The sequence below is a fragment of the Pinus tabuliformis genome, chromosome 6 (genome assembly GCF_031772625.1).
Source record: "Pinus tabuliformis cultivar Carrire ecotype Pingquan chromosome 6, CPIR1, whole genome shotgun sequence".
NCBI lineage: Eukaryota > Viridiplantae > Streptophyta > Pinopsida > Pinales > Pinaceae > Pinus > Pinus tabuliformis.
In genome coordinates this window covers 1,481,831,793-1,481,975,971 of record NC_142292.1, presented here as the reverse complement: position 1 = coordinate 1,481,975,971, position 144,179 = coordinate 1,481,831,793, and the positions used below count along the sequence as shown (strand labels likewise).

The window sequence follows — 144,179 nt, the reverse complement described above, 5'->3', positions numbered from 1 at the left end:
TTGTAAACATACCATTTTATATAATTCAACTAGAATACATACTCAGACACTCAAACACCAAATAGGCGACATAATCAAACAATCAAGCACCAAGTATACGACATAAGAAAACTCATACCTTGAGGTATCTCAGGGGAGGCTATCTTGTCTACACAATAAATCTAGATTAGCATGATATAACTTCACAACATATCAACTCAAACATAAATAAGGTCATGATGTCCATAACATTACTAGCTAACATGTTCACATCAAAACTCATAAATAATTTTCATTCATACATAATAATCACATCTGCACAGTCAGTATAGATTAGTGTGACATAATATCACATCATTTTGGCTCATACCTGAATGTCATAACCCTAACCATTTGCATAAACCAATCCAACTTAGTATGATACATATAACATCAAGATATTAATGCTATAGCTCTAATCATCAAGTTAACTAACATATAACAACAACAAGTTAACATATAACATGCTCATCAACAACATATAACATAATCATCAAGTTAACTAACATAAAACAAGAAGTTAACCTATAACATACTCATCAACAATATATAACATAATCATCAAGTTATCTAATTTAAAACAACAATAACAATGCATACCACCACAGGTTACTATCATTCATGACTATCCGACACATGTGCATATGACTACACTAATAAACTAGCATCTATCATGTATGTAACCATAACATCAATAGAATGAAAGGCATATACATAACCATAATGCATATAACAATCCTTAACCTACATACCTGCATGCCCAACATACAAACCTGTATGATGACATGCTCTTGCCTCGAGGTCCAATGTTGCAACTTCACTTTAATGATATGCATCTCCTACTCTATCTCAGCGAACACATTAGTGTCATAACATACAATATCATCATGATGACCTAATTACATACAATGACCTTATGCACTACAAACTTCACCATGAAAATGCATGCATAACAACATTTATACATTGATACATATAACAAATGCATATACAACCATACACATGATGACACATCCCACAACAACACCATGAATCTTCACATGGTGACATCACTACAACCATGATCAACACCATGCAAATGCAACAAGCATACATACTACAAGCATAAGGAACACATATGCAACTGACATGAATGCATGACAAACACACTACCCATCCAATCCAAGGGGTGAACCATGCTTTGATACCACCCTGTGGTATTAAATATGACCCAAAGATAGCACAATCCACTCTTATACCACTCTGTAACACTCTCCTCCTGCATCTACCCAAGTAACTGGTCAACCGGGGTAAACATGCGATGAGAGGCTACTATGATGGGATTTAACGTCCTATGTGACCTTAAGGAAGTGGAATCGATGGAAACACAACATAAAAACCTTCCACAACAACAACAACAAGACTCTTAGGAACCAGCCCCACCTCTCAGGTAACCAGCCTTTGAGTTCCACTGAGTTTTTTGACCCATTAACCCCCGAACTCTCCAGTGTTATGGGCATCACAGCGTCCAGAGGGCTCTGGAAACTCCCACAACATGGCATGCCAGCTTCTAGGGACTATTTTTCTCAGTGATGTGCCAACATCCTTGGAATTTGAGCCACTTTTTCGGGCCCATAGCCCAGGTCATTGCCCAGAATGAAATGACACCTTCAAAATAGAAATATAACAAGATAATGATGATGCAAATGAAATTACTTGAACAAGCCCTTGACTAGACCCCTACTAGCCATGACATGAATTTCGTCAAATGTATCACAAATATGTAATATACAAGTGTAAACAACTGACTTAAGCATAGGGGTCTCATACTTATCTGAGAATTTCTAAGAAGCATTGCTCCCTTATATCATTAGTCGTAATTTCATGTATTAGGCCATAGATACATTGTTCATTCATTTACAAATCAAAACATGAGGAAATAAATACATCATCACTGTCATAATAGATGCTTATAAAAAAACATAATAACAATAGAAATATCAAGGATACATCATCCATAAAATCCACATATAAACCAATACATTTATACATAAGATATCAAGGAGAGAACCTCTTATTAATGAATGAATAATCCAACCCGGGATGGGACTACCACGTTCCACCTGACCATAGAATGGCTGAGCCAATTTTCTCTTCATCCATTCACCCTAGTACCATATTCCAAGCATGAATTTGAGACTCAAACCAAAAGAACCAACCAGGGCATCCCAAGGCTAAACCACCTCACCCTAATCAATAAAAACAAAGCTTTACCGTAATCCACATCGGATCACTAGGCCAACACAATAAACATGTAATAACAGGCTTTACCATGATCTCCACCATATCACTAGGCAAAAACAAGCATGGATTCCACTAGATTTATCCACCTACACCATGAGTAATTTTCTTGTCTCCTAGTCTCTCAAGCCTTACTGCAATCCATAGTCCGATCTGGGGATCACTAGGCCCTAAATCGAGACACCGCCCTCTAGGATTTACCATATATCTTGCCATTCACAAAAAAGGATTCATAGGCCTAATCAAGGGCAACCACTGATTTACTGTATATCTCACCAGTAACCGGTCAAGGATTCCTAGGCCCACCAAGGAAAACAATACCTGGCTTTACCGCAACCCACAGTTTGGTTCAAGGTCACTAGGCCAGTGGCTTTACCACAATCCATAGTTTGATCTAGGGATCACTAGGCCATGTGTTCTTTCTTTCAGAGATCCACCTCACTCAGCTTCGAATCCATCGGCAATCCATCTTAACCAAAACATGATAACCCCATCACACCATGGTTATCTGGAAATGGCAATGCTAGGCTAAAAACACTGTCACACCTGGAAAAACTCATGCCATAACAACAAAAAACTGCATGCAATACCATGCATTCCAAATATAGCATGGAAAACACACATAATTGGTGCCTGCAAAGAATCATGTTGTAGCTACTTGATCCTACTCTTGCTTTCTTGCTCCTTCCTTCATCTTGTCTTCTTTGCCTTTCTTGACCCAATGAAAAACCCGAGCAAAACTTGCCAACTGATCCTCATAAGTCTTTTTATCAATGAGGCCTCTATTTCTACATTTTCCATTATTTTACTTCATTTTACTCCTCACATGAAACTTGTGACCTTTCACCTTCCTTTTCTCCTAATTTCTAGTATTTTCATAAATAAATGTGCCAAAATGTCATTTTGCCTTTCCAAAGCCTTTACCACTACCTTTGCCAATTTCCTTAGCCATAATAAACCAAATGAACACCCACTAGGATGCTTTTCCCACCATTCAGCTTGGAATACGTGTCCCATGACCATGGTCTTATATATTTTTACATGGAATTTTAACGAGGGTTGTTACACTGCCTCGTTGACTTTTTGAGTTCGGGGGGTAACGACCACATTATTGTCACACAAGTTACCCCCCGAAGTGTCTCTAGGGGTCGGTCAGGCGGAGATGAATGATGATCCACCCCAGGACCTGCTAGAACTTTAATCAAAGTGTATTCCTTCTGTGTTTTCTCTTTTTCCACCCTTGCACTTTCCCTTGGTTCTTTTGAATGCTTGCAACCAAGTGCATTTCCTCGTCAGAGCTTCTTTCATCGGAAGTTCTTCAATTTGGAACTAAAAACAGAGTTTGGATGCCTCCTCTCTCCAATATTATTTGTAGCATATTCTTTGTAGCACTTAGGAGCTTGACCCTCTCTATGCCCTTGGTTATTTTGGGTCTCCATGACAAAATTATACTCCACATTGAATCCCCCTTCATCGGATCGAAACTTTCATCAAACAAATTTGACAAGAGTTACGAAAACTCCATCCTCCGAAATACCAACCTCTAAAATGATGTCATACTAACATCATCACTGCCACGCCTTCTCCAAAGTCTTCTCCTTCCGATATCAAGTTCCAAAATGTTGAGGATCTAATATGCAATTTTGGGTCCACATTTTTAAATAGAACATCGAGGTCTCTTATGTTCTGACCTCCGAAATCCCAAAGTCCTGATATGCCTTTCTGTTAGTCCTTTCATTGCCTCTCAATTTTCATCTCTTCCTTTATATTTTTTATTTTGGTCGTCCTTTTTTGGCTTTTCCTTTGGATTTCGGATTTTGGCTCTTCCTTTGGCTATCCAAGATTGTGCCCATCCTTTTTTGTACTAGGAATGGGAAATAGGACCATTTGTCATAACCAGTAAGAGTGTATGACATGTAACAACATCAGCTCCAATTGGGGACAGTGCCTTGCTAGCAAGGTGCCGAGAACATGCATATTAGTTCCTTCTATCCATTGAGCATGGAGTCATTTTATTCAAATACATGAAAAAAAAATAGAACCAGTAAGAACTTAAAGCATTACTGGTATGTACAATGGGCGAAAATGGACCTCCTTAATGCTGAAAATAGAGTTTGAGAAACTACCCATTCATAGGAAGTTCAAGCACCTCACCATCCAAATTTTCCAGTAAGAAGGTGTTTTTTCCATTTACCTCAGATCTCTTGAAAGGCCCAAACCACAAAGGATCAAACTTCCCATGCTTTCCCTTATCTTCTCTCCTAACATCCCATCTGAGTACAAAATCTCCTAGCTATAAGGATTTTTCCCTTTCATTTATATCAAAAATGGATTTCATCTTTTCTTGATATTTGATCAAATTCTGAGTAACCTTCTCTCTATTTTCTTGTAGTTCAACAAACTCATTTATTCTTTTGGTTAGAGAATTGAGCTCCTCCTCAACATCTTGTAGAATTTTAGCCATTGGCATGGCTAGTTGAAAAAGGAAAATGGAAGCTTTTCCATACACCAAGTCAAAAGGATACTTCCTTGTTGACCTCTTTGTGGTAACTCTGTTGGCCCATAAAGCAAACTTCAATTGTGAGTCCCAGTTTTTCTGATGGTCTTCTTGAGAATCCTCACTAGATTTTTTTTTTAGGATTCATCCAATCCATTTCCATGTGGATAGTAGGTGGTGGAGCGGCCTATTATGATGTTAAATTAATAAAATTGAATGACTTATGTACCTGAGTATTATCATTCATAATCTTCCTTAGATAGCCGAATATAGCAAGGATATTCTTCTCTATAAACTTTATGACCACTACATCAGTTGCATTCCTAGTTGGGATGGCTTCCACCCATTTTTTGAAATAATATGTGGATGCGAGTATCCATTTGTTCTTACCACTGGATGGTAGATTTATTTATCCAATGAAGTTTAGCCCCCATTGTCTGAAAGGATCTTCTACAAAGATTGAGATCAAGGGGAAGGGTTCCAACCTCTGTTTTTATGCAAAGATATGACATTTCCCATAGGCCCTAACATAAGTATGAAATTCACTGAATAATTTTAGCCAATAGAAACCAACTTTGAGAATCTTATGTGTTGTGCCTCTCCATCGGTAATGTCCCCCACAAACACAGTTGTGGAATTCATCAATCACCTTGGGAATCTCCTCTTCCACCAAACATAACAATAAAATACCTACAGGGTCCCTCCAATACAGCTGGATATTTGAGATAACATTTTTTTTAGATTGCTACCTAAAGGCCCTGTATTTGATTTTGTCAAAATTCAATGGGAAACTCAGAAAAAGTAAATAATGAATAATATGTTTATACCAATGTGAAACAAGGTACTTCATTTAATTTTGTGTGTGTTGAAGTTGTAGTGTTTCCCTACTCCTCTTCTCCTTTACTTCCTTCTTCCATGTTTACCAATAGATTTATTCCCAAGGCTTGGCAGTTAGCCTCAGACAATATTTTAGCTAATCCCTTCCCCTTGATCAACTTGGTGGGTATGATGTCCATATCATATTCCTGTATCTTGGAAATCCACTTACCTCTCTTGCATTTACTATCACCCTGCACAAGGATATCCTTCACATCAGTTGTAGGAACATAAGTTGTTATATTCAACTTCGAGACATAAATTCAAAAGGAATTTAGTGATTTGACCAAGGAATAAGCCTATTTTTCTAAAATATTGTATTTTAACTCAACATCTCGTAACACCTAACTGAAAAATGAAATTAGTTTCTCTTGTCCTTCATTATTTTGTGCAATAAAATAATTGCCACCGTGTTAGGAGAAACAAAAGAGAAAATGAGGAATCGATTATGATAATCTAGTCTAGCTAAGACTAAGGCTTTTACAAAATATTTTTTAATTCTAGAGAATGTTTCCGTGGCTTCTATAGTCCACTTTACTTCCCTTTCCTTCTTCAACATCTATGTGATCTCTTTGACAATTCTAACATAATTTGGTATAAAGCTTCTTAAAAGTTGATTCTGCCCTAGAAAACCTAGATTTCTTTCCTATTCCTTGGTAATGGAATATTGTTAATAGCTTCCACCCTTTTGGGATCAATCTTCCCTCCTTCCTTCGCCATAATGTGGCCCAATAGTTTTCCTTCACTGAAAGCAAACTGTGATTTCTTGGGGTTTAAAGATAGGCCATGCCTTCTGCATTTTTCAAAGGTGAGCTGCAATTGTTTAATGTGTTCCTCATATGTTTTGGAAAAAATAGTGATGTCATCTAGGTAAATCACTACAAATTTATCCCTTTCTCCAATGAATCTATATCCATTGTTCTTTGGAAAGTAGCTCCAGCATTAATGAGGCCAAAATGCATTCAGAAATACATAAATGTTCCCCATGGCATTGTAAAAGTTGTCTTCTTCTAATCCCCAGGGTATACAGTGACCTGATTGTATCCAGAGAAACCATCCAGGGAAAATTTTAAGAACCCCCCCTAAATTTATAAATATAATAAATGGGCGAATCTCCATGGTATATAGGAAAAGTGGAAGGCGATTCTATCAATAATATAATATGTATATATAATTTTTTGGCGAATCTCTCACCAGGCATGGCGAATATTTTCCTCAATTATAAAATTTTGTAAGATCTTGGCGAGTCTTTCACTAAATAATAAAACTTTGTAAAGTCCTAGTGAATCTTAGCATAGGCTACATGCTGGTTTAATTCCCCCATTTAAATAGGCTACATTCCAGGTGAATACCATGGGTCAATACCATGTGCCATTTTGGTGAATACCATGGGTCAATACCATGTGCCATTTTTATTTTTATTAATTCTAATATTAGGGTTAATAATGGTTTTTTGCATGGTATTAATAACAATCTAGTCCATGGTATTTGTCCCATAGTATTTTGGCCATAGGTTTCACCTAAATATAACCCATTTTTTGAGTGTTCGTAAATATAAGGTGACTTATGGAGTAAATATAAAAAAATGTTTTATTTGTTTACCATACCTTTCATTTATTTATATTTTTATTAATTTACCATACCTCTTTTACAAATATGGTATTTGGCCCATAGGATTCACTTAAATAAAACCTCTTTCTTGAGCCTTCATAAATAGAACGAGGGTTATGGACTAAATATAAAAAGAGGTTTTATTTATTTACGATACGTCTAGTTTATTTATATTTTTATTTATTTACCATACCTTTTGAGTAAGTATAAAAAGACGTTTTATTTATTTACCATACCTCTACTTTACTTATATTTTTATTTGTTTACACCCTTACATGTATATAAGGTGAATTATGGAGTAAATATAAAAAATGTTTTATTTATTTACCATACCTCTCATTTATTTATATTTTTATTAATTTACCATACCTCTTTTATAAATATGGTATTTGGCCCATAGGATTCACTTAAATAAAACCTATTCTTGAAAATGGGCGAATGGATTCACTTAAATAAAACCTATTCTTGAAAATGGGCGAAAGGAAGGTTGTAAGTCCTAATTTCAAGGGCTAAATTTACCTTTTTTACCCTCTCCCTTAAAATAAGGTGGGCTATTTGAGGTGATTTGTAAAAATGTACTATGATACAAAATATTCGCCCACTAAAAATTTAAAACCCCTTAATTTTGCCAAAGGGCGAACATTCGCCCCTAAAATTATCCTTGAAACCATCCATCATGGACATTTGGGCGGACCCTACTACTTTTTGTAGAAAGTAGTCCATTTTGGGCAAAGGGTAGTTATCTTTTAGTGAGGCCTTATTCATATTTCTAACATCAATACATAGCCATATTTCTACATTTTTCTTTCTAACTGGAACTAAATTTACTACCCAATTCAAATACCTCAAAGGCATAATGATCTTAGCCGATAATGGTTTCTTCACCTCCCTTTCAATTGATGGCAGTAACATAGGATTTATCTACTTGAGCTTCTACTTATATGGATTTACTCCATTTTTAAGGGAATTTTGTGTTGTATGACACTATTGTCAAAAGTTTTTAGGTCATCATATGACCGAGAAAACACATCCATATATTCCTTAAAAAGGTTCAGATATCTTTGTTTTATTCTCCAAGAACTCCTTTAGCTAGCATGATTACTCTAGGGTCATATTTTGTGCCAGTGTTATAATCTTCCACATCTTCCTTAGGTTGTTGTTCAGTTTGCCTAGCAGCCACATCATTTAAGTTGAATAACTTTTCCAATGGAACCTACCATCTGGGGATAGTATTTCCCTTTAGTTGCAAGATTTTATGATATGAAATAGAATCCTCCATAAAATTAACCTGTTATTCATTTGTTATCTCCCTGTTCTCCTAATCAATCACTGAGTTTGAGAACTCCCCAATAACCTCCATAAAGTGTTTGATATACTCCTCATCTTCAAACACCTGCCAATGCTTTACATTATCTGGTACTGAAGGCATGTACCTGACCTCAACATTGTATCTAAGCAATGGGTTTTGAGGGGGTTTGAAATTACTAGCAGCAATTGCCAAAGAGTCAACCATCCTATTTCATTCTCTGGGAAAGAACTGAATGTTGAAGGCTAAGAAAAAAAATTCAACCAAATCCCATACTTCATTCTTGTAAGACTTCAATCTTGGGTGTTTTGTTTGACATTAGTTCTTTACTTGCTTCACCACCAATTATGAGTCCCCAAACATAGTCAAGCAACCAATGTTAAGGTTTTTGGCAGCTTGTAGCCCCAACAACAAAGCTTCATATTCAACTACATTATTCGTGGCCTCAAACTCTAGTTTGAAAGAGAGAGGGATCAAGATACCTCCTGGAGATACCAATAACACACCTGCCCCATTTCCTTCCCTAGAATAAGCACCATCAAAATACAATTTCCATACCTTATCATGTTCTGGTAATTTTTTACCTAGCTAAGTATAAAATTCCACCTAGGTATCTCCCAAGATTTGATCATCTTCTTTTAAAAACATACAAGAAAAATCATTTTCTTTACCATACGCAGGGGCGTTGTTGGAACAATTTTCCTTTGTAACTGTCTTCACGAATTTACATTCATTGTATAATCGAAGCTCTTCTCCACCAAACATAGGAATGGTAGCATAGGATAAATATAGTTTAATGGAACCCCCAAGTTTCATTCCCCACAACCTAGAGAAAAGCATACCAAATCTTACATGGATATCAACCACTACAATATCCATTACCATACCTTTTGTTGGGATTTGATCCAAATTGACCACCATATCCTTGATCATACCTAGGCACTTTATTTTTACAGCACCATTTACCACTCTTGGTAGATCTGATGCTCTTATTATGGCCTAGGGAAACCCTTCCTTCCAGACTTGGTCCAAAATCTAAAAAAAGTGTTTTATTCCCTATACACTACTTTTCCATATGATAAAAGCGTGTACACATGGGTCAGAAAATACCTAACCCATGTACATATGTTAAAACACTTAAAAAAATTAAATTTCCTTAATTTCGGGCGGAGTTCATGGGTTTTACTTGTTAGTCACCTCCTATTGCTCATGGCCCAACTTTTTCCCAACTAAAAAAACTAATTTGGAGAAGTATAAATAAACCTCCATTGGAAGGCCTTAAGGGAGAAGATATGAGATATTGATACTATAGTGAGATTATCCCTGATTGAGTCTGATGAATCCATGTGCCTCCTGCACTCCCCAAAGCTTCAGGAAACCCTTGTTTCCTTGTTATAGATATCCTTCATCTTGCTTGAGATATCCTTGTATTGGTGATGGAGGAAGATTGCTGAAGGCTGGGAAAGGACGGATCTGGAGGACGGTTCCGCTTGGAGCCAGAGAAGGACTCGGGTTATATTTCTCCACTTTACTTGTAGCTAACTTCAATAAAAGGAATGTTGTTCTGTTTCTGATATTAAATGTGTTTATGCATCAAGTTATGTTGTAATTCATTTATGAATCTTATATTGATGTATAATTGGTCATTCATTTATATGATTTAAGGTTAATATCATGAACATGATTTATGTTTCTACTGTTGTATATGTTCCATTTGAATAATTTTTAGGTTTCAAGAACATCAGGAGAAGTTGAGGGTTTTCACCCTGCGAGATCTACCCAAACGTAGGACATTCGGGTAAGGACACTCCTGCACAGTTCAGTAGAATAAGCATTTAGGTTGATTTCCTGAGCATTTCTTGTTGTGGTTTGCCCTCTGCTATGTTGGGGTTCTCAACCCAAAGCCCTAGGGTGGTCTCACCCACAACAGAATTGGCGACTCCATTGGGGATAACAATCTTGTTATTCCTGGTTTGGGTTGTTTGTTCTCAATCAGGGTTCAGTTTCTTGATTTCTTGCTTTTGCAATATTGTTTGGTCCATTAGTGTCCCAGGCATCAAGTCTGATCTTCTTGATCAGACCTTGATTTTTGTTTTTCCCTAATTAAGCTTTGTATACGTTGTTTCCTTTGATTACAGTAGCATATACACACAGGTTTCTTTAAAGCAGACTCACGTATACGCGAGTTTCCTGTATTAGAAACGTGTGTGCACGCTTCTGTGTCTTTACACAGTCGCGTATGCAATTTTTTGAATTGTTTTTTCAAATATTTTTACCCAGTTAGGTCTACTGCCTGGTGATTTATGTTATTGTATGGTCATCTGTTGTCTAGAGAACTCAATTTTCCTGCAAGCTTTCTTTTTCAAAATCTTCTTCTCACTGAAAATATTTGGCCTAAGATTGCTTCTTAAGCAAGTTTGTAGTTTATATCTTGGGTTCAAGGCTTCGTTTTGAAGTTCTTGGTTATTCTAGTCTTCCATAATAGGAAATTGTTTTCAATTTCGTTTTCAGCTCGGATTTCAAGTTCCCTTGCTTTGCTTTCCTTTGTTTGGTGGCCTAGTTGCTTTTCTTGCTTTTTTGAGAGTCTTTTTGACAAGTTTGAAAGTATGTCTTTCTCGGAATTTTTGTCAGTTTGTCGAAATATTTCTCTGCTATTTGGATTAGTTTGTTCAATTTTGTAGTCCTTCTTGTTCAAGTTTCATTCATTTTCGAATTTATAACTTGCAAGATTAAAAGACTCCTTGTGCTTATTTATTGATCTTTCGAGTTTTAGTAGTACTTTTGTGACCTCAAAAAGTTGCTTTTGTTTACTTAAAAGAAAATCACAAAAATGTGGATTTTTTTTTCTTTTTCCTAAGCTTTTGGTTTACGGTTTCTTTTGTTTTATCGTTGAAAAGAAAATTGTGATCTTTTGCAATTTTTTATGCTTGCTTTGAAGAAAGATTTGTGTTCAAATTTTTGTCCTCTTCATTTTTAAGTTAGATTATTGTCTCTATAAAGAATTTCATTTGCTTATGAGGGTTGTTTAGGATCTTGCATCATCATTTTGACTTGCATTAGGTTAGTTTTCATTTTAAAGCATTCTTAGTCCCTTTTAGTTTTTGGGTATGTGTGGATTGTTTCAGAGAATAAAAGAAAAATATTTTGCTTATATATAGGTTTTCGTAGAACCCAAGTAGAAATCACTCTTCATCGAAGAAAATGATTGCATTCATATAGTTAGTTTTCTATTGGTTTCTTTTGCGTCATAAAAACATCATCAATTTGACTTTCGTAATTCCCCTTGACTTAAAGAACAACTATATAGAACCAAGCAATTAATAAAATGAACTAGAAATTTTATTATTGTCATTAGCAAACACCAACAAGTTTAGGTTCATTAGGGCCTTGGATTAGGTGAGTGGAGAGTTAACTCTCCAAGTCCGCACAAATTACAAAACTTAGAAGTTGAACAAAGAGTGAAACCCAATATCATTAGAAAGACCGGGAAAGCTCTGTGACTGGGAGTTAACCACGATGTAGAGTGAAGATAAGGAGGAGAGGTATCCCCTATCCTACTTGTTGGATCCCACCTCACGACTGTTCCTCCTGGATTTTGATACGATTTGGTATCCATAGTTTCCTTTCCTAGGGATCGCATAGGTGTCTGTGGAGGGGAATCCCGTGGCATCTAAGGCTGGCATTGCATCACGTTCAACAGTACTTCTGGAGGGTACCCTTGTGAAGCTTGGGTGCTTGTACTGACAAAGGTTGTTGTCTGGAGGTCAACATAACTATTTATGGTACCTTCACTAGTAGGCCTAGGGCATAATTGCCCCAATCTATTTTCGGAGGTCCCTTGATTTTGGCTTTCTTGTATTTTGGTGTCTGGTCCTAATCACTCAGAGTGGAAATACTTGAAAGTTGTTTTATTTCTTGTATCTTTAGGGACTTTTAGAGAGTGATCTCTGCTCCTAGTTGGCCTAGCTTTAAACTTTTTTGAGTCTTTAAGTAGATTTCTTAAAAATAATTCAAAGTGGCTAATTGACCAACTCGTCGATCTAGGAGACTTCGTGGGCTATCACCTACGTGCCCTGATCCGTCTCCTTGAAGGTGTAGGAGCAATACTGCCAGTGGTTTTCAACCAGTAGCAGTAGGCACATCGAAGATTGATCCTCCGGTTGGAGTCATTGATTCACAAGATAGACCCGGTACAAGTAGAGAGTTAGAGAGGAACACTCTAGTTCTTTCTTGAGTCCTCTTCCAGTCAGAAGATAACATTGAGGTTGAAGAGCTTTCAGAGTCTATTGTGGCTCCTAATTCTCCTCTTCCTCCTGATCATCCAAACATTTTATTATACGTCGGAACTCTGACCAACAGGCCTTTGAGCCCAGGTTTACAATGATCTTTTCCTTCGATGACCACTGCTAGAAGCATGGCATCCATGACAAGTGCCACGAGTATGCAGACTCCTGTATCTGTACAAGGAGGAGGAACAATGTCTATACCTTCTGTTACTCCTAGTACTACTACTATATTTGGTTCTACTTCCATTCCATCTTCGAGTGGAAGTTCTCAAGCCATTACCTTTGGCATTGGTTTTTTCCCTTTTGGAATGTCGATTAGCGCGATTCCTTCAGTTCCATTAAGTATTCCATTAGCTTCCTCCACATCCATGGCGAGTGGATCAACTTCTTTTCAGGGTTTCCCATTTAAGGGTGGTCATATACCACATTCAAACCCAACTATGGGATCAATGCATTTTTCCTTTACAGGTCAAAGTTATAATCCATTTCAAAGTTGGACAAACCCTGTGGTTAGTGGGTTAGGAGCTGGAAATTAATCTTATTTCGGATAACAAGGGAATATGTTGTATTCCTATGTCAATTATTTCCAAAATTTTTCTCCATATGCTAATGCATGGAATCCTTATCAGGGGCTCTCTGCTCCTTTTAACACTTCTTTAGGGAGAAAATTTACTAGTTACAGGGGCTTTTCAACAGGAGTTAGTCAAACTCCAATTTTTTCTAGACCATAAGGGGCCGCTTATGGTTCAGTTGGGTCTACGAGTTACTTCTTGCAACCTGGTGCCTTTACAAATCCAGGCCATTCTTTTTAGAACGTTGGGGGTTTCGCACACACCAGGTGGAATCCTCAGGGTCTGCCATGACTCCCTTTTTTGGCAACGTTAAACTTGCCAAATCTCTTTAAGTTGACTAATGATCTAATTAGGTATAACCTGGTTTGGCCTCCGGTCCCAACCAAACTACCCTTAGATATACCAAAATTCGAGGGGAAGACTGGTGAGGATCCGGGAGACCACATAATCACTTTCCACTTATGGTGTTCATCCAACTCCCTGATAGACTATTCAATCAGGTTGATATTATTTCAATTTACCCCAACTGGAAATGCAGCTAAGTGGTACATAGAATTTCCAGGGGACACCTTCACTTCTTTTGGCAATTTGGCTACTGTATTTTTAAACCATTTCCAGTTGCCTATCCGTTATGATGCTAGAATTGAGCTTTTGGCTAATTTTGAATAGGATCAGGCAACCCACATTTCAGATCATATCTAGGAATGGAGGATACGGAAGAGGCTCATGAAAGCTGAAATTCCACAAGAATTCCTTCTTGAATGGTTTCTTAAATCATTATAGCCTGAGATCTCTAAGGACATGTCCCTCTCCGGTGTTTTCATTGAAGAGCAGGCTATTTTCAAGGCCCAGCAGTTAGAACTAATCTATTCTCAGTCTGTGGTTCTTCAAAAAATTCTAACTAATGCTCATAGATCTAAGGTGGATATAGCCAAACCGAAACCAGTTCCCCATGCCGACAGGTTAATCGGATCAATTGATGTTAACACGGTTAACCTGTTCAATCAATTGCAGCAATTGTCTTTACAAACTGCTTCCTCTATGCAGGCATCACCGTCTGTATCTACACCCTCTCAATCTATGTCTATGAACATCGTCCAAACTTCTAACCCCAAAGGAAACCAACAATCTGGTGGAAAGTAGAAAGGATGAGGTAGGAAGAAGAACTAGGATGGGAAGGGAATGCAAACAAACCCGACAATGATGCCAGAGGGGGTAAGAAAGAGTCCAGGAAAAAGGTGAAATTTCCCTGCAAGTTATGCAGTGGAGATCATTTGACTCATCTCTGGCCTAATATCCAAGATGCTCAGTGCTTATTAGTGCAACAAGGGTCTTCTAGCTCCTAGGTTCTTCTCACTAACCCCTTTCCCCAAGTGCAACAATTACTTTCTGGTGCGAATTCAAATGCTGGTACCCCCACAGGGGGCAACCAGGAAGGGGATAATTCATCAAATGTCTTCCTAATGAGCTCGCATATCGACGTCGCTACATGATTGCATGATTATGGTGAATTAGAATTATCTAAGGCTAAGTCTACTTTTGATACCTCAGAGTCACTCCATATTGAAAGGCCCTTTGTTGAGTCTATACCTCGGATGCCGAAAGGCTCCGCAAAGCACTTGACCATCAACCCTAATTCTAGGGCAGCCCAAAACTACTCGATTATAGAAGATCTGGCTCAGAGTCCTTATGCTATGTCAATGCTAGAGGTACTCCTGTCGTACCCTGCTCAGAGGAGTGTTTTTCTCTTGACAATCAGAGCAGTAATTCCAAAAAATTCTCTTGTGCTCTCTTTTGATATGTCAAATGTCAAAAAGAGACTTCCCCATCATATGACTTTCTAGATAAAGTCTACATATTGAAATACTAACATCTTTTGAACCATTATAGATGAGGGAGGTTCCACATGTGTGATGTCCATGTCATGTTGGAAGGCTATTAGATTGCCTCAAGTTGTTCCTTCACCGACTCTATTGATGACATTTGATGGACATTCTCATAGGCCACACGGATTATTCCAACCTTTCCCATATGTGTTAGGGGAAAGGTAGTAAATATTGAGGTAGAAATAGTCGATGCCAACCTGGATTACAACCTCCTCTTAGGCAGGAATTGGATATATGAGATGGATGCCATAGTTTCATCATTATTTCACATCCTTTGTTTTCCTCATGAGGGAAGGATTGTAAAAGTGGATCAGATGGATTATTCTCCGGGTGACTCCCATGCATCTTTTGACTCTACTGTTCCATTAGTGGACAATCCTAGACAACCTATTGAGAATTTAGGAGTTGGAATGTACTCTTCTTTAATGGGTATTTTTTATCTTCCTGCTCCTTCAGCTAGAATCAATGCCATTTCATCCTCCAAGGGACCTTCTTGAAGAGAGTTCTTTCGAACTCATTATTTTTCAGACCCTTGGCCTTTACCCTCATCTACCACCACATTAGATGGAGGATAGGTAGGTGGAATGGCATGTCCTATGTCTGCAGTGGAAATTTCTTATCAGTCTATTGTTAACTCTACAGACTCCCATCCTACTCCTTTCTCACTTGAGGAGTTAGATGGAGATGTGGCTCTAGCCTGGACCCTCGATTCAACTTCGGCTCAAGATTGCTTAGATACAGTTTTACCATCTAAGGAAGAAATTATTGAAGCAATGATGGGTGTTGATAGACCATGGGATGATTTACATCATCGTTCATATTTCCTCCCTCATTTGTGAGAAATTGAGTCAAGTTTGTCCAGTCCTTCTACTAGTGATGTTCATATAGTTTTAAACCCTTTGGCCCCAACATAGTTTTCTGCTGAAGGTAACATGTCTATCATCTCACGAACTGTACCAGTGAACATCTCTAGGAATCCTAACATAATTGAAAATGTCTTCATCGAGCTGAATGTTCCCCAAAAGAAATTCAAATTTATACCGATTTCTTCAAAGAGTTTTGTGATGTTTTCGCTTGGTCTTATGAGGAAATGCCTGGAATTGATCCATCTATAGTCCAACATGAGATCAAGACATACAAAAATGCTAAACCTATTCGGCAAAAACTTCGACTAGTCAATCCTAGAAAAGTAGCAGTCATTAAAGTTGAAGTTGAAAAGCTACTAAAGGTGGGATTTATATACCCTGTTCCTATAACAGAGTGGGTCTCTAATCTAGTCCTCGTAGACAAAAATCAAGGAACGATCCGAGTATGTATTGAATTTAGGGACCTAAATAAGGCTTGTCTGAAAGACAATTACCCCACACCCTTTATTGATCAAATTATTGATGAATGTGCAGGTAATGAAATTTTTTCGTTCATGGATGGATTCTTTGGTTACAATCAAATTACTATCCATCCAGAAGATCAGCACAAGACAACCTTTATTTGTCCTTGGGGTACATTTGCATACAAAAATATGCCTTTTGGCCTAAAAAATGCTAGATCCACTTTTCAACGGGCCATGTCTTACGCTTTTCACGACATCACACACGTTATCGAAGCATATCTGGATGATTTAGCTGCTCGTTCTCGAAAGAGAACTGATTATCCTAAGAATCTTCAGTTGGTTTTTTAGCGATGTCATTTTTATAAAATCTGGTTAAATCCGAATAAGTGCATTTTCACAGTCACATCAGGTCAGCTGGATTCATCGTATCAATGGAGGGGATTCGTGTTGATCCTTTCAAGGTTGAGGCAATACTTCAGTTGCCTCCCCTGTCTTCCATACATCAACTTCAAAGTCTCCAATGAAAGGAAAATTTCTTGAGGAGATTCATAGCCAATTATGCCGAGATCACAAAAGGATTTATGTGTTTGCTTAAGAAAGGAGTCCCATTTTTATGGGATGATTTCACACAACAATCTTTTGATGCTTTAAAAAAAGAATTAACCTGTGCTCCATTATTAAATCCACTTGATTATAGCAGAGATTTCCTCTTGTATCTCGTTTTAGCATAATCAACCATCGATATGGTTTTGGTTCAGGAAGATGATGCCTTATCTGAGCATGTAGTCTACTATCTAAGTCAAGGCTTGGTAGGCCTTGAACTACGCTATTCTCCCATTGAGAAATTGGCTTTGGTAGCTATCCATGTTGTCTAGAGGCTTTGGCATTACATTCTGCTTTGAAAAATATTTGTCTTAGTATCCGTCAATCCATTTCAGTTTGTTCTCAGTAGGTGAGTGATTGGGGGAAGATATAATAGATGGATTGTCATTTTGCAAGAATTTGATATCGAATTCATGTCGGCTAAATCTAAGAAATATTTAGTATTTGCAAAGTTGATATCAGAGCTGCCTTGTGAGGAAGAAATTATTCACGAGGAAAATTTTCTTGATGAACATTTATTTCTTATTTCTTCATAAGATCCTTGGTATGGGGATATCATATATATCTCTAGATTTTGAAGTTTTCACCCACTTTTTCCAAAGATCAACGTAGAAAGTTGTGTCACCTATCTAAGAATTATTTTATTATAGGTGACACATTATATCATCGCGGGATTGATTCAATCCTTAGGCATTGTTTAACTTTGGAAGAAGCTGAGTTTGTTCTTAATGATTCCCACAGTGGAGCTTGTGGTGGTCATCTATCTAGGCTTGCAACATCCCAAAAAATTTTGCAAGTAGGATACTTTTGGCCTTCGATTTTCAAAGATTGTATTGAAGTGGTCAAAAGATGCCATCCTTGTCAAATCTATACTCGAAAAATGTGCGCACATCCAGCTCCACTTTTCCCTTTTATCATCGTCAGTCCTTTCATGAAGTGGGGCATTGATTTTACTACTTGTAATTCGCCTTCAATATTAAATCACAAGTACATCATTGTGGCCGTAGAATACTTTACAAAGTGGGTTGAGGCCCTGCCTACTTTTAAAAATGACAGTGAAACAACGGCCTTGTTTCTCTTCAATCAAGTTCTTTCACGATTTGGTATCCCTAAAGAGATTGTTGCTGATCATGGTAGTCATTTCTAAAATCAACTGATGTCTGAATTGGCTCTCAAGTTGGGTTTCCAGCAGGAGCATTCATCTCCATATTATCCACAGGCCAATGGGTAGGTTGAAGCCATGAACAAATCCCTTAAAATAATCCTTAAACGATGATTAACAAAGCTCGTTCCAATTGGCACATCATCTTGTATTCGACACTATGGGCATATCGAATGTTAGTTAAGACTAACACTAGCTTTACTCCTTTCCAACTGGTTTACGGGTTGGAATCTATATTTCCTATTTAATGTGAAATTCATTCCCTTAAACTAGTTGTTGAACTTCTTCTAGAGACTTCTAGTCTCGAGGAGCGCCTCGTTCATTTGGAGCATCTTTATGAGTAGCGTCGAGATGCTGCCACAATAAATGAAGCCCATAAAAAGAGGGTAAAAACTCAATATGATAAAGTCATCCATCCTAGAAATTTTTTTGAAGGTGACCTTGTCCTGGTCTACAATCAAGGAAAAGACACCTTGGGGGCAGGCAAGTTTAGGTCTATGAGGTACGATCCCTTTATAATCAAGTGAGTTTTGAAAAAGGGAGCTTCTGAATTATTTGACTTTGAAGGAAACAAGTTGGCAGAGCCCAGAAATGGGCTCTACCTTAAGAAGTACTTTGCTTAGGCTTTGGCCGAGCACTTACTTGTTTGTATAAATTGTATGTTTGTACATATCTATCTATCAGTTTTAGTGATGTCGATATTGATGGACGATTCAGTATATCTAGGATTCACCGATGGTGCGAGTAGGCACACCCAGAACCTTGCTTCCATGGCTTGGGTGATTTATTATCCATCTAGCCAGTTGATGGTTTCAAGAGGAGTATGTATTAGTCCTGCTTCGAATAAAATTTTTGAATATACTGCTGTTATTAATTTTCTATCTGAAGCAATATCTCTTGATATTGATTCGTTAGTGGTTTATTTAGACTCACAACTGTGGTATCTCAGCTGAATAACATTTATCGGGTACGAGATCCCTATTTGTATCACCAATTTATGAGAGTACGATTGTTGCAACGAGAATTTGTTTATATCACATATGTTCACATTCGACGATCAGAAAATTCCTTAACTGATTCTATTGCTAATCAAGAATTGGACTGGCATATAAATCATTCATCAAAATAAAAAACATAAAAAATAATTGAAGTATCATCTGTATATATGATCATCATAAAATCACATGTACATAGATAGAATGCTTGTGTCCGAAATAATATACAAAATTGGGACAAAATTCCCTACAAAATTTGGGCTTATGCCCATCATCATGTCTTATCATAAAACATATCTAATCATCTATCTAGCCAGCTCGGGATGAGCAGCTAGAAAATAAAAAATGGCATTGGACACATGCCGAAAGAGCCGTACCCAATCCCATGGTACTCCTACCATGTAACGTTGCATCTCCTCGGGTAGGTCCTCTATGGCTATCATGGGTACTTGGTGAGTCAGTCTCACCAAGTTCCTTTGAACTGCATGGAGAACTCTCTCTATCTCAGTTGTAGCCCCTTCGACATCTCATCCACGACGCCTATGTTGGGGAAATCCGTCAGTTCTCACTGGCCCCACATCTGAAACATGATCAATATATTTTGTAATTGTCTTGTCCCATCAAAAATATTTTCAACTTCATTTATATTAAAAATCCAAAAAATCTTAAGAAATTTAAAAATTGTTACCTATGGTGCCCCATGCTGCATTTGGTGGTAATACTAAATTTGGATCTCCTCGGAAATCCATCCCAGCATAGGGGTAGTCATCGACTGCGATGACCTATTGATCCCACCATGTGAAAAACTCATCATCGAAAGTCATCCTGGGGACATCACCACCCCCTAGGCATTTCATCAGGTCAACCCATCTGCCCATCCGTGGATCCCTTGGGCTGCTGATAATTGATAATACCTTGGGTCGAAGCTCACGTACTTTCTCAAAGAAGAATGAGCATAAGATTGTGCCATACCCAAAATTATTTGTGTGACCCTTCTAAATGGAGGTAAGTTGATTCTTCATATTGGTTAGTAGAGGTGTGCACCAATCAAACACAGTAGTGATACATTCCACTGCTAGGCTCATAGATACTCGTGAGGCCTGATGTAAAGCAGCAAAACCATTTACCTTGGCAATGGTAAATAGTAGAATTTTCAAGGACAAGCTCTCTACGTTCTTGATTGGAATATGACTTCCAATCTTTTCAAGATGACCGAGACAATATATGTGGACGTAGTCTTCTACACTAAGACTACCCCTCATCCTGTCAGTAGAATGCACTACCTATCCCCTTTGAGAAAGCCCGATAATGAATGAAATATCTTTGATCTCGATCCTTAGGGGCATCTGATCGATCATGAATGCATCATCCTCTACACTCCAGTAATGTATCAGCAACTCAAGAAATCATGTGTTTTCTTTCATATTTGGCATTTTAAATAATTTTAGCAAGCCACAGCCTCTTAAAGCATCCAAGGCATTTTCTTCCTCTAGTACTTGGTTATCAATAGCACTATGCTCCCTTTCTCTCCAGGTGATGGTCATCTTGCCCAAAAAATATGTTTCAAACCATTAGATTTATGTTTTAATTTTTTACTCGCGCACACATGGGTTGCCTTTTTACACGGTCACGTGTAGGGCTCTCGTATACGCAGGTTACCTGTATTCAACACGCGTGTATGCAGAGTTGAAATTTTTGACATATTTTCCTACAGTCAAAACTTGGAAAAAAACATGTAAAACGTATCACAAATAATTAAAGGCATGATATAAGGGTTACCTAGAAGTTTTGGAACAATTTGAATGGTTGAACTGGTCAGAGGAAGCTTGTTTGAGTTTGTCTCCACAGCTCCTTGCTCAAAACAAAAATGACAAAACTGTGAGTCCAAAAGTCTTTATATAAGTTGAAAAATAAAAATTATTTTTTCAAAAGTTGATTTTTATCTTATGGACTTTTTGACCTTTTGGCTTGGAGTGTCAAGAATGGGTTGTCTTTACAGGAAATTTTGGAGACTTCTTCGAGAAACCATTTTGGTCCCATGACCGCAGACCCGTCATGGCAGGTATCGTTTTCTTACTGGAATATAGGTTAGGGAATACCACTTTTCACTGCATTTTTCATACTAGCCTCCATACTACGATATGATAGCCATAGGGTTGACCCCATAATGTCTTGGTTCACAAACCATTTTCACTCGCTGACTTTAAAAATCATGATGCGATGGTAGATTCAACCTTTACATGGGCATGCTAGTTATATCCTCGCTAACATCGGTTGCCCATGCTGCTATATTGGGTAGGCTCGGGAGTCCTCTTTAGTCCCACCATGACTTGTGCGTTGAAGACTCCTCATTCTTCTGCACTATTTTCTGGCCTTATACCCTAGAGGCTCCTTTGTGTTGAGTTGTACCACTGCATTGCATATTGACAATTTGCACCTTTTAGCCTTGATCCGACTTCACTTGGACTTGTGTTTAAGCCACTTTTCGACCATGTCCTCTATAAAATCAACCTTGCAATCACTTAGCCTCTACATCTTGACATACCCTTTTACTCGTGGAAATAACGTTCCTTTGAGTGTCCTTGAACAGTTTCGTCTCCTTGCATTGAGCATAAGAATGTTTCCCTCCTAGGAACTAGAACGTCTGCTTTTTCGACACTCGTTCTTTCCACTGTACTATAGCAGTATTTTATTCTTTTTCAAGCTTCATATAAAAGAAAAGGACAAAAAATTATATCTTCCAAAAAGAGTAGGAACGGGACATTATTTCCATATTTGATGGCAGCTAGAGTCAGTTGTGTCGCCCTTGAACAAAGCAGTCAAAGAGGAGTCATTCCTCCATTGGAATGGGCTTAAGTTTGACTTAGGAGAGCTTTAACCTTGTTATTGAGTTAGTACTCCTCCGATTGGTTACCTCTTCCAATCATATGGAGAGTTTGCTTATGCCTCCTACATGACAAACTTATACAAGGTTATCATATGTTGCCATATAGTCACAATTGAGTCGTGATTTTGTTCAAGGGAAGTAAACCTGAGTTGGCCTCTCTGTGGTGTCCCTTGACCTATTTTTCAGTCGGCCATCCTAGTTATCAGCATCATGTTCGTTATCACATCGGTTTTATTGGTTCTTTGCTCATGCCAGTTTGAGAAGGTCTCCATTTACTTCTTGCTGCTGGGTCTTTCTCTTATCGACTACGACAAATTGCTCTGAGGGCAGATCTAGAGCCGCACCCTGGCCCTATTTTCATTATTGATAGGTCATCTTGTGCTTAACATCGATTAGTATCATGGGTCTTTGATTGAGTGGTTTCCCTTGTGTTCGAAATCAGCTTTCATTATCACACATTGGGATTCATGAAGTGCCTTGGTTTCCATTTGACCCTATTGGTGGATTCCTCGCCTCTGTGTCAGCTTTCATTATTGGTTGGTTGAGAGGGTTTCTATCGTGCGCCAGCCACATCTTGTGTACGCTAGAAACCTGATTCGGTTGGGTTACTACATCTTTGTTAATTTGATTCATTTCACATTATTGGCCTACAGGTTACACTCGCACTAGATTGATGAAGGATGCCTCAATACCTTCCTTCTAGTGGATCTTTTCCCATTGACTTCAGCTCATTGCTCTGGGAAAGAGATCTAGAGTACATATGGTAGTGCCTTAGGGTTTGCAGTCATTGGTGGCAGATTCCTTCACTATCGACAGTGGGAAAACATCATTGTCTCCTAATTTATAGATTCTTTCAAGTGTTTGACTACAACTCATTTATTCACACTTGTCAGATTGTACTGGGTACCTTGACTCTCATCATCTTTATCGGTGAGTAGCCTTACGTTTGTTAACGGTATACATCAATGACTGGTAATCAAATGATTTATCACATGGTCAACTTCAGATCATTCATTGCCATTATGTAGAAATGTACCACGACGGTTGGTGAAGACCTAGGGTTTGCATCAGCTTGTCTTGGTTCACTTGTTAGTTGCCCCAGTTTCTGCTAGTTGACACCATCCACCTTATATGTTGCAGTTCCTTACAGTGACATCTTATATGTTGGCACCCAAGTTGTGGTGTAATACCATTTATTCCATCATGTTCACTTGGTACTATTTGGATCAGTTTCTTGACTTTAGTGATCAGCTTCATACTTCAGCATCATTGATCAAATATTTATATGTGATATTGAGACATGTACTTTCTTGATTATGATCAGATGATCCATTATGTTTTTTAGTTCCTTTATACTTGTATGCATATTGGATCCACTTTTGTACGTGACATGCGGACATGCTTTACTATTTCTGAGCATGGATATGCCCGCCTCAGACAACATTTTCTTTCTGATCTCTTTCGATGGCTCTGAAGGCTGAATTCTGGTGAAATCCTCCTCTGTCTCGGCATGATTCCTTCTATACACTTAATACATTTTGGCCATCATGTACCCCTTCTGACCTCATATATTAGTGGGCATCTGTTATAGCACAATTTACCACTCTTGGTAGATTTGATGCCCTGATTATGGCCTAGGGAAACCCTTCCTTCCTGACTTGGTCCAAAATCTACCAAACATTGTTTTATTCCCTATACGCTACTTTTCCCTATGATAAAAGCATGTACACGTGGGTCAGAAGATACCCAACCCGCGTACATATGTTAAAACACTTAAAAAAATTAAATTTCCTTAATTTCGGGTGGAGTTCACAGGTTTTACCTATTACTCATCTCCTATCTCCCGTGGCCAAAATGTTTCCCAACTGAAAAAACTAATTTGGAGAAGTATAAATAAACCTCCATGGGAAGGCCTTAAGGGAGAAGATATGAGATATTGATACTATAGTGAGATTATCCTTGATCGAGTTTGACGAATCCCTGTGCCTCCTACACTCCCCAAAGCTTCAGGAAACCCTTGTTTCCTTGTTATAGATATCCTTCATCTTGCTTGAGATATCCTTGTATTGGTGATGGAGGAAGATTGCTGAAGGTTGGGAAAGGACGGATCCGGAGGACAGTTCCACTTGGAGCCGGAGAAGGACTCAAGTCGTATTTCTCCACTTTACTTGTAGCTAACTTCAATAAAAGAAATGTTGTTCTGTTTCCGATATTAAATGTGTTTATGCATCAAGTTATGTTGTAATTCATTTATGAATCTTATATTGATGTATAATTGGTCATTCATTTATATGATTTAAGGTTAATATCATGAACATGCTTTATGTTTCTACTGTTGTATATGTTCCATTTGAATAATTTTCAGGTTTCAAGAACATTGGGAGAAGTTGAGGGTTTTCACCCTGCAGGATCTACCTAAACGTAGGACATTCAGGTAAGGAAACTCCTACACAGTTCAGTAGAAAAAGCATTTAAGTTGATTGCCTAAGCATTTCTTGTTGTGGTTTTCCCTCTGCTCTGTTGGAGTTCTCAACCCAAAGCCTAAGGTGGTCTCACCCATAGCATTTACTCTTTTGGAATCAAAGGAGTATAGGTCTTTATATGGTTTCATTATCTATAGTCCCAACCATTCCATCAAAGATAGTGACATTAATTTAAGAGATGCTCCTGAGTCAAGCATACAATTATGTAGTCGCAGGTCATGAATTACCAAGGTGGCATAGAATGGAGGAGTGGAAGAGTCATTCTCCTCCACATGGGGTCCAAACATAACCATGTTACTCTCTTATTGAACGTTAAGGATATCTTGCCAAAGAGTAGTAGTGGGAAAACTTATAAACTGAGACACTTGAGCTTTATAACTGGGTTGTTTCAATAATTTAGTTAAAAGGACAATTACCTTGACTTTTTCCAACTCATTTTGAAGGCTGAAGGTAGAGGGATACCTATCAATTTTAATAGTCTCAATAGGTTCTTTGTTCTCATTGTAGATTGGATTTATCTATGGGGGAAATTACTCCATTTTGGAGGCTCCAAAATCATTTCGAATGGGATGGGAGGCTTATTTTTTGGTAGGTGAGATAGGGTTGAGTGGTTTCTTCCCTTTATCTACTGGCTTAGGGAGACTTGGGTGAAAAGTTTCTTCACTCTGATCTTGCCCCCTGAACCTTTTTCTAGATGAACTGAGATCATATTTCCTATGTAGTTGGGGTTGCAGGAAGTCATTAAAAGGTTTTCAATAGCCATCTGTCTCATAATCATCTAGTGGGGCATCCAAATCATCCCCTTCTCCTTCGGTTGCTTCTATTTCATTTCCCCCTTCAAAGAGAGAAGAGAATTGGTTTTCTTGAACTTCTATAGTTTCTTCAATAGTATCCTCAAGATCATCTTCTAAATACAAAGGAGGTTGAATATGATCTTGTTGATCCTTTTTCTCCCTTTGTAAAACTTGCAAGGGCAACCTCCTATACTGGGGATTTAAATTTCTATTGGGAAATCGTTGGTTCTTTCGAGGAGCGTTTTTGTTCTCTAACTCTAGTTTTACGAGTTTGTTGGACAAACTCCTTATTAACTTGCTCATCTCATCTAGCTTATATTCTTGAGTTTCCTTTACATGGCCTGAAGAACTGGCTTCCTCCTTTCCCCTCCTCCTGTCACCATATTCAAACTTCCCTTTCCACTTTCCAGTAGAGGTTAAATTTTCTTCGACCTCCAACGAATCAGTTTGAATTTGGTCCAGAGTACGAGACTTTATTTCTCTAGGGGTAAATCCAAACTCTGGTTCAAAAGCTTTAGAAAAAAACACTTTAGTAACAGCCTGTGGGGGTTTAATTTCAGCAGGAAGGCTATTATACAATTTATTGAATCTCCTTATAATTTTTGAGACATATTCATTATGTTTTTTTCTTCATTCCATTAAACTCTGTTAGGATGTACCCATGGTCCCTTTTCTCCCCCCATTTTTTCATAAAAGCATTCTCCATCTCCTCCCAAGTATTAATAGAAGCAGTAGGTAGGGTATTCAACCATTTCCTAGCCTCTCCATCTAAAGACTGAACAAAGAGCTTTAGGACAACATCCAGATGTTTTTGGGCTGAAATATCATCTTCCCTAGTGATCCTTGGCAGGAGTTTAAGGTAATCTTGTGGCATCCCATTCAGAGGTTGTGTCAAGTTGAGTGGAGCATATCTATTGAGTAGAAAACCTAGGAAAACCATATTTTGCAATGGAGGTGGTAGATGATTTACTACATGACCTTGTTGAGGAGCTATATGAATTGTAGTTAACTGGAGCTGAGAAGGGAAGTTAGTGATGATCTGATTTGGACTATTTATGGGGATATATTTGAATTCTTCCAGTTTTGTGTTGACATGAAATATAAAAGGAGGTGAACTGACAGAAGCCTCTTCAATTTTGACTCTTGAGGAAAAAGAGCTAAATAGTGGGAAATGTTCTTCAGAATATTCTAATACTTTTGAAGAGGAATCAAAGTAGTTTATCACAACCTTCTGAGAGATGGAAGTGGACACTTCAAGGAATGAGACCATGATATTTGGAGTTATGGGAGTTATTTCTTTCCAAACCCTCTAGGATATGAGTTTTCAAGGGTGAAAACATGAGGATTCTTCAGTTGAGAACTATCAGAGCGAGTATGCAACCTTTTGATAGCCAGGGTGATAAACAAAGTCTTAAACAATAAAGTGACCAAGATGAGAGATCTTCAAACAACACCCCCTCTTACTCACCTAACTAAGGGGTGTACAATTGTTTTACCTGGGGACAATGTTATGATTTGTCCACAACAACGACACCAAAATATGTTGTAGATCATAGATATAGCCTCTGGGATGAGGAGAGGCTAATGTCTAGGACATCTGAATGAGTGTTTGTAATATTTGCTGAATTTTTTCACTTACACTCAACATAACACATTTTTAAAACATAATTGGTTCAGAACCTCTTCCAAGAGGACCATTAAAATTGATATTAAAGTAGACCCATATAAGAATTAATATACAGCTTCGGTGGATAAATATACAGAAGCACACAGTTCATTTTCCATTATAGTAAGTGAGTTAGAAGACTATGAAGAAATGAAATTGAATACACGAGGCTATAGGTAGAATCTAGTGCACCCAACTTAAGTAAGAAATGAATGAGTGAAACAACGAATAACATATGAGATTACATGGAGTGCATATTAAGGATGTTAAATCTTGCTAGCCAAATGTATCTTAAATCAAAATTTAGACTTAGATGAACCCATGAACACATATAGATACATCATGTAGCTAAAATTACATGTCATATGAGAAGAAAACAAGATAGATGGTGATGAGCCTCATCATTGGGTAATTATATGGGCCTTAATTCACCTCCTAGCTTAGTCAAACCAACTATTATCACAACTTATTGCATACTTTTGATTATATTTTGTTTATGAGATGAGTTAGAATTGGATATTTTTCTTTGTGGTCTAATGTGCATTTAATGCAGGATTAAAGGATAAAAGCAAGGAATTTTGGAAAATGCCTTGGTCAAAACTCGAATGGGACAAGGGAGAGGAATTATAGGAGGTAAATCCTCCTCATTTACTACCCCTCCATTTGAATATTCCTCCATCAGCTTGGAGTGCAATAGCCAAATCATGAGGACTAGAAGGCAGTCGAGCAAGTGAAAGACAAAGCACCAATTTATCTTGGTTTGGGAGCTGAGCCTCCCTAATTTTAAGGAAGTCGTTGGAGACTTCAGATGTATAAGTAGAGAGGCCTAGGACCTCAGTAGGATTCATATTTTTGTTTGTAAAACTCTACTCTATTTTCGAGTTGCAAGATTTGTGGCAGTTTTTGATGTAATCCATTGTTTTGATAATAAGAATGAGTTTTTTTTTGAGCCAGCACTGAGTTAGATCAGAGGGTTGAAGCTCTTGGCTTAGGTCCCAACCCTAGCAACCAAGGCTCTTCTTTATTGTACATGTATGTTAGCATAGATTCATAGTTTTATTGTTCATTTGCTTAAGTAGCTGCATTTTCATTACAACAATGTAGATTAGATTGGTTGTATGTTAGTTTGCTTCCATTTGTGCCTTCTTTTAGTTAGCAGGTTAGCAAGGAGAAAAAGGATCACCACAAGGTTTTCAACAGGTGCCTCGGCCTCACTTCCTCCCTTTGGGACCATGACTTGAGGAAGAGACCCTTCAGCAGCCCCAAAAACACAGATTTCTAGTTCTTGCATGAGCTTTGGAGTTTGTTGTCTTGATTCAGCATTTGGTTCATTTCATTGTCATATTTTTCCATTACTCTATTTTTGCAATAAGATCTCACTCATGTTCTCATTTCCTTCAACACTTTCTTCATGCATAATATGGGCAATTGATTCATGCTTTTCTAGTTTATGAAGATGTATCTTGTTGCCTAGTTCTTGAAAGACACACATGTTTTAAGCACTGTAGGTACTTCAGGAGGAGGTCTAGACTTCATCACCAGCATCCTTATTCCACCTCATCAACCTTAACCATCTCTTGTTCCACCATCACCATCACTAGTTTTTTTTGTCCTTTTTCATTGAAATTCCCCTAGACACATTGAGTGAATCTAGCCATCTCTTCTCTTGGATATTGACTCCTGAGTGTTCCTAGACCTTATAACACCCTATCCCACTCATCACACCTCTTTTCCTAGCTTCCCAACACCTCCAACACCTCAAAATTAGCTCTCGGTTGTATCCTGTAGGTTTCCTATAATTCCTACAAGATCATCCTGTAGGTTTCTAGTACATCCTGTAGGTTTTCCTGAAACGACCTGTTTTGAGGTCAAATTGATGGGGAACCTCTAGGAAGTCACAAAAAGCATCCTAGGACCCTTCCACCTCATCCAATCACTCCATAAGCCTTTTAGCCATCCTCAACCACCTTCCATCAACTTGTCACATCCACAAGAAAAATTAAATTGCATGCTTGATTTTACTAAAAAAACCAAAAAAATGAAAACAGATTTAGTTTAGTTTTCTTGCTCACACATTAGTATGGTTTGACGCTCTTTACTTCTATAACTTAGATAGCAGCATTAGGTTAGTGTTGATTTAGAAATTCTGCTTAGCATAGTTGTTTAAATGGTTAATTAGGATAGGGTGTGATTTATCATTACATGTTGCTTTCCTCATTACTGTAGTAGAGTTGCTCTCTTAGAATATATTTACTCTTCTTCCATCAAAGAATCAAGATTCTTCTGACTCTATAGAAGTTTGGCTTGGAACCCCTCGGGTCTCTCGCCAGATGAACAGTGAAAACAGGGAGGGCCTTCACTTTTACTTGTGCATATAGCACTATCACCTCCAAGTTTGTACTAACCCCAGGTTGATAAGTAAAGATGGTAGCCTAGGAGTTGCAACATCCTTGCTACAACACTGGTGCTCATCAGATAGAGTAAACACAAAAGAAAAATACATACTACAACTTCACATGAGCCAAGATCACCAAAAAGTTTATTAATCTTTGGACAGAGCATACATTTACCATTCTCTTCATTCATAGTGCTAGAGCCCATTTGAAAATAAAAATTCGGAACCCTTGATAATGTATCATAAACTATTATTATAGGGCATCAAGACAATAACCCCTTACAAAATATCCTTTCTTGATCTTCCAGTGATTCATCATAAAAAAAAAGATGTGAGCGTGCTAGTAGCACAATTATACTAGATAAACCCTAGCTAACTAGATTTCATTTATTGAAATAGAATATTTACAAAAAACATAAAACAATGAAGTGTCATGATTGACACGATTAGAAAATTTCTCATTTTTGGTAGACCGATTTAGGAGGGAGAGTTGTTGGATCAATGATTTGGAGTAGTGGAGGGTTGATGAACTAGTCACATCGTTTCCACAGTAATGGATTCAGTTGAGGAGAGTGAAAGAAAACCTTATAATAAATCTTAAGATCTATGAGCCTTGCATAGTTTGGCCTTGAGAAAAATAAGGTCTTTACCAGCCCTGGCAGTTGGAAATCTCTTCTTAAATAGTTCACCATTGTTATTCCCTTCAAGGTGGAGCTATTCTCGTGGGATGACTAAACTGTACTCTTAGCCTCTACCAGCATTTGATTGCATTTTTCCCATGGGATTAGTACTCCTACGAGGTACCAACAACTGGGCATTCCTTCTTAAACGCTCTGCTCAAACTCTGAATCAAAAGCAACTACATCCTTCAATACTATCTCCAGGCATTCTTCAGCTTTAGCTCTGGCCTCTTCTTTCTAAACTACTTTAGATATATCCATGATTGCAGACACCTGATCCACCACATCTATAGCCCTCAATTCACTGAGTGGATTTTCATTGACATATTGGATGAATATCTTAGCAGTCTGAGAATTATTTTCACCCTACTCGTTGGTAGCTAAGATGAAGAAATCATAACCTTTTATTACAATTTTTTTCTCTACCATTCGAGTTATGTACTCCTAGTTGTTCTTCATCTATTTTATCACTTCATTCCACATCAATTGTTTAGCTTGGAGGAGCGACATGTTTCCTTTTCGTCTGCCTTTTAGCTTAGTGATTTCTTGATTAGTTTCCTGTAAATTCTTGTTGATCAATTCTACATTCGTCTTTCTCATTTTGTGTAAGGGCTCATTGGGCATTGTATAAATCTATGTGTACCTTCTTGAGTTCCCCTTTTGAGAGTTGTAGCTTAATGAGGGTATTAGTAAGTTGTTCTACAGGGTTCTGAGGATTCTTTGGCACAGGCATTGAATGAATGTGGGAGTCTATTTTCTGTTGGATTTCTGCTACCTACTACTTGAGGGCCACCACTTCATTATTTCTATCTATTAGCTCCTTGGCTAGGATCTCCTTTTCTTCTTCCACCTATGCTAGTTCTTTAGACTCCACATGTTCATTAGCAAGCATCTTTAGCTTATGCCTCAATTCTTGTATCTCAGATTTGTGAACTCTAGAGAAGGGTCTCAAAAGCAACTTTGTCTTCTGGATTCACTCCCAATTTCATAATCAGTTCCTTGAAATTATTGTTATGCATATGTATAGCTCTAGAATTAGTTCTCTCTTGCTTCATATTTGTTGCAACCTTCTTTAACAGTTTTTTTGGCTTTGCTTATGGTCATGGAATTCCTGCTTAGCTCACTGTATAGCATTTCTCCCACCTGCCTATGGAAGTTGATCTTGTCAGGTATAGGGATACTTGTCAAATCCAAAGACACCTCCAAATCCCTGAACTATGAGCCTAATAGTAGTGACAGTGCCAAGGGGTTGTGCAATGAGAATTTCATTTGCTTCCTCTCCAGGTCCATGGCAACCAGGAGTCTGGTTTGATAAGGGATTGAATGTGATGCAAATTGTTCCTGTATCTCTTCCCTGATTTTCTTATTACTTTCTCCAATCGCTTTCTATGCATGCCAACTGGGTTCTCTCATTATTGAACTCGCTGCAAAACTCATTAGGGCTACCTATGTAGATGAGGAAGCAAATGCTTGTTTTGAGTCTTCTAGGGTCACTTGGAAGCCTGGTTGGCATGGATTTGTCTCCATTAACCTGGTTTCAATATCCTCTTCCTATGTTTGTTAGGTGCTAACCCTTTTTCTGGTGTCAACTTCCTCCATCTCCATCTCTCTGGCCTCACCCACACTCATTTTTTGTGTCTTGTCCTTTGTTGTTAGAGTCTCAATCTCCATTTCTGTGTTAATAGGCCATGAATCAAGGTTAGATTTCCACTCAATATATGGCATGTATTCATAATCATAAGTTAAAGTGTTAATTCCTTTTCTTTTCTTTATAATGACACCATGGGGGTCAAATTTCCGAATATCCCCCATTTTAAAATTCATCTCTTTCTGTAGATTCTTAGTTGGTTGTAAGGCATACCTGGTGTTAACAATGAAAGGGCCTATAGGCTTACCCAACTTGAACATATAACCCTTTTTAGTAGGGACAAAATGGATTTGGTCCACATGTAGGCTCTGTTTGATAAATTCCAAGGAAAATATTCTCATTGGCATGAACACAGGTAGACAATAAGGGGGAAGCTCAAACACATAAACCCTAATCTCGATATATTCCTCAAACAAATACCAATCACCCACCTTAGTGTCCTTACTGAGCTAGAGGATCTCTTTTGTTGAGGCATGATTCTTGGGCGGGAGACATTATGAATGATTTTGTAAGAAATGGACATGTAAGAGGATATAAATTGGGAGTAGCCCTCATTTTTTGGTTTCCTCCTAACAACAACATCCTAATCAAAGACAAATTTCCTCTTCTTGTTTGAATCCATCAAATTGAGACCTAGGCATTCAAATTCATCAACATGAGTGTATAGGAACAAATAAAACATTAGGTAATAGTATCTGAAGAACAAGGTGGTAGAAAAGTGGTGTAGCTGGAATTTGATGGACTCAGCGAGGAAAGAAGGTATATCAAATAGATGGCCTAGTTGCATCATCTCTCTCAGAAACCCTATAGTGGATTTAATAGCAATATTGGCATCATATTCCCCAAACATAAGGGAAACTACAGTGAGGATGGGTTGCACTACCTCTGTAAATGTAGATATTTGGAAGGTATCAGTAACAGGCAAGGATTGGTAGCTAGGGGTCAGAATCATTTGCAAGAAGGCTTGTTGTTCCCCAACTAAGAGGGTAGTGCAACTGTAAAATAAGGTGGTTTTAGTGAATTTCTGAGACTCGGGAGAAGCTGGGTGTACTAGAGCTTTCTGAATCAGCTCTAGGGTCACCTCCAAGCTTTTGGCTCCAATAAAAGATATGAAACAATTTTCCTTCTCAACATATGACATAACCAACCAAGAAATAAACTCAGGAGAATGATAAACAAAAGATGCAATTTTATAGTAGAACCTTGAAAGGGTCCTCTCGCTTGACATGGTGGCCATACATGTCGAACTAGAGGTCTAACAGGTGGTAAGGACAGGGTGGGTTGAAAATTTATGCCTTCGTGTCCATAAGTGGCTCAACATTGGAGGAGGGTTTGACTTCCCGAGCTTTTGGGGTCTTTGGGGTCGATTTCTTCATTTTTAGCATAGAAACAAACAATTTGTAGGTGGGAAACTGGAAGGTTACCTGGTTGACCGAGTGAAATATGGAGAACAACATTGGTGGGAGCCCTGGATCTATTCGGTGGATGAACGAAGAAGCAAAAAAATCGAACGTCAGGAGATATTTGCAACAAAAAGAGTAGATTTTAATTCAAATGGTTGAACCAAGAAAGAATCTTAGAGGTAGAGGGGAAATGGTCGCATGACATCAAATGAGGTCACAGGGGGGAACACATCACGGGAGATGATTGGATGGATGACATGTGGATGAAAGTGGGGGGGGTGGGGGGGCTATTTTACCATTACCTTTGGCACTTTATTTCTATCGATGGGTCCATGCTTGGTGGGTGTTACCCACCTATATCTGATGTGTGAATGAACGGGGGGGTGTGCAGGATCAAGCCGAGATCCCCCATAATCAATTTGGGATGTTGATCGGCTGATCCCACCTCGCTAAATTTTCTACTCTGGGGGTAGCGCCCATGTGATTGTCATGAAAGTTACCCACAAAAGTGTCTCCAAGGGTCAGTCAGGTCAAGATGAACGGTGATCCACCTCAGGACCTTCCCAAACTTTAATCAAAGTGCATTCCTTTTGCGTTTACTCTTTTTCCACCCTTGCTCCTACGCTTGATTCGTTTGAATTCTTGCGACCAAGTGCCTCTCCCCGTCAAAGCTCCTTTCATCAGAATTTCTTCAATTTGGAATTAAAAACAAAGTTCTGATGCCTCCTCCCTCTAATATTCTCTGTAGCACTTAGGTGCTCAGCTGACTCTGCACCCTTGGTCCTTTTGGGTCCCCATGACCAAATAATACTCAACATTGGATCCCCCTTCATCGAATAAGAAATTTTCATGAAATAAATTTGACAAGAGTTACAAAGACTCCATCCTATGAAATATTGACCTCCGAAATGATGTCATACTAACATCATCACTGTCACGTCTGCTTTAAGGTCTTCTCCTTCTGATATCTGGTTCCAAAATGATGAGGCTCTAATATGCAATTTTTGGTCCGCCTTTTAAATTGATCGTTGATGTCTGTTATATTCCAACCTCTGAAAGCCAGAAGTCTCGATATTCCTTTCTATCAGTCCTTCCAATATCAGCTCCCAATTTTCATCTCTTCCTTTAGATTTTAGATTTCTTCCCTCCCCTTTTTGGCTTTTCCTTTGGCTATCCAGGATTGCGCCCATCCTTTTTTGTACTAGGAATGGAAAATAGGACCATTTTTTATAATCAGTAAGAGGGTATGATAGGTGACAACACCGCCTATTGAACCTATTATAAACCAAAATTTAAGGAAGGTTTTAGTTTCTACTCCATTTCCAGAGAGATTAACTTTAATAAAACAACTAGTATACCCTGAATTTGACCTAGTCATGGAGTTATGAAATATGTGTGTTAAAATTCCTCTCTTGTAGGCTATTAAGGGCGTACACATTTATGCAAATACCATTAAATAACTGTGTATTATGAAGCGCAGAAGGAAACCTAACGACCCTCCCACTATCCATGTAATTGGGAAACTGTTTGATTTAATCTTAGGGAAACAAATTCCTATGAAGTATGAAGACCCTGAGAACCTTGTAGTCATTGTACAAGTGCATGCTATAAGTTTTCTTAATACCTTGGTATATTTAGGAGATGTTATTAATATCGTGAAATTGAAGGCTTGTGCTTTTCTTGTATTACATGAATTAAGACCAACCCCCACCATGTTGGAATTACATGACAAATATGTAATTAAACCATAAGGATTTCTTGAAGATGTAATTATTTCGGTGGAATCATGGGAGTACACTGTCGAATTCCTAGTTATTAACCTTAAGGTTAAGATGGAAGGACATCCCATCATACTGGGAAGACCTTGGCTTAATACTTCTAATCCCTATATTGGATATCAAACTGGGAACGTGACGATTCTAGGGGAACAACCATCAAAAGTCCTACTATTTACCCACCCGCTAAACCTAGGATAGATTTTGACAGTATAATAGGGATATTTCCTAAACATGAAGAAGAAAATTTGCGTCCAATTCTCACTATTGAGAAAACTCCTACCTTCAAACAAGAAACTGAGGATGACACGATTAGCAGCCTCACTAGTCAACCTTCTTCAGTAGAACGTTAGACTTACCAGTTGCTTGAAGTTGTAATGGACAATGAAGATCAAGGTAATCCTATAAAAGAGTCCACTAATGATCATATCCCTATGACAGTCATCCATAATAGTATTATAGTTGAAATTGAACCTATGAAAATGTTAAATATTAATTCCAAACTTTTTATTTCTCAGCAGGAACGATTGATACAAATCCTTCAAAAACATAAACAATCCTTTGCTTGGGACTACACTGATATGAAAGGCATTGATCCAGAATTATGTACACATCACATTTATATAGATAAATATGCTTTTCCTATTCTCTAACCTAAAGGAATATTTAATCCTCATCTTAAAGATATAGTTAAAAAACAACTCCAAAACTACTTGCTGTCAATTTTATATACCCTATATCGGATAGCCAATGGGTTTCACTGCTTGTTTTCATCCCTAAGAAGAGCAGGAAGTAGTTAATTTGTGTAGACTATAGAGAGTTAAATAAAGATACTCAAAAATACCACTTCCCCATTCCATTTATTGACTAAGTCCTTGATACTTTGTTTGGAAAGAAATATTTCTCTTTTTTGGATAGATTCCGTGGGTATAACCAGATCCAAATTGCTCTTGAATACCAAGATAAGACTACATTTACTTGTCCATGGGGGATTTTTACATATCGATTTCTCCCATTTGGTCTTTGTAATGCATCTGCAACTTTTTAGGGAGTAGTCTTAGGTATATTCCCTGATTTAGTGAAGATGATATTGAAATGTATATGGATGATTACACACCTTATGGAAATGACTTTGAAGAAGCCTTGAAAAACTTGGAGAAGGTCCTTATCAGATGTATATTGAATAAGTTATGTATCAACAATGAAAAGTGCCACATTTTAATGTCAAAGGGCATAGTTTTGGGACATTTCATCTTCACTACTAGTATTCAAGTGGACCTAGCGAAAAACAAGGTAATTCTCAGAATCCCTACACTACAAAAACCAAAAGTGGTACGTAGTTTCCTTGGCTATGATGGTTATTCTTAGAGGTTTATAGATTTTTTTTCAAAAATTTAATCACCACTCTTTGTGTTAACAAGAAATATGGGGTTTACATGGATTGATCAATGTGATTATGATTTTGCAGAATTAAAGAAAATACTTTCAAAAATACTAGTATGAAGAGGTCCCAACTGGAAACCTCCATTTCACATATCCTCTGATGCATCAGACACAACCATAGGAATAATACTTGGGCAGGAAGAAGACAAGAAACCCTATGTTATTTTCTAGATTGGCAAAAATATGACACCAAAAAAATTAAATTATACAGTGACAAAAAAGGAGTTTTTGGTTATCGTTTATGCTATTAACAAATCTTGCCATTATATCACTAAATATACTATTTTTTATATACATATCATTCTACTATCAAGTATTTGGCAAACAAACATATTTCTAACAATAGAGTGACCCGATGGCTACTTTTGTCGTGGGAGTTTGACATCATCATCAAGATAAACCGGGGAAGGAAAACCTCGTCACAAACATTCTATCTAGAATTTCACCTATGAATGACTCATCCCCTATAGTGGATAAATTCCTAGATGATCATTTATTTGTGGTATCTTCTAGAAAACCATGGCATGCAAATGTCGCCAATTATCTTGCAGTAGGGAAATTACCATCACATTTATCTCCTCAAGAGAAAAGAAAATTCATTCAGTGTAGTTCTTAGTTTTCCTGGATAGATGGATATCTTTTTTATACTGATCAGATATTCAAATCCATAGATGCATAAGGGAGGATGAAATCTACAACATCCTTGAGGCCTGTCACGATGAACCTTGTGGAGGCCATTTTTCTTATAGAAGAACATGACACGAAATTTTGCAGATGAGTTACTTCTGGCCAATAATATTCAAAGACGCCAAGAAATATGTTTAAGGATGTGATAACTACCAAAGAATGGGGCATCCTATTCAATTTGATGAAATGCCTCTTCAAATGCAATTGGTACTGGAACCATTCGAAAATGGGATATTTATTTTGTGGGTCCCATTAATTCTCCATCAAATTAGAAATCTTATATTTGGGTTAGTACCAACTATAATATATAAAAGTAGGTGGAGGAAAAATCTCTTTCAAGAGCCACATAGGAGGCAACTTCAGATTTCTTGTATGAACTCTTTGTTTGATATGACTCAGAAAATTTACTGCTCATAAAATTTTAGCAACACTACAGATACATGGCATCAAGCAAAGAATTACTTCACTATACTGCTACAAGCAAACAACCATGTTGAAAGTACAAACAAAGTGCTAGAAAAAATTCTAACAAAAAAGATAGCTACTAATCGTTGAGATTGGACTTACAAGCTTCTTGATGCTCTATGGGCTTACCATACTAATTGGCGTACTACCACAAGTTTCTCACCCTTCTAGCTTATGTGTGGTTAAAATCATATTTTTCCAATTGAGTTTGAAATTAAGAATCTTAGGACTGCCCTAGAAGTCAGACTAGATCTTTCAGAGGCACAGAAATAACGCTAGGAGAAATTACATGAATTAGATGAAATGTGCCTAACTTCCCTTCAAAAGGCATCAATGATTCAACGACAGAGGGCCAAATGGCATGATCGCTTCATCAAAATGAAAACATTCCAAAAGGTGACTGGGCATTACTGTATGATTCCATATTCCTTGACTTCCCAGGTAAACTTCAAACTAGATGGTTAGGTGCTTACAATGTCCATGAATTATATGATAATGGAACAATGCACCTTACCACTATAAATGAGTCTGGTGTTTCTTTCATTGCAAATGGCCATTGATTTCACTTATACCATTATTCAATCACAAAAGAATCTTTTCTTAACACGAACATAGATGACACATATTTGGAAATCGTAGGTGGTCAGTGGGATGCCCCACACCTACAGCTGGGTAAAATTTTATTTTTATATTAATTAATTAATTAGAAAAAGGTATTGTCTACTTTTGTTTTGCTTGTTTTAATATGTATATATTTCCTCTTATATAATTTATCATATTTCGATTCACAGTTGTTGCAACCTCAAGTCACAACTACTGCAACCTCCAGTCACAGTTGCTGCAACCTCATGTCACAACTCCCGCAACCTTAAATTATAGTTTTTATTCCTTCATTGAAATAAGAAAATGCTCATTGCCTTCATATATTCATTAATAAGGACTTGTCAAGTATAATGGTTTCTTAATTCCCCATTATTTTCAAAGTGATTATGACTATTTGAAAATCTTACCTTTTTTTCCTCTCACCATATATTTCACCATCTTCAAAAACAATTGGGGGGAGAGAATTTAGTAATCCTTGAACTTCCACCTTTTATGGGGTAAACTTTCTGAGTAAGAATTATCCCTTTCTACTACCTTTTTCAAGTAATTTGTGTAAATACTTCTAAAAATAGCATTACTGGTAATATTTTTGTGGAGGACCATTCCTATAAGTATTTCCATAAACTTTAACAATAGTATTGGCATTTATGACTATATAGGACCCTTTTGTTATTCTATGAAATGCTCCATTCCACGACACATTAAAGCAACTATGATAAGAGGACCATGGTGAAATATGTGCTTAGTAACCCAACTTAAGAATTGAGGAAATGTGCTTAACAAATAAACTCTCATACCACCCATCTTCAACAAATTTACAATACAAATAGAATAAAAAAATATTTAAAAGGAAGTTGGAAATATAAACAAACCTGTTGTGGTACTGAACAGGCTTGCTGACAGTGAGTCCATGCTTGTATGGTACTAAGGAAAACTCGGCTGGGTATTGAACATGCATGCTAGCAAGGATGCTATGTCGAGTAAAAGGGAGATATAAAATATATAACACAATATTACTCACCTTGGGAAGGGCCCTGCTCACATTCAACCACTATGGCCCTACAATCAAAGCTAAGGAAAATAAACTTCATACTTTGGCTTTTGGAGAATGGCTCAAAGTTTCTTATAAACATTATGCTTTAATGTTTCCTTTTATTTCAAATATGTGAATATTATGGGAAGTGGGACCCTTAGAAGTTATTTCCACTTGTATATATAATGAAGGTTTATCATAATCTAGCTATGACAAAGGGAAAAATATTTTATTAAACTAGTAATTATTTCTTAACCTCGATCATATTACTGACCTTTTTTTTCCATTCGCCCCCATATCCCTTGGATTTTTTTTGTTCATCATAATGTCACTATAATTATAAGTGGGTTATTAACCTGATCAATTATTAATTCAAGTCCTAAATATTCAAAAAGGAAATGTGTCACTATCACCCTGATCCTATCAATGTATCAATGATTAGTTTTTGACAATGCTCACATCAATGTTCAATGTGGTAAGTCCTTAAGTAGGTACGACGCTTATTTCTTAATTATTATTTAGAATGAATGGTTTGAGTGGACCCCTTTTTTAAGCCACATTTGGTCTAATCCTTAGTCAAGGATGACCATTAAATCAATTGGGGGGTGGTGTGATATCATAGTCCATTTTGTTACGTTCTTTTACTGATTTGTATGTTCTGCCATCATTCTAGTGTTTTTACCAGAGCCTTGCTATGAAAACTAAGAAAATGGCCATATAAATCTTGGTAGTTTACAAATTTTTTTCAATCACCTTCGAGTAAAATAGTTAGATATAGTCATAAAATGGGGGGGTCAAACAGTCCGACATGAGCTAAACCAACTGCAAGCCACATGAGAGGCACGATGAATTTTGAAATGGGCATGATGGTTGTGCTATTTTGAAAGGTTACAAGGATTTGATAGGGGAATTTCTCTGGAATTTATGCAAAATTGAAATGATGGGATGACAGTCATAAAAGACTTACAGGTGCAATTAATTGAGGAAGTTGCGGCCGAAGTTACAGTTTTGATAGCACATGGAGAAAAATGGTATTAACCCCATACTCCCTTACAATATTTAGTTAAGTTGTTTTTGGAGGAAGGTGAGGAACTGGTGAAGAAAGGGAAAGGTTATAACCTAGACTCACTATTGAACTTGTGGAAAGAAGTGGATGGAATAATTCAGAGATATATAACATGTGATGGAAGGTTCGATGTGGTCCGGGCTCAACACTTAAAGCTAATGGCACACCTAAAGGAAAATATACATATTAACATTCCTTTCTTTTTGAATTATATCTTTCATGAGATGACACAGAGGGTTAAATGAGCCAAAGATCCACCTATGGTAGTAACTCATCATGGTTTGATTAAACTCCTAGTCGTGATGATTTTACATCAAAACCAACGGGCTAGGAAATATTTTATTGGGGTAAATGAAGAGTTAGGAAATGAGAAAAAATGTAATGAATGAATTTTGGTGGTAAATACTTTATAAAACCCTAAGACCATAGTTAAAAGGGAAAATATTGACACTATTATTGAAGGGGGTGGTAGAGAGAATTCAGTTTATCTGTTTTCGCCTAAGTGACTGAATTCTCCTCCAAACAAGGATAGAATTTTTTATCTCAAAATCAATCTCTGAAAGGCTGCTGATCAGGTAGACCTTGAGTAAATGTTTCAAACCTACTTTTGGCTGAGGCTTAGCCTCCTCAACCTGGGAGGGCTCTCTCAAAGGATTAATGATATTGATAATGGATTAGATGGCTAACTCTATTAAATAAATGAAGAAGTGTAAGTGGTTGAAACACAATCAATAAACATCCATTGGGCTTATGGAGTTAGATATGCTTCAGTATTGATAGTAAGGTTAGCTTTACATAGAAGTCAGGGCATTTAGAATTCAATGCATGTAGAATACACCAGAAACACATAGGACCAACACAGTTTACAAATGCATGAAGGAAATTAGAGCATTGTTAGTGATTTCTAGGTAATCACACATTCATACCATTGTAGATAATAGGAAGAGAACAATACAAGAAATTCAGAACATGGAATTCCTTCTGATTCCTAAGAAGCAAAGCCAAAGTACTGTATTACTAAAAACAGAGTCTTTACACAAAGCACAATATGAGAGCTTTTCTGAATAATTTTCCAACCCCTAATACATTAGTTCTTCTCCCATATATAGAGTTCATGTAGATTCCTTCCTCCAGCATGAGGGTAATTTGAATTCCTCCTAATTTGACACCTATTGACACTTAAAACCAACTATTTAATACAAATGACAACTAACTAGCAGTCATAGAGACCTAATACAACTAGGAGTGTAACTCCTTATTATGATTACAACAACCTTATCTAAACATTTAAATCATTCTTTGACACCTATAACTCCATGAATTTGAATTTGATGATGCTCATAACCCTCCAGCTGGCCCTTGATGACTCATCCTTTTACTGTTCCTAGAAACTAGGAGACTGTTCCTTGCTCTGTTCTGGCTAAACAATAGGTGTTGGGACATAGCTCATATCTTCTCATAAAAAGTGTATTTGGAAAAACTTAAGGAGGTTTTTGTAGAAAAATCCGTTCTAAACAAAAACCTCTCCTGGTTTTTTAAAGTACATTTCCTACTGCCCAGAATATGTCTTTGAAAAACAGGTGTAAAACAGAAGAAATATTCTTGTGAAATATTGCAGCTACAGCAGTTTCGTAGCGCAAGTTTGGTCATTCATTTCTCCCAGCTCATACTAGATTTGAAGAAATTGGAAGAGGTTTTTGTATTTCAATATCTTAGTAATGAAAACCACTTTCACTTTTTAGAGATGACTTTTCAACTGCTCAGAAACTCTTCTAGAAGTTGACTAGTAAAAACAAGGAGACAAAGTTCCTCCTTTTTAGAGTTTCATTCTTATGCTTGTCTTCAAATCCTTCTACTGACCATGTTGTCTCTTTAATCACATGAAATGCATTAAATAAACCATAGACCCTGCTTAAATACTTGTGCTAAAACAAAACTTCTTTAATGGTGCCCGGAGCATTATGAATCAATACTAGCTACGAAATAATGACCATTTTCATAACATAGAGTTTAGAGTTCATGGATGTCCTTCCTATCCTTGTTTTTCCCTTGATTGATGTTTATACCTTGTAAGTAATCCCTTTTGGCTGCCCATCCTCAAAAAGATATCCTTTTTCTTCTCAATATTGGCCCACAAAGTCATAATATGCAGCTACAGTAGTTGCGTAGCGCGCTACGAAACTGTTGTGTATTAGGCATCACCTACAGTAGTTTTGTAGACTGCTCTGTAATTCCAAAAACACAGTTTCATGCCAAAATTTAGCTTTCTTGAGCTTTCTTTTCCTTGAAATGACTCTTCCATATGACATGAGGTTGTTCATAACTAAATAACTTAACACCATTCTTCAAGGAAAACTTCAAAGGTAGTCTATATCAAATTTAGGATTTAGCCTTACTTGCTATGTAGTTTTTCTTGGTTGAGGATGGCCTTCAGGCTGATTTAGCTGTATCTTCGGATCTTCAATTTGCCTCTTCATAATTTTGATCCCAACTCTCAATTTTGCATTGACCTTTCTGATGTATCTTGCTTCTTTTATTGCAGGTGAAGTATTGAGCATGACAACTGATCACAGAGCCTCCATTTTATTGAAATGAGCTTCTTTGATTGCATGTTTCCTTGAGGTTTTTCTTAGTTTGGAAATTTCAATATTTGCTAACTTCAATTTCTTTTTTTTTTTTTAACTCTTCCAAAACTGCATTCCTCTTATTGAAATGGAGAACTACCTCGCTTGAGCCTTCAAATAACTCTGATGTATGCTAACCTTGAGTTTGCCAAGTGCTTCTTATGCATGAAAGGAGCACGAGAATGACCAAGACCAATTCTTCCTTACCGTACCCTTTTTCTTTGAAATGTTTTCAGTGATAACAGTGGCTCCACTTGGGATAGTGTGCTCCTATAGTACACTAAGAACTCGCAGGTCCATTGCTTTATCCTTTTATGATAAACGGAAATTTATTTGACAAGAATCCCCTTTAAGCTTCTTGGGCCTTCTCCTCGGGCTTAAACTTGATTATTACTGTAGGAGAAAGAAAACTACATCTACTAAAAAATGCTCAGTCAACCTTGAGCTTATTTTCATTTTCCTACCCACCTACCTTATCAATTTCAAACTTCTTTCAGCTCAATCAATGTGAAATTTCCAATGTAGCCAATCATTTGTTTTATCTGATATTTTAGTTTTGTGACTGCATCGGAGTTCAGAGAAACTATGATATTGTGATGACCACTGCCATTGGAATTTCCTCTGATCTTCATAGAAAAACTAAAACACTGGAGAGTAAAACTCTTCCATGTATCTAGCTATAGGATCCCAGAATACATGATCAGCCTGATGATTCTCATAACTTTCTGGTTGTGCAAACTGATCTTCAATAACAGTGTATTCTTCCTTAATCACGAAAGAGAAAGGAAGCAACACCCTCTCCTTGTGTTCTGCCACATAAAGCTTCTGAAAAGTATGATCATGATCATGAAGACTATGTGATTGAATTTGACCTTGTAAACCTTCAATGTCTTTCTCAATGTCCTTAGCAACTTCATCCAAAAATTTCATCTTATCTTCTATCTTGCACTCAAATCATTTTAGATAAGAAGACAAGGACAAAGATAAATTTTCATCTATTTCTTCATTAATATGACCATCATTCCATTGTTTGAAACCTTGAATTGAAGGAGAGTTTGCTACCAAATCTGATCTATCCATCCATTCCTCCAAAAACATAAAACAAAAGTCTTCAAATGACTTAATAGATTTGGCAGGAAAGCTTTCAATCCACTGTTTACATTTTCCTTGAAATGAACCATAAAACAACATAATGCAAACATCCTCATGTTTGACTCTAAGAAGCTCGGTAAAATCACAGAAATCTGATATATGCTTCAAAGTTAAACTCAAATCTTCTCCATTGAATTTTGGACCATTCCTTAGAAAATATGTATCCTTGAGAAAATGATTTGGGAAACCATGAATTCCTGAAAAATTTATGCATGCATACCTTGAAATAAGAATGGTAGCATCTGAGTTCTTCATAACTCCAGTGGAATCACCATGAATCTATGAATTTCGAATTCTTCAACAATGGAGTTGCCAAGGTAGTTTTGCAACCTCAAAAGATTTCTAAGCTCTTGCTACCTTCAGAAGTTCATCTTCTTGATTTCGGGAATGATTAATCTTCATACTCCCGACAGACGCACTAAAATGTTATCTCAAAATAAATCTCTGAAAGGTTGCTGATCCGGTAGACCTTGAGTAACTGTTTCAAACCTACTTTTGGCTGAGGCTTAGCCTCCTCAACCTGAGAGGGCTCTCTCAAAGGATTAATGATATTGATAATGGATTAGATGGCTAACTCTATTAAACAAATGAAGAAGTGTAAGTGTTTGAAACACAATCAATAAACATCCATTGGGATTATGGAGTCAGATATGCTTCAGTATTGACAGTAAGGTTAGCTTTACATAGAAGTCAGGGCATTTAGAACTCAATGCATGTAGAATACACCAGAAACACACAGGACCAACACAGTTTACAAATGCATGAAGGAAATTAGAGCACTGTTAGTGATTTATATGTAATCACACATTCATACCACTCTAGATAATAGGAAGAGAACAATACAAGACATTCAGAACATCGAATTCCTTCTGATTCCTGAGAAGCAAAGCCAAAGCACTATATTACTAAAAACATAGTCTTTACACAAAGCACAATATGAGAGATTTTCTGAATAATTTTCCAACCCCTGATACATTATTTCTTATCCCATATATAGATTTCATGTAGATTCCTTCCTCTAGCATGAGGGTAATTCGAATTCCTCCTAATTTGACACCTATTGACACTTAAAACCAACTATTTAATACAAATGACAGCTAACTAGCAGTCCTAGAGACCTAATACAACTAGGAGTGTAACTCCTTATTATGATTACAACAACCTTATCTAAACATTTAAAGCATTCTTTGACACCTATAAAACCATGAATTCGAATTTGATGATGCTCATAACCCTCCAGTTGGCCCTTGATGACTCATCCTTTTACTGTTCCTAGAAACTAGGAGACTGTTCCTTGCTCTGTTCTAGCTAAAAAATAGGTGTTGGGACAGAGCTCATATCTTCTCATAAAAAGTGTATTTGGAAAAAATGAATGAGGTTTTTGTAGAACAATCCGCGCTAAAAAAAAACCTCTCCTTTTTTTTTAAATACCTTTCCTACTACCCAGAATATGTCTTTGAAAAATAGGTGTAAAACATGAGAAATATTCTTGTGAAAAACTGCACCTACAGCAGTTTCATAGCGCAAGTTTGGTCATTCATTTCTCCCAGCTCATAATGGATTTGAAGAAAGTGGAAGAGGTTTTTATATTTTAGTATCTTAGGAATGAAAACCTCTTTCAATTTTCAGAGATGAGTTTTTAACAGCTCAAAAACTCGTCTAGAAGTTGACTAGTAAAAACAAGGAGACAAAGTTCCTCCTTTTTAGAGTTTCATTCTTATGCTTGTCTTCGAATCCTTCTGCTGACCATGTTGTCTCATTAATCACATGAAATGCATTAAATCAACCATATACCATACTAGAATACTTGTGCTAAGACAAAACTTCTTTAATGGTGCCCAGAGCATTATGAATCAATACTAGCTATAAAATAATGACCATTTTCATAACATAGAGTTTATAGTTCATGGATGTCCTTCCTATCCTTGGTTTTCCCTTGATTGATGTTTATACCTTGAAAGTAATCCCTTTCAGCTTCCCATCCTAAAAAATATATCCTTTTTCTTCTCAATATTGGCACACAAAGTCATAATATGCAGCTACAGTAGTTTCGTAGCACACTACGAAACTACTGTGTATTAGGCATCACCTACAACAGTTTTGTAGTGCGCTATGAAACTGTTGTGTAATTCAAAAAACATAGTTTAATGCCAAAATTTGGCTTTCTTGAACTTTCTTTTCCTTGAAATGACTCTTCCATATGACATGAGGCTGTTCAAAACTAAATAACTTGACACCATTCTTCAAGGAAAACTTCAAAGGTAGTCTATATCAAATTTAGGATTAAGCCTTACTTGCTATGTAGTTTTTCTTGGTTGAGGATGGCCTTCAGGCTGATTTAGCTGTATCTTCAGATCTTTGATTTGCCTCTTCATAATTTTGATCCCAGCTCTCAATTTTGCATTAACCTTTCTGATGTATCTTGCTTCTTTTATTGCAGGTGAAGTATTGAGCATGACAACTGACCACAGAGCCTCCATTTTATTGAAATGAGCTTCTTTGATTGCATGTTTCCTTGAGGTTTTTCTTAGTTTGGCAATTTCAAGGTTTTCTAACTTCAATTTCTTTCTTTTTTTAATTCTTCCAAAACTGCATTCCTCTTGTTGAAATGGAGAACTGCCTCGCTTGAGCCTTCAAAGAACTCTAATGTATGTTGACCCTGAGTTTCCCAAGTGCTTCTTATGCATGAAAGGAGCACGAGAATGACCAAGACCAATTCTTCCTTACCTTACCCTTTTTCTTTGAAATCTTTTCAGTGATAACAGAATTAAGGAAGAGAACCCTATGGAAGGAGAAGATTTTGTGAGGAAATATGAGGAAGTTGTTTGTGCTCCAGAAACCCTCCAACCGGAAATATTACCTCCCAAAATTCTCCAGCTAGAAACCTTAGATCCTGAAATTCTCCAACCAAAAACCTTATCTACTGAATTTCTTCAATTAGAAACCCTTTTTGTAAGAAAACTTAGTAGAATAGAAAGGTAGATAGTGTCTTTTTAACTTGTTTTCCCAAGGGTAGGAGAAGGTCTACCCAGTTATCTAAACATATGTCACTTTATATTTCATCTCCAAGGAGACCAACTACCTCTACAAATGAGATAGATATGAGAAAAGAAGCTTTCGAGGAATTTATTTTAGACTAGGATGAGCAAATTGATACAACATTTCCTATGGGTGATTTATGGAAGGAAGGGATAGTGAAAAAACTAAAATCTATGGGACAAGAAATTTACTTGGACGTAGAGGCACCATACATTAAAGGTGTTCAGAAATGATAGGAAATGGACTTAAAGGCACCAAAACTTGAAGGTGCTTAGAAATTACAAGAAATGACTTGGACTTAAAGGAACCAAACTATACAGATGTTTAGAAACTATAAGAAATGGAAGATTGAAAGAAGACTCTGGGTGTCAACAAGGAAATAGTAGTTGCAACCCAAGTTTCTCCTATTGTCCCTTTGGCAACATCTCCTGGGGATTTTAAATATGAAAATTTTGTATATACAAAGTTTGGAAAGATAAATAAAGTTATGTTTAAGAGAATTGTAAACTTGAAGAAAGAAAATGTCATTTTGAAGAAAAATATCCACGAATAAAAAATTAATTGGCAACAAGAAAAAAAACAAAAAATTAGCAAAAATAGGAAGATCGTTGAGTTTCAAATCTTAGAGGCTTAGGCTGAGGAAATTGTTTTGACAAAGAGTGGGGTTCAAAAAGAAGATACACCCCGATATGCACCATTAATTTTGGAATTTAAAGGACAAAAGCTAAGGAGGATTGTGGTTGAATACCAGAAGTAGATGGTACCTTAAAATCAACATCAACAATTGATCATAAATATCATGAATTAATAAATATAGAGATACAAATAACTTAGGAATTAGAAGCTACCCGAACAAAATTTGGAAATTTGCAAAGGCGATTTCGAGAGTTGATTCAAGAGAAGAATGGAAATTTCTCTATGATTCAAGACATTATGGCTTGTAGGGCCTCAACTTGTAACTTTATTCCTAGTAGAACAATATTTGATGCTTAAAATCGAAGTTGTTCAATAGGGTCTTCCTTACAAATTCTCAAATGTATTAGAATTCATATCAATTTTTCATAAACAAAATGAATCTACACAATATATTTTGTGTGAATTATACATGCATAATTTCTTATTGATAGAGTAGAGGGATGAGAATATTGTTCCTTTGTTGGAGATGTTAAACTCCAAGCCCTTATCTCCTTTGTGCATAATCAGGTCAAATGGTAGAAGGCTTATAATAATTTTGAGTGAAATGTTAGGAACTGTGAATTATGGATCAAGGTTGAACCTAAAAATGCATTTCGCACAGTCCTCAAGCATAGCAGGTTCCCTAGGCAACCGAATGTTCATTCCATAGTCAAGGTTATTCATGAGAGAGTATTGGTTGCAAGGATTGAATACTTGAACGATATCTTATATGATGCCATTAGAGGATCCAAACTAATATGGATGAATTCTTTACAAAAAATTAAGAATAAGGAACCTTTTAGTCTTTACAATTTCCAGCAATCCCTCTCAAGGATTAACTCTTATACTGTCATTGTAACAGAAATAGGTGTTAACTGGATGGGTTGCAAATATCATTGTCCTATGATATGGTTTCACTTATCATATTATCAATCTGACTATGAGCTCACTACACAAAGTGAGTGGTTGGATTTTGAAGGGCTAAAATTCAAGGTTGGATTCAAACTTTGGGGATAAGCTACCTACGAAGCCTATTCATTGACCACTATGCATATCAATTACCTTTTTTCCCAATCAAAAATATTATCCCGAGGACATAAAACCAAGTTAGTTGGGGGTGATTTTTGGCTATATAATTATCTCATTTTTCCACTTAATTCCTTAATTCTTATATCGTGTTTCTATCCTTTTGATTTACACTCATGTCTTTTTGTTCCCTATAATACAAACCTTGGTGAAATTTATTTATTCACAAAACCATGTTATTTTATTGAATCATTTAGATAATGAAAGTGTTTTATTTGTTAAGCTAATGGTTTTTGGATACATATTTTGTGATAAATAGGAATCATGAATTCTGAAGTAAAACGATTTCACCCTAGACATTTTTTTCTAAAGAAGAAATACCAAAATGAAGTTGTTCCTACATTATAGTGTTGGTTGCAAAAACAACTCTCAAACTTTTCATCGAGATAGAAGACCTTCCCTTGAATCAGAAAGAACATCCCGAGAATCCTTGATTCTCAGGATGTTCCTTATTTTGTAATATTAATTTGTAACTTATTTGTAATATAAAAAGGTGCGAGCTACCTATGACTTGGATGATGGATATTGAATTTAAGGCAGAACTAAAAATTGTGTTTTGATTGTAATTTTTTCTCTAGTATATTTTAATAAAAGAAACCATTTGATCTGATAATGAGATCTAAGACAATAATAAGGTATTACAGACTTATGTGCATGGATGTGCCTATGTTATTTTGTGCAATGGATCGATCAGATTGCGAAATACATAGACTTTGAAGCAGTGAAAGACTATAATAGGCAAACACATAAAAACACAACAGATTTAATAAGGAGTTCACCCAATACTCTTGGGCTACATCTCCTGGTCCAGCCTTCAGTGGTGGCCTCTCTATTAAGTCTTCAAACAGAGTTTTTACAATAGTGAGCTCAGTTTGAGTCTCACACACAACAGATGCAATTACAAGATCTTCACTTGAATCCCTCAAGCTTCCTCTGAGTACACAGACTCCCTCACAGCTCTCAATCTTTGTCCTCACTCTGTCTCGCACTTGCTTGCAACACTGCCTGCTTGTTTGCTCTCTGTCTATGACTTTTAGAGCCATTCTGGGCTACCTGTTCATTTCCTCTCCTCGTCCTTCAGTCTCTCGGGCCTCTATCTGCTCGAATCCCTCTTACAATGTTTCCCAATTATGGCATAACACCTGAAGGGGAGGTGGCCACCGATTCTGCAACATAAGAGTGCTTGGGTCCTTTGAAATCTATCGGATTCCCAAACACGACCGTTTTTTATCAACACAAAGAAATATACATAAAACAGGGAAATTCCGCCAAAAACATGATATGTCGGACTTCAAAAGTCCTCTAATACACTTCATTCCCCTATCGGATCCACCCCTAGGTCGCTATTGCATATCGGGAGGGCCCATTCCTTTTTATTTTGGAAAATATGTCAAACTACGAAAATGCACTAAAACACTGTAAAATCCCACATTCTGGACCTGAAATATTATTCAATATTGTTAATAAACCCTTTCAGGTTCGTGACATCGCATCAACACTTTTTCCTTAGTTTTTTGTTTATTCAACGAAAATGCAATTTACAAAGGAAAACTCAGTTTTCCGGACTTCAAAATATATGCAATGCCACCTATTTTATTATCGGGTCTGTAATATCGCTGCCATCATTGTCATCGGCCCCACTCCATGTTCTGACGCGATATCACATATCGCACATGACCCCCGCCGATTGTAATCGCTCCTCTGCATTTTCCAATTGCGATAGCGTGCGTTACCATGGGCCATCGATCTACGTGCTTGATCGATGGTCCTCGTTGATCCGCGTTGATCACAATCGCAGCCGTCATGTGGATTCCGCCGATAAGCACCGATAGCCCTCGCCGATCGGATTTGGACCATTGATCAGCCAGATTTAACGGCTCTGGTTCAACGTTGCCTTAAAGCCGCCAATACTTTGTTTTCTCTGTTTTCATGGGTTTTGGGCCTCTCGATAGTGTTTCTCCGCCCTGCTAAGGGTTTCCCTATTGTGATAATTGTAATATTTCAAAGGATTTTTGGCATTGGGCATGATTTTTAAAGGGTTTATGAAGACTTAGAGAGTTCTCTCAGATCCATTTGGATCACCATTAATCAATTTTAGCATTTGTTTATTTGAAATCTGATTTGAGTTTTCCTTAGATAGACTAACTCTTGGGTATTTGGGCATGCCCCCCTGGACGAGGCATTGTCTCGTATATGTAAAATAGATTAGCTTTATTATCGACGAAGTGTGTTATTCTTCCATAAGACCGTGTGTTGTTACTTTCTAATTAGTGTTGTTCCTTGGCTTGAATGGTTGGTTGTTACTTTGAATTTTGATTATATATGATATTTTTTATAACAATATAGTTTGTTGTGTTTTTTATTCGATTATTGTTTCCTTATCTATGTACATGTTGTGTCTTTTAATTCTAATTATTGTTCCTTAAAGTAGTGCTTGGTGTTTCTCAGTTGTAGTCTCGTTGGTTTATGAATGAACTATGGATGTATGAGTGATAGGATATTAGGATTTCCTTTGTTGTTTCTTAATTAAATTCGCTAGTTGGAATTCTATTTTAGAGGAACATTTTTTATTAGCATTAACTTTAATTGACTCTCAGTTGGATTTATGTTTTGCAAGGATGAGCCGATTAAATTAGAGACAGAGTATACTTTTTTTATAGTAATTTTCTTTTAGAGTTTTGTAACACTCTTCCTATTCACTAGGATTTACTAGATCTAATAAATTATATTGCTTTAGGAGAGTGCATAGATTAGATCTACCTTCAATAAGTAGGAGTACTTATTAATATATCATAGGAAATCTCATACAAAACCAATATTAACCTAGGGTAGTTGTCTGCATAGATTTTTACAATTGTCTTTAAATAACAAGACACTTCCTAGGTTGATAAATTGATGTCTAGGTAATTAGTTGTTTATTATGAAAAAATAATATCCCTAACAGTAACATGTTTACAAATCCTGGTCTAGTTAAACATTTAAAGCTGATTTTGTGTGAAGTATTTATGTGCCCTAAACATTAGATATGGTTCACTATGATTCTTTAATGGTTTCATGCCCCTAATTAACTTGATATCTCATGATATTGAGAGATTTTTCTTAAGTGGTTTCACATTGCAAGATATATCCCTTGAGGGATAGCTTGACTCTTCTTCAACACTTTCTAGGGGGTTTTCCCCATTTCGAGAGAATTACTAACCTTGTGGCCCAAATGTTTCCCCTATATAGATGAACATAGGGCCTTAAGAAAATTCCACAGGATGTTACACGTCTTGATGAGCCTCCAAACGTTGAAATGATGAGCTTGAAAGCTTGGGTGTTTGATTATGTGATGATGTTCCCAGAAGGACCCAGGACACCCCCACGATGACCTTCATCTTATTTGATGGATGATACCTTTTTCTAGAGCCCAAAAGATGATGATTATCACTAAGATGACTTGGGAAGGCTAGCACATTCCTCTTTGATGCCAACATTTTCCCTTAGATGTGCCATGTCACTCCCACATGATTGAAAAGGGTGATGTGGGGTCTCTCTTAGATGATGTCATGGTGGAGGATGCACCATTTGGAGATGTACACATGCACTTTGGGACTTTCATGGAGTGACGAGCACGCTTAGACCCTTGTTTCGGTTAAATAATGCCTTATTTCCTACTTTGGAGGATGACATCTTGGTGGGGATCATTTTTTCCCAAATGTGTGGGTTATATTTGGCATTTTATTATGTTTTAAAGTTACGTCAAGGTTGGCTTGAGACCTTTGAAATAGTTGAATGTTCAAGTAAACTTCTTTATTTTTCTTGTAAATAGCGAAATAGGGCTTGATTACCCTTATATAAATAGAGTGTAGCTTTATTCACTTATTCATCATCAATCATCATCACACTTCTCTCCTTTTGTAAGTGTGCATTAGCTCTTTGTCTCTTTTCTACTTGGCCAAAATGTGATTTTATGGTGCAAGTTGCTCTTAGAGAAGGATTTTTATTGAAGTTGGTTTCTTGGGATTGATTGAAGAGATTCTTATGGAAATTTTGTAAATTTATTGCATATCTTCTATATTTATCATGATATTGTGTAAATTATGGTTTCTAAATGTGTCATGATTAAAATATCTATGTTTATCTAGAAATATTGATTTTTTATCAATGTGAAATTGTTTTCCTTAAATCCTTCAAGAGAACTCTAAGTTATGTATCTCTTAAATCTAAAGTATCCCTATTAAGGAAGAAATTAGGGTTTGTAAGAAGAGGTTTTAGCCCTCTCACCCACTTCATCAAGGTTTTATCCATTGAATGATCTCCCTATTTGTTCTAATAGAGCATATCTTACACTCCCTGTGGAACCTATTTACAACTTATCTCAATTAAAGTTTGATGGTGAGGGTGGAATATCCATATCTGAGCATACATCTCAATTTCTTAAGTTTTGTGATGTTAATGAGGTGGATTGTGAAGATTTTTCTTGTAAATTATTCACCCTCACACTTGAAGGTCAAGTTAAACTATGGTGTCATACTTTACCATCTACTTTTATTCATTCATTTGAATAATTCTTCAAGGATCTGCATCTAGCCTTTGGCATGTATGATTACCTAGATGTTTATAAAAGTATTAATCAACTTAGAATGAAATCTAATGAATCAACAAAGGATTTTGCTAATATACTTCTTCACCTATGTTATGATTTTCCTGAAGCAGATGTGGATTGGGATTTCTTCAAGGAAAAGTTTCAGCATTTGGTTCAAATCACTTTGAAACAATGTAAATTTGAACCCTTGGTTGATTGTGCTCTCCCAAATTTTATTAATCACAAGACACCTCTAATAGCAGAGGAGGAACCCACTATTTCTTTTGTCCCTTGTCCTCTTCCCTTTTCATTTCCTAACGAGGTAGTCGCTGGTGTTATTTTCGAAGTTGGGAAATCTGAAAATCAAATTATTGATCCTCTTATTCCACCTTATTTTGCTTCCTATGGTCAAGATCTTATTTGAGAAAAATATTGATGTTCTAATGAATGTTGGAAATATGTTGTCATTGATGTCAACAAGATAGTCCTTGATGTCAACAGGGTGTCCATTAAGTAGATGATTGAACTTGGTGTCATCAGGTGGCACAAGTGTCAAAGAAATTTCTCAGAAGAATAGTTTCCAGGCACAAGAAGAAGGGTCAAGGTGCACAAAATAGAAAAGAGTTTGAATCCATTTTTCAGGAAGCATATGATCTCAAAGACTACATCAGACCCACTCAACTAGAAAGTTATCTGAAATGAATTTCCAACGTATAATGAAGTTTTCAAATGTCCTCCTAGATAAAAATATAGAGGCAGTCAAAGTTGGACCTACAAAAGTCAAAATATTGGAACCCGGGAAGGCCCAAAACCTGAGAAGGTCAAAATCCCAGAGGGTTAATTAAAAAGAAGTTACAAGATCACATGGAGGCGAGGAGGTTATACTCTTGAGAGTTCGGAAGCTTGGAAGCCTAGTATCTTGGAATGACAATAAGCCCGAGTAGCAGGCCCAGAAGCCCGAAACCCTGGAAACTCAAAACCCCATAACTATTTACCAATGCATAAGAGGTGATGGGGTAGCGGGTTAGAAGGGATTGTTAGCTGATAGAATGATAGGAGAGGGGGTTTTTTCCAACACATAGAACGGTGGAGGTGGTCCCATAGGTGCATGACATTAAATCAAAATCAATGACTTGGATCAAATCTCAAGAAACGACGCATATCGACTCCAGCATATCTAATGGTGAGTGGAGAAATGTAGTTTTTTGAACGTTAACGAACAAGGTGGTCCTGGAAGGTGGTTTCACAAGTTATATCTATAGCTCACAATTATTCTTGGGGCACTCTCCTTGATTTCAAAAACCACTGAGGGTGGTCTCTAGGGTGGTTTTTGATACCATTGTGGTATTGTGAGGGACCCTCAATCACTTGCAAAAACAAGGATCAAGGGACCCTTTCTCTCTTCTCTGGTAGGAAAGGTGGTAACATTCACGTTTTAAAATAAAAAAGGCCCATGAAGCTCTATTTATAAGTAAGGATATTTTTAGTGGCAACGACATATTAAAAGGCCTTGAGGCCTAGCATGGTCAGATGAGTTGGAAGCTTGATTTGGCATGAAAGAACGACTTAGATTTTTTATAGTGGAATGGATGAGTTGGAAATGATAGTTTAGCACCAAGATTAACAGTTAAGGTAAAGTTAAATTATGCTAAAATTTGTAAACCTCAGCGAAATTCTGTTAAACAACCAAAATGATAAAATAAGAAGGAAAAAAACAGTTTGAGTCAGATATTGATCCCAGAACTGCAGATTAGAGATTGAGAAATTAATTAACACATTTATAAGAATGAACTTAATAGACAAAGGTAAAAATAAGAATTCATGCAGCTATAGAGGAAAAGAAAAGAGGCCAAAGATAGAAAAGCATGAATCTTTATAAGTAGGTTTGAGCAAGCAGGTTAGGGGATTGAGACAGAGTTTTTAGAACATAATTTTGTAAGTGAGGTGTTGTTGGTGTTATCAGTAATTAGAGATTGTTGAATGTATTGGTGATCAAGGGGAAATTATTTTACTTTGAAAGAAAATAAGGCATTCATGGAACTAGTGTGAAATTGGATGAAAAATGAATCATTGAATGTCTAACAAGTTGTATCTTGCAGATTAGGGGTTGGTGCTCCTTCTAGTGGTTGTTGGTAAAAAATTGGGGTTGTAGATCCATTCTGTTGTAGATGATAAATCAAGGAGTTCTAGCTTCCTGTTGGTTGTATCCAGAGAATTGTAACAACAAGTTGTAGTTTTCCCTATGAATGAATTGAGAAACAGTTTTGAAAATTTACCTTTTCTTTGTGTGTTCCATTGAGATTTTTGATATTCATTCATGTTATGGTTATTTAAATTAATTGTTGAAGTACTTAATGGTGTCCCAATATTCTTGCACAAAGTAAAATAAAGTTTTCAATTCGTAAAAATTCCTACAATATTAATTCACACCACCCCCCACCCCACCACCCCCCCACCCCCCCCCCACCCTCCTAGTATTGTCTTGGTTTCCAGCAATTGGTATTAGAGCAGGATACTTCAAATCAATTTAATAGCTGGAAGAAAGATCAAGGGCCATGGAAAAAAAGGAAGGAGGTTTTACCAACAAGGCACCAATGTTGAATGGAACAAACTATGTGTTTTTGAAAGAAAAGATGAAGACCTGCATTTAATAACTTGGATTTGATGTGTGGGATGTTGTGGGAGAAGCATATCAAAGGCCTCTAGTAGTGGTTACCAAAGATCAAAAGTCGGAGTTTACATCCAATGTTAAGGCAATGAATGCTCTGCTTGCTGGTCTACCTGAATCAAAACTTGTCAAAGTAATGGATTGCAAATATGGAAAAGCTATTTGGGACAAGATTAGAAGCTTCTATGAGGGAGACAACAATGTAAAGAAATATAAAATCCAAGGTGACTATATGCAATTTGAATCTTTAAGCATGCATGACGATGAGGATATTTCAAAGTATTTTTTGAGATTTGATGAAGTTGTGAACACCAAGAGAGGGCTTAAAGAATCTAGATGAAGTTATGGTGGTTCAACAAATGTTAAGATTTCTTCCTGAGAGGTTTAATCCCAAGGTGTCATCCATTGAAGAAATGACCAATCTAAGCACTCGACTTTTAGATTTATTTCTTGGAATACTTACTAGTAACCTATGAGATGAGGATTTATAAAGGAAAAGATATATCCAAAGAATCAACCTTTAAAGAATAAAAGAAGTGCAAGGATGAACATGATGAATCATGTTGTGAATCTGATGAAGAAGAAGCCAAATTTTTGAGGAAGCTCAAGCGAGGATCAAGAAAGTATAAAGGTAAGTTACCATTTAAATTTTTTAATTGTGGAAAAGTTGGTCATTATGCATCGAAGTGTCCTGAAAAGAAGAAGGATTATTATCCTAAAGAAAAATTCAAGAAGGTTCAAAAGGATACAAAAAAGAATAAGAAAAGAGTTTTTTATGTTCAAGAAGAAAACTCCTCGAAAAGTGAACCCAAATAATCCTCAAGTGAGGACAAAGATTACAAGAGCCCCAAATAATTTACGTTGATGGCCATAGAAAATCTGCAAGTCGAGGTTATTCAATATGATGATGAACAAGGAGAAGTAGATCTTGGAGGAGAATTGGTAAGTGCTCTTGATGAAATAGAAAGGTTGAGGAAGAAAAAAAAAGTCTTGAAGGAGTCTTCAAAAAACGAAAATTTTGAGGTCATGGAGACATTACTCTTGAAAATAGAAGAAGGTAAGAAGATTCAAGAATCTTGAACCAATAGTTGAATGAAAAGGTTCAAGTATGTGAGAGGCTGGAAGGAGAAACTGTATTGCTAAGAAAGGAATTGGAGAAGGCTAAAATGCAACTGAGTTTCAATCAAAAATTTGGAAAAGGAACTGAATATTTAAATGAGATATTGGAAGCTCAGTGAGTCTCCTCAAACCGTAATGGTCTTTTCTTTGAAGTCGAGTCCAACGCAGTAGCAAAGGAAAAAGGAAAGAAGTAAATCACATTTGTTCCAACATTTAAAGAAGGGTTTGCACACAACAAAAGGGAGGCTTGCAACCTAAAGATTGGATCTATAAAAAATAGAAGCAACAAAAGAATAACGTTATCCAAACAAATTGAACTACCCAGAATTTAGTCCAACACAGAAGACAATATTCCAGGTACAATGATATTTTCCCAGGGTATTGTTTCACATGCACCAACTATGGAAATAGAGCAACAAACTGCAGATTCAATATTTCTTACAGGAAAAACAAATCCAGAAGAGAGTTTGAGCAAAGGAAAATTAGACCTAGGAACAATAATGCTTTTACTCCTCTAAATTATCAGGTGCAATGTTTTAAATGTCAAAATTTAAGGCATATAGTTGTTAATTGCAGGCTTAAAGAAAAGAAGATAGAGCTACTAATTGAAAAAATTGAACAAAAGCCCAAAGTCTAGAAAGAAAAGGGAAAATCAGAGCAATGTGATATTTCTTTGTATGCTCATAATGGTGGGATCCATTGATATGTGGATAGTGGATTTTCCAAGAACATGACATGATATAGAAGCAAGTTTTTGACATGGAAACTAGTTGACAAAGGTAATGTGACTTTTGGCAACAATGCTCCTAGAAAAATAATTGAAAAAGGAGTGGTTAGTCTATCAAATGGAAAAGGTAAAGACAAAAATGTTTTATATGTTAGTGAGATGAAGCATAAATTTCTTAGCTTACCTAGGATGTGTGATAAAGGCTATGATGTGATTTTTGAAGACAAAAATTGTCAAATCAAGTCCATGAGTACAGGTGAGATAGTTTTTAAAGTTGTAAGAATAGACAATAATGTCTATGTGCTCAAAGAGAAGACATAAAGGTGTTTCTTATCAAAGATAAATGAGAGTTGGTTATGGCATAAAAGGCTTGGACATATGAACTTTGATCAGATAGTCAATTTCAGCAAGAAGAACATTGTCAAGGACTTTCCCAGGCTTTCAAAACTAGAGAATACAATATGTAAATATTTCCAACTGGGGAAGCAAGCTTAAGTTTGATTCAAGGCAAAGGAAAACTCATCATCAAATACATTGCAGCTGGTACAGATGGATTTTTTTGGACTGTCCAGAATGGAGTTACCCACGGGTAAATTATACTTCATGCAAATAATTAATGATTTCAACAATATGATATGGGTTACCTTCCTCAAAGAGAAATCTAAAGCTTTTGAGAAATTTAAAGACTTCAAATCCTTGGCTGAGAATTAAATTGATTGAAAAATCAAAAGCATAAGGTCTGACAATGGAGGTGAACTCACTTCAAAAGAATTTGATGAATTCTGTAAACAGAATGGCATCAAAAGGAATTTTACAATGGTAGAGACTCCCCAACAAAATGGTGTAGAAAAAAGAGGAAACATATTAGTACAACAATTAGCCAAAGCAATGATGACCAAAAGGAATGCTCAACAGAGGTTTTGGGAAGAATATATTCATACATTAGTAGTTATCCTCAACAAAGCTCATTTTAGACTGAATAGTGACAAAATTCCCTATGTGATGTGGTATGGCAGACCTACAACAGTCAAACTCTTTAGAGGTTTTGGTAGAAAATGCTACATCAAAAGAAATGACGAAAAAATTGACAAGTTTGATGCCATAGCAGATGAAGGCATTTTTATGGGATACTCACACAATAGCAAAGGTTACAAATGCTAAAATAAAGTCACCAAGATGATCATAAATTGTACTGATGTAAAGTTAGATGAATGCGTTGAGCATGAAGAAAAACAACTAGTAAAAAATAGCGTTGGTGAACTAGTAAACATTGATGAAGAATGTGGTGAGCTAACTCTGGAAGAAGACAATGAAGAACCTTCTAATCCTCAATTCAAATATGCCTCAAGTTATGTACAAAAACACCACCCAACTGATCATATCATTGGTGAATAAATATTGGTGTGTAGACAAGAAGGAATTTGTGAGATCCCCTTATGCAAGCACATGTTTCCCTGTTGTCCATGATGGAACCAAAGGATGTTTTACAATCCAATCAAGATCAACATTGGTTAAAATAAATGAATGAAAAATTGGATAAAATAGAGAAAAGATAGACTTGGGAACTTATTCCAAGACCTAGTAACAAGAATGTCATTAACACAAAGTGTGTTTTCAAGAATAAATTAAATGATCGTGGAGAAGTGGTAAGAAACAAGACTAGGTTGTTACGTAAATGCTATACTAAAATAGAAGGCTCATATTTTGATGTGTTGGCAGCTTGATTTGGATGAGTTGGCAACATTCACATTGAGTTGATTCAACAACTCTGATCAACTCTTGAGAAACGACACATATCAGCTCCAATGTATCCAGTGGTGAGCAGAGGTACGAAGTTCGCTAAACGTTAATGAACAAGGTGGTCCCAAAAGGTGGTTTCACAAATTATTATCTACAACTCATGATTATTTTGGGGGAACTCTCTCCAGTTTCAAAAACCATCGAGGGTGGTCCCGAAGTTGGTTTTCGATACCATTGTTGTATTGTGTAGGACCCTTAATCACTTTCAAAAGCAAGGATTGAGGGACCCTTTATCTCTTCTTTGGTAGAATAGGTGGCGGCATTCACATTGTAAAAGAGAAAAGGCCTTGGGGAAGCTCTATTTAACAGTAAGGCTATTTTTAGTTGCAACGGCATGTTAAAAGGCCTTCAGGCCTGACATGGTTGGATGAGTTGGCAACCTTATTTGGCAAGGAGGAACGACTTGGAGTTCCGGTAGTGTCATGGATTATTCAACAATGAAATTTTTGCACTAGGCTTATTAGTTAAGCCAAAGTTAATATCTGCTAAAGTTAGTAAACCTCAACTAAACTCTGTTAAACAACCAAAATAATAAAATAAGTATGAAACAAACAATTTGAACAGAGTTTGAGTCCATAACTACATATCAAAGATTGAGAAATTAATGAACAAATTTAGAAGATTGAACTTAATAGGACAAGGGAAAAAATAAGAATTCATGCATCTATACAAGAAAAGTGAAGATGCTAAACACAGAAAAGCATGCATCTTTATGAGCATGTTTGAGAAAGCAGGTTGGGGATTGAGATAGAGTTTTGAGAACATAATTTTGTAAGTGGGGTGTTGTTGGTGTTATCAGTAATTAGAGATTTCTAAAGGTATTGGTGATCAAAGAGAAATTATTTTACTTTGAAAGCAGAGAAGGCATTCATGCAAATAGTGTGAAAATTGATGAAAAATGGATTATTGAGTGCCTTGCAAGTTGTATCTTGCAGATTAGGGGTTGGTGCTCCTTCTAGTGGTTTTTGGTAAATAGTTGGGATTGTAGCTCCATTCAGTTGTAGTTGATAAATCAAGGAGTTGTAGCTTCATGTTGGTTGGTAGCCATAGAATTGTAACAACAAGTTGTAGCTTGTCGTATCAATGAATTAAAAAGCAGTTTTGAAAATTTACTTGTTCTTTGTGTGTTCCATTAAGATTTTTGATAGTGATTCCTGTTATGCTTATTTAAATTAATTTTTGAAGTATTTAATGGTGTCCTAATATTCTTACACAAAGTAAAATATTTTTTTCAATTTATAAAAACTCCTAAAATATTGATTCACAACCCCCCCTCTTAGTATTGTCATGATTTCCAAAAATAAATTCATAGAGCCTAAGGTGGAGGTTGATAATTTTGAATTTTCAAGATCACAATGCGCATAATCCTAATCCAGAATCTGTTTCAATTGAAATTATTTTTTCTTCACAACATACCTGGCATCCTCTATCATCTACATCTCATATCGTGTTGTAACTTGATTCACTTAATCAATATACTTTACCAACATGTTCTTCAGTTGCTCTTGATTCTCAGTTGGCTAGTCCAAATTGTGATCAAGTACAAGGTGGTCACATTCCATAAGTAGAGGAGAAGAAAGGTGAAGATTATTTTGATCTCTCTTCCCTATTTCAAAGTCATCTATGTCAAGATGTTGTTCCTTCATTCTTGGTTGACCAAGAATCTTGTGATCTCGACAATCAGTCAAGTGAAATAAACAATCTTAACTAGGAGAATCCCTTGGAAAATCATGATTTTAATGACCATGATCCCATTGAAGAATGCACAGGTATATCAACTAATCTTTTGATCTCTCATGAAGATCTTCTTGTAGGAACTTCTTCTTTAGCTTACTATCCCTCGTGTCTTGTTGCTTGTAATAAATTAACTTGTTGTAGTAGCCTTGGGTTAAAATTTCATGTAATAAAGGTTAATAAAGGAAAAATAATAAGACCAAGGTCATGGGACATGTATTATAAGATGCATGCTGGGAAGAACATCCTAGTAGGTGTCACTTTCAGTTTATTATGGAGCAGGAATTTGGCAAAGGCATTGACAAAGGTAAAGAGGAATTAATTAGCATTGTATTTATGAAAATAAAGGAAAATAGGAGAAAAGGGATATGAAAGGTCATAGGTTTTTATGAGAGAAAAATTGAAGGAAAAATAGAGTAATTTGAAGAAAATAGAGCCCTCAATGATAAAAAGGCTTCTAATGATCAGTTCATGACTTTTGTTGGTTTAACCTTTTGTCAGTTCAATTTTTGAGCTCTCTCTATTCTCTCATATTATTGCACACTTAGAGAATTCTTGGAACATTATAACATTAGAGAAAGCAAGAAGGGAAGGAAAAGGGAGGACACAAAAAGTACAGGATAAAAAAGGAAGGTTAGATCAAGCAGCTTCAGTAGGAAGACTTGCAAGTAACAAGTTGCAAGTGTGATTTCCTAACTAGTTTATAAATGCATGGTACATGCATTTATGTATTTTGTTTCTCTTGCTATCAGTAACATTGGTTTTGTCGGGTGTGATAGTGGTTTCAACCTTTCCTTGCAATTTCCAGAGAGCCATGGTGTGATGGGATTCTTTTATGGTTGAGATTTAGATTGCCATAAGGTTCTCGAACCAAGTGAGGTGGTCTCAAGAAAATTCCCAAGCGTTGCGAGTGGAGGTGATTTAATCTCTAGTAAGCCCTCAAAAGGTGGGCGGGGACTGGAAAATTCCTCAAGGTATTGGTGAAGAAACTCTGAGGTATCCAAGATTCTTTTGGGCATTGTGATCTCTTGACCAATTTTGGCGATATCGTGGTAGCTTGAGGGTGGAGGTGGTTTAATCTTCAGGAAGCTCTGGCTATTTTTGTATTGAGATCCCACATTCATGCTTGGAATATGGCATGGGGGTGATTGGATGAAAGAAAGATTTGGTTCAACCTAATCTATGGTTAGATGGTACATGGAAGTCCTTGACTTGCTTGGATGTTTAATCAATTAATAAGATCTATTTTCCTATTGTGTTCTATGAGAATTTGTACTTGTTATTATGGTGATTTGATGGTTGTTATGTCACGATTATTAATATGATTATATGTTGGTTATAAGCGTGGATTTGCAATGTACTCTAGTTATGTCTTGTTCATGATTTGATAAGTAATTGATGGTTAATGAATGCATGGGCTAATAAATATTATTGCAGCTATTATGAGAGGGCATTAGACCTTCTTGGTGATTCTCGCATAAGTTTCAGTCTTCTATGTCCATATATGCATTCATGACTTGTAGATTACATGTTCATCATATGTTTGACGAAATGATTGTCATGGTTAGGCCTGGTTAGGTCAAGTCCTTGATAAAGTTTTATATTATTAGATTTGTATTCAAGTAGTTTATCATTCTACAAAGTGTCAGGAAGTTCTGAGCAATGTTATGGAGGTTGGCATGGAATTATCGCTTAGATCTCAGGACTACAGGCATTGAACTGAGGATTTTGGGTCACAACCACACTCAGGAAGGCTTATGCATGCCGTTTGATGGTCACAACTATACTCATGCGAGCTTGTGCATGCGGTTGGGGTGTTAGGTCACTGAAATAGTAGTCCAACTCAATGTTTGGTCACCTGGGGTGGTTCTTTGACCCTTGAGTGTCCTGTAAGCCCTATAGGATGTCATTTTGTGGTAAGTAATTTCCAGTTGTTGGCCCCACTTCCATAACTGAATATTGGAGGTCAAGTCATGTCATAGTAACTCTTTGTCTCATTTTTTCCCAAACAGACCGATGAAATTGGGTAAATGTGAGAGGGTGGTTCTAGATTTGTATCGGAGCTCCCAGGTTCAACACTTGGATTGGATGGGAAAAATGTATTTTTCATACATGCATGTCAATGTCTATGTAGTTTCTATGCATATATTGTCATGGTTATCGTTTTCGTGCATGAGGTCATTGTACACATTTGGTGTTATCATGCATGATGTTGATATATTGATATGATTATATATATACATGTATTGTGCTACTATGGATTGATTTTGTAGATGAGATAGCCTCCCTTGAACTTCACTAAGGTATGTTGATTATGTTTATATTTGGTTTATCTGACATGGTATGTTTGCACGAAGAAGAGGATCAGAGACGACTAGAAAAATGGTTGACTTAAGTTCGCGAGACTTTCCTTACAGATCAGATGAGCAACACAAAGATGGGTATTCTCCTAACATAGAAGATACCATGAGAAGTTTAAAGGCACAAATATGAATTTGCAAGGTAGATAATGACAATATCATTAAGTCACAGGAAATTCTTGCCAGTGTGTAGGAAAATCAAGCAGAGGTCAATGTAGTTATTCTTCAGTGTTTTTTAGATTTGCAGAGACAGGGAAAACCACATATTAGTTATGGATAGTAGGATAGGACTAATGGGGCATATGGTAGTATGTCTCATAGTGGGCACAAGTCGAATAGGGATGACACGGTAAGAGATGGTAGGTTCTTGGATACACCTAATAGGAGAGGCTGTGGTTATGGGTTCTACTCTAGTTTTGGTTCGGACAGGTATCATGGTCATCATCACTATCATCCTTACAAGAGGATTTAGAGGGGATATTTTTCATATGAGTTCAAGAAATCCAAGCCACCTACATTCAATGGAGAGTTTAAGAAACCGGAGGATGCAAAGGCATGGTTGCCTAGAATGAAGAAGTTCTTTGAGTTGCATGACAAGCTATTTTCAGTATCAAAGGGAAAGAAGACATCTGGTGGGAAGATGTGAAGCATGTTAGAGAAATCAGGACAAAGGATTTGAAATGGCATGAATTTAAGAGACCCTTCAGGAAGAAATATTTGTCAGAGAGATACTAGGATGGAAAGGCGAGGAGTTATATGAGTTGAAGATGGGATCTATGACATATGAGGATTACATGACTAAGTTCTTGGAGTTGTTGATGTATGTGCCTTATCTTGAGGATGAGAAGACAAAGGTTCAAATATTTATCAGTGGAATTCCATTAACATTTAAGGATAAAATTGAGTATGATGAGCCTTTGTTGCCAGAAGAAGTCAAAAGACTAAAGAAAATTGGTCACTGAATTAGGGAAGAAAGCATGATGTAGATGAGAAGGAAAAAGTTGCTCCTAACAAGAAGTTTAATGCAGTTGAGAAGGGACATGGACCTCAACATGGAGAGAAGTAGAACAAAGGTAGTTGACCTTTGCAGTGTTGGATATGTGGCAAGAATCATCACAAGAAGGATTTTCCATTGTATTATAGTGGTAGACCTCATATCTATAGTGCTCAGGAGGCACAGAAAGTTGGGGATTTTGGGCATATCATTCCTCGCATCTATGCAACATTTGATAATAAGTAGGCACATCACTAGGCATCCATCATTGGGATGGAAGGTAAGATCTATGATCATGTTTTTTCTATTTTGATTGACCTTAGATCTAATTATAGTTATGTTAATCCTGACCTGGTGGATAAGTGTGGTTTGAGACAAGAAGTGCATGCAGAGTCTTGGTTGGTGAAGTTGGCTACAAGTACTAAGAAAAGAGTTCATTATTGGGAAAGATCTTGTGCATTTGATATGAATGGTATGCCTACATACGCACATATGAACATGATTCTATTAGGTTCGTACAATATGTTGTTGGGTATGGACTGGTTGTAACTTCACAAGACTAAAGTGGATTGTTATGAGAAGGCTATCAAGTGTTTGGATGATGATGGAGAGAAGAGAACCTTATAGGGTAAGAACAAGCCTACATCAGTGAGAATGGTTACAACTCTACAGGAAAAGCGTAGTTGTAGGAAAGGGTGTGTATTTTTCATAGTGCATCTTTCTAGTGAAAAAGGTAAGCATGTTGAGGAGGTTGAAGTCTTGAAGAGGTATTCAGTTTTGCAATAGTTTTAGGATGTATTTCTAGTAAATATTTCAAAGTTGTCACCTCATAGGGAAGTGGACTTTTATATTAAGTTGGTACCAGGAGTAGTACCATCATAAAAGGCACCTTACGGGATGAGCACTCCAGAGTTAGTGGAATTGAAGTTGAAGTTGAAGGAAATGCTTGACAAGGGATACATTAGGCTAAGTCTGTCACTTTGGGGTGCACCAGTGTTGTTTGTGAAGAAGAAGGATGGTACTCTTAGATTGTGCATTGATTATAGGAATTTTAACAAGCTGGAGATAGAGAACATGTATCTATTGTCGAGGATTGATGATTTATTTGACCAGTTGAAGGGAGAAATAGTGTTCTCGAAGATTTATTTGAGATTAGGATATTAGCAGGGATGCATCAAAGAAGAGGACATCTACAATATTTCTTTCTAGACCAGGTATGGGCATTATGAGTTTTTTGTGGTTCCTTTTGGTTTGAATAATGTTCAAACTACATTCATGTGTTTGATGAATAGTGTATTGAGTTTTTATCTGGACAAGTTTTTTATAGTATTTATTGATGATATATTGATATATTCTAACAATGAGGAAGCAGAACACCTAGTAACAATGTTAAGATTGTTGAGAGAGAACTAGTTGTATGCCAAGCTTCGTAAGTGCATTTTATTTCAGACATAGGTACATTACTTTGGGCATGTTGTTTCCACAGAAGGTATAGTAGTGGACCTGGAAAAGAACAGAGCTATCATGGAATGGGAAAGCCTTAGGAATTTGGATGAGGTCATATCATTCATGGGGTTAGTAGGATTATTTCGGGAATAAGTACCCTAGGGCTTTGGGTTAGAACCCCAACAGAGCAGAATAAAACTACAACAAGAAACACTCATACAACTCAGGAAAAATGCTTCTATAATCAAACTAAGTAAGAGTGACCATACCCAGATTTCCTTCGTTCGAGTAGGTCCTATAGGTTTAAGACCCTCTGCAACTCTTGATGTTATTCAAACCCGAAAATCATTCAATTTGAACATACATAGAAGTATAGAAGTAAAGAATATTCACGAAATTTGACTTTATATCATATAAACAAATGATTGATCACACATCAAAACAACATTCATATATGAATTACAACATAATTTGATTCATAAACATAGTTAATTTCGGAAACAAGACAACATTTCTTTTATTGCAGTAAGCTATAAATAACATGGAGAGAATTCACCCGAGTCTTCTTCTTCCAAATCCAAGCGGAACCGTCCTCCAGATTTGTCCTATCCCAGCCTTCAACAATCTTCTTCCATAACCAACACCATGATATCTCAAGCAAGAGGGAGAATATCTATAATCAAGGAAACAAGGGTTTCCTACAGCTTGGGGAAGTGCATGAGGCACAGGGATTCATCGGACTCAGCCAGGGATAATCTCAGTTTAATAACTCTATCTCTTCTCCTCCTTTAGGCCTTCCCATATAAGTTTATTTATACTTCTCCAAATTAGTTTTTTTAGTTGGGAAACAGTCGGTAAACCATTGGGCCATGGGCCATAGGAGGTAATCAACAGGTAAAACCCATGAACTCCACCCATAATTAAGGAATTTTAATTTGTTAAGTGTTTTAACACATATATGTGGGTTGGGTATTGACTAACCCATGTGTAAACACTTTTATCTCAGGGAAAAGTAGCGTACAGGGAATAAGACATTGTTTTCAATATATTTGGACCAAGTTTGGAAGGAGGGGTTGCCCTAGGCAATAAACCAAGAATCACAAATACCAAGGGTGGTAAATGGTGCTATAACAGATGCCCCCTAATATATGAGGTCAGAAGGAGTACATGATGGCCAAAATGTATTAAGTGTATGGAAAGAATCTTGTCGAGACTGAGAAGGACTTCACTAGAATTCAGCTTGCCAAGCCATCAAAAGAGATCAGAAAGAAACTGTTGTCTAAGGTGGGCATACCCATGCTCAAAAAAAGTAAATCAAGTCTGCATAACAAGTACAAGTGGATCCAATTGTTGAAAATAGCAACAAGAAATGCTAAAAATAGCATTGCTAAGGATAGTATTTCAGGATATATTCCAATTTTAATTTGTCCTTGAATTAAAATTGAGAATTAAAATTCGAATTTAGTCTCACCAGCTGTTTGAAAAATAATTAATTAATTCATCCTGAGTTAATTAGTTGGAGAAATTCAAACATGAATTGTGAAGTCATGCAATAATTATCCCTTTGATTGAGTAAGTTATCCCTTAATTAAGGAGTTAAGGATGAGTTGTAATTAGTTATCTCAGTTAACTGAGTTAAGTCCAGTTAGATTAGTTCCAAACAATTTGTGGAACTGATTGTGAGTTCAGTCAGTTAATGCATGAATGCATGAAACTCGTGTACTCTAGATAACTTAATATTCTCTCATAAATAGCTCACGCATGTCATTTCAGACAAAGGCCCAGTTGAGATTAAAGGTAGGGACAGTGTACTATCAGTTACAAGAATTTTTCTATAAGAAAATCTCTTGCATGCAGAAGGAATCAATTTCTTGAGATTTGTGCAGTTTTACAGTGTGTTGGAGTAGTGTGTGAGATAAGTTCACACAAGGTTACAGCAGGAACACCTAGGGAAAAAAGCGCAAGGAAATAGGAGGCTTGGAGGATAGAGGGAAAGGCATATGTGTTGTCTAGTCTGTCTATGAGCAGAGAGAGGGATTGTATTGAGAGCTGGATAGCTGTGACAGCTAAAGCTTTGTGTAATCCTGAGATATTTCCACTTGTATGATAATACAAATAGCGGGGTTTTTAGCTGAGGCTTTCCCCAAAGTATTCTTCTGTGTTTCATGTGTGATTGATTCTTCTTCTCTGTTATATGTGTTTTGTTTGATCTTGATCAAATCGATTAAGCTTCCACAAGTTTGATTGTAGAAGTAGATTAAGTATTTTGCTTTAGTACATTGCATAATCAAATTAATCTATAGTGAGAATTTCTACATGGTATCAGAGCAAAGGTGATCAGAGCTATGAACAACATACTGAGAAGGGAAAAGTTCTAAGTTTGAAGTTCTTGATTGCAAGTACAAAATCGAATTCTTATCACACCTCTAAGTTCACCAATGGCATTCAATGCCTTGAGACTCGAGTATGTATTGGATGGCAGCTCAAATTATATATCATGGAAGGATCACATGGAAGTGGTATTAGAAGACAATGGCTTGAAGGATTTCATTGATCAAGAAATCCCCAAGCCAGCAGCAGCTAATGCCCAAGAATTGGAGGAATGGAAGAAGTGTGTGCCAAAGGCGAGGAGGATTCTTCTGGAGAGAGTTCGAGACCATATTGTCATGAGTCTCCATAGGAAGGAGACTTCATTCTCAATGTGGAAGACATTGAAGGACTTATATAAGAACAACGGCGACCAAAGGAAACTGGCGCTAAAGGACAAGCTTCGGAAAATCAAGTGCGAAAAGGGAGACAATATTTCTACATATCTGAACAAGCTCACCACCTGCAGATATGAGCTTGGAAGTGTAGGAGTAATGATAGCCGATGATGACATGGTGATTCTTACTCTCCTCGGTCTTCCTAAGAGCTAGCATAGCTACCAGGACTCAGTGAATGGAAGAGAGAAACTTCTGGATTGGGAACGACTGTGGTTGGATCTGATGCAGGAGGAGATCAGGAGGAGCACCAGAGATGATTCTTCATCTAAGCATGATGATGAAGAAAATCTAGCCTTAGCGAGTAAGGCCAGGAAAGGGAAAGGGAAGGCTTCCCATTCCAAATCGAGTTCTTCTCATGGTGGGAAGAAGATTGACAAATCTAAATTGAGACGCTTTAATTGTCATGAGGTGGGCCATTATGCAACTAATTATCCATTGAAGAAATCCAAGAAGGGATCCTCAAAGGGATCAGAAGTTGAGGCACTAGCCTCTCAGTTCGAATTGTATTTTACCCGCATCACATGTATGGTTTCATCGATTGTGGGTTGTGTTTGGTACTTGGACAGTGGAGCCTCATTCCAGATGACCGACGATAAGATTTTATTCAGTACCTTGGAGGAGAAAGACCTCAAGATGTGCATAGAGATGGGTGATGATGGAAAGTATTGTGTTTCAGGTGAAGGTACAGTTGTGTTTCAGAGGGAGCATAGAGCTCCTCTCACCCTGACTGATGTAAAGTGTGTGCCTGGACTAAATAAAAATTTGGTATCGGTCGTGATTTTGGAAGACAGAGGCTATGATGTAGTCTTCAGTAAAGGAAAGGTGTTCCTGAGACACATAGCCACGGGTCAAACCAAGAGGATTGGGATTCGAGTGAAGAATCTATACAAGCTGGAGGTAGATGATTATGCTGCATTGATTTCCAAAGTAGAATTGGTGCAAAGCAAAGATATTGGCGAGTTATGGCATAGGAGGTTGGGCCACTTGCATCATGGGGCCTTGAAGATAATGCAATAGATTTCTACCGGACTTCCCAAAGTTAAACTTGAGCAAGTGGACACATGCAAAGGTTGTACCTTGGGTAATTATGCATAATATTCCTTTCATGATCGAGATTGTCAAGCTGAAGCAATCTTGGAGCGAGTTCATACAGATGTGTGTGGACCATTCTCGACAGCCTCCACCGTGAAACAAAGGTATTATGTTATTTTCATTGATGATTTTTCTCGTAAATGTTAGATCTATTTCATGCAGAAGAAGGATCAAACCTTCTCAAAGTTTTGTGAGTTCAAAGATTTGGTTGAGAAAGAATTAGGAAAGAAGACCAGGGCCTTGAGAAGCGACAATGGTGGATAGTATGTCTCTCAATAGTTTAAGGAATTCTGTGTAGCAGAAGGAATTAAACGAGAGTTGACAACACCTCATAACCCATAGCAAAATGGGGTGGCCGAGAGGAAGAATGGAATGATTGTGGGGGCAACTCGGGGCGATGTTGCATGACCAAGGCCTACCACTTCATTTGTGGGCTGAGGCACGAAACACAACTGTCTATTTGTAGAATATAAGCCCGCATCGCATACTTGGGATGATGACACCAGAGGAAGCTTTCTCCAGGAAGAGACCAGATGTCAGTCACTTTAGGATCTTTGGCTCATCGGTTTATTGCCATGTGACCAAGGATGCCATGAAGAAACTCACGCCGACAACTGAGTTGGGGATACTTGTGGGGTACACCGATACACCCCACAAATATCAGGTGTATCTGCCTACCAGTCAGAAGACAGTGGTTCGCAAAGATCTTAAGTTTGATGAGCAGAAGGCCATGCGAGTTTCCCTTGAGAGGGAGCTCCAACTACAGGCTATGGAGGAACTTTTGGTTCCTAAAGAGGAGGAGCCTTAGACTAATGCGGAGCAGTTGCATGCAGAGGTTCCAGGAGTGGAGACATCCACTCAAGTAGAATCTTCCAAATATGGGTAGAAACGCACCAGAGAAGCTGACAGATTGTTGTCGGATGTGAGAGAGAATGTGGTAGAACCATCTTCTCAGCGTAGACAGAGGAGGTCACCTGATAGGTACACTCGATACATGGCCCCTGTTGGGGAATGTGTTGAGACCGAGCCATCTTCCTTTGAGGAAGAAGTGCAGTAGCCGATTTGGGTTGATGTTATGGTGGAGGAGTATGACTCCATAGTTCGGAACAATGTTTGGGATGTGGTTCTAAGATTGGAGAACAAGTCAATTGTGATTTCCCGTTGGATTTACAAGGTAAAGCAAGTTGTTGATGGTAGTGTGCAGAAACATAAGGAAAGGTTTGTTGCTCGTGGTTTCTCACAGGTCGAGGGGATCGTCTATGATGAGACTTTTGCTCTTGTAGCAAGGTACTCATCTATCAAATTGATGTTGGCACTATCAGCACAGATGGGTTGGAAGATCCATCAGATGGATGTGAAGACTACATTCCTCAATGGCAAGATTGAGGAAGATGTGTACATAGAGTAGCCGGACAGTTTTAAGACCTTCGATCATGAGTCACATGTGTGCCAACTCAAGAGAGCTTTGTACAAGCTGAAGCAAGCACCTCGTGCTTGGTACACCAGGATCGACAACTACTTCATCGGGTTGGGCTTCACCAAGAGTGAAGCGAATGCGAACCTATACTGCATCATGGTGGAAGGTAAGAAATTGATCATTGTTCTTTATGTTGATGATCTGATACTGACAGGTGATGATCAATTGATCATGTCTTGCAAGGAGGACCTTGCAAGAGAGTTCGAGATGAAATACATGGGTCTCATGCACTACTTTCTAGGCATGGAAGTGTGGTAGAAGGATGGGGAGTTGTTTATGTCTCAAGGCAAGTATGCCAATGAGATACTCAAGAGATTCCACATGGAGAAGTGCAAGCCCATGCAAGCTCCTCTAACAGGTAACTAGAGGAAGGAGGATGTTACTTCAGGAGAAGTAGTAAAAGCTACTGTGTATCGACAGCTTGTGGGTTCATTGATGTACTTTTTGAACACACGACCATATTTATGTTATGTGGTGAACCAGCTGAGTCAAGCTATGGTTTAGCCTACTAATCTGTTTTGGAAGGCAGCTAAGCATGTTTTGAGATACCTCAGAGGCACATCTCGGTATGGATTATGGTACAAACAGACAGAGGGAGTGAAGCTACAAGGCTTCACAGATGTAGATTAGGTAGGGAGGCCATCAGATTGGAAGAGCACATCAGTAGGAATTTTCAACCTTGGTTCAGTTGCAGTTTCTTGTTACAGCAGGAAACAAAGGTCAGTTGCACTCATCTCAACAGAGGCTGAATACATGGCTACAAGTCAAGCAGCATGTGAGGCCATTTGGATGCAGAAAATTCTTGTTGGTTTGTTTGATCAGAGGATGGATCCAACTGTGATCTATTGTGATAATCAGAGTTGTATCAAACTCTATGAGAATCTAGTATTTCATGACAGGTCCAAGCATATCGAAATTCGATATCATCATCTTAGAGAGTTTGTGGTGAGGAGGATCATGTTATTGCAGTATATTTCGACCGAGGAGCAAGATGTTGAAATTTTGACCAAGGCATTGTCAAAGTGTAAATTAGATTTCCACAAGGACAAGATTGGGGTGGCAGATAATCCCTTTCTTGTTGGGAGGGAGTGTTGAAAATAGCAACAAGAAATGCTAAAAATAGCATTGCTAAGGATAGCACTTCAAGATATATTCCAATTTTAATTTGTCCTTGAATTAAAATTGAGAATTAAAATTCGAATTTAGTCTCACTAGCTGTTTTAAAAATAATTAATTAATTCATCCTGAGTTAATTAGTTGGAGAAATTCAAACATGAAGTCTTTGTGAATTCATGCAACAGTTATCCCTTTGATTGAGGAAATTATCCCTTAATTAAGGAGATAAGGATGAGTTGTATTTGAGTTGTAATTAGTTAGCTCAGTTAACTGAGTTAAGTCTGGTTATATTAGTTCCAAACAGTTTGTGGAACTGATTGTGAGTTCAGTCAGTTAATGCATGCATGCATGAAACTAGTGTTCTCTAGATAACTGAATATTCTCTCATAAATAACTCATGCAAGTTAGTTTAGACAAAGGCCCAGTTGAGATTAAAGGCAGGGACAATGTACTATCAGTTGCAAGAATTTTCCTATCAGAAAATCTCTTGCATGCATAAGGAATCAATCCTTGAGATTTGTGCAGTTTTATAGTGTGTTGGAGCAGTGTGTGAGATCTGTGTCACATAACGTTACAGCAAGAACACCTAGGGAAAACAATGCAAGGAAATAAGAGGCTTGGAGGACAGAGGGAAAGGCATATGTGTTGTCTAGTCTATCTATGAGTAGAGAGGGATTGTATTGAGAGCTGGATAGCTATGAGAGTTAAAGCTTTGTGTAATCCTGAGATATTTCCACTTGTATAATAATACAGATTGCGGGGTTTTTAGTTGAGGCTTTCCCCGGAGTATTCTTCTATCTTTCATGTGTGATTGATTCTTCTTCTCTGTTATATATGTTATGTTTGATCTTTCTCAAATCGATTAAGCTTTCGCAAGTTTCATTGTATAAGTAGATTAAGTATTTTGCTTTAGTACATTGCATAATCAGATTAATCTACAATGAGAATTTCTACACCAATATGTATACAAGTATAAAGAACTAAAAGTACATGATGGATCATCTGATCATGATTGAAAAAAGTACATGTCTGAATATCACACATAAGAAGACGATCAATGATGTCAAAAATTGATCCCAATAGTACCAAATGAACATGATGGAATAAAATGATACTACATTGCAACTCGAATGCCAGCATATAAGATGTCGTTGTGAAGAACTGGAACAGATAAGGTGGATGGTTTCAACTAGCAGCAACAGGAGCAACTGACAAGTGAACCAATACATGTTGATGCAACCCGAGGTCTTCACCAACCACCGCGGTACATTTGGACACAATGGGAATAAATGATCTGAGGTCGACCACATGAGAAATATTTGATTACCGGTCATTGATGTATGCCGTTAAAAAATGTGAGACTACTCACCGATAATGATAATTAGAGTCAAGATACCTAGTACAATCTAACAAGTGTGAATAAATGAGTTGAAGTTGAACACCTAGAAGAATCTATCAATCAGGGGACAATGATGGTTTCCCACTGTCAATAGTGAAGGAATTTTCCACTGAAGACTGCAAACCCCAAGGGACTGCCAAATGGACTCTAGATATTTGTCCCAGAGCAAGTGAGTTGTAGTCGATAGGAAAAGATCCGCTAGAAGGAAGGCATTAAGGCATCCTTCATCAATCTAGCGTGAGTGTAACCCGTAGGCTAATAATGTGGAAGGAATCAGACGAAAAAGATGTAGTAAGCGAACCGAAGCATGTTTCCCGTACACAAGATGTGGCTAGTGCACGATAGAAACCCTCTAAACCAACCAATAATGAAAGCTAACACAGAGGTGAGGAATCCACCAATAGGGTCAAATGGAAACAAAGGCATTGCATCAATCCCAATGTGTGATAATGAAAGTTGATGTCAAACACAAGGGAAACCACTTAGTCAAAGACCCATGATACTGATCGATGTTGAGCACAAGGTGACCTATCAATAATGAAAATACAGTCAGGGTGTGGCTCTAGTCTTGTCCTCAAAGAAATATGTTGTCATCAATAAGGACAAGACCCGCTAGCAAGAAGTCAATGGAGACCTTCTCAAACCGGCACAAGCAAAGGACCAATATAATTGATGTGATTACAAACATGACACTAAAAACCAGGGATGGCTGACTGAAAAATAGGTCAAGAGACATGGCAAAGAGGCTGACTCAGGCTTACTTCCCTTGAACAAAAGCACGACTCAATGATGACTATATGGTAGCATATGATAACTTTGTATAAGTTCGTCATGCAGGAGGCATGAGCAAACTCTCCATATGATTGGAAGAGGTAACCAATCGGAGGAGTACTGACTCAATAACAAGGTTAAGGTGTACCTATGTCAAACTAAATCCCACCCAAATGAAGGAGAGACTTTCTTTTGAGTGCTTTGTTCAAGGGCAACACGACTGACTCTAGCTGCCAATAAAATATGGAAATGTTGTGTTGTTCCCACTCTTTTTGGAATATACATTTTTTTCTTTTTCTTTTTCTTTAAGATGGAAAAAGAATAAAAGAATGCTATAGTACAGTGGAAAGAACGAGTGTCAGAGAAACAGATGATCTAGTTCTTAGGAGGGGAACATTCCTATGCTCAATGCAGAGAGGCGAAATTGGTCAAGAACACTCAAAGGGATGCTCTTTCCATGGGTAAAAGGATGCGTCAAGTTGCAGAAGCTAAGTGATTGCATGGTTGATTTTGCAGAAGACATGGTCGAATAAATGGCTTAAACACGAGTCCAAGTGAAGCTGGCACAAGGCCAAAAAGGTGTAAATAGTCAAAATGCAATGCAGCAGTACAAATCAACACAAAGGAGACTCTAGGGTATAAGGCCATAAATCAACGCGGAAGAAAAGAGAATGTGCCTTCAACGCATAAGTCATGGCAGGACTAAAGAGGACTCCCAAGCCTACTAAGTATAGTAGCATTGGTAACCAATGTCAGCGAGGTTCTAACTAAGATGCCCATGTAAAGAATGGCTCTACCATCGCATCATGATTTTAAAATCGGCGAGTGAAAATGGTTTGCTAACCAAGATACGATGGGGTCGACCCTATGGCTAACGTATCGCTGAATGGAGGATAGTATGAAAGATGCAGTAGAAAATGGTTTTCCCTAACCTAAATTCCAGTAAGTGAATAATATTTTCCATGACAAGTCAGTGGTCATGGGACTGAAATAACATCTCGAAGAAGTCTCCAAAATATGTTGAAAAAACAACCACTCTCGACAATCCAAGCCCATAGGTCAAAAAATCCATGGGACAAAAATCAATTTTTGAAAAAAAAATGCAATTTCAAAGTTATATAATGACTTTTGGACTCACATTTTTTTCATTTCTGTTTGGAGCAAAGAGCTGTGGAGCAAAACGGAGCAAGCTTTCCTCTGAACAATTGGACCGTTCAAATCGCCCCAAAGTTATCATGTAACCCTCAAATCATACTTGTAATGTTTTGTTATGGTTTTTAGAAGTTTTCTTAAAGTTTTGACCATGGGAAATTATGCCGAAAAATCCAACTCTGCGTACACGTGGGTTGAATGTGATCAACCCATGTATACAATGGCCCATAGACGCGACTGTGTGTAAAGAGAACCCGTGTGTACACGAGTTAAAGTTTAAACATAAAAACTAACGGTTGAAACTCTAATTTTTTGCAGGATGACTATCACATGGAGGGAAAGAGAGCATACCACTATTGATAATGAGGTAATGAATGACCAAAATGCACTAGACACTTTGAGAGGTGGTTTATTGAAATTCTTCAAAATGCCAAGCATGAAAGCCAACACGCGCTTGCTCAAACCACTGATCCACTCCTGGAGTGCAGAGGATGATGCCTTCATGATAGACCAGATGCCTCTACGGATTGAGTTCGAAGACATCTACTTTATTACAAGTCTCTCCCAAATAGGGGAAGTTGTGCATTCGACTAGCAGGACAAGAAGTAGTCTTTTAGTAGAAGACTATGTCCATATATATTGTCCTGGACATCCAGAGAAGATTGGAAGTCAAATTCCAATCAAACATGTGGAAAGTTTATCCCTGAGGATTTTTCTATTTACCATTGCACGAGTAAATGGATCAGCTTCGCTGCATCAGGCATCACGAGTGTCCATGAGCCTGGAAGTGGAATGCCTCACCATGGTGTTTGACTGGTGCACTCCTCTTCTGACTATCATGAAGAGCCAATTGACCCCTATACAGAAGGGTCAAACAAAGAATTTTGGATATGGGACTATCTTATGCTCATTCTTCTTCGAAAAGGTACCTGGGCTATGTCCCAAAGTATCTATGTCCATCAACAACCCTAGAGATCCATGGATGGGTAGATGTGTAGACTTGATGAAATGCCTTGGAGGCGGGGACGTGCCTAGAATGACTTTTGATGATGAGTTTTTCACCTAGTGGGACCAACAGATCATCGCAGTCGATGACTACCCATATGCTAGTATGGATTTCCAAGGAGATCCAGACTTAGTGTTACCACCAAATGTGGCATGGGGAGACATAGGTAACAATTTTTTAGATTTTTGTGAATTTTTTAGATTTTTTGAATTTTTTAATATGAAATGAACTTAGAAATATTTTTGATCAGACAAAATACTGACAAAATTACCATGTTCAAGATGTGGGTCCAGTGAGACCAGATGGATTTCCGCGGCATAGGTGTTGCAGAAGAGGGGCCTAAGAGGCAGCAGCTGAGATAGAGAGAGTCCTATATGCAGTTTAGAGAAACTTGGTGAGACTAACTCACCAGGTACCTATGATAGCCATAGAGGATCTACCTGAGGAGATGCAGCGCCGCGTGGTAGGGGTACCACGGGACTGGGTCCAGATACTTTGGCGTGTAGCCAACACAGTGGTTAACTTTTTAGCCGCTCATCCTGAGCCAGGTCAATAGACAGACCTATGTATGACTAAACATGATTATGGGCAGGAACCCAAATTTTGAGGGCATCTTGTCCCAATTTTGTATATTATTTTTTGAACACTTTATCTATATACAGGTGATTTTATGATATATATACAGATTTGAATTTTTGATGTTATTTAATTAGATGAATGATTAATGTGCCAATCTAATGCTTGATTAGCAATAGAGTTTGCTAATGAATTCTTAGATCGTGGAATGTGAACATATGTAATATAAATAAATGATCGTTGCATTATTCTCACTCTCAAAAGTTGGCAATATAAATAAGGATCATGAACCTGATAAATGTTATTTAACTACAACACCACCAGTTGTGAGTCTAGATAAACTACCAAAGAATTAATCCCATAAGAAATTGCTTCAGATAGCAAATTAAGAACAACAGTATATTCAACAATGTTATTCGAAGCAGGGCCAATACATACTCCCCTCGACACCATCAACTAGCTAGATGGATAATAAATCACCCAAGCCGCGAAAGCAAGATTTCGAGTGTGCCGACTAGCACCATTGGCAAGTCAGATATATATTGAATCATCCATCAACACATGCCAAAGAAAATAAAAAAAAATGTCGATATCACAAAGTGCTAGACAAATATGTACAAAGATACAATATATACAAACAAGAAATTGCTCAGCTGAAGCCTAAGCAAAATACTTCTTAAGGTAGAGCCCATTTCAGGGCTCCGCCAGCTTGTTCCCTTCAAAATCAATTAATTCATAGGCCCCTTTTCCCAAAACTCACTTGACTATAAAGGGACCATACCACATACACTTGAATTTTCTTGCCGCCAGGGTGTCTTTGTTTTGGTCATAAACTAAGACAAGGTCGCCTTCAGAAAAAACCTGAGGACGGACAGCTTTATCATACTGAGTTTTAACCCTCTTCTTATGGGCTCGTTTTTTATGGTTGCATCTCGACACTGCTCATCAAGATGTTCTAAATGAACAAGGCATTCTTTGAGACTAAACGTCTCTGGAAGAAGTTCTACAACTAGCTTAAGGGACAGAATTTCACATTCGATAGGAAAAATAGATTCTAGCCCGTAAACTAGTTGAAAAGGAGTAAAACCGGTGGCAGTCTTAACTGATGTTTGATATGCCCAAAGTGCCGGGTACAACATGATGTGCCAATTGGATCGATTTTTATCAATTGTCCTTTGCAGGATAGTCTTAAGGGACTTATTCATGGCTTCGACTTTCCCATTGGCCTGAGGATAATATGGAGATGAATGCTCCTGCCGGAAGCCCAACTTGAGAGCCAATTCGGTCATCAGTTGATTCTGGAAGTGACTTCCATGGTCAGTGACAATCTCTCTTGGGATAAGAAATCGTGAAATAACTTGGTTGAAGAGAAACAAGGTTGTTGTTTCACTATCATTTTTGTAAGTAGGCATGGCCTCAGCCCACTTCGTAAAGAAGTCCACGACCACAATGATGTACTTGTGATTCGCCACTGAAGGCAGATTACAAGTAGTAAAATCAATACCCCACTTCGTAAATGTATCGACAATGATAACATGAAAAAGTGGAGTTGGATGCGCACGCATTTTCTAGGTATAGATTTGATAAGGATGGCAACTTTTGACTGCTTCAATACAGTCTTTGAAAATTGAAGGCCAAAAGTAGCCTGCAAACAAAATTTTATGGGTTGTTGCAAGCCCTGATAGATGACCACCTAGCTCCACTGTGGCAATCATTAAGTACAGACTCAGCTTCTTCCAAAGTTAAGCAATGCCTAAGAATTGAGTCAACCCTCTGCGATATAATGTATCACCAATGATAACATAGTTTTTTGGCAAGGTGACGTAACTTTCTACGCTCATCTTTGGAGAAAGCAGGTGGGAACTTCGAAGTCTGGAGATATATAATGATATCTCCATACCAGGAATCTTGTGAAGAAATGAGGAATAAATGTTCGTCAAGAAAATATTCTTCATAAACAATGGCTTCCTCTCAAGGTAGCTCTGAAATTAATTCTGTAAAAACTAATGACTTCTTAGATTTGGCTAACAATAACTTGAGATTGAATTCTTGCAAAATAACAATCCATTGATTATACTTGCCCCCAATCACTCGCCTACTGAGGACAAACTGAAAAGGATTGACCACCGCTAAGACGAATGTTTTTCATAGTAGAATGTAATGATGAAGCCGCTAGACAGCATGGACAACTGCCAAGGCCAATTTCTCGATGGGAGAATAGTGTAGCTCAGGTCCTACTAAGCCTCAACTTAAATAGTAGATTACATGCTCACTGAGAGCATCATCCTCCTGAACCAGAACCATACCAATGGTTGATTCTGCCGCAACGAGATACAAAAGGAAATCTCTGCCATAATCTGGTGGACTCAATAATGGAACAGAGGTTAATGCCTTTTTCAAAGCATTAAAAGATCGTTGCATGAAGTCGTCCCATAAAATGGAACTCCCTTCTTAAGAAAACGCATAAATCCTTTGGTAATCTCAGTGTAATTTGCTATAAATATCCTCAAGAAATTTTCCTTTCCTTGGAGACTTTGGAGTTGACGAATGGAAGATGGGGAAGGCAACTGAATTATTGCCTCAACCTTTAAATGATCAACACGAATCCCTTCAGTCAATACGATGAATCCTAACTGCCGACCAGATGTGACTGCAAAAACACACTTATTCGGATTCAACCAGATTTTATAAAAATGACATCTCTCAACTAACCGAAGGTGGCTGGGATGATCAATTCACTTGCGAGAATGAGCAGCTAAGTCATCCAAGTATGCTTCGATAACATGCTTGATGTTGTGGAAAGCATAAGACATGGCCCACTGAAAAGTAGCTCCAGCATTTTTAAGACCAAAAGGCATCTTTTTGTATGCAAATGTGCCCCAAGGAAAATAAAGGCTATCTTGTGCTAATCCTTTGGACGGATAGTAATTTGATTGTATCCAGAGAATCTGTCCATGAACGAAAAAATTTCATTACCCGCACATTCATCAACAATTTGATCAACAAAAGGTGTGGGGTGATTGTATTTTGGGTAAGCTTTATTTAAATCCCTAAAGTCGATACATACTCAAATCGTTCCTTTCTTCTTATCTATTGGGACTAGATTGGAAATCCACTTAGTTAGAGGAACGGGGTATATGAAACCTACCTTAAGCATCTTTTCAACTTCAGCTTTAATCGTTGCCGCTTTCCGAGGATTGACCGGTCGAAGTTTCTGACGAATAGGTTTGGCTTTTTCGTACATCTTGATCTCATGCTGGACTATATATGGATCAATTCCAGGCATTTCCTCATAAGACCAAGCGAACACATCTCGAAATTCTTTAAAGAGGTCAGTGTAGATTTGAATTTCTTCATGGGAACAATAAGCTCCGATGAAGACATTTTCTATTATGTTAGGATTCCTAGAGATGTTTACAGGTACAATTCGTGAGATAACCGACATGTTAACTTCGGCAGAAAATTGTGCTGGAACCAAAGGGTTTGAAACTGTACAAACATCACTAGTAAACATATTGGATAACCTAGATTCACCTTCATGCAATGGAGGAAGAAAATATGAACGATGATGTAAATCTTCCCATGGTCGATCTACACCCATCCATACCTCCAAAATTGCTTCTTCAGATGGTAAGACTATATCCAAGCAATCCAGAGATGAAGTAGAATCGAGGGTCAAAGTCGGAGCCACATTGCCATCTAACTCCTCTTCTGAAAAGGAGTGGGATGGTTGTCTGTAGAGTTAACGATAGATTGATAGTTAAGTTTTGTTGTAGACATGGGAAATGCCATTCCACCAACTTTCCCTCCATCTAATGTGGTGGTAGATGAAGGTAAGGTCCAAGGGTCCGAAAAACAATGAGTTTGAAAAAACTCTTTCCATGGAGGTCCCCTAGAGGTTGAAATTTCATTAATTCTAGTCGTAGGAGCAGGAAGGTCAAATGTACCCATTAACGAAGAGTGCATTCCAACTCCTAAATTCTCAATAGGTTGATGGGGATTGTCCACCAATGGAATGGTAGAATCCAAAGTTGAGTGGGAGTTACTCGGAGAATAATCCAACTCATCAATTTTAACAATCCTCCCCTCATAAGGAATACAGAGGATGCGGAATAAATATGAAACTATGGCATCCATATCGTATATCCAATTCCTGCCTAAGAGGGGGTTATAATCCAAGTTGGCATCGATGATTTCTACCTCAATATTTACGAACTTTCCCCCAACAGATATAGGAAAGGTCGGGATAATCCCGTGTGGCCTATGAGAATGTCCATCAAATGCTGTCAAGAGAGTCGGTGAAGGAATAGCTAAAGGTGATGTAATGGCCTTCCAACATGACATAGACATTACACATGTGGAAGCTCCCTCATCTATAACTGTCCAAAAAATATTGGTCTTTTGGTAAATGGACTTTATTTGGAAAGCCATATGGTGAGGAAGTCTCCTTTTTACATTCAGCATATCAAAAATGAGCATTAAATAATTCTTTGGATCTACTGCACCAATTGCCGAAAGCAAATCACTTCTCTGAGTAGGACACAATTGGAGTAGCTCCAATGCAAACATAACACAAGGACTTTGAGCTAGATCTTCTACAATCGAGTAGTTATGGGCTGCCCTAGCATTAGGGTTAATAGTCGAGTGCTTTGTGGAACCTTTTGGTATCCAAGGTATAGACTCAATAGAGGGTCGCTCAATATGAAGTGGATTTGTGGCTTCGGGAACAGATTTAGCCGTAGATGTTTCCGTTTCACCATAATCATGTGCTCACGTAGTGACGTTGATATGAGAGCTCATCATATAAACATTTGAGGAATTTTCCCCTTCCTGGTTACCCCCTGAGGAGGTACCAACATTCAAATTCGTGCCAGCAAGTAATTGCTTCTCTTGGAGAAAAGGGTTAGTCAAAAAAGCTTGGGAGCTAGAGGACCCTTGTTGCACTAATAAGCATTGAGCATCTTGTATCTTAGGGCAGAGGTGAGTCAGATGATCTCCATTGCATAACTTGCATGGAAACTTTACCTTTTTCTTGGACTCTTTTCTACCCTCACCGGCACCATTGCTGGGTTTGTTTGCATTGCCTTTCCCTTCCTGGTTTTTCTTCTTACCTCATCCCTTCCTCTTCCCATCAGATTTTTGATTTCCTTTGGGGTTAGAGGCTTGGACATCGTTTATAGAGGTAGGTTGGGAAGGTGTAGGTGTAGATGATGTTGCCTGGTTAGAAGAAGCAGTTTGTAGAGACAACTGCTGCAATTGATTCAAAAGGTTCACCATGTTAACATCAATCGATCCGACTATACCATCAATGTGGGGGCCTGGATTTGGTTTGGCTAAATCAACCTTAGATCTAGGAGCATTAGGTAGAATTTTCTAAAGATTCCTAGACTGATAATATATCAGTTCTAATTGTTGGGCTCAAAAAATAGCCTGCTCTTTTGAATAAACATCGGAAAGAGACATGTCCTTTGAGATCTCAAGTTGTAATGATTTGAGAAACCATTCGAGAAGGAATTCTGGTGGGATTTCAGCTTTGATAAGCCTTTTTCTCCTTCTCCATTCCTGGATGTGATCCAAAATGTGAGTTGCAGTGTCTTACTGAAAGTTAGCCAGAAGTTCAGTTTTGGCATCATATCAGACAGGCAACTAAAAATGGTTCAAAAAGATATTAGCCAAATCACAAAAAGAAGTATAGGTGCCCCTTGGAAACTCTATATACCATTTGGCCGCATTTCTGGTTAGGGTGCACTGAAATAACCTCAACCTGATCAAATCATCTATTAGGGAGTTGGATGAGCACCACAAATGAAATGTGGTCACATGGTCTCCCAGATCTTCACCACTTTTCCCCTCGAATTTTGGGATATCTGAGGGAAGTTTAGCTGGGACTAGAGGCCAAGCCATATTGTACCAAATCAGATCATTCGTCAATTTAGTTCATTTTGGTAGGTTAAGCGTGGCCAGAAAAGGAAGTCATGTGGAACCCTGGGAATTCCATCCAAAGTGGGCAGGGTTGCCAAAGGTCTGAAAAGAATGACCTGGATTTTGAAAAGCACCAAGTTGCTCAAAGTAACTCGTAGAGCCTGATGAACCAAAAGGCAGTCCTTGTGGTCCAACAAAATTCGGATTTTGACCAACTCCTGCCGAAAATCCTCTATAACCAGTGAAGTTACCCCCCAACGAAGTATTGAAAGGAGCTGACAACCCCTGATAAGGATTCCATGCGTTAGAAAAGGGTGGAAAATTCTGAAACAAATTAATCGAAGAATACGACACATTCCCTTGTTGGCTGAAAAATTGATTCCCAGCTCCTATCCCACTAACCACAAGGTTTGTCCAACTCTGGTAGGGGATACTACCTTGACTTGTAAAAGGAAAAGGCATTGACCCTACTATCGGATTGGAATGTGGTATATGACCACTTCCAAATGGGAAACCCTGAAAAGAAGTCAATCCACTCATCATGGATGTAGAGGCAGTCGATGGTATGTTCAAAGGAACTGAAGGAATACCGTGTGATAGCATTCCATAAGGGAAAAATCCAAAACTGGATGCAGTAGCCTGAGAACTTCCACTCGTTGACGGAATGGAAGTAGACCCAAATATAGTCGTGCTGGGAGTAATAGAAGGGATGGAAATAGTTCCTCCCCCTTGTACAGATATGGGAGTCTACATGCTCGCAACACTCATCGTAGATTCCATGCTTCCAGCAGTGGTCATCGAAGGAATAGATGTATGTAAACCTGGACTCGAAGGCCTATGAGTCGGAGTTCCGATGTACAATAGAACGTCTGAATGGTTAGGAGGAAGAGGAGAATTCGGAGCCGCAACCGACTCTGAAAGCTCTTCAACTTCAATATTATCTTCTGACTGAAAGAGTACTCGAGAAAGAACTGGTGTGTTCCTCTCTAACTCTCTACTAGTGCTAGGTCTATCTTGTGAACTAATGCCCTCAAGTGGAGGATCAATCTCTGGTGCGCTTGCTGCCACTGGTTGAAACCACTGGCAGAATCACTCCTACGCCTTCTAGGAGAAGGCTCAGGACTCATAGGTGATAGCCCATGAAGTCTCCTAGACCGTCGAGATGGTTAGTTAACCACTTCAAATTATTTAAAAGATCTAATTAAAGACTCAAAAAATTACAGATCTAGGCTAACTAGGAGCAAAGAACACTCACTAAAAAGTCCCTAAAGATATCAGCAATCAAACAACTCTCGAGTATTTCCACTCCGGGTGATTAGCACTAGACACCAAAATACAAGAAAGTTAATAACAAGGGCCTTCCATAAGGTATCAGAGGTAGTTACGCTGAGCTCCAGAAAACAACCTTTGTCGGTGCAAGCCCCCAAACTTCGCACGGGTGCCCTCCAAAAGTACTGTTGAATGTGATACAATGTCAACCTCAGGTGCCACGGGATTCCCCTCTGCAGCCACCTGTGTGGTCCCTAGGATAAGCAACTATGGTCACCAACTCGTATCAGAAGCAGGGTGGAACAGTCGTGACGTAGGATCCAACAAGTAAGAGAAGGGTTATCTCTCATCCTTATCTTCACTCACCCTCATGCTTTACTCCCAGTTACGTAGCTTTCTTGGTCTCCTTAATGTTATTGGATTTCGCTCATCAATCAAACTTCTATGTTTTGTAATTTAGAGCAGCCTTGGAGAGTTAACTCTCCTCTCGCCTAATCCAAGGCCCTAATAAAACTAAACTTGTTGGTGTATTATGATGACAATACAAAAGTTCTAGTTTATTTTAATTAAGCACTTGATTTTAATGGTTGTTCTTTAAGTCAAAGGTATAAATGGAAGTGAAACCAATGGTGTTTGTATGACACAAAAGAAATCAATGAAAAACTAACTACATCAATGCAATCATTTTTCTTCGATGAAAAGAGATCTCTACGTGGGTTCTACGAAACTTCTATAAAGCAAAATAATTTTTTTTCTTTTCTTGAAACACACTTCACACACCCAAAAACTAAAAGACTACGAATGTTTTAACAATGCAAACTACCCTAATGCAAGGTATAATGGAGATGCAAGATCCTAAATCACTCTAAAAGGCAAAAGCAATTGTTTATAACTATCAATGAGCCAACTTCAGTACTAAAGAGGATACAAATTTTGAACACAAAATTCTCTCCAAACAAGAAGGACAAATTGTAAAAGATCACAATTCACTTTCAAAAACCAAAAGAAGCCATAATCAAACTTGGCAAAGAAAATAAAAACAAAGTTTTTTGAGATCTTTTCTTTTTCAAGAAACAACCAAAACAGCTTTTTGAAATCACCCAAAATGCTACTAAAACTCAAAGATCAAAAAGAGAGAACAAGGAGTCTTTGCAAGTTACAAACTCGAAGATGAACGAAAACTTGAGCAAAAAGGCTTCAACTTGTACTAAATGACCCAAACAGCAGCAAAGAGCTTGAAAAACTAACCAAGAAGCCAGGAAAGAAATACTTTCAAACTCGTCAAAAAGACTTTCAAAAAGAAAGAAAAGATATAATGCCACAAAACGAAGGAAAGCAAAGCAAGCAGATCCAAAAACCGAGCTTGACACTGAAACTGAAAACAATCTCCTGTTCTGGAGGACCAGAACAATCAAGAACTTCTGAAAAAAGTCTTGTGTTAGAACCCCAATAGAGTAGAAGCAAACTACAACAAGAAACACTCATACAACTCATGCAAAATTCTTATATAATCAAACTACGTAAGAGTGACTGTACCTGGATTTCCTTCGTTCGAGTAGGTCCCGCCGGGTTCAGAGCCTCTGCAACTCCCAATGTTCTTCAAACTTGAAAATCATTCAATTCGAACATACATAGCAGTATAGAAGTAAAGCATATTCATGAAATTTGACTTTATATCATATAAACAAATGATTGATCACACATCAAAACAACATTCATATATGAATTACAACATAATTTGATGCATAAACATAGTTAATTTCATAAACAAGACAACATTTCTTTTATTGCAATAAGCTATAAATATCATTGAGGGAATTCACCTGAGACTTCTTCTTCCGGCTCCAAGCGGAACTGTCCTCCGGATTCGTCCTATCCCAACCTTCAACAATCTTCTTCCATAACCAACACCATGATATCTCAAGAAAGAGGGAGAATATCTATAACAAAGGAAACAAGGGTTTCCTGAAGCTTGGGGAAGTGCATGAGGCACAGGGATTCATCAGACCCAGTCAGGTATAATCTGAGTATAATAACTATATCTCTTCTCCTCCTTTAGGCCTTCCCATAGAAGTCTATTTATACTTCTCCCAATTAGTTTTTTAGTTGGGAAACAGTTGGGCCACAAGCAATAGGAGGTAATCAACAGGTAAAACCTGTGAACTCCGCCCATAATTAAGGAATTTTATTTTTTAAAGTGTTTTCACACATATACGTAGGTTGGGTATTGACTAACCCGTGTGTACACTCTTTTAGTACAGGGAATAAAACACTGTTTTTAATATATTTAGACCAAGTCTGGAAGGAGGGGTTGCCCTAGGCCATAAACCAAGCATCACAAATACCAAGGGTGGTAAATGGTGCTATAAGAAGGATATTGTAGGAGGTTCATCAGGAAATTATCACATATTTCTTATCCTATTACATCTTTGTAGAGGAAAGAAAATAAATTTGAATGGACAGAGGAATGTGTAGATATTTTTGAGAAGTTGAAGTAGTTACTTACAAATGCTCCGGTATTGAAGATTGTAGATCGTGACAAAGAGTTCATGGTTTGTACATATGCTTTCTAGAAAGGATTTGGTGGAGTCTTGATTCAAAAGGGATAAGCAGTATTCTACAAGTCAAGGAAATTGAATGAGCACGAGCAAAAATATGTGACACATGATCTTGAGTTGGCAGCGATCATTCATGGATTGAATATGTGGAGGCACTATCTTCTTGGCAAGAGGTTTGTTTTGATGAGTGATCATGGTGGGCTGAGGTACTTATTTGACCAACCTAATATGGATTCCAGGCAAGCTAAATGGTTAGCTACGCTGCATTATTTTGACTTCGAAATTAGGTACATGTAATAACCTTGGTAAAAAAATCATATATATATATATATATATAGAGAGAGAGAGAGAGAGATAAGATCGGGGTCATGGGACATGTATTCCAAGCTGAATGGTTGGAAATACATCTTAGTGGGTATTCATTTCGGTTATTATGGCTAAAGGAATTTGGAAAATGAAATGGAAAGGGATTTAGAAAGGCAAGAGGCATTAATTAGCATTTATTTATGAAAGTGGTGGAAAATAGGAGAAAAGGAATGTGAAAGGTCACAGCTTGCATGTGAGGAGGAAATTGAAGGAAAAGAATGGAAAATGAAGAAAATAGAGGGCTCATTGATAAAAAGGATTTTTAGGATCAATTCATAGAATTTTGTCAGTTCAGTTTTAGAGCTCTCTCTTTATTCTCTCTCTCTCTCACATTCTTGGACACTTAGAGTTTTCTTGGAGCACTTCAGCATTGGATCAAGAAAATAAAGGAAGGCAAAGGAAAGTAAGCATCAAGCAAGGAAGGGCATGATCTTGCAGCTACAACGGGATTATTTGAAAGTATCGATTTGCATATGTGATTTCCTTGCTAGCTTTTGTGAAAAATCCTTAAACCCAAGAATTCCTACTGCAGCATTAATGATATTTCTTCTACTTGTTAGATTTACATGAACAAGTTATTCACAGTTTCCTATGACAAACATCGAAATACATACACTGCAACCTACACCAGTTAAATAATATGCCGAAACAAGAAACTGAACAATAGATAAAGATACGCACAAATGACACAGTTGTTTTTGGACAAATATCCCCAAAAAAACCCAATGCGGGAAAACTGGTGCAACAGGTCTGAGGGTTTTATTATTGTTGGCTTGTATGGGCCTGACCTAGGTTCAGAGGTGATTTAGCCAAGAAAATCCCAGTACTACTGGCCCTTTCAGCAATAGTCTGCGGAGCGCAGACTGAGGTCTCACCCGAAGTAGTATGGGAGGGTGCTAGAACCAGGTTTCCGCACCCTGGGGATGTCCGATGAGCTTCTGGCAGTCCGCGGTTTGACCCTGCGTGCACGTCACTACGCGCACCTATTAGTCCTCCACAACCTGTGATGCTACCTTCGCGTAACCCTACTTGGGACGCGATCCGTATTATACCCAAGTTCCTTGCTATTTAACCTGTTATTACCCGATTACTTAATTTATCTTTGTAAGACTAGTGATAATTAACAGTATATGCAGAAATCATATAAGTGCGCGTGATAAACAAAATAGTATAAATGTAAAGAATGCAATACACAAGCATATGCACTGAATTTGGAATCAACTTCTCTTTATTATTCTTTGTTCAAGGTTACAGACTCGACACTGCCCTGCGCACTCAGCTACAGGGTTCCGCGCACACAGCTGCAGACTCTACTATGCCTCTGCGCACTCAACTGCAGAGCCTCTTCCTACCACTACGACCCAATACACTTAGAATCTTACTCTATGCTCTATCTTCGCTCCTTCGCTACTCATATTCTTAGCTTACAACTTAGAGTCTCGCTCTATTTATACAATCCCATGGTCCGTGGACCATGGGTAGGCCGACATGACATTACATTACTTTACAATACTTCGGGTAGACAACCTTATGACTTAACCTATACTTCACGCTCTGCACCCGCAATTTGTGGAGTCTTACAATACATTTGACCAAAACTTGGGCGTTGAGCCCCAAAACATGTTGTGGGGGGGATTCCATGCCCAACGGGCCCCCAATCCCCAAGTCACTCTGTCAACGCGGTGATCTTGGTGCGGAGTCCCTACAACTGGTCTCGACGGCTTGAATGTCGGCAGCGCACTGAGCTACTGCTTGTTGTACCTGATACATTCTTACTTCTATAGCATATGTGTCTGAATTGTGTCCTTACCTTGATACCGGCATCTATTGCGTGTGTTTATAGTCCCGCACCCTTGTCCGGCTCCTCGGGTCGCGAAGACTGTGCTTTGGCCGGTTAGTCAGAGAGTCGGCCCACCCGTGTAGGGTTTCAAGCGACTATCGTTTACTTTGCCTGGGAAGGGTTCTCCATTTAGTTTGACTAGCTAGACCATGCCTCCGTCTGTGACCTCCTTAACCACGTATGGTCCCAGCCAGTGCATTTTGAACTTTCCCAGAAATTTTTCAAACTTACTATCATACAACAGCACTAAGTCGTTTATCTTGAAGTTGGGCAACCTGATACGACGATTGTGTCAGGCCTTTTCATGTTGCTTTTGTTCCTGCTAATGAAATCCAACCAAAAACCGTTCTTCCTCGAGTTCTTCTAATTGCACGAGCCCTTTTTCTAGAGCTTCGCGGTCCATCATCACTGTGAGCACTGCTATTCACAGACTAGGTACGATGTATTCCATCGACATGACAACTTCAATGCCATAGACTAACCAGAAAGGTGTCTATCTCGTCAATTTCTTGCACATTGTCCTGTACACCCATAACACGACAGGTACGCACAAGTCCCAGTCATTTCGTTTCATGTTACATACTTTGGTCAGTGCAGTCTCCAGTATTTTGTTGAATGCCTCTACTGTCCCATTAGCTTGTGGGTGGTATGATGTACTTTTCTGATGATACACCTGGAACTCTTTTGTGAGCACGCTGATGGTTTCATTCAAGAAATGTGTTCCGCGATCACTCATTAAGATTTTCGGACAGCTAAATCATGTCAACACGTTTTCAAACAAAAACTTCACAGATGTAATGGCTGTGCAGTCCTTGACCGGCTGCGCTTCCATCCATCGTGTTAGGTACTCCGTCGTGGTGATGATGTAGTGTGCACCCATCTTTCCCTGAGGTTTGATCGGTCCCACAAAGTCGATTGCCCATTTTTCAAACGACTGCAGTGTTATTTGTGGATTTAGTGGCATCTCTTCCCTTCATGATGGTTTTCCAGTCCTTTGACATATATAGCAGGCCTTATAGTGTGCTTTTAAATCCTGGTGCAGGGTTGGCCACCATAACCCTGCGCGAAGAATATTTTGTGTGGTCACGTGTCCTTCATAGTGTCCTCCTGCAGCACCCCCATGTGCTTCTGCGAGGATTTGACCTTGTTCAGATTCAGGTACGTATCTTCACAATAACTCATCATTGCCCATTTTGTAGAGGTGCCCCACGATGACAGAAAATTCTGCCACATGCACTACCAATTCCTTCTTCTGTTGGATTGAGTATTCCTTCAGCGCAGTCCCTGTTGTTAGAAAATGGATTATATCTTCGAAGTGTCCATCTGTGACACGCATTGCAAAGAGTTGTGCATCAAGTAGTCTCTGTTCCAATTTCGTGGGTTCCTCACCCATCTCAATTCATGACAAGTGATATGGTCCTAGGTTTGGGCATCCCGGCTTGACTATGACCTCAAAATCATATTCTTGAAATAGTAAGAGCCATCTGAATATGTGCCCCCCCAACACAGGCTTATTCACTAGGTATTTCAATGCGGAATGGTCGGTGTACATCTTGAAATATCCTTCGAGTAAATAGTGTCAGTATTTTTGGAGTGAGTACACCATTGCCAACCCCTCGTGCTCAGTGGTAGAATAGTTCTTTTCTGCTTTGGACAATCTCCGACTTGCAAATGTGATCAAGTGATCCACACCCTCTATGCCCTCCTGTGTAAGTATGGCTCCCAGCGCAATACATGATGCATCAACATGTACATGAAATTCCACATCCCATTTTGGGAAGACCAGGATTGGAGCAGAGGCCAGTTTCCCCTTCAGGGCATCCAAACTCTTCATTGAATCATCATTCTAGAAATATGTAACATCTTTTTTCAATAACTTTTCCATCGACACTGTTATTTGGGCATAACTTTTGATGAACTTCCTATAGTATTCAGCGTGCCCCAAAGTAGCGCACAGTTGTTTAACACTTCGTGGTGCTTCCAAATTTAGGATAACGACAATCTTCGCCGAGTCCACCATTGATCCGAATTGGATCCTAAATAACTCTCTAAGTTTTCATAACTCTGTAAAATTCATGCCAAAGTTTCAAAGACTTACAAAGGTCGAGCTTATCAGAAATATCCTCGAACAGTTGTAAATTGTGAGCAGCGCCAAGCAATGAGGACTCTCGGTCAAGCACGCCGACCGTTGGCCCATGGTAATGTGCGCTGCCATGAAACAACAAAATAGGAAGCATTTTTTAGAAATGGCGCTGGGGGGGGGGGGGGGGTTTGATATGCGATTAGTGACAATTAGTGACTTGTCACTAATCGCATATCAGAAACCTCCCCTGTTTCTCAAAAAGGCTTCTCGTTTTTCTGTTTCGTGGCATCGCACGTTACCATGGGCCAACGGTCAGTGCGCTTGACCGAGGGTCCTCGTTGCTTCGCGCTGCTCACAATTTACAATTGTTCGAGGATATTTCTGATAAGCTCAACCTTTGTAAGTCTTTGAAACTTTGGCATGAATTTTACAGAGTTATGAAAACTTAGAGAGTTCTCTAGGATCCAATTCAGATCAGGATTTCCCACTGAAAAATCTTTTGGACCACCAAAAGTTGGTTTTTAAGCATCAATCAAGTGAGGGTACAAATTCCTCGCTTGCCCAATTTCTATCCATTTCGCACTGCTTGGTTTTGAACCTTTGAGTCAAATCCTCAAGTACTCAACATCCCCCCGGCACGTAGTTCTCACCTTCCTGTCCAGAACTGTATTTTCCTGCAACTCATTGAGATATTCAAGTAACAGATCATCGATAGAAGGCAATTGACTCTGCTCTTCGGGATCTTCAATCAATGATGGTTCAAATAGTCTCAAGTTGTCTGCATTAACAACTGAGTAGATGTGCATGTAAGCTGGTAAATCAAGGTGAAAAACATTCTCACCAATTTTCTCAAGTATCTTGAAAGGTCCATACCTTATTGGCTTCAACTTCTTACCTTCACCTTCCATTATGTCTTTGCTGATATACAACCATACTTGATCACCAACTTAGAAACTATGCTAAGTCTGATGCTTATCATGCCTTGCCTTGTACTTGGCTTGGCTCTTTTCCAGCTGTTCCTGTACTGCCTGGTGAATCTCTTGGATTTGTTCGATGAACTTGGTTGCCTTGTCCACATCACTATGTCCATCAACCGCTATGTCTTTACCAAAGACAAAATCCAAGGGAAACGGTGGTGTGAAACCAAAACAGGTCTCAAAAGGAGATCTCTGTGTAGAAGAATGTTTAGCTCGGTTGTAAGCATGTTGCACATAACATAAATGTTCATCCCAAAGCTTGGGATGCTTGCTGCAATAGCCTCTAAGCAGCTAGATCGCTGTCCTTGTTATAGACATTTTTGGGCACTACAACCCCAAGCATGAAATGTCCATAAACCAAGGGCTCCTAAGTCCCTAAAAGTGTTGTTCTAACCCCTAAAGGAACAAGGTCAACTGATTACAGCTTCTCCCAGAAGTTCTCCATGAAAAACTGCTCAGAACTGGTCAAAACAGGATCATTTCATCTGCTCCATAGGCAAAGTGCATTGCATCTCACCTAAATACACTGTGTGGGTGCGTTGCATTTCAAAAATCCCTTCTATGGGGTGCAATGGGCGAGAAGTGACAAATGGCAGTGTCATTCTGCGAGGTGGAAAGTCATGCAATCTTCCAGAAACTTCTCCTGTGACACTTGTCTCTCTAAATTCGACCAAGGATGAGTAAGAGATCATTAATATCCAAGTGGAAGAAAGAACTATCAGAGGGAATACACTAATCAACTCACAAGCTGACTCATCTCCCTTACAGATATCTATATATGGATCCCTCATCCCAGAGATCTAGAGGCTGGAATTTTGCATATTATAAGGAATTGTTGTTGGTTTCTTGAGACAACATCAGAGTGTTGGGTGATCTAAGCTTTGTATGAGGTGAAGAGGGGCTTACTTGCTGAGAGGATGATGCTGGGTCAGAACAATTGGTTGTAACTCCCTTGGCTTTTTCTTGTTTATCAATAAAAGTTATTCAAGTTTTCCTCCATACTCTTGTGTCATTTATGTTTTATGCATTTGTATGGTCAATTTACATCTGATCCTAGATTGTTTATGATTATAGATCCATGTTCTTGTATAGTGCTATACTACTGTGATCTTACAGGTACTATGTGAAGCTGGGCGTACAAGGGAGCAAGTGGCAAAAGACTATCAAGAGAGAGAGGAATAGAACTAAGAGATTAGCGCAAGACAGAGGTTGGTCTTCTTTGTTCTTCTCTCATCTATATTTCATAAAGGAAAAACGAAAGTAGCTTTACTTTGTTTGTTTCTAAGGTAGCTATCACACCTTAGTGGGATAAGCAGTTCTGTGTAGACACTTTTCCCTATAACAAAATGGCGACTCCACTGGGGACGAATTAGTTTGTTTGTTTATCTTCCTTGTTGTCTATTTTATAAACTTACAGACAAAGCCTGAAGTCGAGCCAGGTAGCTTTCGAACTGCATTTGCTATGCAAATGCAAAGTAGATAAATGTCGCTTCAGTTAGTCTCTGGGATTTGTTTATGACTTAAACAACTGATTCACAAACTCTCTGATTGCCCCTTGTGGTAGCTCTTAGAACCTCCTTAGATCTACCCCTGATTGTTGCATTACTGATTACCATTTGCTCGGCCAAAACCCATGAACTAAACTGCAAACTGTGACCCGGAACCCAAGCAAAGTCTCATCTCTGGCCAAGCGCAGGTACTGTTCTATGAATCTGAAATTCAGTGCACTTCTCGAGTGTAGTAGGTGCGCTGCATTTCAAATTCCCTGTGTTACAGGTGCGCTGATCAGACTAGGCATTTTTTAGTTTTGGTTTCTGTGATTCATCCTTTTCAGTTCTATTCATGAATTTTGCTGCCTATAATCAGTATATCTCTGTTTGAAACCCCTTTTCCTTGCTGTTATTCCGCCTCCTTTGTGCAAAAGAACTATAAATGTTTTTGTGTATTTGTTGAGTCATTTTCAGTTCTCCTTTGCAAAAAGTAACGTAATCGTATTGTCGTCCTTTGATTTGAAAGTGTCACAAGTGTCGTTTTCAGTCATAGGAAAGAGTTTGGTTGCTATTGATAGTCGATTATCCTGTTACTATTGTATTTGGTCTGAATTTGTAGTTTTTCTAGTGTCAAAAATAGGTATTCATTTCCAAATCGTAAAATGTTGTGATTGTCTCCATTTTTTATTTTGAAAAGAAACTTGTTAATAATTGTCCCTTGAAAAGTAATTCATATTTGTGCATTAGCTTTCTTTTTACCATTCACATATTAAGAAAGCTGAAAACAAATACATGCATGTGCATTTGCATTTAGATTGTTTGATTGGTTTGATTTAGGACAGTGCATTTAGAGTGTGCTCTTTGCTCTTTGTGAAAGAATATTGTCTCTCTTTCCTTAGTAGCTAGGATTTTCATTGCACAGAGAAGATAAAAGATTGTTTATCATCTTAGATTTCATTTTAGGAATTATACATCTACATCTCGCGGTGAACCTGAAAGGCAAATTTCTTAAACAAGATCAACTATAAAATAAATTCAATGAATCTAATAATGCTTTGGAACCTAACGCACAACATTTAGAAGTCTAGGCTAGAGACGTATTCTGGCGTCGTAAAGCCTGGTAACTGTTGTTCTCACTGATGGTTGGGTGATTCCTCCACTTTGAGATGATAAGTGCCAGTACAGACTTGTGCTCCCACGTACCGTCGAGTATATTTTGGGAGACCACAATAGGCTTAATCCTTTATCCATAGGAAGCCGTGTCTGCCACCCTATCGATCGCAATGCACTGAACACAGCATTCGGGAAGATTGACTGCCGTACCGTAAAAAGTATTCTGCAGTTTTTTTATTGGTTTGGTAATCCCTCTACCTAGATTTCCAAAGAAATCCCTTTCGTTCCTTTTTAAACTCCTTAACGGAAAAGGTCCATCTGAGCACTTGTCACTTCAGGCTCATTAAAAATCGAAGGCGACTAGAGTCATCTTTTGTTTTTTCTCGACTCTTAAAAATTGAAAAAACAAGTTGTGTCAAAGCATCTAAAATTCATCTAATTCGGAAACATACTTCCCCTTTATTTTTAGTTGATCGAGTAATCCGCAATCGTGGAAGAAAGTCAATTGAAACCTCATCGTTCGCGGAGGCTTACGAGTCAACCGTCTTTGTCTCCGGAATCGAAGCTAGTACGGACAAAGCGAACTCGTTTAACCGGTTCCAAATCTCCTGGTAAAGTTAGAACGAGTGTTCCAACAACATTAGAGACTCCGGTTACTCCAAACATTTCTGGTATCCCTGCCTTTACAGAAGAAGTTTGGCAGCCACAGAAGGACAGTAGTACTGATCCTAGTCTGAGGGTAAACACTTGTATCACTGAACCAATTCCATCTACAACCGGTTCGGAGAGTGTTGTTCCCCAAACATCTGTAGCTATAGATTCCATACCTTCTTCGGCACCAGAAATATTCTACGGACCTAACGGTCTACCCCTTCCACCTGGTCTGATTGCTATAGAAGAGATTGTGGAAGATCCTCCATCTAGTAATCCATCGCAATTTGGAGTCGGGATCACTCTGTATCCTTCTTCATCATAAATTAGTCTACCGCCAACGGAAGCTACTGTAGAATCGTTAGGTAATCTTTTGGATAAACTAGAAATGTCTGAACAACCGTCAACATCTAGGACTGTGTCGTCTAACACAGCGACGGCAGAACTCCCTGCTATCACTCCAACAATGTTCACCAGTATACCATCTGTCCCAACTAGCTCTCAATCGCTAGAAGGAGCCCACTCAGGGGAAATTTCGACGGTATGGTCTATTCTTGTTTGTTCATCCGGAATAATATCCGGAAACTCTTATGTTGGGTCTCAACAAATTGATCCATTTGGAGGTCAATTTGGGCAATCCAGCCCTCAAGGGCAAATCATTCCCTTAAGTACCGGATTACCACCGTATGGGGGGCAGTATACCCTTTCATTATCCCCTCCGGGAGGATAGCCATACGGTAGTTCACAACAAAATTCGGGTTATGCTGGAATTACGTCAAGCGGTTGGGTACCGATACCACCTCAACAACCAAGAGTTGTATATTCGATGCAACAATGCTTACCTATGTCAAGTATACCAACTACGCTAGCTATTGTGACGATGTCGCAAGTTCAAGCGCTACCTATTGTATGCCAACCTCAAGTTTCTCAGGTTGTAATGCAACAGCCTCTTGATCTTGCAACTCAACCACAATTGTCGACTGGTGGAATGACACAGGTTCAAACGGGTACAATCACCCCTCATCTTGGTCAAACAGTTAGTATCGGGAAACAGCACATGGCTTCACAACCATGGCTAGTACAATACCAACAACCACAGTTCCAACAAGTATACCAAGGTTCTGAGCAACAAATCTTTGCAAATAGTGGGCAACCGTATATTCAAAACGGTCAAAATCAACCATTCTACAATGGTCATGCCCACCAACCTTACCAGAGTTACCAGCATCAAATGCATTATGCTGGTATGCAAAGACCAACTGCTCAGGCAATCCCATCTTATCCTGGGTATGCTTCACCTAACCTGAATCAACAGTTACCCTTTGTGGCAACTTTAGAGTTACCTGATTTAAATCGGTTAACAAAGGATCCAATCGCTTACGCCCCTTGGTGGCCAGCGATTCCACATAAACTTCCATCATATATTCCTAAATTTAATGGAAATCCGGGTGAATATTTGTCGAATCATGTGATGACCTTTCATCTGTGGTGTTCATCAAACACCCTAAACGATGATTCGATTAGGCTTCGCCTTTTTCAGAGGACGTTAACTGGTCCGGAAGCAAAATGGTATATCGAATTTCCTAGAGCTTCATTTGACAACTTCAGTACCCTAGCCACAACCTTTTTAACCCATTTTCAGTTACCAATAAGGTATGAAACGGGAACGGAACTTCTTGTCAATTTCAAACAAATGACGGCCACTCACATATCTGATCATATACATGAGTGGTGACGTCGTCGTAGAATGGTGAAAACGTATGTTCCCGATCAGATTTTAGCTGAATGGTTTATTAAGTCATTACTGCCTTCCATCACGAAAGATGTGGCAAAAGGGGGAGTCATCACCGAAGAGCAGGTTATCGCTCGTGCGCAATATTTGGACTTGATTTACACTCAGTCCGGCATGATCTACGATAAAATACCTGACGCTCCTAGACCAGAATTCTCAGTCCCTCCTCCTCCTAAATTAAACAATGACTCTCATGCCGGTGATGGCGTGATTGGCACAACAGACACGAAATCAACAAAGGCTACATCTAAAAAGGCCCGTAAGATTTCCGGTCAAAATGAAAAAGAGGAACTTCTTGCCTCGGAAGTAAATGTCGTATCGACAGATAAAGGCAAAGAAACCAAGCAACCAGGGGGCAAGAAGAAAGACAAAGGGAAGAAGAAGAAATAGGAAGAATCATCACCTGAAAAATCTTCTACGAACCCTTCTGGAAATAAGAAACCAAATCATCCATGCTTTATATGCGATGAGGATCATTAGACATCAGATTGTCCGTATAAAGCTGAGCTTAAAAAATTCTTCAAGAATACAAAGACCTCAGCAGTATTAACTGATCCATTTTCGAATCCAGGAACAAATCTGGTTGATAGTGGAAATGCTTCCCCGTCTCAAGTGCTAATGTTGTCAGTTTCAAAACAGCAAAATGATGCTTTGATATCGACAAGGAATAAAGATTATGGGAATCCACAGCTGTCGAACAACAAGGATAAAGATCAACCTAGTAGTTCGACAACAACTTCGATAGAAGTTGCGCCACCCATCATTCCCGAGTTGACAATAAAACCGCCAAAGGGAGTAGTACACAAGTCGATGTTTAATCCCCGCACTAGAGTGGCACGGCATTATAATATAGTGGAAGATTTGGCCCAATCGCCATCCGCTATGTCGACTCTTGAGGTACTACAAAATTGCCCATCCCAAAAGCAAGCTTTATTATCAGCCATTGGTGGGATAGACCCAAAGGATTCCAATCTTGTATCCTTTGATCATAAAGGATACGATCCTCAGTTACCAGCTCAACTAGCTTTCCTCGTTCAAGTGAAATCCCTCAACAAAACTGTTCATCTAACAATTATTGATGAGGGGGCATCTACATGTACTACGTCGATGAGTTGCTGGAAAACTTTAGGATCTCCAACCTTGTCGCGATCTTCGACGACATTAAAAGCATTTGACAGACGAACATATACCCCATATGGTATTCTAAGTAACTTGAAGGTTGAACTAGGAGGGAAAACAGTAGAAATAGATGTTGAGGTCATCGAGGGAAATCTCAATTACAACATCCTACTGGGAAGACCATGGATATATGCTATGGTTGCTGTTGTGTCGACCTATTTTAGGAAGATTGCATTTCCCTTTCAAGGAGGGATTACAATCGTCGATCAACAAAACTTCCTCCCCAATGGTTCTCAAGTTACGGGAAGCATTCCAATGATCCATGGAAGCCTCCATTCGCTTCAAAATATTAGAGTAGGCCTACTAAAAGATCCTATATTAATGGGAACTTTCGCCCTTCCACCCCCAATCAATTTGGCAGAAGTAGCGTCGGTAGGAACCTGCAATATGATATCTTCAAAAAAGATCTTAGAAAACGATATCGACATGGATCATGCGCAAGTTTTGCCTCCAAGCCCGACAGAAATATTGTAGCAATCAATGTTCCTAGCATGGGAGGCAAACCCAAATCAACGCTCATCAAGCGTTTGGATAGATAGGTCTAAGGAATATGGTACCCCTTCAGATCCTTGGTCACGAGTGCATGTCACCGACGAAGGAATTGTTCAATCAATGGTAATTGAAGGGGCACCATGGGATGATTACCACCATCGTTCCCTTCTTCCGGATTATGAAGAAAATACTCCTGATGACCTTTATCATCCTTTATTTTTTGATTTTCTATCAAATACTGTAAACACGGTGGATTCCGAGCAAAACTTGTCCAACATTGAAGAGACTATCGCCATAAATATCTCGACCAAAAATAGATATTGTAGAGAATATTTATATTGGCAAATGTTGTTCTCCTTCAGAACTGGAAATATATAACGCTCTTTTTCGCGAATTCAGAGATGTCTTTGCTTGGTCATATAGTGAAATGCCATGCATTGACTCGAGCATCGTTGAACACGAAATCAAGATGTATCCAGATGTCAAACCAGTACGACAACGGCTACGGAAGGTGCACCCCAAGAAAGCCGCTACCATTAAGGCAGAAGTTGAAAAACTTCTCCATGCTGGTTTCATTTACCCGGTTCCTCTAACCGATTGGGTATCGAATATTGTCCCTGTTATGAAAAAACAAGGAACAATTAGAGTGTGCGTCGATTATAGGGATGTAAATCAAGCTTGTCCAAAAGACAACTACCCTACACCCTTCATCGACCAGATAATTGATGAATGCGCCGGATGTGAAATCTTTTCATTTATGGATGGATTCTCCAGGTATAATCAAATAAATATCCACCCACAGGACCAGTCAAAGACTGCATTTATTTGTCCGTGGGGCACATTCGCATATTTAAAATTACCCTTTGGTTTAAAGAATGCGGGGGCAACATTTCAGAGGGCAATGAACTATGCCTTCCATGACATCAAAAACAGCATTCAACCATACCTCGACGACCTTCCGGCTCATTCGAAAAAGCGTACTGATCATCCGCAGCATTTAAGAGCGATATTTCTACGTTGCCGACACTACAAGATATGACTCAATCCACACAAATGTGTATTTTGTGTCAGTTCTGGTAATTTACTTGGCTTTGTAGTCTCGAAAGACAGGATTCGTCTTGACCCATGTAAGGTTCAGGAAATCATAAATTTGCCTCCACCTTCAAATTTGCTTCAGATTCAGAAAATCCAAGGGAAAGAAAACTTTTTGAGGAGGTTCATTCCAAATTACGCCGAACTTGCTAAAGGTTATACGCATCTTTTGAAAAAGGAAGTACCCTTTGTCTGGGATCAGGTTGTGCAGGCTTCCTTTGATGCTTTAAAAGAATCCCTAATGAAAGCATCATTAATGTACGCTCCCAATTATCAAAAAGACTTTAACCTGTATCTGGCTGCAGCAGATACAACCATCGCAATGGTTTTAGTTCAAGAAGACAACGGAATTGAACATCCTATATATTATTTAAGTAAGAACTTAAATGATACAGAAAGCAAATATTCTTATGTTGAAAATCTAGCGCTTGCAGCTGTTCAAGCGATACAAAGATTTCGACACTACGTCCTCTTTCAAAAAACTACCATTCTGTCAGATTGCAACCCCATGACTTATATATTGTCGCGACAGTTGCTGGGGGGCAAATATTCAAAATGGATAGCAATTCTACAAGAGTTTGATCTGGAATTTGTAAAATCCAAGTCAAAGAAAGCTCTCGTATTCGCAGAATTATTATGCGATCTCCCATCGTCGTCCAACGATGAAACATCCGAAGAAACGATCGTGGACGAAAATTTGTTTCTGATATCTTCAAGCAATTTATGGTATGGGGATATAATCATTTATCTCCAAACCCAAAAATATAGGCCAAATGAAAAAGTCCTGAATGATTGCCATTCAGGCACGTGTGGGGGGCATCAATCCGGTTATTCTACAGTGCAAAAATTTTTACAAGCAGGATACTTCTGGCCAACAATGTTCAAAGATTACATAACCGCAGTCAGAAGTTGCCATGCTTGTCAAATTTTCGATAGCAAAACCAGAAGACCACCCGCACCTCTGCAGCCAATAGTTGCTGTCGGGCCATTCGCCAAATGGGCAATCGATTTCATGACATGTAACCCCACCTCGACCGGGGGGCATGGGTATATCATAGTCGCAGTTGACTATTTTACCAAATGGGCCGAGGCGATGCCTACATTAGATAATACTGGTGAAACAGCTGCCCTCTTCTTTTTCAATCATGTAGTCGCCAGATTCGGCGTCCCACAAGCTATAGTCACAGATCATGGATCACATTTTCGCAATCACATGATGGTCGAATTAGCTGCCAAACTAGGGTTGTCTCACGACAGCTCTACTCCATATTACCCACAAGCCAATGGACAAGTTGAAGCAATCAACAAGGTCCTGAAGCGCATGCTGCAAAGGATGATTGGAGTTCACAAAAGAAGTTGGCATCTAATCCTGTACTTAGCCTTGTGGGCTTACCGAACATCGGTAAGGAATGCAACCGGGTTTACACCTTTCCAACTGGTATATGGCCTGGAAGCAATCTTACCAATCCAGTGTGAAATCTCGTCCCTCAAACTCGCAATTGACCTTCTCCCCGGAACTTCAGAAGAGGAGGCTCGTTTCTTGGAACTAATCCAATTGGATGAAAACCGTCATGATGCCGCTTTGGCTAACAAATCCCATAAGAAACGAGTCAAAGCGCAGTTCGACAAGAATGTCAAACCCCGTGTCTTCTCAGAAGGTGACCTGGTCTTGCTTTATGACCAAGAATCCGATAAATTGGGGGCAGGTAAATTCAAGTCTTTATGGATGGGCCCCTATATTGTTAAGCGAGTGTTAGCAAAAGGAGCCTACGAGTTAATGGATTATGACGGGATTCCACTGGCACAACCTCGTAACGGGTTATACCTCAAGCGTTACTATGCGTGATTCAGTATAGTAACCTGTATGCTTTTGTTATGTTTTTGTTTTCGCTAAAGTGTTTGTTTTGGTCAAGTAATCCACTTTTTACATTTATTTCAGATGTCAAACCTATTGGAGTCATGTGTTGGATATGCCGACGAAGCGAGTCGTAGTTTGCGGAACCTATCTTCCGCGGCCTGGGCCATTTTTTATCCAAGCGGCGAGTTAGTAAGTTTCAGAGGGGTATGTATTGGTCGATCAACGAATAACATCGCTAAATATAGCGCGTTGATAGAACTTCTCTCTGATGCCATCACACATGGTATACGCCGACTGATTGTCAGGCTAGACTCACAACTCGTCATACTACAACTCACTGGTATCTACTATGTCCGAAATCCAACTATTTATCGCATGTTCCTAAGGGTTAAGATTTTGGAAAGGCAATTTGATTTTATTCAATATCAGCATATTTCCAGAACCTTAAACACATTAACTGACTCATTGGCAAATTATGTGTTAGATAGACATTTGCAACATTTATAAAAAGAAGCATACCATCAATATTTGCATTTGGATCATGTAACTTAACCAAAATAAAACTTCAAAAATAAAATATATATATATAACTGTTTATGGTTTACACATAATGTTCTGTAACCAAGACAAAATTGGTCAAATGACCCAAAACTCAAAACGCTAGGGGGAACCCTAGTCTAATGATGCTCGTGATAGCAAGTCACAGCCTGTGCGATCATGTGTAAGAGCCGAGTCCATCGTCTTGGCACACTAGTAGTATGCCGCTGCAACCTCAAGGGCAGCTCTTCAGTCCTCACATCTGGAATACCAAGAGTGAGGCCCTCAACCTGTTCCTGTAATGTTGTGAGAGTCTTGGCCACATCGAGGTCGCAAAGGATAGCCCTTCCAACAGCCTCTCCTACTGGGGCGGCAGCTGGCACTCTCAGGCGTACTACTGGCCGAACGGGACCAACATCTGCATGAACACATGAGTTTGATTAAGTCTTGACAAAATAAAGCACAAGGACATTATAAAAGAAAAACGATAAACAAGAATATGGTCAAAGAATTTACCAATGGCGCCTGACTATTCGCCAGCTGGCAGTACTAAATCTGGATCACCCCGGAAGTCCATACCAGCATATGGATACTCAGAATAAACCATCTCCTGACAATCAAACCACCTGAAGAAGGTATCAGAAAAGGAAATCTGAATTTGACCAGCATGCCTAGACATATGGTCGACCCATCTCTGCATACGTGGTTCAGTCGGTGAAGGTAAATCGAGTGCAATATACTGCGGTTGCATTAGTGGTATCTTTTCCAAGGAAAAGGCGGTCAAAATAGAACCATACCCAAAGTTCTTCAACCTCCCACTCTTCACCTTGGTCAACTATTCTTTCATCACAAGAAGTACTGCGTCGCACCAGTTGAACACCTTCGGTTGGAGACATTCCAAGGCATACTGCATATAAGATCGGTTGGCTACATGAAGAGCCGCACCACCAGCCATCCTACCAAAAGTAAACAGAATAGTCCTGAGGGACCTGTCAGTGACATCACGGATGATGATCTTTCCGTCTTTACTCGGCTGAGATCCCTCTTTGCAATACCAGCGAACATAATCTCTCACAGATTCACCTCCTCGAGCCGAACCTGATAAAGAGATGCGGGCACCCCGCCTTGACAAGCCAGTCAAGAAATAGATGTCCACTACAGTCAAGGGGATGGATTTGTCCCTAATCTGGAACACCTGGTTGGTAGGATCCCAAGCATCGAGCAAATACTGCAGCAAGTTGATTTGTTGTCTCATGCTAGAAATGCGGAAAAACTTCAGCAAGCCACAGTTCCGCAGTGCGTTTACTGTAATCGGATCATGTAAAGCAAGCATGTCCTCTTCTTCATGCTCACGTTCTCGCCATGTAATAGTCATCTTGCTCCAAAAATCTCTGAAAAAAAACAAGAGAAGAGTTAGATCCTGATTTTGGTGAGAAACAGGCAAAATTTCCATCAAAAACTGTGCATAAAGTTCCCTCCTTGTGCCCATCGCACCTACAGTAGTGCTCTGGGTGCGTTGCATGTCAGATGGCCAGTAGACAGGCCAACATCCAATGCACCTTTCGATACACAAGGGGTGCGTTGAAGCCAGGGCGAGTTTTTCAAACCCCAGAGGCTCAGAAAAACCAGGAATCAAGCTCAGAATGCAAAATGGAAAGCATGAAATAAAAGAGCTCAAGTTTAGCTCCTACCTGGTCCAGACGGCGCTGAGAATCGTCCATAGAATCTCACGGAATCAGCTGATGAAGATCAAGGGGCAAAAGCACCTCCAAAGCTCCAACAAACCAAAGTTCAAATGAAATGGTAAAATGAGAGGTAAAAGCACTTTTACATTACTTTTTACGTAATTCGAGTAAAATATTAGTGTTCTAACTCATTTTTCAAACATATATTGTTCATTTCTAACTAGTTTGATGAAGCAATTGAAAATGCAGTACAATCTCTGAAAGAACAAAGCTATTTATGGTAAAGTCAAGAAATGACCGTTGTATCGAGCAGTTTTAGCACATAGTTCAAGCTCGTTAAAAAATAAACATAAGTCATGAGCAAATGTTTCTCCCCGCGTTTAAGCTCATTAAAAAATGAACTATTTCCTGGTAAATAACCATCGTGAATGTAGTACTTCAGCCTTTAAAAGCCTTGGTCGTGTTCTCATCATCACCTCCACTCTGTATTGGCCGATCATTCACCTCCATTTGATTGTTTACCCCTTTTGAGGAACAGCTGCGAAGAGTGATCTCACTAGCCATCCTTGTAACACTGCCGTGATTGGAAAATTCCAAACCTTACCTGGAATCAGCTGCTACCCAATTTTATCACTCGTTCCTCAAGAGACGAGTCTCCTTTAAGCTCTTTTCAACTAACTCGTAAAATATGAAAAGATTGCTGAGCCATTGGCCTCTCCAGCTCGTTAAAGGGATCGGAAGTGCTATCCCTCCTTTAGATTTTAATCTTTTTGGACCTGAGGGATTATTACACAAAAATATCAAGCGCTTGTTTTGTTCGGCTCGTTAAAAGTATCGAAAATTCATCCCTTCTGTATTGTTTTATACTTTTTCGGACTTAAGGGATTAGATGACGAAAAAGGAATTTTGGAGTTTCCTTTACGTTCCTTTTCAGACTCTCTAAAATTGAAAAGGACCGAGTTATCTTTGTCGTTAAACTCGTTAAAACTTAATAGCGACAAACTTGTCCATAGCAGACAAGAAGGAGTTTCACTATCGCTAGGCTCGTTAAAACATAGCGATGGGTTTGCCCGAAGGGAAAATTATAGAACAAGCATATGTTATCCTCCTCAAGCTTGACAAAAATAAAGAGGTACTGGTTAGCAATGACTGGGGAAAAATTGGGAAGAAAACTTGAAGAAACTTTGTTGGTAGCAAGTCGCTCTTGAACATGACACTTTCACTCTGCATCCAAGTCGGGTTGGGTTGTTTCATTCACCGGTCACATCACCATGGTCCCATCACACCATCCACATTTGGGGTTAATGCCACCAATCCATCACGTCAGTGTCGCCGATATGTTCAAGAGAAGTCATTCAGAGAATTCACCTGTGTCTCACCCACTACAATACATTTACACTCCATTCTTTCATGACCGCCACCCTGAACCTTATGTCATTAGATTGTTTTCACCTCCATTAAAATCATTTGCTCCGTTCCGTGTCATTGATGTGGGATTCATTAAGGCCCTCCTGTGATGGATCACTTCTTGTCGACATCAGCTCATTATCCAAGAAGTCGATCTAGGAACACCCCGGTCAGTACTTTGAGGCTTGCATGCCTCAATGGCAAGTTTCTCACTTCCGGCAACAGGTTTACATCAATGGCCTTCGACCGAAATATTTTGCGTGGTGTTCGACGCCAAGTCCTTTATTCACACCACGTGAATTGTACTGCAGTACCTTGAGGGTCATTATCATTATCGGTGATTCCTCTCGCGCCTGTTAATAGCTTACATCATTGGTTGGTAATCAGGCGATGTCTTTCCATGTTCGACTCCAGAACATCTCTCACATGGATAGACTTGTACTTCAAGTGAAGATCAAATGAGATTGAAGACCCCGGATCTAGTTTCATCCATCCGGGCCACGATATATATTCAGGGAAATAAAGACATCAAATGTACATCATTGCTGTACAGATAATCATCCAATCAAAGGGATGATGGCTCTACCAAAATCATCAGTCTACACTCAGACGATTGTCTGTCCTATACATGAAAATGAATTTATAAAGCTGAACATGGGAATTCCCACCTCAGCTAGATCATGAAAATATTATGAAGATAATGTATTTTATTGTATCTTATTACAGGTCTCCTCCCATCTTGAAAGAACTTCAGATCCTCATAATAAATCATTTCACCTGACATCAAAAGATTAACGACCTCATGCTTTAGGGGGCAACTGTTATAGACATTTTTGGGCACTACAACCCCAAGCATGAAATGTCCATAAACCAAGGGCTCCTAAGTCCCTAAAAGTGTTGTTCTAACCCCTAAAGGAACAAGGTCAACTAAATACAGCTTCTCCTAGAAGTTCTCCATGAAAAACTGCTCAGAATTGGTCAAAACAGGATCATTTCAGCTGCTCCATAGGCAAAGTGCATTGCATCTCACCTAAATACACTGTGTGGGTGCATTGCATTTCAAAAAGCCCTTCTATGGGGTGCGATGGGCGAGAAGTGACAAATGGCAGTGTCATTCCACGAGGTGGAAAAGGCATGGAATCTTCCAGAAACTTCTCTTGTGACACTTGCCTCTCTGAATTTGACCAAGGATGAGTAAGAGATCATCAATATCCAAGTGGAAGCAAGAACTATCAGAGGGAAGACACTAATCAAATCACAAGCTGACTCATCTCCCTTACAGATATATATATATGGATCCCTCATCCCAGAGATCCAGAGGCTGGAATTTTGCATATTGTAAGGAATTGTTGTTGGTTTCTTGAGACAACATTAGAGTGTTGGGTGATCTAAGCTTTGTATGAGGTGAAGAAGGGCTTACTTGCTGAGAGGATGATGCTGGGTCAGAACAACTGGTTGTAACTCCCTTGGCTTTTTCTTGTTTATCAATAAAAGCTATTCAAGTTTTCCTCCATACTCTTGTGTCATTTATGTTTTATGCATTTGTATGGTCAATTTACATCTGATCCTAAATTTTTTATGATTATAGATCCATGTTCTTGTATAGTGCTATGCTACTATGATCTTACAGGTACTCTGTGAAGCTGGGCGTACAAGGGAGCAAGTGGCAAAAGACTATCAAGAGAGAGAGGAATCAAACTAGGAGATTAAGCACAAGACAGAGGTTGGTCTTCTTTGTTCTTCTCTCATCTATATTTCATAAAGAAAAAACGAAAGTAGCTTTACTTTGTTTGTTTCTAAGGTAGCTATCACACCTTAGTGGGATAAGCAGTTCTGTGTAGACACTTTTCCCTGTAACAGTCCTGTTGACCACTTCTGTTTGGCCATCTGTTTGCGGATGGAAAGTTGTGCTCTTCTTCAGTCTGGTGTCCATCAATTCCCACAAGCTTGACCAAAATTTCCCAACAAATCGGGTATCTAGATTAGATATAATGGAAGTGGGTAATCCAAAATGAACCCATACATGCTGAAAGAACAACTTTGCAGTTTATTCAGCTGTAACCTGTTTGTTACAAGGTATTATAATACACATTTTGTTGAACCTATCCACAACAACATATAAATAGTCATGACCTTTTCTAGATTTAGGCAGTCCCCCAACGAAGTCCATAGAAACACTTTCCCAATGGTGAGAAGGAACTGGTAATGGAGTTTACAAACCTAGTTTTCTATTGTTGGGTTTGCTTTTAGCACACATGGTACACCCTCTTACATATCTAGAAACTGTCTCATTCATTTTTGGCCAATAACAAAATCTTTGCAGTTGTGCAACTGTTTTACTTATACCAAAGTGACCTGATATTAGAGAAATGAGTGCTTCTCGAATTATCTTTACTCTTTCTGTTTGAGGAATGCATAACTTTCCCAAATGATACAAGAGTTGGTCCTTAACATGATAATTCAATTCTTCTACTTGTTTGCCATGACTTAAAGTTGCATATACATCTTTAAAATCTATATCTTGAGCATACTGTTCAATGTAGCTTTCATGCAATACTGAATTATGCTTAAGTGTAGTGGATGCATTTATGATCGGTCTAGACAACATATCTGCAACTTTGTTGTGTATGCCCTTTTTATATATGATGACAAGATGAAACTGTTGTAGAAAACCCATTCACCTATAGTGTCTTGATTGTTGTAACTTAGTTTGTGAGTGCAAATATTGAAGTGGTTGATGATCAGTATGTATAACTATCTCTTTTCCTATTAAATCATGTTTCCACTTTTTCACACTCTGTACTAATGCATACAATTGTTTATCATATGTGGGATAATTAACTACTACATAATTAAATGTCTCCAAATGATAACATATGGGTTTACAATGTTGCATCAACACTGCTCCCATGGCATAGTCACTGGCATCCGTTTCAATCTCAAATGGTCTTTGAAGATCGGGTAGTGATAGTACTAGTGCTGTACTAATCTTTTCTTTTAAGGTGTCGAAGGATTTCTATTGTTTGCCTCCCCACTAAGACACCTTGTTCAATCCTGTTAAAGCATGTAAGGGAGCTGCAATCAAGGAAAAGTTAGAAATAAACTTTCTCCAATATTGTGTTGCTCCTAAGAAGCTTCTAACTTCTGTAGCAGATTTGGGTTTAGGCCAGTTTACAATGACTGCAACCTTAGAGGGATCTTCTTCAATTCACCACCCCCTACAATATGACCCAAATAATTCAAAGATTTTTTGCCAAATTCACATTTTGAGAGCTTAACATAAAGATTCTCTTTTTTTAAAACATCTAGAGTCTGCTTGACATGCTTTAAATGTTCTTCGCATGTTTTACTAAATATAAGAATGTCATCCAACTATACAACGACAAAATCATCAATAAAAGGTCTAAGTACATCATTCATTATTCTCATGAAAGTAGCAGGAGCATTATGTAGGTTTTAACCCTATACAGAAATTAGTTGCATACGAATTCTAAAACACATAAAATAAACAATAGCAAAAGCATAACACATAAAACACATATACACAGAGATTTTCCCCTGGATCCCAAAACCGGGACTACCAGCTTGATTTTTCATTATGTTTCTTTCAATGTTATAATCATATTTATACATGCCGAAGCATCCAATACCATGGACTGAAAACCATCGCGTCCAAAAAACATGTGCGAAAATCATGCACAAAACCATAGGTGGGTCCGCCCAACCTAACATAGGGTCCAAAACCAAAAAATTTCCGGGGCCCTACCCCGAACCCCATAAAGTGGGGTTACGGGTGCCCCTCAAACCCCCTGTTAACTACGTGGAAAGAATATAACACAACCCAACAAACCCAACATTCTCCCACTTGTTGTTTTCTTTCCATAGGGGGCCACAAGAGAGCTTAGTCATTTTTCTAGCCCTGAAATGCCCATTGTCTCTCTACACCAAGAGAACTTCTTAGAGCTCACAGATTTTGTCAATGCATCTGCAGCATTCTTCAAAGTGTCCACCTTTACCAGCAACACCTTTTTGTCTTCTATCATATCCCTCACAAAGTGATACTGAACATCAATGTGCTTTGTCTTTGAATGATATGTAGGGTTCTTTTTCACTTTGGCTGTCACAGTCTATCCTTATAGCTTCCTGTACTAACCCCATACTTGAACACAATCTCTGCAACCAAATTGTTTCCTTGCTTGCATGAGTGGCTGCCATGTATTTTGCCTCTGTAGTTGACAGTGCCACTACAGATTGTTTCTTACTCATCCCACTGACTGCACCTCCAAATAGGTTAAACACATACCCACTTGTAGATCTTCTCTGATCCAGATCTCCAGCCCAATCTACATCAACAAAGCCATGAATATCCAACACTCTATCCAATCCTGGTCTCCCTTGGTAGCACAAAACATAATCACTAGTGCCACGCAAATACCTAAAAACCTACTTCAATGTTGTCCAGTGCTCCTTCCCTGGTTTTGACATAAACCTTCTCAATACTCCCACTGCATGTGCAATATCTGGTCTAGTGCATACCATTGCATACATCATGCTACCGACTGCACTTGCATATGGAACACGGGACATGTCCTCTTCCTCTTCTTGTGTCTTGGGACACTATTCAGCAGATAACCTCTCACCTACAGGAATAGGAACCTTCACCGGTTTACTATCCTGCATATTAAACCTCTGCAATATTGTCTCAACATACTTCCTCTGGTTTAACCAGAGCTTCCTCTTTTCCTGATCTCTTTTAATTTCCATGCCCAAAATATAGTTTGCAGCACAAAGATTTTTCATGTTGAATTTGGAGGACAATTGGGTCTTCAAATCCTGGATAACTTCTTTGTCATTTCCAACCAACAACATATCATCCACATACAAGACCAGATAAATAACACGGTCACCAATTAATTTAAAATACACACAATGATCTACGTTGCTTCTGGTGAAGCCAAGTCCCCATATAAATGTATCAAATTTCTGATACCACATCCTTGGTGACTGATTTTACCCATATAGAGACTTCTTTAACTTACATAACAGTTCTTTCTTACCCTTCACCGCAAAGCCTTCAGGTTGCTTCATATAGATCTCCTCTTCTAGATCCCCGTGAAGAAATGTTGTCTTCACATCCATCTGTTCTACCTCAAAATCAAAAGCAGCAACAACAGATAAAAGCAATCTAATAGAAGTTACCTTGGCAACAGGAGAAAAAATATCACCAAAATCAATTCCCGACACCTGGGAATAACCTTTTGCTACCAACCAAGCTTTGTATTTCTCCACTTTTCCTTCTGCATTTTTATTCTTTTTGAACACCCATTTGCTGCCAATGGGTTTCCTCCCAACCGGCAACTCAACTAGATCCCAAGCCTCATTTTTTTGCGAATATGCCATTTCATCAACCATGGCCTCTTTCCAGAGTTTTCCATCCTCTGAATCCACCTTCCTTCACAGTTCTGGGATCATCATCAGTAACAGACAAAGAAAAATTTGAACAGAAAGCAAATGGACTATACCTTTCTGGCTGCCTTCTTTCTCAAACTGATCTTCTCACAGCCAGAGTTTGTGGCTCTTCATCTTCTGATTCCTCCTCTACTATAGAGTCTGATTCTTCCTCCTTTAGCTCAAACTCTATCTTCTCAGGTTCCTTTGGTTGGACTTCATGTTTAATAACATCTTTCACCTCTCTAAACACCACATCTCGGCTATACATAACTTTCCTTGTTACTGGGTTCCAAAGCTTATAACCCTTTAAACCATCCTTATACCCAATAAAGATGCAATTTTCAGATTTACTATCCAAATTTGTTCTTTTCTCCTTTGGAACATGTACATATGTGTCACATCCAAATACCCTCAGATGTGAAAGAGAGGGTTTCTTACCAGTCCATACCTCTTGTGGAGTCTTATCCTCCAATGCTGTTGAAGGTGACCTATTGACTAGGTAACATGAAGTATCCATCGCCTTTGCCTAGAATTCTTGTCCTAACCCGGCACCACTGAGCATGCTTCTTGCCCTTTCCATCAACGTCTTGTTCGTTCTTTCTGCAACTCCATTTTGTTGAGGTGTATATGAAGTAGTCTTCTGCTGTGCTATACCACACTTCTTACAGAATTCTTCAAATTCCTTACTGCAAAACTCTCCACCATTATCTGTCCTCGGCACCTTTATCTTCTTCTCTGTCTGGTTTTCCACTAGAGCCTTAAATTCTTTAAACCTATCAAAGACTTCAGATTTCCTCTTAAGGAAATATATCCATGTATTCCTTGAAAATTCATCTATAAATGATACATAGTACACAGACTTACCCAGTGATGGAACCTTCACAAGTCCAAACACATCACTATGCACAAGCTCTAATATATGTTTCGCCCTCTTACCACTAGAGGGGAAACTCACCCAATTCTGCTTCCCGTATACACAATTTTCACAGAAATCAAAATTCAGAGAGCCATTACTCATACCTTCTACCATACCTTTACCATGAAGTATTCGAAGGCCCTTCTCTCCAATATGTCCAAGCCTTTGATTCCACAGCATGGTCTTTTCTCCAGAGACCACTAGATTTTCTGCTCCACTTTTAGGAACCATGGAATTGTTGCACCCATCAACAACATTTCTACCTTGCACTTGTATAGAGTTCCAATCCGAACTCCCCACATCAATACCAGTGCTCCCCAAACAATCTTGTGGGCATCCTTCTCGAACACTGTTTTTACACCTGCATCATCCAACTTACTAACAGAAATCATATTTCTGGCTAATACAGAAATATGTAGAACACCCGGAAGTGTTCTAACCCTCCCACCTTGTAGCTTCAACTTTACTTTTCCACGACCAATGATTCTAGCCTTCCTGGCATCCCCCAAGAAGACATCACCACCATCATATTTCTCATACTCACAGAACCACTCTCTATGGGGAGTGGAGTGAAAGGATGCACCTGAGTCAATCAACCATGCCTCATGATCTACATGTGTACTTAAAGAAGCCAAGTACACATCCCCACCTTCATCTGAGGTGGTTTTCGCCTCTGCAGAAGGAGCCTCATCAGATCCCTTTCTTTTGTCAAGAGATTTAGATTTACAGTCCCTTTTGAAGTGCCCTTCCTTTTCACAATTCCAACACACCACCTTTACAGGTTTTCCTAGAGATTTAGATCTTCCACTCGATGACTTATTTTTTTTTCTGTTCTGGGACCGTCCTCGTACAGACAAGGAATCATCATTCTAGCTCTCCATATTTTTCTGTCTCATCTCCTCCATCAGCAAAGTTGAGACTATTTCATCAAACTGCAAGGTAGTTGCATTGCTACCTATTGCAATAACCAAACTATCCCACGAATATGGTAGAGAACACAACAAACTGATGCACTTATCTTCATCTGAAATTTTAATATCAATAGATGCTAACTGAATTACCACAGTATTAAATGCATTCAGATGCTCTGTCATCAAGTCTCTATCTTTCATCCTCAGGTTATATAGCTTTTTCTACAGGAACAGTTTATTCACCAAAGACTTAGATTGGTACAAAGTCCCTAACTTGTCCCACAAAGCCTTCTCCGTAGCTTCCCCTGATACATTCAGCAATACTGAATCTGAGACACACAATCGTATTGTGATCTTTGCCTTCCGACATCGAACACTCCTGTTTGTTTAGTACCCGGATCTACTGTGATCCACTGATCTTTATCCACCAACAGATCCTCCATCTTGAGTTTCCACAACTCAAAACTCTGACCATTAAATTTCTCAATCTCTATCTTTCCACTGCTCACCATCTTCTTTCACCACCAGAATCGATCTTGTAGGTCTCCCACTGAACAGGGTCTACCACAATCTCGAGCGAAACCCCTCAACAACAAAGGCGTCCCTTTGAAGCCAAAACAACTCTGATACCAAATGTAGGTTTTAACCCTGTACATAAATTAGTTGCATATGAATTCTAAAACACATAAAATAAACAATAGTGAGAGCATAACACATAAAACACATATACACAGAGATTTTCCCCTGGATCCTAAAACCGGGACTACCAGCTTGATTTTTCATTATGTTCCTTTCAATGTTATAATACATATTTATACATGTCGAAGCATCCAATACCATGGACCGAAAACCATTACGTCCAATACCATGGACTGAAAACCATCGTGTCCAAAAAACATGTGCGAAAATCATGCACAAAACCATAGGTGGGCCCGCCCAACCTAACATAGGGTCCAAAACCAAAATTTTCCAGGGTGCTGCCCTGGACCCCATAAAGTGGGGTTACAGGTGCCCCTCAAACCCCCTGTTAACTACGTGGAAAGAATATAACACAACCCAACAAACCCAACACATTAGTTAAGCCAAAACGTATAACCAACCACTCATACAATCCCTGCTTTGTTTTGAAAGAAGTATTTCATGCATATTGCTCTGCAACTCTGACCTGATGATAGCCACTATGCAAGTCCAACTTGGAAAAATAAACAGCTTCTTTCAACTGATCTAATAGATCATCTATGTGAGGAAGGGGATAATGATTTTTGATCGTTATCTTATTCAGTGCTTGGTAATCAATGCACATTATCCATGAGCCATCTTTCTTTCTCACCAAGACAATTGGAGACCCACAAGGTGATGTGTTAGGTCTTATGAACCCTTTCTCGAGTAGCTCCTATACCTGCTTCTTGATTTCTACATTCTCTAAAGTGAACAACCTGTACATTTCAATGTTAGGCAATGGAGCATCTTGCTGCAAATTAATATCATGTACTATTTCATTTTTGGGTGGCAAACCTTTAGGTTCTTGAAATAGTATATCATATTCTGAAACAACTTTTTCTAAACCAGCTTGCTGTTTAGCATTACAGCCCTCAAATACATTGGTTTTATCAGGTTTCTTTTCCTTTACAACCATCAGTAAAAATTGTTTGCATGAATTTACAATTCTTTTCATCTGCCCTGAGTTTATGAGAGTATAATTATTCTTGAGTTTATGAACTCTTACAATATATTCGATTCCATATTTAATGAGTTGATACTTGTTTTCAGCTCTATAGAAAATATTTTTTCTATCATACAAGTAAGGACTTCCTAAAACAATTCCACGTATATCCAAGGGAACAATATCTAACTCAACCTCACCTACAAATGTTGACCCAAAAGAAAACCTAAGTTTACATTGTCTAGTCACTTGTAGTTGTGCTTTATCACATAACCAACCTAATTGATATGGCTTTTTGTGAGGTGTGGTTAGTAATCCCAACTTCTTTACAATTGATTCAAAAATTAAATTTACTTGTGAGCCACTATCAAACAAAGTATCAATCTTTTGATGCTTGGAAAAAACTCTAATATGAAAAAGCTCATGTCTTTTTCTCTCATTTTCTTCATTATCAGTTGATTGTGCAGAATTACTAATAGATGCTTTAGATTTTTTACCTTTTATACATGTGGCTGCAATTGTTGTTTCATCTCCTGAATCTGACCCCAAATATTTTTGAATAGTTGCATCAGTCTTCTTCTTCTTTCCATTGTACTTCTTGGGTTTCATCTCTGGAAGTAGAATCTAGCAGTGTTCATCGTCATGCCCATCCTTCTTACATTGAGTGCATGAAGGTTTGGTCTTTTTTACAGTATTTGTCTTCCTCTCTTTCCATTTTTGTTTTCTTTTCTCCTTATTCTTGCTTGCAGTGGGTTTTGATGATCCCCCAACTTCTGGGTTCACATTCTTGCCTCTAGCCTCTAGATGTGTAGCTTGAATAGATACCTCATCTATGCTGGTGGGATTAAACATGAGAATAGTGTTCCTTAAGTAGCTACATAGACCACCTATATACTTCAGCAGAGTTTTAGGTGAGTCTAAAGAAATTCCTAGAATCAAAGCTCTTTTCCTAAATTCTTGAGTGTAACTTTGTACACTTTTCCCTTTTAATTGTCGAAGAGTTTGCCAACTCATCGTGTCTTGCTGCATATAAGCTAGTGGATAAAACTATTTTTTAATTGCAGAAAAAAATTCACTCTAGATAGAAAGAATTTTACCATGCTTCTTCATGTTAGCTTGTGTCCTGCCTTCCCACCATACCAAGGCAGTGCCTCCAAGGCGTAGGCTAGCCAGCTGAATCTTACTACTGTCTGAATCAATGCTCTGCACTCTACAATAAACATCAATCTATCTAATCCAATTATCCAACTTCTCTGTATTCAACTCTCCATCATATATTGGTAAATCAAATTTAACATCTAATTTAATCAAAGATGTCTTCTTTTTGTTTTCAGGGCTACTAGGAGGTGTGGGAAGTTTTTCTTCTTTCCCTTTGCCTTTAGAGTGGTCATGGAGGAGAGATTCTTCTGCTCCTTTATCTCGTTTGGAGTTTGATGCATCTTCCTCTCTACCTTTCTTAAATTCTCTATACATTTCCTCTACCATGGCTCTCATGGTCATGAAACTATCCATGAACTGAGGATCTGATTCCAAGGGACTTTCTTCTGACATTTTCCTCTTAGGATAGGCACTTCCAATTTTAGGGTTAGTTTCAACCAACTCTCCTTCTCCTAATTTAAGCTTTGATCTAGTTATCATTCAACAACAAAATCCAGCACAATCTTGTCTAACCTTAGTAACCTACAGCTCTGATACCACTTGATCTGGAATTTATCCAGGACAAAGAATTAAAGGTATTACAGACTCATGTCAATGGATGTGCCTATGTTACTTTATGCAACAGATCAATAAGATTGCGAAATACATAGACACTAAAGCAGTTAGAGGAAACACAACAGTAAAACATGTAAACACAACAAGTTTTATAAGGAGTTCACCCAATACTCCTGGGCTACATCTCCTGGTCCAGCCTTCAGTGGTGGCCTCTCTATTATGTTTTCAAAGCAGATTTTTTTACAACAATGAGCTCAATTTGAGTCTCACTCAACATATATAAATCAGTAGGACTGGACTTGGATCCCCCAAGTCTCTGGAGTACAAAGACTTTCCTTACTGAAACTCAACCTCTGTTGGTCACAGTAGTATGATCCCAATCTGAGACCCATACATGATAGGCCTATGCCGAGGAGTTCACTTGAACCTCTCAAGCCTTCTCGGGAGTACATAGAATCTCTGACTCTCTTTGTCTCTGTTTGGCTCGATGTTGCCTTCAGGTCAGATCGGCTTCTTCCCTCTGTTCTCTACTTTCTTAACTCACTTTTCTCACTACTTGCATTATTTCTGTTAGTTCGTGGCTTTAAAGCCAATCTGTTTTCTAACTATTCGTTTCCACTTCCGGGCGCTCTAGTTCTCCTGCCTCTATCCGTTTGAATTCCTCTGTTCGGAATCATCATCACTGTGTAATGCCTTACAGGGAGGTGGCCACCTATTTCATAACAAACTGAGTGTCAGTTTTCTTGGAAATGTTTAAACTGCCGTTATTTCTGTTTAACTTCCCAAAATGCCCCGAACATGATTCCTCTATCAACTCATCATTCTTTTCAGACTTCAAACCTTTATACAACTCGGCCTGTTTACCTCGTTGAATTCGATCATCCGTCGGATTGCATGTCTGCCATCGATTTGGAGCCTCAAGATCCTACGGTCTCTGTCCATATTGGGCGGGTAAGTTTCATGATGTTTACCCATCTGATGTGAGCGGTTTTCTCTCTCTTCTGTCAGACATGTGGCACCTAGTGTGTGGCATCGAGCAGGACTCGGTTGAAACCGCTTACCGCTAGAAGCCCTTCCGATATCCTGTCGGTTTTCGTGTGGGACCCGCCTCAGACATAATCGAGGAATTTCGTATGGTTTTTTACTTTCCGGGTCTGGTCTATCGGGGCTTTTTCTTCTCGCTAATCGCATATTGCAGGGAAAACCCCTCAGAGAAGAAAAAGCCCCAAGCGACTAGACCCAGAAAGTCAAAAACCGTACAAATTCATTGATTCTGTCAGAGGTGGGTCCCACACGAAAAATGATAGGATATCAGAAGGGCTTTGAGTGGTAAGCGGTTCCAACCAAGTCTCGCCCGATGCCACACACTGGGTGCCTTGTGTCCGGTGAAGGAGAGAGAAAACGGCTCACATTGGACGGGTAAACATCATGCAACTTACCCGCTCGATATGAACAGAGACCGTAGGATCTTGAGGCTCCAGATCGACAGCAGACATGCAATCCAACGGATGACCGGATTCAACAGGCTAAACAGTCTGAGTTGTATAAAGGTTTGAAGTTCGGCATGAATGATGAGTTGGCAGAGGAATCATGTTCGCGGGCATTCTCGGAAGTTAAACGGAAATAACGGAAATTCAAACATTTCCAGGAAAACTGACACTTAGTTTGTTATGAAATAGGTGACCACCTCCCTGGAAGGCGTTACACAGTGATGATGACGCTAAACAGAGGAATTCAAATGGATATAGGCAGGACAACCAGAGTGCTGGGAAGCATAAACAAACAGTCAGAAAGTAGATTGGCTTTAAAGCCACGAACAGACAGAAACAAAGCAAGCAGTGAGAAAAGCAAGTTAAGAAATCAGAGAACAAAGGGAAGAAGTCGAGCTGACCTGAAGGCAACATCGAGCCAGACAGAGCTAGAAAGAGTCAGAGTCTGTGTACTCTCAAGAAGGCTTGAGAGGTTCAATCGAACTCCTCGGCATAGGCCTATCATGTATGGGTCTCAGATTGGGCTCATACTACTGTTGCCAATAGAGGTCGAGTTTCAGTAAGGAGAGTCTGTGTACTCCAGAGACTTGGGGGATCCAAGTCCAGTCCTATTGATTTATATCTTTTGAGTAAGACTCAAATTGAGCTCACTATTGTAAAAAAATCTACTTTGAAAACATAATAGAGAGGCCACCACTGAAGGTTGGACCAACAGACGTAACCCAGGAGTATTGGGTGAACTCCTTATTAAACTTGTTGTGTTTACATGTTTTACTATTGTGTTTTCTCTAACTGCTTCAGTGTCTATGTATTTCGCAATCTTATCGATCCGTTGCATAAAGTAACAGAGGCACATCCATGCACATGAGTCTGTAATACCTTTAATTCTTTGTCCTGGATAAATTCCAGATCAGCCATCAGGCCTTGTTTGCAGACCACATGTCCCAATAGGTTTCCAAAGGGAACGAGGAATGTGCACTTCTTAAGGTTCAGCACAATCTAGTGTCAGCGGCAAGTATCCAGCATCAAGCGTAAGCTTTCTACATGGTGCTTAACTAATCCAAAGACAGTCCAATCATCTAGATAGACCTCCATGAACTTGTGGATGTATTCTTTGAACGTGGCCGCAATGATGCATGAAAATATAGCTGGCGCATTCTTCAACCCAAACGACATAACAGTGTATTGAAAGCAGTCCCATTCTGTTGTGAAGGTCATTTTGCTCCTATCTTCCGACGCGATCTTGATCTGATGGTACCATGAGAACCCATCCATGAACGAGTATGCTTCCTGACCGCCAACATTCTCCGGTACTTCATCTGTGAATGGTGTCGGGAATGGATCGTGTACACAGGCATTGCTCAGCTTCCTGAGGTCCACACATATTCTTATTTCACCCTTCTATTTTTTTCTCCTGTACTACCATAGGTCTCACCTAGTCAGATTCTTCCACTAGTTCAATAATTTCGGCTGTGAGAATTTTGTCTAATTCATCATAGACCTTTTCTTTATACTTTGGATTCAAGCGGTAAGGCTACTGCTTAACTGGCTTCGCATCAAGTTTCATCGTGATCTTCATCATCCCTAAGTCGCCAACGATCACTTTTAAGTCCGTAATTTTGGTCGAGAACAAGTCTTGGTATTCATGGAGTAACTCAGTGACCTTATCCACCGTGGCATCGTCCCAATAGTCCCCAAGCATTACGTACTTCAGCTCCGCCTCCGTTCCAATGTTGACCTACTTTGTTTTTAGCGGCGTGGTGATGTCGAGGTTTTCATGTGATGGTCCTTGAACCTCGCAACAGCCTTCCATTTTTGAAATGTTAACATTTCGTGGGTCTTCATCATCCTCCTCCACATTTACGTTGTAACACTAGCGCGCAGCTCAACTGTGTCACCCCTTCTGGCTAAAGTACTTCCATTGGCTCATGGGGTATTTTGAAGATAACAGCTTTTACTGCCTATAGCGCATCATCAATAGTATCTGACTAACGATCTTCAAATGTGAATGTTAACAGCAATCCCTCACGCAAGACATCCCATTCGCTTATACCATGGCAGAGCTCCATCTCAGTATACCAATTCATGGGTATGACATCCAGGGTATGATAGAATAAATGTACCCATTCAGGTTGTGGCTCTTCCCCATAGACCTTGGTCTATTTCGTAAGGTGTGTGCATGGATCATCTTGTCCGTCATATTTGTCTACTAGTTGTATCTGTGGTTTCCCAAATCATAGGTGCATCATTCTTCTACATCTACGCTAGTCCTCAAAAATTCCTTGATGCGTACCCCACCATCGTGCAGGTGTTGCGCGCAACGCCCACTTCAGAGCATCGAATCGCTGTTGTTCTAGTACTGCGCTTTCAAATTTGTTCAGGAATTCATCCATTACTGTCAACCCATCATATGTTGGCAGATCCCTTTCCTCTGTTGTCATGCAGCGCAGTGATCTAACCATCATGTTGCAATTAAACATTGTTACTTTGTGCAGTCAATTCTGCCATCGCTCTATCTCTTCGTTTGAATCCGAAGTGCAGGAGCTTTCGCACTCCCACGAAATCCTTCCATCTACAGTCGGATTCACCCAATCCTCTTCTCACACAGTTATCTTGTAAATATAATCAAGATCATCATCACTATTGTCGTCATGCACCGATTCAGTGTATTGCGCTCCTTTGGTTGGATCTAGTGGCACTACTATGCGTAGTGATATTTTCTCAAAGATCATTTTGCGCTTCTTCAGATTTATGACTCCATTCATATCAGTGGCCCAGTCTATTCCCAGTAGCGAGGGATAAGGATTACTGTCATCAAAAATCTATATCACTTCAAAAGCTACCTGTGCGCTCGAACCCTCAATGTCTACTGTTACCCCTTGCAATCTTCCCATGGGTAAGATCTTTTGCTGGTTCACCATTCGTAATTGAATAGGAGACCACTGTAGTGCGGGTCTACCCATGCGTTCCCATGTTTGTTTTGGCAGTACATTCGTGTCCAATCTGAGATCCAGGATTACCTGATCCATTTCATACTCGCCGATTTGCACAGTCAACCTCATTTCCCTTCCTATGCACAATGCATGCTTTCCAAGTTTCTAGACCACGCGCAGTTCTCCTGACCCCACGCACCTAGTGGTATGTTCCTCTAGTCCTTTTACTTCCTTGTTGTCATCTAGTAGTTTCATGCATGTCTCTAGAAAGGTAGTGAGCATTGAAGGATCTATCCCTGGTTCTAATTGATCCTTACTACTTGAAGTGGAGGCCTCCGTGAAGCTCTTCTTAGCTTCCATGAATGTCTCCTTCGCGCGTTCTAAATCAAATTTGGGTTCCTTTGTAGAAGCCTTACGAACCCATGCACTTTCTTCTGACTACTTACCTTTATCATCGCCAATGGTCATACCACTCCTGAGCATCATGTTTATGTTCGAGTCTTCTTCGCACGGCTCAGACCTCATCATTTGTAGATTTTGAGTCGGAGGGGGATGAAGTACCCCTTTTTCGTGCAGCCTCGCTATCAATGTAGGGCAGTCTTTTGTGTCATGATCAAACTGAGTACGATACAAACATGATGTCCTTGTCGGGTTTCTACAATCGCAGGAATAGTGCCCTGGCCCTCCGCAATTATAACAAATTAACTATCTGTGACCCCTTCCTGGTCCTATTCCACCTCGGCCTCGACCACGCCCCTGAAATCCAGCGTGCGCCATTCCTGCATTCGGGTCGAGGGCTCACGTTTCAGTCTGCACCCTGTAGGTAGGATTCTGATCCATCATTAGTTCATAGCTTCTGCAGGTGCACTCATCATGGCCTACCAACCTACAGAAGTTACAAAACAATTGCTGGGACATCTACGTATACTTCTGCAATAGATGACAATTATTTGTAGTGTGTTTTCCTCATATATAAAAGATTGCGCACCATAATGCAGGTGTCACACTCAGTCCTGCCTGTGCCTCAGGTCTTAATGGCATCAGCCCTCCTCCTACCAAGTAATTCATGAACACTAGATAGTGGTCCTTGTCATGCCCCTGGCCTTTGCATTTTATGCACCATACCTCCTCGTGCGCCTCTGACCAAGGTGTCCTATCCTATTTCAAACTCTGCGTTTCCAAACATATATTTTTCAGTTGCGCGTGGATTTTTTGGACTCCCAGACCAGGGTCTTGTATAGGGTTCTCATGCAATATCATCACCATATCCAGAGCTTCAACCTGGGTGGAAATTTTTTGTTGTGACAACGTCGTCCTTAAGTGCAGTGTCAGTGATGCTACAAACCATGCGCGGTGTTTTCCATCTATCAATTTCATGTTGGCTTCATGAATCATGCCCTTCAGTCTTTGGTCTAGATCCCAGGGGGTCTCGCCCGGGAACATCGCGATCTCCTTAAACCCGATGATTGATTTTGTTTCTAACTTTGGCCTGCTAAATTCCCTGTTTAGCACGGTCTGGATTTATGCGATTCCTACGTTTGGATGGTCATTAGAATGCTTGATATACCATGTTAATGTGTGATCTTGCAATGTGCTCACCAACGTGGCCTTATTGATATTGTCATCCACAACGCCCTGTGCTTCCCATACTGCTCTTATCACGAACTAGAATTGGTTCGAATCTTCATTCCCCACTCCTCTGAATACCGGTAGTTTGATCGCACTTGCCATACTGAACTGTGGTAGTGACAGAGGTGGGGTGGGTGGAGATAGAGGTGAGGAGGGTGAGATGGGCAGCGATGTAGGTGGAGGTGGTAGGCGCGGAATTCGCTGCCTTATCAGACTAACCGTGCTTCTCGGAAAGACTTTCACGAGCTCTTCCTCGCTCTCCCATGAGGGGGGGATTAAGGGACTGGTTTCCAATTCTTCACTACTTCCACTTTTGTAGATCTTCCCACTTCGTGTAGTCCCAAACATTAATTTATTCGCATAACCCGCTTTTCACACAATAGCATCTTAATCCAAGTGTTCAAAGATTTAATATACTTACCTCGTGGTCCCTTGAGGAAACGTCGCTCCGCCTCAATATAGCTGACGGTCATGTCTACCATGAACTCAGTGATAAATCCTCCTATAATTCGGTCGATCCAATGATCAACAGCTCACGTGATCTTATCTCCTAACACTTCTAGTCTGCTCGCTAATTCTGCAGTCCACATGATTGGTTTGTCGAACCTACACCTTCCCTGACTGTCTGCTAGCTTCATGATCCACTCATACATCTCAGAGGGAAAGGATGCAAAGAAAATTTCATGGATTTTCATATACAAGTAGCACTCCAACCACTATTCCTTAGATACTCGCGGATTTTTGTTTTCCTGCACCGCGAACTCGTGAATCTTCTTGTCCAATCACTCTTCAATTTCTTTCTTTTTGGGATTCCAGTGGCACGGCATCAGAGATCCCTTATGCAGATCCCAGTCTCGGCAATGGAACCATTTGTTGGCTTGTATGGGCCTGACCCAGGTTTAGAGGTGATTTAGCCAAGAAAATCCCGGTACTACTAGCCCTTTCGGCAACAGTCTGCAGAGCACGAACTAAGGTCTCACCTGAAGTAGTATGGGAGGGTACCAGAACTAGGTTTCCGCACCTTGGGGATGTCTGATGAGCTTCTGGCGGTCTGTAGTTTGACCTTGCGTGCACATCTCTACGCGCACCTATTAGTCCTTCGCAACTTGTGATGCTGCCTTCGCGCAGCTCTACTCGGGGCGTGATGTTAGATGATCCAAAATAAAATATTATCATAGGTTATAAAGTTATAATAAAATAATTATTAATTTAAGATATTAAATTATTAATTATTAATCTAGAATATTTAATTATTAAATGGAGACATTTAGAATTAGAATATTGTTGTAAAAAGATATGACTCTACAAATGTGTCGTATCTTAGGCTCTAATTTAGGAGAATTGTTAGTAAGTTGTTTGAATAGCTTTTATTGTAAATGGAAACTTGTTATTTTATAAGTGATCCATAATTAGAGGTAGTTAGGACATCGAGCTTATAAATAGCCCATTGCAAGAGTGTTTTGTTGTTCACGTGTAAACTCTTGCAAAATTCCAAATGTAATTGTTTTTCTTATTAATAAAATTATGTGTCTGAGGACACTTCTGCCATTATTGTGGTATCAGAGCTCCAGTAATGCTGCAACTGATGTGAGGAGGAGATTCCAGCTCTAAGCACATGGAAAACTCCATTAATTTGGTCAGTTAATATCTAGTATCTAATTTTTTTTTCTTTTTTTAAATCTGCTAAATATAAAAATAGTATTTACATCATTATACAACAAAAAAAATTGCTTCAGCATAAATGAAATAGGTAAAAATTTCTCTCTGAATTTTCCCCACGCTCCAGCCTTCTCTCAATTCCTTCCTGCGTGTTGCCTGCTCTCATGCTCTACGAGTTCAATTTGAGCCTCTACATGCCTAGTTGTTATTCCAAAATACCTCTACGCGATCCCTTCCTCATTAATTGGTGTTGTGAAAAGTCACGCTAGTGTCTATTCAGTGTGAATATAGCTGGTTTACAGATCTCTAGATCAAAGAACTTGAAGCCGGCAGGAGGAAAGTCCCAAGAAAAACAATAGTCAACATATGCTAGACAACAATGGACTTAGGTCCAGATAGGGCCACATTTGGTTCCACTGTCAGTTTACAGTTTATCTGAAGTGGAATGCGGCATGGTCATGTTATGAAATTTTACAACATTCTTCTTAGATTCCAAAACTCCACTTTTAGCAATGTTGTGGTAACTTAGAGCCGACATTCTATATAAAAGTCTGAGCATAAAATTCCGAGCATATTTGTTGCCAAGAGGGAAACACCCACTTGTAAGCGTAATTTTTTCTCTTATTCCAAGTTCCTTGTATCTACGCTCCTTTTCCTTCTTTGAAAAGTAGCAAAACGGTTTATCTAATCTTCATATATCTTCTTGTATTTCGATTCTATATCTGAACTGAACCCACTCTCTACATCTTCAACATGCTTTCTCTGTCCTCGAGAGAGAGGCCAATTCTTTGTATAATCTTGTACCTAACGAATTTCTCATACCACTTAACATTATTTGCTTTACTCTTTTCCAAATCTGCTACAAGGACCTGCGTTATATTTTCGGCGGTGAAGAGAGCATTGGGACTAGATGAACAGTCAAGGTCTACAATGGAAAAAGTGTTGCATTCCATCATCATGTTCACTGATAAATTGGGTTCCTCCAAATAGGCTTTACAATTTCTAATGCACTCCTCTGTGAAAAGCTTATGGAGGGAAAAGCTTTTTTGTAATGGGGCAATAAAGTTTTTTTGTAATGGAGAAATAAGGTGAATTGGATAATTTCTCAAAGAAATGGCTTTTTATTTAAAATCTATAAATTTGGGTTCATCGCATTGTAACTCAAAGTAATTTTACTTTGAGGGGAGGTAACATTTTTGCATACTAGGATTTGCAAGAGCATCATTGTAAAAGTCAAATTTCGAAAGTTACCTTGTAAATATTTGAGAAATTGACTAGAGCCAAGTGCAAAGCTCAGCCATGTTTCTCCTACTTCAATGACTATATGAGGGTCAAGGGCAAGCCCTGATAGATCATTTTTTTGCATAGTGTGTTGCATGTTGTGTTGCCCATCTTGATATTTTTTTTCTGAGCATGATTCTTGGTGTGAAGCTTCAACACTACAATGTCAAAGTTGATTAATTTGTGTTATGATTCCAACAAACTTTAAGGCACAAAATCTTACAAAACATGGCAACACCTCATGGAAAGCACTCTTATTTATAATGAAATTTGGCATGATATATGTGATGGAGACATTAAGCCAAATAAACCCACAAATGCAGCAGCACTAGCAAAATGGGAAGTTAAGAATGCCAAAGCATTAGCTCTCATTAAATCTTCTGTTAATGATGAAATGTATGTCCATATAGAAAATGCTACAGATGCATGGTCTGCTTTGCGAATTTTTAAAGACTTCTTTGATACTCAGCCTGAATCAAAGAAAGTTGATCTACAATTAAAATTGTTGCAACAAAAATTGACTGAAGGAGGTGATGTCCTTGAATACATCTCCAGACTTAAGAATATTAAGCAAGAAATCATTAATGTTGGTTTTCAAGTAGTAGATGATAGTTTTATGGTCACAATTTTAATTGTTGGACTTCCTTCTTCCTACACACATTTTTTGGAAACTCTACAATTAACTGGAAAGTTAGAGAAGCTAAAGTTTGATGAGCTCTGCGAAATGTTGACCCAACATGATAAAACCTTTGGGAAGAAAAAGAAAGTTGGTGAAGATGGATTTTTCACAGAGGCCGGCACTAGTAAATCATTAACTGATAGTTTTGGAAATAGAGGCAGATGGAATTTCAATTAGAATCAAGCAGCACATAATGTACAAATTCGAGGTCGAAGCCAAAGCAGAGGAAACAACTTTAATAGTGGCAACATTTCAGGCAGGAGTAATTTTCAAGGCAGAGGAAATAGTCAAGGAAGAGGCTATTTTCAAGGAAGAGGACAACCTCAAAACAGAATTCAAAGTAGAGGCAGAGGATAGTCTCCAGGAAGAGGAAGAGACTTAAGTCAAATTGTGTGTCGAAGATGTAACAAAGTTGGAAATTATGTTGAAGATTGTCGAACTTCTATTAATAAAATCCCCAAGTTTCGTCAGCACTCAGCACAATTTGCAAATGATCAAGATGATGATAGTTCAGAATATGTCTTTACTTCTTCATCAGCAGTACAACTTTCCTCCCATCTTAAAAGTGATTATGAAGATGCTTAGATCTTGGATTCAAGGGCAACTCAGCACATGACTTGTCGACGTGACTTCTTTTGGAATTTTCAAGATTGCCAACTTAATTCCATCTTTCTTGCAGATGATACAAAACATACTCCTTATGGAAAAGGTGCAGTTAAAGTTTCTCTCCCTGGCATTAGAGAGAAAATGATTTCAAATGTATGGTATGTACCAACCTTTAAGAAAAATTTGTTATCTTTAGTCACGATTCAACAAGCAAGACATGAGGTAATTATGGAAGATGGCTTAGTTAAGATTAATTCAGTCAAGCAAAGCTTGAAAACTATGATGATAGGTTATGAAGATGGAAAATTGTTAATGATGAAAGGGACAGTTATTCCAAGGCATTCTGACTTTGCAGGGGCAGTGACTACAGGAATTTCACCTATAAGATTGTGGCATGTAAGATATGGACATTTAAATTTTGATAGTCTTTCTCAATTGCAAAAACAAGGGATGGTTAAGGGAATTCCAACTTTCAAAAATGAAAATGCAAAATGTGAATCTTGCATTTATGGAAAACAAAGTCAAGAAATTTTTCCAACAAGTTCATGGCGCACAAACAGGCTGCTACAACTAGCTCACAGTGATGTTTGAAGACCACTACAAACTTCATTCAGTTGCTGCAAATATTTCTTACTATTCATTGATGATTTCAGTAGAATGACTTGGGTTTATTTCTTGAAGCAAAAGTCAGAAGCATTTGAAAAGTTTAAAATTTTTCGCCAACTTGTTGAAAATGAAGTCAAAGAAAAGATAGGCACTCGCAGGATAGATAATGGGGGAGAATTCACTTCAAATTAATTCAAAACTTATGGCAACGATAATGGCATAATAAGACATCTTACAAATGTTTACACTCCACAGCAAAATGGAGTAGTAGAAAGAATGAATCGCACCTTGTTAGGAATGGCGATATCCATGTTAACTTTCAAAAAGTTAAGTTCAACATATTGGGCAGAAGCAATTCATACAGCTGTCTACTTAAGAAACAGATCTCCAACTGCTTCTTTAGATGGAATCACATCTTATGAAGCTTGGTTTGGTTTCAAACCTCGAGTTAAACATCTTAGATTTTTTGGATCAGTATGTTATGCCTTAGTTCTGAAAGAAAAAAAGAACTAAGCTTGACTCAAGAAGTTTGAAATACACAATGATTGGATATTCTGATGAGAAGAAAGGGTACTGTCTTTTGACCAACGGAAAATTTGTTGTGAGTAGGGATGTAATTTTTGATGAAATAGAGAGTAAGAGTGCTGAAGAAATCGAAAGTCTTCTTCAAAAGTTAGAAATTAAAGGCAGTCAAAGAAAAGGAAATATGCAAAGTTAACCAAATTCACCAAATAGGTATGAACTTGATTTTCCTTCATCTGAAGATGATTCATCCAGTCCATCTACTTCAACAACACCATCAGGATCTTCTAGCAGTTCATCCGCATCTCCAAGTAGCAACAGTTCTTCTGACAGTGATTCTCCACCTCCAGAATATTCAACTGATCGACGAACATTAGTTTACATTAATCCTCTTTACAATGATGGTGACTTTTCAGAATCTCAAACAAGTGAGCATCAACTACCAAATGGGCAGTTCAACTTTTGAAAGATGTAAGGCCTAATTGGCAGAATAAAACAGGAATAAGGAAGTCACACAGAAGTGAAGGAAATTTTGCCTTGCTAGAAAATGATTTTATTGAACCTTCCACATACAAAGAAGCAGTAAAAAATAAAGAATGGCAACAGGGTATGATTGAAGCATATCGAGCAGTAATTGATAACAACACTAGGAAACTTGTTGATTGTCCTCAAAATGTTAAGCCCATAGGATGCAAATGGGTTTACAGAATTAAGTACAACCAAAATGGAGAACTTGAAAAGTATAAAGAAAGACTTGTGTCTAAAGGTTTTGCGTAGCAAGAAGGCATTGATTATGAGGAAAATTTTGCTCCTACAGTTAAATGGAGCACCATCTGATTAACACTTGCATTGGCCGCTCAGAAAGGATGGAAAGTTCATCAAATGCATGTAAAAAGTGCTTTTCTCAATGGGGATTTACAAGAAGAATTATATATGACATAACCACCAGGTTTTGAAATTGAAGGGCAGGAACATAAAGTCTGCAAATTGATCAAGGCTTTATATGGGTTAAAACAAGCTTCCCGAGCTTGGTATGCCAAAATGGATGAATACCTTAGGAAAGCTGGTTTTCAACGAAGTTAATCTGATGATACTTTGTATGTGCGACAACAGGGTAAATATCTGGTGATTCTTGTTATGTATGTAGATGATTTGATCATTGCTGGAAACAATGATGATCATATTGCACAGGTGAAAACGGAGTTACATGCAGGTTTTAAGATGTCAGATTTGGGATTATTTCACTACTATTTTGGAGTTCAAGTCTTCCAACGTCCACATCATATTTTCATTTCTCAGAGTAAGTATGCAGTAGAGGTTCTTCAGTGATTTGGAATGCAGGATTGCAAGCCCGTTGTTACCCCCATGGAACAAAACTTGAAACTTTCAAAATTTGAAGGGGGGGAAATGGTGGACAACACTACTTATAGACAGTTGATTGGCAACTTGATTTATTTGACAAACACTCGCCCTAAGCTATCTTATGCAGTTAGTATTCTTTCAAGTTTTATGCAGGAACCACAAGACAGCCACTTGACTACATCCAAAAGAGTTCTTCGATATATCCAAGGAACAAAAGATTTTGGTCTTATTTACACAAAGACTAAAAACTTGTACTTGGTGGATTTTCAGATGCTGACTTTGCTAGAAGTATTGATGATCGAGCATCAACATCAAGTTATTTAATGAGCATGGGATCAGCAGCAGTGTCTTGGAGTTCTAAGAAACAAGCTACAGTGGCCACTTCTTCAGCAGAAGCAGAGTACATTTCAACATGGGAAGCAACATGTGAAATTGTGTGGTTGCACAGAATTTTGCAGGACTTGGGCATTTCTTGGACAGAAGCTACGTCATTATTCATTGACAGGCAGTTAGCCATTAAGCTTGCCAAGAACCCAATTTTTCATTCAAAGACAAAGCATGTGGACACCAAGTATCATCATATCAGATCTCTCATTGCCAAGGATGTCCTCAATCCAATTTATTGTCCTTCAGAAGATCAGATTTTTGACATTTTCACGAAACCTCTTGGCAGAATAAAATTTACTAAGTTCAGAGATGAACTTGGTATCTGTTGTAATGTATCTTTGGATCATAGGGGGGAATGTTAGATGATCCAAAATAAAATATTATCATAGGTTATAAAGTTATAATAAAATAATTATTAATTTAAGATATTAAATTAATAATTATTAATCTAGAATATTTAATTATTAAATGGATACATTTAGAATTAGAATATTGTTGTAAAAAGATATGACTCTACAAATGTGTTATATATTAGGTTCTAATTTAGGAGAATTGTTAGTAAGTTGTTTGAATAGCTTTTATTGTAAATGGACACTTGTTATTTTATAAGTGATCCATAATTAGAGGTAGTTAGGACATTGAGCTTATAAATAGCTCATTGCAAGAGTGTTTTGTTGTTCAGATGTAAACTCTTGCAAAATTCCAGATGTAACTATTTTTCTTATTAATAAAATTACGTGTCTGAGGACACTTCTGCCATTACATGATTCGTATTATACCCAAGTTCCTTGCTATTTAACCTATTATTACCCGATTACTTAATTTATCCATGTAAGACTAGTGATAATTAACAGTATATCTAGCAATCATATAAGTGTGTGCGATAAAAAAAACAATATAAATGTAAAGAATGCAATACACAAATAGATGCACCAAATTTGGAATCAACTTCCCTTTATTATTCTTCGTTCAAGGTTACAAAGTCGACACTTCCCTGTGCACTCAGCTGTAGGATTCTATGCACACAGTTGCAGACTCTACTAGGCCTCTGTGCACTCAACTGCAGAGCCTCTTCCTACTACTACGACCCAATACACTTAGAATCTTGCTCTATGCTCTATCTTCGCTCCTTCGCTACTGAGCTTCTTAGCTTACAACTTAGAGCCTCGCTCTATTTATACAATCCCATGGTTTGCGGACCATGGGTAGGCCGACATGACATTACATTACTTTACAATACTTAGGGTGGACAACCCTATGACTTAACCTATAGTTCGCACTTCGTGCCCGCAATTCGCGGAGTCTTACAAAAACTTGGGCTTTGAGCCCCAAAACATGTTGTGGGGGGATTCCATGCCCAAAAATTATTATGCAGTAGTTTTCTGAATACAACTTCTATATGCCCTTTTGGAAATCTAGTTACAGATAACTATGACTTGAAGAAGAGATTTGTGAGATTACCTCACTCTACCCAACAAGTCCCGACTGATCCGGTAGCTAAACCAACATGTCCCCAACTATTTCTGCAATGCCCCTACAGGGGCCGTGCATCAGCCTCTAAGGCACTACATCACCCTAGCGTTGGATTGATTTTCTCTCTTGGAGCTCTAACATCAACCCTCCTAGCTCAGAACGTCAAACCACAGCAAATTTTTAGACTTCTACTTGGAGGATTATGTTGCCTCTACGTGAGCTCTCCTGGATCAGTGTCAACCCCTCCTAGATATTGTGCTGCCTCCTTCTGGTGTCTCTCTGCCTCTCTGTTGCATATCTTGGCTCAGGAGAAGACTCTCCGACCAAACTATCCTTGCCCCTCACTGCAACAGCTTACTATGGAAATTCTCTCGGCAGTTTCTCTACTTGAGAAAATCGAACTTGTGAACTCTTTGCACGTCTTTCCAAATGACCCTCAAGCCTCCTTAAATAATATCCTCGTTTACATTCAATGAAATAGATTCGAAGCTAATTAATGGCTAAGATCATTTATGCATGATCCTCGTCTTCTTCTAGAAGTTACACCCACATTTAGATTAATACCCATTAATTATTTTATTTTCCTAAGTTTAGACTTAGGGTCCCATTAAAAATAATAAATTGTTTTAATAAAACTATTTCTAGGTGGAATTTCCAAAAACACTTTCTGGGTTCTTTGGAATATAGGTTCCCATGCCTCCCTACAAAATTTGAGACTTAGAGAACATCTTATGCTACCATAAATCAACACTCCCTCTTAGCGAGGAATGTGCTCAAGTAATGCAACCTACTAGAGCATCACTCTATTCTGTAACATCTCCCTCTGTGCTGCTAATGTTTGACATGTTGTCCACAACCATTATGAAAATGTTGCATTTGTACTACTACTGAACTTGCCACTGTCAACACTGCATCTACACTGCAACTCCCTCTGAGTTTTTGCATCCGCCTGGCACTACCACTACCAACTGCCCCTCCAGTGCAAATTGTTTTTGTTACTGCATCAGTAATGGAAAAACATCCCAAATTAATGAACTAATTGTGTTTAGTATGATACCATATCAATGTTGAAGCCTTATTGCTACTAGTCTCTACGTTGACCCTCTGAATCTACTGCATTGTTGCTGACCTCTGCTCTATTCCATCTATGCTGCTACCAAATCTATTATGCGTTGTTCAATCTTTGGTGCTCCTAGACACTAAAAATGTCTCTTAGACACTCCTCGGCATCATCCGACACTATTCCATCCTGCTACTTCTGATCTAGTCTCCTGTAGCAAGGAATTGATCCGAGAGGTGGGCTCCTCAAGGATCTTGCCCAACTGTAGCTCTTTTGAACTACATCTCTAAATCAACCCACCCCCCTCCTAGAGGTATCTTTGTTTTCATGGAGAACTCCTCCTCCTTGATCTTCGCGGGTTCATCCTTCAGATCATGCTTCTCATATTTGTCCTTCTTTCTGAGAGGAAACTTTGTTATGTAGTGACCCATCTCACCACACCTGAAGCACTTTATCTTCGAGATGTCTTTCTTCCACCTCCACTACGCTTGATACCCCTTCGATGCAAGGGATACATTATCATCCTCCTCCTTGGGCTTCGACCCACTACTGCTGCTTCCATCAAGCTTACACTTGACCAAGTCTCTCCTCAGCTCCTCTTTCTTGAGAGCTTCTCACATCTCATCCCAATTTGGAAAAGTCGCCCTGCCCAGGATACTCTAGACAAAGACTTGCTACTCATTTGAGACAGAATTGAGGGCCAATCTAACTAACTTGAAATCTTGAGGTGTAGAACCCCCAACTGATAACTCATCTCGGATCTCTTGAAGCTTCATGAGGAATGGATCTATGTGCTTCCCCTTCTTCATCTGTGCAAATCTCAGTTTCTACTCTAAGTACATCTTCCATTGCTTGGAAGACCCCTGATATAGTGTAGAAAATGCATCCCACATATCCTTAGCAATCCCTCTACTAGTGATGTGATAGACCACATGATCCTTCACTCTCGAGGATCATTCTCTTTTCCTTCGCCATTTCTACCTTGTACTTCTTCAGCGGATCTGCATCTGCAGGAACAACACCCATGTTGTAGACATATGTCTTGAGAGCATGCTCATCAAGAAGGAATGGCATCCTTGCCTTCTAGATGACGTAGTTGGATGCCCCATCCAACCTGTCCTGATCTCTCAAACCAATGGTTTCCATCTTTTCCACCAAAATTGTTGAACTTCTCATCTCTGCTTCTTACTATTGTTGGTAAGCCAATAAGAAAATGGACTTCTTGATGGGAATTCTTCTGAGGAAAAAAATTCCCTCACAGTGCTTCTCTTCTCTTCTGACATCTTTCTGCCCAACAAAACAGCCTGCAGCAAAACTATGTCCCACCATCTCTTCCTCACGCTGAGGCTTCAATGATACTCCCTCTATCACGGCAAGATATTGATCTAGAAGCCCTTCTCTCTGTCAACTCACTTAGAGAGAGACTGCCTCTAAATTCTGCCCTCCTGACTAGGACACCGCAAACCCCTCTGGGAATTTGAACTGCTACATCCTGCAGCTTTTTCGACCTCATTTTTTTCTTAGTGCTAGGTTCTCTGGCACTGTTCTTCTTTCTTCACCTGCACTTGCTCTGATACCATGTGAAAATTCCTTAAACACGAGAATTCCTACTGCAACACTAATGATATTTCTTCTACTTGTTAGATTTACATGAACAAGTTATTTGCAGTTTCCTATGGCAAACATCGAAATACATACGCTACAGCCTATACCATTTAAATAATATGTTGAAACAAGAAATGGAACAGTAGAGAAAGATACACACAAATGACATTTGTTTTTGGATAAATGTCCCCAGAAAAACCCACTGCGGGAAAATTGGTGCAGTAGATCTAAGGGTTTTATTATTATGCAGTAGTTTTCTGAATACAACTTATGGATGCCCTTTCAACAATCCAGTTACAGAGAAATATGATTGGTAGAAGAAATTTGTGAGATTACCCACTCTACCCTGTAAGTCATGGCTGATCTGGTAGTTGAACCAATGTGTCCTCGACTATTTCTGCGCTGCCATGTGTGGGCCCTGCGTCAGCCACTAAGGCACTGCATCACCTCATCGCTAGATTGATTTTCTCTCCCAGAGCTCTAACGTCAACTCTCCCAGCTCAGAACATCAAACCCCAACAAATTTTTTGACTTCTGCTTAGAGGACTGTGTTGCCTTTGTGTGAGCCCTCCTGGCTCAATGTCAACCACTCCTGGGTATTGCGGTGCCTCCTTCTGGTGTCTTTCCTCATCTATGTTGTGTATCCTAGCTCAGGAGAAGACTCTCCAACCAAACTATACCTGCCCCTCACTGCAATAGCTCACTATCGAAATTCTCGTGTCAACTGCTCTACTTAAGAAAATCGAAATTCTAAACTCTCTGTGTGTCTTTCCAAATGACCCTCAAGCCTCCTTAAATAATCTCCTCATTGACATTCAACGGCCTAGATTAGAAGATAATCATTGGTTAAGATCATTTCTTCTTGATCCTCGCCTTCCTCTAGAATTTATACCCATAGTTAGATTAATACCCATTAATTATTTTATTTTCCTAAGTGGAATTTCCCAAAACGCTTTCTGGGTTTTTTGGAATACAGGTGCCCAAGCCTCCCTACAAAATTTGAGACTTAGAGCACATTTGATGCTACCACAAATCAATATTTTTAGCATGCATGGTTATGCATGTGTGTTTGTGGTTCTCTTGTTGTCATTGGCACGGGTTTTTCCAGGTGTCACAATGTTTTTCATCCTAGCTTAGGCGTGATGGGGTTCTCATTTTTTGGTTGAGCTGGATTTCTAAATGGATTCAAAACTGAGTGAGGTGGATCTCTAAAAGGAAGAACACATGGCCTAGTGATCCTTGAACCCGGCTATGGATTGTGGTAAAGCCTTGGCCTAGTAACCCCTGAATCAGACTGTGGGTTGCGGTAAAGCTAGATTTTTTGTTGCCTTGGTGGGCCTAGGAATCCTTGACTGATGAATGGTGGGATATATGGTAAATCCTAGAGGTGGGTGCCATCGATCAGGCCTAGGAATCCTTGGTTCGTGAATGGCAGGATATATGATAAATCTTGGAGGGTGGAGTCTTGATTATGGCCTAGTGATCCCTGAATAAGACTGTGGATTGTGGTAAAGCCTAAAGACTAGGAGACAGTGAAATTCCTCACGGTGTAGGTGGAGAAATTCAGTGGCATCCATGCTTATTTGGTTTTTTATTTGTCATGATTCCCACATTCATGGTTGGAATATGAAACGAGGGTGATTGGCTAAAAGAAAGATTTGGTTCAGCCACTTTATGGTCAGCTGGTTCATGGAAGTCCCAAACCTAGTTGGATTTTGCATTCATAGAGTTCCTTCTCCTTGGTATTTCATGTGTAAATGTATTGATTTATATGTGGATTCTATGATTGTTGTATCCTTATTATTTTTGTTGTTTATATGTTGGTTATGAGTATATTTTATGACAGTGATCATGTATGGCTCTCATCATGTTTTTATTTGTAAATGAATGAACAAAGAATATATGACCTAATAGATGATAATGCAGCTAAAGTTACATGGCATCAATGCTTCTTGGCGATTTTCAGATCAGTATGGGACCCCTATGCTCAGATCTATTGTTATGACATACAGAATGCATATTTGTGTTGAGTCTCCAAAATATCATTGAGTTCAACTTCTTTTCTTTCACTTTGCTTCAGAATTTTCCATGTTCCATAACTCCATAATCATGCACTAAAACAATATTCATAATTAAATATGGGTTTATAAAAATTATTTTCCAATACATTTATTTTGGTATTTTGAGAGAATTTATGGTTAAATATTAGAAAAATAACATGTATTCACTTATATATAAAAGTTGGATGAGTTTTGTGACATGTGTAGGCATATTTGAAGAATCTGGGACAGTCATATTTGGCCTCCAAGACTCAAATTCGAATTTCCTCTTCAAATTATTGAATATTTTAGGAAGATTTGAGATCATTAGTTAAGAACATTTCATGGAGAAAGATCATGGAAGTTTTCATAAGTGTCTCCTATTAAAGCTAGGAAAGATTTGTGAGAGGATATGAAGAGATGCTAATTGTTAGATGTCAACACATGGTTGTAACCACATGAGATATTTGTGGATCTATGATCCCAAATTAAATAGGAACACAAAAAATTACATATATAATCATAAATACATAGATGTAGCATAAAAACACTTCATTTCATTCATAGAAAAATACTAAACTATGCTTACAAACAGAATGGAAATAAGATAGGTCAGGCGATGGTAGCTTATCTATGAGAAGAGATGTGGCGGCTACATGCATCCGAACTATGTTACAATGAAGCTGAAGGGTCTATTTATTATTGAAAAACATGAGAAACCCATAAACAACCAAAACCCTAGCCGCAGGAGTTGTAACACCAAGCATTTTTGGGCCACGTTGGGGTTAGTTGGGCAGCCAACTTCCCAGGATCGTAACTTGGTCATATTATCTCCGTTTTGTGCGTACGATACCTTGTTGGAAATGTCTCTTTGAGTACTATAGGTTTCACCGCAGTCCCTTACCTATGGTTATGAGCTTGCAATAGACCTCAAAAAAATGCCATTTAGGGGGTCAAAACTACTTTGGAAGTTCAGGACCTGAAAAACTGCTAAAAATAGTAAATGATGAAATAAACAAGGAAACATATGAAACTAACTAGAGGGTCTTGGTGGAATAGGCAGGTGGCCACCAATATCTACCTAGATCATTCCTCCCCCCTTAGGAAGCAATGGTCCCCATTGTGTGCAGAGCCTCCATGATGTGAGGAAATTTTTGTTGAACCACTTGCCCTAGTGAAGGAGTTGGCCTGCTTTGACAACTTGATATAGTTGTATCCCTTGTTGGTGATTGTTCTTGATCTGTGTATCCATGATCATATCAGTTGTGGAATGTTCCATGCAGTCCGAGATGAGGTATGTTGGTGTGAGTTGTTCTGCAATGTCAGATGTGTCCAACAATGGTGGAAAGTATGGTTGAAGGCAGTCTAAATTGAATACTAGGTGCAGACCAAGGGATGATGGGATGCTGAGCTCGAGGGAATTGTCACCAATAGCCTTGGTGATGGTGTATGACCCATATTGGAGCAGGTGAAGCTTGCAATGGGGTCCAACGAGGCACTCCTTCTGCAAATGTAGCCAAACTTTGTCGCCCACCTAGAACTTGTTCGACACTCGATGTTGATCATCGCACTGCTTGTACTTAGCATTGGCTTTGTCCAATATATCATGGACCTACTCGCGAATGTTTTGAATGTGCTCAATGAAGTTTTTATCCCTTTCAGCTTCAGATTGGACGTGAGCCGAATCTGCTTGAGTGGCTGCAAATGGTATCACCACTTCAATGGGACATAATGGATGAAATCCTAGCCCTACGTGAAAGGGGTTGTGGCCTGTTGAGCTGTGGAGATCTTTGTTGTAGCTATGTTGGACATAAGGGAGACTTTCATCCCACGTGCGTGGATGCTTCTAGTTGTACATGCACATAATGTGTATGATCATCCTGCTGACAACCTCTATTTGGCCATCAGTTTGGGATGGAAAGTCATGGACTTAATAAGTTTTGTATCCAACATCGATGAGAGACTGGACCAAAATGCACTGAGGAATCCGTTGTCCGGATCTGAGACAATGAACTATGGGATCCCAAATTGTACCCACACTCGCTCAAGGAAGAGCTTAGCAGTGGCCTCCGCTGTGATACTCTTCTTACAGGCTGCCATGATGGCCATCTTAAAGAATCTGTCGACGACTACAAAATCACAATCGTTGTCGTGCTTAGTAGAAGGAAGGCCCGACATGTAATCCATGGAGATAGATTCCCAAGGCTGACTAGGAGTAGGTAGAGGACTTTATAGGCCTTGCTTCTTGATGTTGGTTTGGAAATGGCGCATGCGGTGTAGGATCTAATGTACTTCCTTTTGGGTCTCTGTTTTGTCTTATTTTTATTTATTTCTCTCATGTTGTCGATTGGCTAAATGATTATTTTCGAAGAGTATTTGTTATTTCTTTGTTTTAATAGGATTAAAATAGCATTAATGAGATTTTAATTAAGGTTTTTATGTTGCACGATTAAAACCGATTTGATTATACTTTGGGATGTGCCTGCACCATTGCATTTACCTGCCTGCACCATTTTATGGCTTCCTGCACTATGCTGAGCTCAAACCTGGTCTTATGCTCTGTTCATAAAGGCAGTGGTATTTTGTTAGCAGCATGTGAACTCTTACACTGATATCGTTGCGGTTGAATTTGTCCCTATAATCAAACCCTCCAGTTCATGGGGCTCGAATTGTGGCCAATATTGTTGGGCAAGATATACAAACTGCGCACTTTGGAAAGCCCTCAGCACATGAAAGAGCATGTTGTAGATGGCACAACAAGACATGCCCTTGACATACTTGCTAGTTTGATTGTCTCATTGTTGAACCTGGACTTGGCAGGGATCCATTTCTTTTGGAGTGCGTGGCATAAATTATACAACTTGCAAGGCAATGCAAAATTCCAATTGTTATTGATGGGGATGGACTATTTCTTGTCACGAACGATCCTCAACTAGTGGTTGGTTATCCTCTAGCCATCCACATGCCAAATGTAAATGAAAACAAATGCTTAGTTCAAAAGGTGATGGAACAAAATCTTAATCTTGTAGGTGGAAAACAAGAAATAGATGAGAACAATGCTCCACAATGATTACAAATTCTAGCTAGATGAATGGGAGGACTGACAATCTTGCAAAAGGGAAAAGTAGATCTTATCAGCGATGGAAACGCAGTCTATGGTGTAAGTATTTTTGGATCTCCTCATCGGTGTGGTGGTCAAGGTGACATCCTTTCAAGCAGTGTTGCAGTATTCTCTTCATGGGCTAGATAGGGAGAAACATCTAACAAAGATGATAAGTTGTCGAGGTTTTCATCAAAGCTAGTAATTTTGGGAGCTATTGTTGGTTCTATACTCATTATAAAGGCAACATATTTAGCCTTTGAACAACACAAGTGCAGTACCGTTACAAAAAATATCATAGAGGTGCTCGTAAATATATGGACTGAATCTTCCAACACCGTATCTGAAGGCCACGAGGGATGTAGCAGTGATTGAGCAATCAGTATGCAGAATTGAAGGGCCGTTGAATCGCACCTTCTAGCAACAAATACTCCAGGAAAAGAGGAATGATTCACCAGAATCGTTCCCTCTTTCGACACTCAATTTCAAACTAATTCTTATTTCGGAAAATTTTTAAAACTAATAATCTTCTATATTTTAATTAGCTGAATTAAAAGGCCCAATATGTAATTCGATGTCTATATAAGAAATCGACTAGAGCAAACATAAATTAGTCAATTAATTAGACAATTAGACAGTAAGGAAGGAAATTGATCGAGCCAGGGATAGTGCGCATGAGAGGAAGGCGTAATAGGGAAGAGGAGTTGTCCGAATGTAGCCTCACGGAGTTCATAACTAGTGGATCGATCCTCTTGTCTTGTTGGAGCTGAGCATTGTCTGCTTGATGTAAAGACTATTTTTTAGGAATTAATTGAAGCAATTTTCATCTATGTTATGTCTATTTATTTATTGCATCTAATGATTTTGACTGTTGTGTGAACCAGGTTAATCGAGGGTGTGAGATGGTTGGGTTGGCCGCTAGACTAGTTCGCCACTGCTCTTCATTTCTTAAATTAATTAGCATTTAAATTGTCATTTACTGTGTGAAGTTTATTCAATAATTTATAGTCTCTTTCCTTCTCCAGATTGATGTTATTTAATTTATTGCAATGTTTTCCTTTTAGCTCTAAACTTCATTGATTTGCCGCATTATGAAATTGCTCTTGTACTTTAGATGTGTGCTTACACTTGGGATATTTCTTCATATCAAATTGTGTCCCTCCAGTTGTTCTTATTTACAAGATTGGCTTATGTGTTCATGAGTTGTAATTGATTTATATTCCAGAACATGAAAACGATGTGAGTGATTATGGTTTTTAGGTACTGACATATTCATTCAATCTATGCTTACAAAAACCATATATTACTTGTATGATGCGGAGACGATATTAATGAAAGAAAATTGTGTCATGTTTAAAACAATAATATTTACTTTTTATTAAACTCTTGGACAGTTCTCCATGATTTATTTTCAGGGAAAAGGAAGGCGAGATTCATATTAATTTAATTTCTTTCATAAGTTATTTATGCAGTAGATTTACTTGTCGATGCTTTCAAGTTAATTTCACACAGAATTAGTACAAGCAGAATTAGTACAGGCATAATGATTTTGAATTGCTTTTGAATTCCTTCCAGCATTTATAGTCTCTCGATATTGTGTCGACATTGTTTTGTTTCCAGTTATGATTCCCTTTATGTTTTCTCATACTTAGAATTTCCTTTCGCATTAGTTTGCCTTTTATTTCCCGCATGATTTAATTGTTTGGATTGGTGTTTCTCTAAGTTTATTTTAGTGCAGGATTTCATTTATTGATGAGATTAATACGCAAGATAGACTAGCATTTGTTTTGCAAGTTGTCAGGGGCTTTCTTTGGCATTTACAGTGTTGTGTCTTGAAGTTCACGAACTATTTGGATTGAAAAATTAAATGTTGGTACATTTATAGACCCTATACTGCACCGAAAATTTTGGTGCCGTTATTGGGGAGGCACTCAGGGGATTGACCTTAGTGATCTGGCGCATTTGTTTTTTTCCTTTACCTAGTTTCTCTTGCAATTTTATGTTCTTTGAATTTATTTCTTTTCTGCATTTTTTCTATAAGGCTTCTCATTTTATTTAATGTTGTAAGAACCCCTCACCCACCCTACACATATATATACACATGTGCTAACAAATGTACCAGTGGGCTTGTTAAAAATAAGAAAATGGTATTTTGAGGAATCATTCAATGAGGAGTTTTTATGTTGCTATAGAGACATAAAATTCATCCAATGAAGAATTACCAATTGAAAATTTTAATATTTTGATTGAACATAAAAATTAAATTATTAAATCTTTGATTTCGAAATTGGATGATTTGCAGGAAGAGTGGAAGCAGGATGAAAACCCACTGCTTATCTTTTGCGCCAACTGTAGAAAGAAACACCTCCTTGGAAAGTGTCCACTTAGTAGCCTGAAAAATTGCAAAATTTGTGAAGAGGATCATCCAACAGAACGTTGCCCATCACTACCAAGATTATTTTAGGTACTTCAGGAATCAATTAAGGAATCAAATCGACTACCAGGTATAACTCAAACCCCATTATCATTTGATACTTGTAATAATGCTTATTTTCTTTAGCAGGCTCATCAACATGTTTATAATCTTGCAGTTTCATGGCAAACTTTTAATCCTCCTCCAATTGAATATCCTACTTCATGGTTACAGTGGCCCTCTCCTTGGCCCTCATCCTCGTGCCAGATATCACCATGGCCTTAAGAATCGTTTGGATCCTTATCTCTAGGGAAATATCCCATGCAAATTCAACCATATGAGCACCAACAACAGCCACAATTTCTGTCCAATGCACCATAAGTTATACTCCTCCATGATCCCAACCGCATGTGCAACCTTACCCTAGCCTTAATCCATACCCTGCCCCTTATCCTAATCCTTACCCTACTCCTTATCCTTATCCATACCCTAGCTCTCATTCAAACCCTAATCCATACCCTAGTCCTAGTCCATACCCTAGACCTAACCCTAATCGCACCCTAGACCTAACCCTAATCACACCCTAGACCTAACCCTAGTTCTAATTCAAAACCTAGACCTAACCCTAGCCCAAAGCCTAATCCCAATCGAAATCCAAACCTCACTCCAAGCATTGACCAAAACCCTAGCCCAAACCATATCATAAACCCTAATCTAAACCATCAGGTTGCACAACAGTTTCAAACACCTATTCTTCCCATTGAACAAAATGAAACATCTTCCATGTTTGGAAAGGGAATGAATTTGGAAACTTCTGCCATTACTACAGAGCATTCACCTCGGGAAGATATAATTCAAAGACCCCCAGAGGAGCAATATTTCATTGGAACTTGTTCTAAAAATGGTGTTGAAACTCGAAACCCTAGAATCTCTCTCAACCATTCTTGTCAATATGAAAAATCAAATATTTGAGCCTGAATTTGAGGGATTTATCTTTTGTCTTTCAGCAGATTCTTTGTGCCTCCAGGAAAGTGACTATCAAAATGTGGAAGACTTGCATTAATTGAAGAATCATAAATATGTGGATTCCATTGAATCTTGGTTTCGAGCAGTCATCAAGCCATCTTATTTCCTCATCATTCAGAAACTCTTGGTACCATATCAATTGAAGCAACTAGTTTCTCATGCTTTGGTATGTCTTGAAGTCTATTCTTTAAAACTAAGTGTGAGTATAATCAGCATTTTGTTATGCACATGGCTTCATTGGAAGTATGCCTTCACTTAAAGGTGATATTTCTTTCTTTAAAAATAGGGTAGGATAATAGGAGAATAATGAATAAAGATGCATAACAACACTCTTGAACTTGTGATTCCCTAAAAGCACATCTTTTGAAATTTCTATTATCATGCACTCTCATGGTAAGACTTGTCAAAAGAACTTTACACTTAATATTTTAAATTGACTTTGATTATGGATTAACATGCCAGTAAAGGATATTGTTATAAGTTACATGTAATAATTTTATCCTATCCTTAGAAACTATTATTTAGAACATCTTTTTAAGTCCTCTTCGAAGGGATCAATTAAAAACCTCCTATGATGGACCACACCTACAAAACTATAATAAGCTTTCATAAAGAACCTTGGCATGATCAACTCAAGGAATATTTTTGGTCATTATCTGAGATGTTTTTTAAATAAGTTCTTAGGTTAGCATGACCAACCAGTGAATAATAGTAATTAAAAACTTTTCACGCCATCCTGCACTCTTAAAGAGTAGATTTTCTTCCCGACCTATTAAGTAACCCATCTGAGGTTAATCATAATCAGAGTTTTTTTCTAAAAAAACATAAACGAATTAATAGAGGGATAGGAGGTCTCATTGCAAGCTAACCTACTATGATCATGGGTCCTAAGGAGAATGACATTTCCAAACTGGTCACCAAGCCAGGGTAATGGCTTTCAGTTGAAAAACTAGAAGACGAGAGGTCTCATCGCGAGTCGGCTTGTTCATTCTTGTTAGTTCTCGTGAATGGCACTATCGATAGCTGGTTACCAAGCCAGGACAACGGCCTTCAATTAACTTCTAAAAAGAGAAAATGTAAAATGTTCTTAAAACGACTCTGAATCTATATCTAATAAGTGGGATAAATCATTTCATAAGGTTAAAAGGTACCCCTATCGAGGCTATGGACGCCTGTTGGCAGCAAGGCCATGCCTGTGGTATTAAAGTTAATTTTACACTATGATTTACTTGGTTGTTTTTTCCTTTCCATGAACTCACTATTAATCTCTTTGAGAATGGATTTAACATCCTTCTGTTGTTATGCCTTGGATTTCTATCTTTTTGGAATGATTTTTATGGACGTGGGACCCTTAGTGTAGGTAGCTCATTATGCCCAGACAAGAGAGCTTTACTTATACATGGATAATGGTAAGATAATCACTGTGGGAAGGTATTTCTATGTCCAATTTTAACACTATGGGTATTTCAAAAAATCAAGTCACTCATATTTACAACGAGAATATTAAAAGTGAAACTTCTAATAAGGGATGCCTCCGAGATATTCTTTT

The 144,179-nt window shown here is 38.5% G+C and overlaps 1 pseudogene; it reads left to right on the top strand.

Annotated features, from left to right (window-relative positions):
• Window positions 1-57,125: 57,125 nt before the first annotated feature.
• On the top strand, window positions 57,126-139,566 carry LOC149264229 (ATP-dependent (S)-NAD(P)H-hydrate dehydratase pseudogene; annotated as a pseudogene).
• Window positions 139,567-144,179: the final 4,613 nt, after the last annotated feature.